Genomic DNA, 144,179 nt, shown 5'->3' on the forward strand with positions numbered 1-144,179 from the left:
ATAATATATTTAACGCATTTTTTTCTTTTGATATCGTAAGTCAAGTTTTTTTGCATTACAATCATCCCTTGACTTGTGACATGAAAAATTTGTCACACCGTGTCTCGCATCTTCACAGATCACCCGATAAACCGAAGCCTCTTCGTTTCAATTCACCCCTCATGTATGATCCACCTAATTTCATTCATGAAGGAATTCTCGCTTTTTTCCCCATCTCAGGTCTTAAGCTATATAAGTTGAAAAGAGCTCGAATATCCACGATTTCGAATTACCGGATTCAACGATCTAATGACAAATCTCATTATTTCTTCTTTAAATCCAAATCCATATCCAACTTGTTCAAAATTCAACACATGGATCCAACTTCTCGAACGCCTTGAAAATAATATAGAAATAACAAGGTTAAACAATGAAGAAAACTCGATCAATTTTGTCTTTCTTCAGTTTGGTCAACTTGAAAAATATTATTTCACCGCCCAAAACTATTTGGCATAATCAGCCCAATTAAACTAGTCTAGCAACCCACATCATTTGTTTATAATCAGGCCCAACTAATGAACCCACTCAAAAAGCAGCCCAAAACAGCCCAAGCCCCAAGTTCAATGAAAACTTATGCCCAAAAGAAGGACCATGCCTAACAGCCCAGAATGTAATGATAAAAATAAATACCTAGGAGATGAAGAAGTTATACCATGTAGTATTCAGCCACCAAAGAAAAACGCTGGTGACCCACCAATCGGATCTGCGGTACCCTTTGTCGGAAAATCGTGCTACGGCCATTCACTCTCCAAGCATCATCATCGCCATCCCCTAAACATGAAGAACAAACTCATTCGCATGACGGACCTCATCAAACATTTACCGTCGCCATCGTATTCCGGGATAGGCTATCCCGGCCACCACAGCCACCAAAACCTCCTTTGTCACACCCCAACTTACGACAGAAATGCCGAAGCGTGAACTGATTGTCCACGGCTCTCAAGGTACTATTATGCAATATTTGGAAATTTCAATATCTATTTAATAAAATTCGATTAAGACAAATTATTCGATAGAAACATTCAAAATCAAATAATTCACCAAACAGCATATATCAAAATATAAAGAATTGTTTATTTCTTTATCTTGAATCCTAAGTTCTCTTTCCAATCTTGAATTAACTTCAAATCACACGATTACCTGCATATGCGTTGAAAATAAAGTAGTTTTGTCAGCACAAGGTTGAGTGAGCAACACACCAGTTTAATGTACATATAATATAAAAAAATATAAGTATTGCAACAAGTCAAATGAGATAAGCAATTTAACCAATGAGCAAAGATAAATGAGATATCGAAAAGCACGAAGCTATGATGACTGTCGTATGATCATACTGTTCTGAGATTATGTTGGACCTCTTTGAATGCGATTCACAATAAGCATATAAGCACGTAACAAGTATGGTACAAAATTGTTAACACATAAGACAATAGTTGCAGTTTGAGTATATGTAAAATAAGAGAAAATATGTTGACGCATATGTCTCCAAAATGTGGTAAACAAGTCAAATAGGGGAATGTGGTACTCACCTCAATAGACGAACAAGGTGAAATAGAATATTAAGAATTATGATATACGGAAATCACTTGTTGACGATAAAGCCTATTAAGGAAGATGGAACACGGATACACTAAGTTAATGAACTAAATAGATCATGAAAGCTCGATAATTATCATTCTTATATTTTTTGTAATCATAATATAATATTATATGTACAGATATTACATGAAAAATTATTAATCTGTTAATTATATATAAAGTATGTAAAAGTAAAATAAATCTTTTAAAAATATTGTTAGTATATTAAATTATATATATAGTTTGTTGGTTGTATATTATATATATATATATATATATATATATACATATTAAAACGTAAATATTAGTTTTCGTGTTATTATATATATATATATATATATATGCATATATGTTTACATATACGTACATATAGGGACGAAAAATGTGAGAAAACACAAGCTTTATAGGGTTGGTTCTTAATAAAATAATTGATTTAACAATCATTATTATTATTATATTTAATAAAAGGCTTTCAAAAGTAAAAATCAAACATTAGCTAAAAAAACAGGGTGGCGGGGGTCGAACCCGCGACCTGCCCCCATACCCAATCTATTATCCAGCTGGGTGACTGGCTACATGAACTCTAATAGATTCAATTGATATAATCCATTGATGATAAACAAATTAACCATACGGATTTTGATATACATCCAAAACCGATCTTAACCATATAAAATAACTACCTGAAACTGATTCAATTGAAGCTGAGCGAAGCTTGAATAGCGACGGCCAAAAATTCATTCAGGAAGGTATCGGGATCAAATCTATAGTGAAATTGATTATAGGGTTATCGTTGGCGACGGGTAAGGAAGCTGCGTGTGAGTTTACTTGACTTATAACATCCGTTTATATAAGAAATCGATATCAGGGTTACGTTTGAATTTCAAAATAGATAATGATGAACGATTTGAGCTTATTAAACACGTTTATATAATTTAATGGGCCGTGGATAAGATGATTATGATAATTACGAGATCAAGATAACAAAATTTCAAAGTTCAAATTATTAGATTAGGGTTTCAGGTTGTGAAATGGGTGAAACGGGAAGGGTTGGTTAATGGATATCCAGATGAATCATATGGGTTATAACATGATTTATAGTCTAAGTCCCTGATGGTTAAAAATGGACACAAAGGAAGATAAATTTTATGTTTTGGGTTAAATGTGTCAAAATACAAAAGATATAATTATAAATAAATAAATAACAATAATAAAATCATCAATATAGCTCGATAAGCGCAATTATATTTATTTAATAAAATAACTCTAACATTGGACTGATTCGGGTAAAAGTATAAGTTTGAAAAACCCGAGTTGTTACAGTCTCCCCCACTTTAGGGAATTTCGTTATGAAATTAAGGAATATTATAACAACACCATTAAATAAAAATACATAATACAAAAATTTAGGTAATTGAAGTAACGCTCCATATGAAAATCCGATAAGGGCACTTATATATAGGATGTACTAGCAGCGTATCCACCATGTCCGTATCATCTTTACTTTTGTACCGTTATCTCAACCACTTTCGGTTCTTCATTATGACACACAACTATTCGGATTATGATTTCCATACGAGGACTTTGGTAATTATGTATACATCCATAATTACTTAGATCGTCGGATGGTCCACATAACTCGTCCTGTTGTGTGGATTACAAAACATTTGAGTAAAGCATGATTTTGAGGAAAAAAATTTGAAGGAGTTTAATTAGAAAATCACAAATGTATAAAACAATTCCAAAATTTGTAATGGATTTTAAAACGAGGAAATTTCCAAGACATCGCAAAAATATAAGTATTTAAAGTTGGAGAAAAGATAACTTACTAATAGTTAAGGTTAATAAAGGTAAGGAACTAAGATAGAAGTAGGTTTTAACAAACAATCTATTCAAACAAAAAGGACTTTATTCATGAGATAGAAGATAAATAGTTCACATGAGAAATAATTCAAGACCATAAAGAGGTGTTACATTACGTAATTAAGAAAAAGACAAAATAAATTAAGATAGATAAAGGGAACGACAAAGGTCTTCACGATCGTTGAGTAGCTTAATTGACGTAACTTGGGGCATCATGAGGAGGAGGAGTAGCAGTTGAGGTAGATTGGCTTGGGATAGCTTGAATAGGTTGACCTTACATAACAGGGGCTTGAGCGGAGTAAACTTGGTACACATAAGCTTGCGGATGCGGGGTCTGATAAAGTTGGGTTAAGTAAAGTTGACCTTAATTGATAGGAGGAGCTTGAAGGACATGAGGTGGTTGAGTTTGAACTTGGTGAGCATGGGTCAAGTAGTAGGGTGTAGTCATAGTTTGGGCTTGATGAGTATGGATAGGTTTAGGGCACGTATTACGAAGATGATTTGGGTCTCCACAATGATAGCAAGCACGGGTATTAGGAGTGTCGGGTTGCGCACGTGGGGTGACTTGTGCATTAGGCGGGATATGACAAGTGTTAGCAAGGTGGCCATAATTGTTGCATTAGGTACACAGTCGGCAAGGGTTTTGGGCAGAGTGATGAAAATTACAGTTGGCACATAGGGGATGAGTACCAAGGTAAGTTTTTTAGTTCGGGGCAGTTTCGTTTTGGTTAGAAGGAGGTTGGTTATTGGGTTGGTTAACGGCATAGGCTTTACGCTTGTTGTTGTGGTTATTGTCGCGGTGATCGTTGTTGGAAGCAGGTTTGGATTCGGCTTTAGTATCAGAGGATGAGTCGGTTTCGGTCTTGTCGGGATTAGGCTTGGAGTCCTTGCGAGACAAGGTTCACTACGTGAAAATTGACCTTTGGTCACACGAAAAAAGTATGGTCGTAGGCCTTTAGCCACACACGTCTGGTTCAGGCCATGTGTGACCAAAGACATTGTAGGTATCATATGGCCACACATAGTTTTTAGTGGCCTTATGTAGTTATAAGTGTGACTAAAGCGTACCAGCATTAGTTGTTGGCCGGCCATCAAGAAGCCTCTTAAACGGTATAAAATGGCCACATGACTATTTACTATGACTGACCATTGCACGTATAGAGCCACATGAATCATGTTTCAGCAATATGAATTTTATAATAATGTGGCCAATAGGGTTGTGTTAAGCGTGCATTGTGAGCTATACTGTGTGGATATAGCAAAGCATTGACCACTTAAATTTAAAAATAGTGCGGCTAATTATATCATATAGACACCGGATATTACATTAAAAGTGGCTAAAAATGTTTACTTGCCACTCAAACACTCCTTTGTAGATTATAGTGTGGCTATTGTCTTACCGTTTGTCACACATAATGCTTTTTGTAATTTAAAGTGTGGCTATTGTCTTACCGTTTGTCACACATAATGCTTTTTGTAATTTAAAGTGTGGCTATTGTCAATCTTTTCATCACACATAGTGAGGTATTGTGTGGCTAATCATATCATATAGACACCAGAGGTTATTGTTAATGTGGCTAAAAATGTGAACTTGCCAGTAAAACACTCTTTTGTAGTTTGTGGTGTGGCCATTGTCTTACCGTTTGTCACACATAATGCTTTTCCTAATTTAAAGTGTGGCTATTGTCAAACCATTCGTCACACATAGTGATGTATTGTGTGGCCAATCATATCATATAGACATAGACACTGGAGGTTATTGTCAATGTGGCTAAAAATGTGAACTTGCCACTCAAACACTCTTTTGTAGTTTGTGGTGTGGCCATTGTCTTACCGTTTGTCACACATAATGCTTTTGTAATATAAAGTATGGCTATTATCATACTTTTGGTCAAACATAATGATTTTTCCAATGACTTTTGATCTCGTTCCGCCACACAAACAAAAACCAAGTGATGAAAGTGTGGCCAATGGCTAGTGTGGTTATTTTATGCCACTTGGTCACACTTGGTGATTTTTTTATATGACGTTTTATATGATTCCGTCACACACACAAAAAACGAAGCAAGCATGGTGTGGGTAATGGTGATAAATAAAATCACGAGTTTTCGATGTGGCTATGTCACACTTTTAACCACACATAATTTGTTATCTCCATCAACTTTGCTACCCTTTCGTCACACGACAATGTTTTTGTTGTGGCTAATAGTCATTTATAGACTCTAATTTTTGTAATTTGAGGTGTGGCTGTTGTCTTACTTTTGGCCACACCTATTTAATGTGTTCTATGTGGCCAAATAGTGTGTAATTAGGCAATATATAATTATTTTATTTTTTGCGCAGTAATAAAAAACAGTTGTAAGCAAGCATGACAAAAAAAATTAGAAACATATTATATTAACAATAATATTCACTTAAGAAAATGTATACATCTTTTTGTAAGATATATGCAAAATATCTTACAAAATACAAAATAACGACTACCTATATACTAGCTAAGGCGTCGGTTTTCTTGGCACTGCTCCTTGTCTTCTGTTTGGTCACCCTGTCTATCGTTGTGTACTTTGCCTTTGGCTTCTTGCCAGCTCTGTCTGGTTCTTTTGAGGATGGGAGTGGTGGTAGCTGGAAAAACATAATATGAAAAACAAATATATATAATTAATGTCATATTTTGTAATTTAATAGAACAAAATAGGAACAAACCTCCTTGTCACAAAAGATATGATCTCTTGTGATATTTTGTAATTGAATAGAACAAAATAGTAGGCCTGCAAACGAACAGAACGTTCGTTGAACTGTTCGTGAACCGTTCAGCGGGAAGTTCGTTTATGTTCGTTTATTTAATAAACGAAAGAACACGAACACAAAATTTTTGTTCGTTTAATTAAAAGAACGAACATGAACACATGTTCCGTTCGTTAATTTATGTTCATGAGCGTACGTCCGTTTATGCTCGTTTATGTTCGTTTATCTTTGTTCAATTATGTTAGTTTAGATTATAAATAAACCAACATAAACAAACACAAGTGTTCATTTTTTAAAATAAATGAAAATGAACATAGATATTTGTTCGGTTAAGTTTTCGTATTGGTTTAAAGTTAAAAGGGAACAAACCTCCTGGTCACATAAGATTAGGTGTTATGGCCAAGCAACAAACGTACCAGTTGCGTCACCAACAGTCATATTTCACTTGCCTCACAAGGAATAATCGTTTGTTCCTTTATGGCTTCATCAATACTAACTTTATAGCAACCCTCCGGGATTGCTTTTTCCATGCAACTGTTGTGGAACTGTTGACCAATGAACTCTACCATGTGCCACCTTCTTATGCTTGTCATTCAGACACAAACAACACTCATACACCTATAAACAAGCATGGGAAATTAAGATGGCTTAGTTGAAGAATATATAAGTACATACCCATGGATATGCCATGTTGGTAGGAAACTAACAATGTTTCGCGCAGTACATACTATTATTTTTGGAGGTGAGGAAGCTTCATCCGTAGATACATCAACTTTTCTTTTACAACTTCTCCGTTTTACCTAAAAACCATTCAATGAATCAGCTTATGGAAGGAAATCAATCAACAATTAAAGGGAAAACTCGGAACAAAAAATAGGAAACTTTCAGGTACTGTTGGTTTTTTCGTGCCGTTACTATCCGGAGTGTGGTGTAGTTGGGTTGATGTTTGGTCAACATTGTTCTATACAGGCTTCATTGGTAATATAAAAGAAATTGGAATTGTTAGACTTATTAGGTTATTATATATAAAAACTGAAATTGCCAAATACTTACTTATGTCGCGTTATGGGGATCGACCACCGTTTGGTCAACATTTTTGTCCACAGACTTGGACTGCAATTCGGTAATAGAAAATGAGCACACTCATATTGGAAAGGAATTATAAAAAGTACCAAAATTGTTAAATACTAACTGATGTCGCGATCTGGGGAGCGAGTACCGTTTGGACAACTATTTAATCCACAGACTTGGCCTACAATTAACTTATGCAAAATCAGTACACTCACATGGAAAGTTAATTATTAAAAAAAAGAGTTAAGTGCCATTTTAGTACCTGTGGTTTTTCAATTACGTAATTTTAGTACCGTTTATGAATTTTTTGCAAATGGCTACTTCACGTTTCTAAAACTTTCCATTTTAGTACTTTTTTCTAACTCCGTCTATATTTGTTCGTTAAGTCGGGGGTAAACTAGTAATTTCATTAATTTAATTTACAAAAAACATAATGTTGAAGAATTGAATTCAAATCTAAACTCTTTTGAAAGTACTAGGACCTTTGTGCAATTTTCAAAAAAAATAAATCCCACCTCTGTTAGTGTTCCCGTCCCGTTTTTCCGATCCCATGCATCTTGCCACCGGCGAGCATGGTTGTTTTTTCCGACGAACTCCAAACGGTTAGCAAGACTGGTCCAAAGCATCAATTCTTTTTCTATTCGAAATTATAACGTATAAAAACTCTCTCTTAATCTTTGGCTCAAGTTAGTTCGGTTTTAAAAACTAATAATCTTTATTATTCATAAACTTGAAGCCGACTTTACAACCATAATCAAATTAGACACGTTATCTGTTGATTTAGCTAAATATAAACACCCACACTTACTCATTCGATGGTTGCGAACACACTCATGCGCTTAATTCTACCAAGCATCAACTCTGTGATCATCTTTAAACTCGCCACCGACCGGAACCTTGAATTAGTCAACTGACATTAATTCATCCACTTATCAAGTAATTGATTCGTGCTTCCTGCACGTCTTTATGTAGAGCACAAAAACCCTCTCTCAAATCACATTAACTGAAAAACAATTATGGATCAATTTGGGGATTTCATTTCTAGAGTTTATGAAAATTTGGGGTTCATTCAAACTTCTATTATAAACATTTAAAACCAATTTTAATTCAAATCGGTCACTTGCTTGGGTGGTTTATCCATCCCTTGTCAAGGCTTTGGTTCTTCCATAGGTGTGGGGTTCGAGTCCGGGTCACCTCTCTAAATTTTTTAGTTTATGACCAAAAAACTGAAATTACTAATTTACCCCCGACTTAACGAACAAATATAGACGGGTTAGAAAAAAGTACTAAAATGGCAAGTTTTAGAAACGTGAAGTAGCCATTTGCAAAAAATTCAAAAACGATACTAAAGTTGCGTAATTGAACAAACCACAGGTACTAAAATGGCACTTAACTCTAAAAAAATCAATCAAATTGTCAAATGTTTACATGAGGAGCGGATTCTTGTTGCACAGCCTCACATGAGGTAAAGATGTTTCCCACAGAACTGGCCTACAAATCAATTTATTAGGTATTGGAAAATGAAAAGTCATATGAAAAGTTGTAATAAACAAAGAAACTGTTAGATACTTACTGATGCTGACATTTTATTTTGCCCCACAGCACTAGTACTTTGATTAGAACCAACCTGATTGGGAATATGATTTACCTACGAATTGTGACAAAAACAGTGCCAATTATGTATGTTGAATGCATTAATTAATATGTTTATATGCAACATACGTCACTTACTTGACTTGCCGACATTTGCGGCAACATTCCTTCGATAAGTCTAAACCTGGCCTCAAATGCTAACTGTTCCTTTTCACGGCTTGCTAGCATCGCATTCGTGGATTCAAGTAGAGACGTTAACATGTTCACCACTTCATCTCTCTGCACCGCGTCATACTCAAGTTGGGCAATCCGTTCCTTAAACGAGCCTTTTATTCGACTCACACCCTTGTCTAGTGATTCGATCTTGGTGATTAAATTTTGAACCAGAACAAGTGTTTGATCTTTTGAACTCATAAATAAGACCCATGAATATCTTGAATGGTCATCGGTAACTACAAAACAATACCAATCTCCAGATATACTAGCACGATTCACTGAACCGAACAAATCCATATGAAGTCGTTCTAAAGGTGTATCAATGGAATTCAATAACTTAGACGAATGTGACTTTTTCTTCTGTTTGCCTTTCTTGTAAGTAACACGGTGGTCAAATAACTTGAAATTCTTCAAAGACACACCGTCGACTAAGTCATTAGCTATTAAATAATTCATCTTTCGAACATGAATATAACCCATTCTACGATGCCATAGAATAGAATCTTTCTCAGTAGCTTTTGAGACGAAACATGTTTCAAAAGATGTCGATACCTTAGAACTCATATTTAAGACATAAATATCATTCGATCGAGGTGATCGCATGATAACCATGTTCTCGGGAATGACGTATCCCAGTTTCAAAATCAGACATTCTTTATCATTAAATACAGTAGTGAACTTCTTGTCACAGATTTGAGATACTCTTAATAAATTATGATCAACCTTGTCACAGTAGTTGACCTTCTCAAACGTGATATGCCCATTCGAAACATCATCTTCTTGTGTTATCATACCCCAGAATTCCCAGCAAAAGCAACATAACCCCCTTGAATATTTCTAACATTGGTTAAGAGGTCGAGATTTCCAGTAATATGACGAGAACATCCACTGTCCATAATCCAGTTCTCACCAGACACGGTCTTGGATGTAACCTACACACAAAGTAAAAGTGATTAGTTCAAAAAGGCAGCCCAGGCCTCAGTCTTGGGCACCTTTTGAGTTTCATAAGCAGAATTAGATTTAGACGAATTCAATTGTTGTTCAGCAACTTGGGAATAAGTTACAAGCCGTTTAGACTTTCGTCTTAGATAGGCAGCTTGAACGACATTTGAGTTCACGTTCTTGCAGATTGGCTCGGTTGGAACAAACCTTGGTTTTACAAGACTAGATGCTTCACTCACCTAAATTGCCTTGCGTGGATTCACATTTAAAAACATGATGTGAGTCTCATCATCACACGACAAAGTTCGCTTCAAAATCTCCTTTATCATAAGAACCGGTTTCGATTGGTCCTTGACAAACGGATGAAGATTATGAGATTTCGTCTGCCCACAATTTCTCACCACAAGACCTTGTTGACCATAAAGAAAACAGCTTCGCATGTCCATACGATCATGTTGAGATTTAGGAAGATCAGATGTCACAGAAGGTTGATGACTCAAATTCTTAGTAAAACTCTTGTGATTTCTTTTTCAAGTAGAAATCAAGATTATAGCAATTTGAAAAACTTTGCAATGTGTCAGTTCCAGTTGATTTTACAAAGTGAACTTTCTTAGCGTTTTTTAACAATTGCTTAGATTTAATCAATAGGTCCGATGTGTTTGATGTTTTGGCACAAGCATACTGACATTCAAGATCTTGTATCTTGGAAGTTTCATTGTGAAAGACACTTTTGATCAATTCTGGTTTGATAATGCTAATCGGAATGTCTTTCTCAGTGAACATTGTGTCTATTCCTTTTAATTTAAACACACAACCAGTTGACGGATTGGAAACAGTAGGATTGATAAAACGCATCAAATCCTTATCAGAAATTGTAAGGCCCCGTTACCAGAGCCTCACATTTGGACGTTGGATTTACTCATTAACATAGTTCTAATAATCAGAGTGAATAAAAGCATTCGCAGAATATAAAAACTTTCAATAAAACATACATATTAATCCATAACTTGTCTTAATAAGCATGTTGTCTTTAAAACATAAACTATTAAACGTCTTGTGTCTTCCGATGCCAGCCTCTTATTCGACGCCAAGTGTTCCCCTCAAGCAAGCTGCCTCATCCTACTCACCTGCGTGCATACTAAAAGTCAGCTACGGTGAGTGAGTTCTAGTTAATCAGACGACATACAATACATACACATATCATACATACATATCTGAAGATACATATCCATACTTAACCAATTACCCTACTACCATACTTACATACATACCTACAATCACTAATCCTAGTTTACCGAGAGTACGTTCATATTCCGCTGTCTATACCTATACTCAAGGTTGTGAACACGTAAAAGGTCCGCAGTCCTTACCTATGTCCACCAATTATGGTACGTGCAAGGTCCGCAGTCCTTCCCTATACCATCCTATATTGACAACACGTACAAGGTCTTCAGTCCTTCCCTATTTTGTAACCTAAACCATAGCATGTACGAAGTCCGCAGTCCTCCCGTATGCTACCAAAACACAAATATAGCACGTATAAGGTCCACAGTCCTTTCCTGTGCTGACGCCTATCTACATTACGTATAAGGTCCGCAGTCCTTATCTACGTTGGCTTCTATCTCCTATAACACGTATAAGGTCCACCGTCCCTATCTACGTTTACATCTATCATCTACATCACGTATAAGGCCCGCAGTCCTTAACTACGCCATCACATGCCAAGTCTATGTCCAACCGAAGTTAGAGGGATTCGCCATCCTAACTTACTATGTCGGACGTAGAACTCACATACCATCTATGTACCTGTATACACATACTTCATATATACAATAATTACATTGTAGCATGAGAACACTCTAGGCGTTCTTCACATCAATCATTTAATAGTCGTACTCCTTGTCGAAGCGGGCAATATCCAAAGATCGTTCACGCCCCGACAACTGTTCATTTATAACGGTCATGCATCTTCCATATATAATATTCATACCTTTATTTATAACCTGACAGTACGCGCAATATCCAAAGATCGTTCACGTACCGACCAGCAATCATTCATATCTATCACATATATCACATATGGCATACACTTATCACTTAGGATAAATGTATTAACAAACACATCGAGTATGCACACAGCCCCGAAAACATAACAAGGAAGTGGGGCTAGAAACTCACCTAGATCCTGTTGCGCTCGCCGTTAATCGTTGTCCCCTTCCTTAATTGAGCACGACTAACTGTTAAATATATTTTTGTTAATTAACATTTTACTTGATTAAGTCGGTATTTTAGTTGACCAACATGTTTCTAAGTTGGATTTGTTTGTTTAGTTTAGACAAGGGCTTAACAACTTGTGGACTTTAATTTAGTCCAAGCCCAACTGTCCAGTAAAGCACCTGGACCCGGTTCGGTTCAGGCCCAAACCCAACAGAAATGGGATGGCCGAGAACCCCAGGCAGAGAACCCTTGTATTGACTGAGAACGCCCAGGTTTGACCGAGAACGCCCAGGTTTGGCCGTGAACGCCCAGGTTTGACCGAGAACGTCCAGGTTTGACCGAGAACGCCCAGGTTTGACCATGAACGCCTAGGTTTGACCAAGAACGCCCAGGTTTGACCATGAACGCCCAGGTTTGGCCATGAACGCCAGGTTTGATGCTTTCAACTTGATTTCTTACCTTAACACCCTTAACCCAGCCTTAGGTACCTATTTCATTAATCTTTCACAACCTTTTCTACCATTCTTAACCATTTTGCACCCCATGATAGTACATCACCAAGATCTACCCCCTTTTAGGTGTAAAGTTTAAACCTTTACGGATTTAAAACGTTCCAAGCTAAATCTAGGGTTCCCTTCATGAACCATATCTAACCGAAGGTCCATTAAGTCCATTTAATCGTCAAGCTTGCAACTTTATGGTTCGTTTAGCCCCGATCTACTATTGGTTTAAGTTTCAAGACTAACCGTTCATAAAAGTATAAAATTTAAGCTTAAAACGTACCTTTAGAATTCTCTCCGAACCATGTTTAGCTTGATTCGTGATCTTGGACTTGTTAGGTTGATTGTATGATCGAAGATCTAAGGTTACTATGATTGGTTTATGGCTTGGATGATGGCCGGAGGCTATGGGAGGTGTATTGGCTCAAGTGTGTGTTTTAAGGTGTGTAGGGAATATTATGGATAAGATGGATGGAAATAGAAAGATTTAGGGTTTAAGGTGGTATTTATACTCCCTTAAGCCCATGGACCTAAGGCCCATATTTCCTTTTTAGTCCATCATTAATCCCATCTAATTAGCCTACAACATTTCCATCTTTACTATTTTATTACTTATTAACTCAAGTAAACTTTCCCATCGTAATAAATAATTTATTAAATGTTATTCTTCGAAATTTTGGGATGTTACAGAAATTTTAGGTTTTTCTGATTTCTTAGCCTTCAACGGTTTAACCTTAATTTGTTTCTCCTTTTTCTATTGAACTGTATGTAAACCATATACAGCTTCCTCAAATTCATGAGGTTCAAAAAGAATGTGATTCGAACTTGGAATGTTCTCATTATTTTATATAATTTCTGGTCAAATACATCTTCAATGATGACTTTATCAACATTCTCAACAAAAACTTTATTGCTTTCAACATAAGGTTTTTGAGTTGACTATTGGTTTTTAACAAGTTTTACTGGTTTAGGGATTTGTGAAACAACAGGTTCATTCACAATCACATCTTCTTATTTTCTATCAAAAGGATTTGACGTATAATCATTGTAAAACGGTGGTGGTATTTCAACAAAACCAATACCCTTTTTAGAATCTTTTAGCATACCAGATACATCGATTATCTCATTTAATAAAAATGATGAATTTCTAAACTTGCCCAACATGTTTTTCAACTCAAGAACTTCATTCTCAAGTTCAGTTATCTTTGAACGATGTTTCAAGATTTCTTCAAATTTTTTATCATTAATCGTCATTTTGACAGATAACTCAGCTTTGAGATTATGATTACTTATCGACAATGCTTCAATTTTCTCCCTATATCTCATATGAGATTCTAAAGATTGTCTATAAGTATCCTTAAGCGAAGCAATTTCCTTCACTAAACAATCATTATGAGTTTTCAATGATTCTAACTTAGGCTTGTTTTTCTCACAATCAACATAAGAAATAGAAGGACTAACCTCGTTAATTTTGGCCATGCAAGCAAAAGTAGTTGGTTGCTTCTCACACGAATCATCAAAATCAGACTCAGTATGATTGTCAAAAGATAACTCACTCCCACTTGCATCTTGAAAATCTTCATTTGACCCGAACATAATGTAACATCCTAAAATTTTAATGTTGAATAAAGGAAGTTATGTTTAGTGATTTCGCGTGATTAATTAATATCGGGTAAGGAATGGACCATGGACTTGGATTAATTGAGATGGGTTAAACGAGAATGGGCCTTAGATCCATGGGATTTCAGGGATATAAATATCCCCTAAACCCAAAAATATCTTCCATTTCCACCTATTCCAAACACACTCCAAAAACACACTACACCACAACTTCGCCGGCGGCCGGAACCGGGCAGATCCGAGGAGAGGAACGGGCAGATCCGAGAGAGAGAGCGATTAGTTGTGTTAACAAGTTAAACGAGATCCAAACAAGCTCAAAAAGGTATGATTCTTGATCTTTGAAGTTTAAAGATCTAAGTTTTATATTGTAGATACGACCGAAAATGGTCGGGAACGTAGTGGGTGATGTCGAACCATAGCAAGGGTGTTAAAATCGCCCAAAAATGCTGGACAGAAACCGAACAGCGGCTGATCTGGGCAACTTCGCCTTCAAAGCGATGAACTTCGCCTGCAAGCTAAGTTCGCCTGATGAACTTCGCCTGCAAGCTAAGTTCGCCTGATGGCAACTTCGCTGTAAAGTTAAGTTCGCCTAACTGGTAACTTCGCCTGAGGCCAAGTTTGCCTGATGACAACTTCGCCTGAAGCCAAGTTCGCCTGCTGGCAACTTCGCTGTAAAGCTAAGTTCGCCTAGCTGGTAACTTCGCCTAAAGCTAAGTTCGCCTAAGGTTTAACTTCGCCTGCAAGCTAAGTTCGCTTGATGGCAACTTCGCTGTAAATCTAAGTTCGCCTAGCTGGTAACTTCGCCTAAAGCTAAGTTCGCCTAAAGTTTAATTTCGCCTAAAGCCGAGTTCGATTAGGAAATAAATTAAAAGCGATAAGTAAAAGTAAGCTAATACTAGGCCACCAGATTAGATCAGGCGAGTATTGATACGTGTAACTTGTACAGTCAGCCGAGCTCAGTTAAAGAAGGGATTTACAGCTATCAGAAGAAAGAAGCAGAGTTCAGGTGAGTTTCTAGCCCCATTCCTTGTTATGTTTTCGGGGCTGTGTGCATACTTGATGTGTTGTTAATACATTTATCCTAAGTGATAAGTGTATGTCATATGTGATATGTGTGATAGATATGAATGATTGTTTGTCGGTACGCGAACGATCTTCGGATATTGCGCGTACTGTCAGGTTAAAAATAAAGGTACGAATATTATATATCGAAGATGTATGAATATTTCAAATGAATACTTGTCGGGGCATGAACGATCTTCGGATATTGCACGTAACGACAAGGGGTATGGTTGTTAAATGAATGAGGTAAAGAATGCCTAGAGTGTTCTTATGTTATAATGTAAGTATGTGTATATAGGTACACGAATGGCATGTGAGTTCTACGTTCGACATAGTAAGTTAGGATGGCAAATCCCTCTAGCTTCTGTCGGACATAGACTCGGCTGGTGATGGCGTAGTTAAGGACTGCGAGCCTTATACGTGAAGTAGATGATATATGTAAACGTAGATAAGGACTGCGAACCTTATACGTAATGTAGATAGGCGTCAGCATATGAAAGGACTGTGAACCTTATACGTGCTGTATTTGTAGCACAGGGGAGGACTGCGAACCTCGTACGTGCTATGAATTAGGTTGCAACATAGGGAAGGACTGCGAACCTTGTACGTGTTGTGGATGTACTATGGTATAGGGAAGGACCGCGATCCTTGTACGTACCATAAATGGTGAACATAGGTAAGGACTGCGAACCTTGTACGTGTTCACGACCTTGAGTACAGGTATAGACGGTGAACTATGAACGTACTCTCGGTAGACTGAGGTTAGTGATTGTAGATATGTATGTATGTATGGTAGCAAGTATGTATGTAGAACAGAACGGTAACTAGTGAAGTATGGATATGTATCTACGGATATGTGTGTATGTGTATGTATTGTATGACGTTCGATTAACTAGAACTCACTCAGCGTAGCTGACTTTTAGTATGCACGCAGGTGAGCTGATTATAGAGTTAGCATGAGGATGACACACGGCATGGATTGAACGGCTGGCATCTGAAGAAAGAAGTAAAGATGTTTTAAATATAAAGTTTTGTGTTATGGTATCAAAGAAAAGATTTAATGTTTTGTAACAAATGATTGATGTTTTATATTCCGCGAAAAGTTTTAATAAACTCTGATTTGAAGAACTGTGTTTATAAGTAAATCCGACGCTAAAGTAGGGTCACCGGGTTCGGGGCCTTACACATAACCAAACTAGCTTGATTATCATTGCACAACAATCTTTGTGACCAATAAGTTCCTTCCATGTTAGATAACATAGCTTGTGACCCCGAAGAAGAAGATGGTTTGGTTCTAAAAGATTTATAAGCATCATTTCCATGTTTCCCGGAAGAACTTTGATCTTGATTTCTAGGACCAGTATACTCCTTCTTTGGTTTGTCACATTCTTTGGCATAATGTCCAAACTCTTGACAATTATAACACTTAACTTTCAATTTTAATTTGTCAAACCCAACCTTCTTGTTTAATGAGAGAAGATCTTTGCCAGTTCTTTACATGAACCTTTTCACCTTTCTAACAATCATTGCCATATTCCATTTCAAATCCATGAGTTCCAAATCATCAAGATCGATTTGGTCATAATCTTCATCTGTTAATTCACTTGTGGCATTTTTACTACCAACTAGATTCTCATAAGAAGTCATGAAGGCACTCAAGAAGGCAAAATTTTGTTCAGATTCCTTCATATTCACACTTGGTGGTGTTGAAAACTGATTAGGAGTAGCCGAAGTTCCAGAATTACCCGAAGATCCAGAACCTCCAGCAGTATAGAAACAAGCACGTGGATCACTATAGGTTGTTGTGAGGTTTTCTTGTGCATTTTGACTGAGAAAGGCTATGATTGGAGCAATTTTCGAGCTTAAAGGCATGCTAACACCATAAAAGACAGGATCTTGACTCTCTTTAGAAGACTTTTGACATCTTAAGTCATACTCTCGAGCTTCTACTTTTTGCATAAATTCAGAAGCAGACAAATCTTCATTCTTGAAATAGTTATTCTCTTCAACACCATTAAAAATGTTGAGTAAGAACTTGGTAAAGCATTTTTGACTGTATCAATCTTATCAGATTCAGGTGGTTCAATCTTTAACTTATTCATTTCAACAATTAAATGATTGAAACGAGTTGTCATTTCTTCAACAGTTTCACCTTGGAGTAGATTAAAGTTTCTGAATTGAAACTTCAACACCACCTTTTTACTCTCCACAGTGTTACCTATACTTCTCATTCTGATGTGTGGAAACAAAGAAGCAGAAATCTTGATACTACCCACTTGATGAAATATGTTATCTGGTAAAGCCATGGTATGAGTCATATATATGCTTTAGTTTCAATCTCTAACGCCTTTTTCTCCTCTTGAGGATATTGTGAAATAGCCTTAGGGGTAAACCCGATAGTTTCATCTCCGATCATTGGTATCGTATACACCTCAACAAGACAATATGAACAGTCAGGATGAACAGAACCAAGCTGAGCACGAAAACGAGGTTCCCATTTAGCAAAGTCGCTAAATTTCATCAATCGAGGACACTTAGAATGAGATCCAATCTCATTATCCAATTGCAACATCTGTTGCATAAGTGCGTTTTGAGAAGCTAACGCATAAAAACCAGCCATCTTGATAAGTAACAACACAATCAAACTTCAAGGACTAAACTTGAAAATATGTTAACGAACTTGGAATAGTAAGTATAACGAACTACGAACAGTGTTTGTAACGAACTAAAATAACGAATCAATTATAACGAATTGAAGGTTATCTGAGTAGCAAACCAGAAACAGTGTCACACGAATTAGATTATAACGAACTATCAAACGAACTGAGTCAACGAATCAGGTCAAATTGACGAATCAGATTGACGAATTAGATTAACGAAACCAAATTCAAAGTAACGAATCACTAAGTCAACTTAACGAATCAAGTAACGAATCACTGATTCAAGGTAACAAATTAAGATAACAGATTGTCTACAGTTGATAGCGAATCAACTATAACGAATCAGCTTGTTATAAACAGTTATAACAAACTCCGACAACTTTTGCCACGTGGCAAAAGTTTGTTAGATAACAAGTTAACGAATCAGACCACGTGTCTGACGAATCAAATAACACGAATCAAAATGATGACGAACTAAGTAACGAATTATGATGACGAATTACGTAAAGATGATGAATCTTCAACAGATGATGAAGATATTCAAATCTTCATCATCATTTTTCCAGAAATTTGGAAAATGAAGTATAAACAAAACAAACAGATCCGTAATACACCTCCAATACAACACCAAATCGCTCAAATAAGGTATCAAATTACTCGGAAAATCATTGCGAAACCAAATTGCAAAACATCATATATCAATTCACTCAAAACAAAATCCAATTTGACCAAAAACTCTCCCCTGTTTCGATCACAACCAGATCCAAATCAAATCAACACAAATCCAATCCAACTTTCAATTCTAGTCAACCAAACTTTCCCAATACCTTAACAAACAACAATCCAACTTAATTCATTCCAAAACCAACCAGATAAACACTTAATTTTGATGAATTCAAACCGGATTTAAATAAAACCAAAATAACTTTAATATTACTTCAATTAACAAATTAGAAACACTAGATCAAGAGCAATTGAACCCCGAAAGCTCTGATACCACTTGAAAACATCAAGGATCTCAGATCTAAGATCCAAACACGATTAACACGGATCTAGTTCATAGATTACTCTTATCGGTTAAAGGTTATACGTATAGATATATTATATATATTATTAGTATTAGTTGTAATATGTTAAGTATATGAAGGATTGATCGAGAGAACAATTCGGCAGAGGTTCAATACGTTAAATTAATACTTAAATAAACAGAGGACGAACACCTCTATATATAGAAGATGGGTCTAGTTCGTTACACATTCCTTTACGAACTAGACTTCCACTTCGTTACACTACAATAATGAATAATAATAATTAACGAACTGCCCCCTAATTCGTTAAATATCCTTATCGAATTAGGAGGAAACTTAACTTAACATCTAGTTCGTTAAACATCCTTAACGAACTACACAATTCTTAACGAACTAACTTAATATAATAATAATTCTTTCATTAATAAATACAAAACACAAATACAAAGACTCGAGACGCAAAACCAAGCACTAACAGATGGCATAGAATTTATCCTTCCATGTCCAAATAAGCTGTTTCTCAACTATCAATTAAGCAATCAAGGTAGTTCCTCCTAAAACCCAATTCATCTTGATGAGTAAAATGATGACTCTAAATTTGTCTTCCACATGAACGTCACCAAGAAATTGGTAAATTGAATTTTTAAATTTCTTATTTTATTTACAAGTATATTCGTTTAAATTTTAACAATATCATCTTAACTTTATAATATATTTGAAATTCACAACATCTTTCGTGTCACATTGCTACCAAGATTGATGCCTATGATGGAATGCTAATCACTTTGGTCAATCCCGAAGGTCGTAAAAAAATGAAACTTCATGGTGAAGTGTCGAATCTGAACTTCAGATATTATTTACCAAAATGGAAAATTTTCAAGGAGGAAAATGAATTACAGATTGGTGATAAGTGCATATTTTAATATGACTTCAATGAAGGTACTTTGTTAGTTTCAAAAGTTGATTAGTGCAAGAATGCGCGTTGTGTTTGGTGATTTTTGGAACATTTGTGTTTTGGTGACTTTGGGAAATATATATATGGTTTATTTTCATGTTTAGATGGTTGTATTGATACATTTTTTAGTTTATTGTTTTGAATGTTGGTTGGTTAGTGTTTAAATGTTTTACTTTTATAGTTTCTTGTAACATCTATTTTGTTATTCACTCTTCTTTTGTTTCTCTCTTCTTTTGTTTAATGGGATGTATTGTAATGGTGCCTTTTGTATGAAAACTTTTAATGAATGGTAATTATGGAGTATCTTAAAACAAATCGTAAAAACAAAAAACACTTTGTTAAAAACGCTTATTAAATCGTAAACAACACTTTGTTAAATCTAAAAATAAAATAAAAAACACTTTGTAAACGATTACGTTAAAATATGTTATATATTTGTTCAAACGAGTCTATTACGCTTGTAACACGCTTATATAAAAAAACATATATAAATATTCTAATACTCTAGTAACACGCTTATGTACAAACTCAGTTATTGAATAATTGATGGTTTTTGATTAATTGGAACAAGAATTAAAGTCTATTACGCTTGTAACACACTTATGTACAAAAACTTATATAAGTATTCTAATACGCTAGTAACACGCTTATGCACAAAATCAGTTAGTTTATTGGATTTTAATAATCCCTATTGAATGATATTAGCCAATAATAATCCCTATTCATTTTATCGCCACTGGCGGTCTCAAATTTAATAAAGTTGGCCCAAATGGTCCCCCTTTAAATATGACTTAACGACGCTACACTTTTTTCCGAATTTCAAACTAATGTTTTAGGGATTTTGATTTGTATGAGGATACGAGTCAATTGATGTAAAACTTAGTTCAAAACGGTGATCCAAAACGACGAAATAATGTTTCACTTCGAGTGTTCGAACTTATGTAATTAACAAAAAATTAAGCCTTTTGGATCATAATTTCGAGGTAAGTTTTACATCAATCGATTCGTATCTTCCTTCCTATAAAAATCCCTAAAACATTGGTTTGAAATTCGGAAAAAAGTATAACACTGTTAAGTCCTTTTTAATGGGGGACCATTGGCTCCAATTTTTTTAAATTTGGGACTGTCAGTGGAGATAAAATGAATAGGGAATATTATCAGCCAATGTTGTTCAATAAGGATTATTAAATTCCAATAAACCTTGATTAATTGATGTTTTTTGATTAATTGGAAACAAGAATCAAAGTCTATTACGCTTGTAACACGCTTATGTACAACAACTCCTTTCTATACCCTCCTATATATACATAAATTTTATTTTCAATAAAAACTTCTTTTTCACCCATAAACACTAAAATAAAACACTTAAAAAAACCACAACATCCAGTAACAGAAGCAATCGATCTCAGGTTTATTGTTTTTGTGGTCAAGAAGTCATTCTAAGAACATCAAGGACCACCAAAAATCTAGGTCGGAGGTTCTATAATTGTGCATCTCAGGTTAGTGAAATTGGAAATAAAGTTGGAATGCATTCCGTCTTTATGTTGATTGTTGACCCTAAACTCAATATTTTTTAACTTAGGGCAAAAAAATGTGATTTCTTTATATGGTCTGATTGTGTTTCGTCCTCAAGATCTGATGTGTACACAAGATGTACAGACATAATTCCTATCTTGATAAGAGCAAATAAGTCATTAGAGGATCAACTTGCAAGGAGTGTAGCTTCATGGATTGAATCAGAAAAAAAAATAGTGAAGATATTGTGTTTTATTTGCTTCTTGTTGTTTTTAGGGCTTTTAATTAGTTTTGTAATCTGAGTAAAAAACTAAGAAACTTTGTTATGGTTTTAGACCAGATATTATTATGTATTTTTATGTTTCTGAACGGATTTAAAGGCCTTTTAATGAGTAGTTTAGTTTGAGTGTTTTCAAAATGAGACATTTGACCGTACACAGTGCATTTATTTCATTAAAAAGAAGTGACTATAAAAATTTAATAAAAATATGTTCCTCCTGAGTTTCGAACCCGCGATATTTGAAATCTATGTTTAATCACAAGCGCCTCAACCGTTTGAGCTACACCCTGAGAACATAATAGAACCTCTTCTAATATTTATATAACGAAATTTCGATGTTTATAATTTTCATTTTTACCCGTCAATTAATCGAGTTATCTTCTTATGGAAGACTCCCAAATCAATTATTGACCGAATAAAATCTCCAACAATCTCACCAAACCCTAATAAATGATCTGCTAGTGTATTTATTGAACTTTCACAATCCTACCAAACAGCTTCATTAATCTCAAGTGTGTACCAAATATTTTTGCTTTTAGTGTCATACATAATAAAATGTTACATTTATTGACGTTAATTAGTATATATATATATATATATATCGTTGATGACACAGTTAATAAAAAATTCTTGGAAGATGGATAAGTCTTGGATGTCAGTAGACGACAGGTGCAGTAAGCATATAAAGATGGTGTTAAGGCATTTCTAGATTTTGTAGTTCGTAATTGCAAGGAGACATCACCGCCAATTTCTATTTCATGTCCATGTGTTCGGTGTGTGAACCACGTATCTCTTAGTGTAGACGATGTAGAACATGACTTGTACAGGTTTGGAATTGATAAGAATTATACTACTTGGATAAAACATGAAGAAGCCGACACCAACATTCCAACTAATGTTAATAATACTGGGTTTGCCTGCACCAGCATTCCAACTAATTATGATAATAATGCTGGGCTTGTTGACATCAACATTCCGACAGATGCCTGTGAAACTGTAGAAATGGTAAATGCTATAAAAGACAATTTCAAAGGCGACAAGAAGCATCAACAGTTTCTACAACTGCTTGTTGACGCTGAGAAGCCCCTGTATAAAGGATGTCCTGACTTCACCAAGTTCTCTGCATTAGTACAACTACTCAACTTGAATTAAATATCATTGTCAAAAGATAACTCACTCCCACTTGCATCTTGAAAATCTTCATTTGACCCGAACATAACCAAACTAGCTTGATTGTCATTGCACAACAATCTTTGTGACCAATAAGTTCCTTCCATGTTAGATAACATAGCTTGTGACCCAGAAGAAGAAGATGGTTTGGTTCTAGAAGATTTATAAGCATCATTTCCATGTTTCCCGGAAGAACTTTGATCTTGATTTCTAGGACCAGTATACTCCTTCTTTGGTTTGTCACATTCTTTGGCATAATGTCCAAACTCTTGACAATTATAACACTTAACTTTCAATTTTAATTTGTCAAACCCAACCTTCTTGTTTAATGAGAGAAGATCTTTGCCAGTTCTTTACATGAACCTTTTCACCTTTCTAACAGTCATTGCCATATTCCATTTCAAATCCATGAGTTCCAAATCATCAAGATCGATTTGGTCATAATCTTCATCTGTTAATTCACTTGTGGCATTTTTACTACCAACTAGATTCTCATAAGAAGTCATGAAGGCACTCAAGAAGGCAAAATTTTGTTCAGATTCCTTCATATTCACACTTGGTGGTGTTGAAAACTGATTAGGAGTAGCCGAAGTTCCAGAATTACCCGAAGATCCAGAACCTCCAGCAGTATAGAAACAAGCACGTGGATCACTATAGGTTGTTGTGAGGTTTTCTTGTGCATTTTGACTGAGAAAGGCTATGATTGGAGCAATTTTCGAGCTTAAAGGCATGCTAACACCATAAAAGACAGGATCTTGACTCTCTTTAGAAGACTTTTGACATCTTAAGTCATACTCTCGAGCTTCTACTTTTTGCATAATTTCAGAAGCAGACAAATCTTCATTCTTGAAATAGTTATTCTCTTCAACACCATTAAAAATGTTGAGTAAGAACTTGGTAAAGCATTTTTGACTGTATCAATCTTATCAGATTCAGGTGGTTCAATCTTTAACTTATTCATTTCAACAATTAAATGATTGAAACGAGTTGTCATTTCTTCAACAGTTTCACCTTGGAGTAGATTAAAGTTTCTGAATTGAAACTTCAACACCACCTTTTTACTCTCCACAGTGTTACCTATACTTCTCATTCTGATGTGTGGAAACAAAGAAGCAGAAATCTTGATACTACCCACTTGATGAAATATGTTATCTGGTAAAGCCATGGTATGAGTCATATATATGCTTTAGTTTCAATCTCTAACGCCTTTTTCTCCTCTTGAGGATATTGTGAAATAGCCTTAGGGGTAAACCCGATAGTTTCATCTCCGATCATTGGTATCGTATACACCTCAACAAGACAATATGAACAGTCAGGATGAACAGAACCAAGCTGAGCACGAAAACGAGGTTCCCATTTAGCAAAGTCGCTAAATTTCATCAATCGAGGACACTTAGAATGAGATCCAATCTCATTATCCAATTGCAACATCTGTTGCATAAGTGCGTTTTGAGAAGCTAACGCATAAAAACCAGCCATCTTGATAAGTAACAACACAATCAAACTTCAAGGACTAAACTTGAAAATATGTTAACGAACTTGGAATAGTAAGTATAACGAACTACGAACAGTGTTTGTAACGAACTAAAATAACGAATCAATTATAACGAATTGAAGGTTATCTGAGTAGCAAACCAGAAACAGTGTCACACGAATTAGATTATAACGAACTATCAAACGAACTGAGTCAACGAATCAGGTCAAATTGACGAATCAGATTGACGAATTAGATTAACGAAACCAAATTCAAAGTAACGAATCACTAAGTCAACTTAACGAATCAAGTAACGAATCACTGATTCAAGGTAACAAATTAAGATAACAGATTGTCTACAGTTGATAGCGAATCAACTATAACGAATCAGCTTGTTATAAACAGTTATAACAAACTCCGACAACTTTTGCCACGTGGCAAAAGTTTGTTAGATAACAAGTTAACGAATCAGACCACGTGTCTGACGAATCAAATAACACGAATCAAAATGATGACGAACTAAGTAACGAATTATGATGACGAATTACGTAAAGATGATGAATCTTCAACAGATGATGAAGATATTCAAATCTTCATCATCATTTTTCCAGAAATTTGGAAAATGAAGTATAAACAAAACAAACAGATCCGTAATACACCTCCAATACAACACCAAATCACTCAAATAAGGTATCAAATTACTCGGAAAATCATTGCGAAACCAAATCGCAAAACATCATATATCAATTCACTCAAAACAAAATCCAATTTGACCAAAAACTCTCCCCTGTTTCGATCACAACCAGATACAAATCAAATCAACACAAATCCAATCCAACTTTCAATTCTAGTCAACCAAACTTTCCCAATACCTTAACAAACAACAATCCAACTTAATTCATTCCAAAACCAACCAGATAAACACTTAATTTTGATGAATTCAAACCGGATTTAAATAAAACCAAAATAACTTTAATATTACTTCAATTAACAAATTAGAAACACTAGATCAAGAGCAATTGAACCCCGAAAGCTCTGATACCACTTGAAAACATCAAGGATCTCAGATCTAAGATCCAAACACGATTAACAAAGATCTAGTTCATAGATTACTCTTATCGGTTAAAGGTTATACGTATAGATAGATTATATATATTATTAGTATTAGTTGTAATATGTTAAGTATATGAAGGATTGATCGAGAGAACAATTCGGCAGAGGTTCAATACGTTAAATTAATACTTAAATAAACAGAGGACGAACACCTCTATATATAGAAGATGGGTCTAGTTCGTTACACATTCCTTTACGAACTAGACTTCCACTTCGTTACACTACAATAATGAATAATAATAATTAACGAACTGCCCCCTAATTCGTTAAATATCCTTAACGAATTAGGAGGAAACTTAACTTAACATCTAGTTCGTTAAACATCCTTAACGAACTACACAATTCTTAACGAACTAACTTAATATAATAATAATTCTTTCATTAATAAATACAAAACACAAATACAAAGACTCGAGACGCAAAACCATGCACTAACAGATGGCATAGAATTTATCCTTCCATGTCCAAATACTATTGGATAATAGCGAGTCACTGTTGAGTAGTACTACTGGGTTTAACAAACCCCACCCAACGTTAAGCTCGACTGGAGGTCGAGTGGGTGTAATTTTGGCTAACACATTACCATGGTCGGGATAGACCTGGTGGCAAGGCACATGATAAACAGTCAGCTTCGGTGTCGAACACTTAGTAATACTTGCTTTATAGGCTAGCTACCTATAGATATATAATTGATTTAACACTATCTAGTAACGCAAAACGCAAAACGCAAATGTAAACGCTTTATTGATATAAACTTGTGGACTCACCAACCCCGTGTTGACACTTTTAGTATGTTATTCTCAGGTAGCCGAGGTGGGCGCGCGGTATAAGATCATGCATTACTTTGAACGCTTATGTTTATGCAAACTCATTTTTAAACTGTTATTATTAATTGGGTTTTAAGTCGTCCTGCGTGACGCAACACTTGGTTTATGGTTTTACGCTTCCGCACTTATTTACACTTAAATGTTTTCGTGGTTTGAAAACTTTACTTATGGTTTGATTATAACTAATGATTCCAATCCTGTTAGTTCACACCCCCTGACGGTAAAACTCCGTTAGTGGATCTTGAGGGTGTGACAGCAGTAAGAGCAAATAGTTACACTGTGCAACTGTAGAAGTACTTTCCACCATCATTTGATGTCATGGTTTACTTAACCGTGCACTTTGCCCTGGTTAAAGATAGCTTTCTTACAAGCAACAAACCAAAAGTCATAGCAAGGTTAATATATACTGTTTTAAATCAACTTGTAATTTGATTAAAGCAAACTGTGGCCGATTTAAAGAGGGTTGATTAACAATGAATCAACAATGAGACCCAAAGAAGAAAAGTTGAAGATAACATTTTCTTTAAAATGAAGTGTAAAGTTAAAGAAAACAAAACTTATAATCTACCACAACAGTTTTTCTTTTCCCTAAAATAACAATAATCCATAAACAATATTATGTTCAGTTTAACAAAAATACTGAAACCCAAATAAATAAAATAATAATAAAAAAGTGGATCTTTAAAGGAAGGCAACATTTTCTTAAGATAAGGTGTAAAATTCAAGAAACATAGTCTTGAAACACACTTTTCCTTTTATTTACAGAAAGTGAAACCTTTTAACTAAAAAGCACAAAGAGGGGTTAATTAGATCAAAGTTGAAAATCATATAAAAAACGTTTAATTTTGTTAAATTAACAGTCGCTCAATCATTAAACTAAACAGTTATATATAACATATAATAATATCATATGATTGAATAGGAAAGGTATATTAATGGAACAAGTCATTTCAATGATAAGACAAATAAATCATACGAGGATAGTTTGTTTATCTTGTTTACCTTGGGGTTCCAACGATGTCAATGACGAAGGTTAAGGAATTAAGGTGGATGTTAGCATCTTCTGACCATGTGCATTTCCCTGTCCAACCAAACAAAATGTAGCAAATGAATTCATTTTAGCATCCTACAAAATCAGTATTTATACCAAAGAAAATAGTATATAACTGTTCACAGATGATCTTTAAATTAAGAACCTCGCTAAATCAGTATTTGCTTGCAAGTGTGTCTAGCATATGGCGATGCAAAAATAGAAAACCATCATAACCCAATTAATACATGTTAATATTATGCATGTCTTCAACTAAAATAAGCAAAAGGATGTTAACTTCATTATCTTACTACGCAACGAACAACAACTGAAGCCCATTGATATTCAACTCCTAGCATTAGCAGATGGTCCAAAAACGTTTATCTGCAATATTAGAAATGTAATACGTGTGTGTATATATATATATAACAAATCAGTAACTCATACGAATTTATCTGCAATATTAGAAATGTAATACGTAAAAGATGGAAATAAATATATATAACAAACTAGTAACTCATACGAGTGAAAATATCTGAGCGAGAATTGTTTTGTTAGTTGATTTATCAATTTGTTTCGTGTGATCAGCTTCAGGACCTCCATCTATCAGTAACCTGATTGTTTCTAAAACATAAAGCAGAATTATTGTCTACTGCCGTCGTTTATATTAAATAACACAAGTAATCAAAAAACCATTAATATAAAATATTTGTCAAAATAAACATTAAACAATCAAAGACTAACCTTTATTTGAGAAAAGTCGCATATGCTCAAAATGAATTATATAAAGTCAAACCCTATAGTCTCCCTTAGCAACACCTATAGCATGGTTAAACACGGCATAATACTATTAAACCGCCAAAGTACCAAAATTGTGATTATGGCTCTTACCAAAACAGTTTGAAGAAACACATGTTCTAGTGGGTTTCGGTAAAACATTCTATCGAACACTTGGTGTGCATGACATAAAACATGCTCAATTGTATAAACCATCAACAAACAATATCAAAATTCACAACAAATTAGATTCTTCTTAGGATAGCATTCATCAAATCCTCAACCCACAAACAGAATTTGAATGTAACTAGCATATTTACATGTTAACTGAAAACAAAGTCAAGAATTAATGTAGTAGCCTTATTCCTATATCCACAATAAACAATTAATAAAATCATGTTGAAGCCATGTTCACATGTTAACTGAAAACCAAACTTTCTTTTAAGTTAATGGCATATTCACCTGTTAATTAGATCAGATGTTCAACGACCAACCTTATTCCAATCTCCCCCAATCACTGAACGATTTGCAGATCAATTGAAAGACAAAATTGAGGAGATGCGTATCTTCAATGATGATGGCAGAAGGTCGAATGATTGCAGGCGGACATTGGATGATTGCGGATGCTTGATTAGGTAGTTAATAAGTCATATCATAAACCTAAAAAATACGATGGGTGAATTATGGAAATGAGGTGCATATAAGCCATATACTGGATTTAGGGGGAAGATAATTTTGGAGGGAAATTCTAATCTGTTAATTTTTGTTTTATAAAAATTATTAGGAGTAGGAGGGAAAGAAAATTATTTATATAAATTATAGGGTGATACAAAAATTTGAACGATAAGAAAGATTTATAGCAAAAAAAAAAACCCTCACAAAAAAATAATAAAAAATTAATAAAAAAAATCATAACTCAAATTTTAATAAAAAAAAATAGAAAATGTAAAAACGCAAAAATGTTTCCACCACCTTCCTCATTCTTATAAAAAAGACACAATGTTGAGGGAAAACATTATTGTGTCTTTTTATTTATGTTTGTGTTTTTTTTGTTTATTTTCGTCATTGATTGTGTATTTCTTTTTACATTGTATCTTTTTTTTTCGATATTGTGTTATATTTTATTCGGTATTGTGTTAAATTTTGTCACATATTGTATTTTTTTATCATTGTGTTGTTTGTTCATTTTCGGCATTGTGTCTTCTTTCTCGAAATTGTTTCTTTTCGTAGGGTTTTTTTTAATGGAACGTGAATGACGTGGTTTTGGTTTATTAATTTTTTTATTTATATTTTGAGTTGTGATTTTTTTATTTTTTTATTTTTTGAATTTTTTGGTGAGGGTTTTTTGTGTCGCCACAAATTCTTCTTACACTTCTCATTTTTGTATTCTTTTTTATTTTAACTTTACCCTGTCTTTCTATAGATCATTATAGGATTTGTATATTTTTATAAATTAAACCATATAAACATTATATTGTATTATATTTAATACATTGCTTAAAATGAAGAGAGTTCTTTCCAAAATTTTAAAATGTCAATTTTATAAATTAACATAAAAATTAATAAAAATATATACAAACATTTATAGCAACCCATCGAGTTAAATTAATAAAAAAAATGGCCAAAATGGATCATTGATTACCCATTAGGGTAAATTTAGCCACAAATAACAACGTAAAGTTAATTAGACTTAACGATTATTATTTCATGGTAAATTATGGTCTTTTTTTTGAGGTTCCTGATAGTTATAAACAACTAATTACGATCTTTGATGGTTATTTAGACCTACAATGCTCAAGTAGGGTTATTGATGCTCATATAGGCTTGGTGATTGTTCAAAATGCTCAATTAGGGTCAATTTGATCATTAGTGACTAGTTAAAGTTTATTGATGTTCAATTAGTGTCATTGATGGACACTTAAAGTTAATTTGATCATTAATAACCAATTATAGTTATTGATGATTTGTTAGGGACAATGTTAGTCAAATACGGTTAGTGATGTCGATAGGCTTATTGATTGCCAACTAGGGTAACCAGATGAAAAATACTAGGGTAAACGAGCTGAGAACCCAAGCCAAGCTCGAGCTTGAAAAAAAATACTTATGAGCCAAGCTCAAGCCTTTATAAGTTATTATTTATTTTTTATTATATTCATTATAAAATTTGATACAATAGCTGTTATTATATAATAAAATTAGAATTAAAAAAAATATCCACGTAAATAAACAGGTTAACATATAATTAACGAGCATTACTCAAGTCAAGCTTGAGCTTGAAAAACTACTCACAGGCCAAGCTCAAGTCTTTATAAGTTAAATGAGCTTATTAATTATTTTTTTATTATTATATACTATAAAATTTTTTACATTAACTATGTACTTACATAATAAGGGTTATAATTAAAACATATATCCAAAAACATCTGTATAAATTAACAAGTTCATACATATAAACGAGTCGAACCAAGCCAAGCTCGAGCTTGAAAAACTACTCACGAGCCAAGCTCAAGTCCTTATCAATTTCATGGGCTCGAGCTTAAAAGTAAGGTTGTTTCAATAACAAGGCATAGCCCGAACTACACTTATAGTGCTCGAGCTATGCTTTTCAAAAATCAACTAACAGATTATAAAACTCAAAGTCAACTGTACGTAATATAAATATCAAAGTAATGCACATTCTTTACCTGTTAAATTAAAAGGACAGATTATATATTTCATTCATATTATCGTTTTGTTTCTCAAACAGTAAAACATCATTACTAACTGTATGCACCAGACTGTAAAATGACTAAACTGCCCCTCCCTCGTATGCACCAGACTCTATGGCTACTTTTGTTTATTGTGGATATTTTAATCTCATAAACATTTAACTAACGATACGTAGCCCGAACTTCACTTATCGTTTGTAACATCCTAAAATTTTAATGATGAATAAAGAAAGCTATGTTTAGTGATTTCGCGTTATTAATTAATATCGGGTAAGGAGCGGATCATTGACTTAGATTAATTGAGATGGGTTAAATGAGAATGGGATCTAAGGGATATAAATATCCCCTAAACCCAAGATATCTTTCATTCCTTTCATTTTCCAATACTCCAAAAAGAAAAACACACACACCACACACCACACTTCGCCGGCCGGACCAAGAGAAGAACCGGGCAGATCCAAGAGAGAGAGAGAGCGATTAGTGTGTTAACAAGTTAAACGAGATCCTAACAAGCTCAAAAAGGTATGATTCTTGATCTTTGAAGTTTAAAGATCCAAGCTTTTTAGTGTATAAGCGACCGAAAATGGTCGGGAAGCGTAGTGGGTGATGTTGAACCATAGCAAGGGTGTTAAAATCGCTCGAAATGCTGGTCAGAAACCGAACAGCGGCTGATCTGGACAACTTCGCCTGCAACTGGGCAACTTCGCCTTCAAAGCAATGAACTTCGCCTGCAAGCTAAGTTCGCCTGATGAACTTCGCCTGCAAGCTAAGTTCGCCTGAAGGCAACTTCGCTGTAAAGTTAAGTTCGCCTAACTGGTAACTTCGCCTGAGGCCAAGTTCGCCTGATGACAACTTCGCCTGAAGCCAAGTTCGCCTGATGGCAACTTCGCTGTAAAGCTAAGTTCGCCTAGCTGGTAACTTCGCCTAAAGTTAAGTTCGCCTAAGGTTAACTTCGCCTAGAGCTAAGTTCGCCCGAGGGTTAACTTCGCCTAAAGTCAAGTTCGATTAGAAAATAAGTTCGCTCGACCCCAGCCAGGGGCTCTGCCCCTTGGACCCTGCTAGGGGCTGCCGCCCCTAGACCCCGCTGCCAGGGGCGCTGCCCCCGGACCCCCGTTCGTTGTGGGTCATATAAAGGTAGAAATACATTATGAGAAGTGATAGTTAATTGATACGTATACTTGTTATTCAGTGCACAACTGAAGAAAGGGATTACGATTAACGGTGAACGTAACCGTGTTCAGGTGAGTTTCTAGCCCCATTTATGTGTTACGTTTTCGGGGCTGTGTGAATACTCAATATGTTTGTTAATACACTTATCCTAAGAGATAAGTGTATGCCTTATGTGGATAATGTGAAATGTATGAATGATTGCTTGATGGTACGTGAACGATCTTCGGATATTACACGTACTATCAGGTTGTAACGCTATGTATAAGGTAAGTATGTTATGTATGTTTATGTGTATGAACATGATAGAGATAATAGAAGAAAGAAATGATAATGTATGGTTGTATGGTTACGAAAAGGGTACCGAGCCCTACTAATACTCGAGGTATGATGTATGGTTGTATGGTAACGAAGAGGGAATCGAACCCTACTAATATTCGAGAACTAGGGAACCGAACCCTACTAATATTCGAGGAAAGAGGGTACCGAGCCCTAATAATACTCGAGGAAAGAGGGTACCGAGCCCTAATAATACTCGAGGAAAGAGGGTACCGAGCCCTAATAATACTCGAGGAAAGAGGGTACCGAGCCCTAATAATACTCGAGGAATGTAGGGCGTAATGCTCTTTATAACGTAAGATATGAAAGTAAGTTAATACAAAAGAAAGTAAGAAAGTATGAAAGTAAGAAAGTATGAAAGTAAGAAAGAATGAAAGTATGAAAGTATGAATGAAAGAATATAAGTTTATGTGTATTGTATAGTGTATAATTAACTAGAACTCACTCAGCGTAGCTGACTTTTAGTATGCACGCAGGTGAGTAGGATGAGGCTGCTCGCTTGAGGAGACACGTGGCATTGAACAAGAGCCTGGCATCTGAAGACTTATGATGTTTTAATTTTAATGCGTTAATGTTGAAAGACAAAGGATGTTTTGAGACAAGTTATGAATTATGTAATGTTTTATGAAAGTTTTATATTCCGCGTAAATGTTTTAATTAACTCTGATGTGTAGAACTGTGTTTATGAGTAAATCCAACACGAAAGTTGGGCTACCGGTATCGGGGCCTTACATCGTTCTCGAGCCGTGCTTGTCAAAACTCAACTGGCAGATTATAGAATTCAAATTCAAGTGAACATAATAAAAATATCAAAGTCAAATGCACATTTTTGACTTTTTAAAGTACTAAAGACTCATTATCTGCATATCCACAAAAGACTCACTAAAATCCCATAAAAATTTACAATATGAAACTGTTACTTGCTATCGTTTAGTAAACTGCTATTTGAATATGTACTATGCACTCTATCTGTATATGCACTAAAGACTCAAATGGTGCTCCTGTTGTTCTGATTCTTTCTTCTGGTTAGAATGTAGCTCACATTCCTTTGGAACCTGCATATAGAGTTCATGAAATTAATTTTTTTTTAAAAAGCAAAAAAATTTAAAAGATGGTATTAAAAAATCCTCACTTTATCTACTGCAAGAGTGAAAAATAACTGAGGAAGTTTATACAAATACTGAGGCATAATATATAACTACAGGAGTTGACAACACCCAAAAGCATCCAAAAACTGACGCATACTATATAACTGCAAGCCTTCCATAAAGCGAAACCATACCATTTTGCATATTTAGTCCTTTTTACAGCCATCACCTGATAAATCCAAATATGAAAGACTCCAAATGACAGATTTGCCCTAGCCCAAGATATTGAGATTTAGCTTGTGCAGATGAAATTAAATAACTTTAAACACTTCCATCAATTAAATGGATTTATGAAACAGAGTATGAAATTTAGCACAGCTAATTTTTTTTTTAAAAGAGCTAAACTAATTAAGCTTAAAGAAGAATTTACGCCAACTATCAAAATCACTGATCCTATTCCATAGGTGGCTAAATCCGAAGTGTAGAAATAAGACCCACCAGAAGCACCTTTGTTTCTTTAAATCCCCAAATTCCCATAATACCTCTGGTCATCCATTGATTGTTAGGAAATTGGTTGTTTGACCACAGAAGTCAATGTGTATTTTAGTCCTATATGGTTTGATTTGACTCCATTGGTCAAACAAGCTAGTTTTGAATTAAACTTAAACGCTATGATAACCGTTTGAAATAATACCGAAAATACCCTCCCTTGTTGCAAAACATGCTTATATGATACTAATCAAACATTTACAACACCAATAATCACCTTATCAATTATTACTAGCATACAACCTAACTAAAATAATCAAACATTGGGTTACAAAAATGTATATATGCCCTGCTTGCGGTGCGCGCATATAATGTATATATGTGTTAACCCTCGGGTGGGCAAAAGTAAAATTGCACTAATTTTGACGTTATTTTACTAATCTCGTGAAAATAACGTTAAAAGTGGCGGAAGGTTAATCAGGCATCATGTGGTGGCGTTGATAGCCGAAAGACAAGGGCACATGCACCGATCAGCCGGTGTCCCGATGATTGAGTGCTATGTGCCTTATGTCCAAGGCTTGATGCAAAACTACTATCGAGCCGGGGGTCTCACCGGAAGCAGCCTCTCTATCCCTATGGGATAGAGGTAAGGCTGTCTACATCTTACCCTCCTCAGACCCTACCATAGCATTGCTATTGGTGGGATATACTGAGTACGATGATGATGATGATGATGATGATGGGTTACAAAAATGCAAATTAAACACACAGAGAAAATAATTGAGGAATAGAGTAGGAGATTTATAACTTACGAATTGAGGAGGAGAATTCACCTAAATATTGTGTTCTCAGGATCGATTGCATAGGATATATTATAAAATCACCTGCTATCACGTTAAGTCTTACTACTTAAACCCTGGTTCTATTATGTTCTATTCCAAAAAAAGTTGCATATATAAAAAAAGAAATTACCTTAGCCTTAGGAGATTCGAACACCAGAGGAATACTCACTTATTAAGACCTATTTGTTGATAAACTAAGCAGAGTACCACTAGAACAAATGTCATTTTAGTTTATGGATTCACCATATATTTATATCTATGTGTTATGGATTCACTCTGTTGGTTTTCAGTGAACTCGGATCCAAACATGTAGCCGCCCCTGCCCAGCCATGTTACATCTTCCACTTATGTTGGATAACATGTATCGGTTTTGGTATTTTTGTATGTTTTCACCGGTAGATAACCAAAGTCAACCCGAGACAGAAATCACAAAAAACAAAGTACCAAACTCATGCTTTTAATCTAGGGCATGTTCGGAATGAAGTAAAATCGGCTAGGTAATTTTAGTTGCACAAATGCTAAGTGGCATTAAAAGTGTGTACCAAGCAATGATTGCATATGCAAAGTGCCATTAAAACCTAAAATTTATTGGCAAAAATGACAAGGGCCATTAAAAATGTTTGCCAAGCAAATGTAGCATACACTAAGTGTCATTAAAGCTTAAGTTTTAGTGGCACAAATGCTATGTGCCACTAAAAGTGTGCTGACTACATGTAGCATACACAAACTGCCACTAATACCTTTAATAGTGGCACAAAAGCCAACTGCCATTAAAAATGTATGCCACTAAATGACATTTTGTTTGTAGTGAGGATTTGCGTCATAAGAATTAAAAGTAAAAGGTTATAAGATGAGGGGTACATTGCGTAAATAATTATTAAATGATGTAGTCAATATGATTAATGTGTGATGATTAGACGAGGAGATAAGTCAGTTTAAATTTAGATTTGATAAAGTTTAAATAAACTAACGAAATATAAATTGTGGATGTTGGCCTCCCATGAGCTTTCCATGGCAATTTGAATGACCAACAAAATTAACAAATAAAAGTAAGGTAGTTGGACGGCCCATGAGCGTTACATGGCATTTTAACTGTACCAAATAAATAACAGTTAAAACAGGTGGGTTGGATGGCCCATGAGCGTTACATGGCATTTTAATTGTCCCAACCAGTTAACGAATTATCAATGCAAAATAGCTTGTCGGCCCGATGAGTGTTACATGGCGTTTTAACCGACCAAACTAAATAACAAACTATCAAAATAATATGGGTAGTCGGAGTATCTTGTGAATCACCACGTTGATCACTCCAACAAAAATACGAAAACAAGTTAAGAAATGGATAGTCGAGATTCCCGACCTACCACTTAAAATAACGTATAACTATAATCAGAAGTTTACCGAATTTAAGTCAAGAATCACCTTGAATTCCTTTAATTATATTATATGAATGCAACCACTAATGTGGTTACGGTTTACAGCCTAGCTTGTCGGTCATATGGCATTTGTGGGTCTCTCTAGGGTCCATATGGTCGAGTACTGTGGTCAGGTTATCCCTAGGTAAGGAATAGAGTCTTACATTTGGTTCTTGGAACCGTTTTGCCAAGGCCCAACTCACAGTTTACCTCCCCCTTTCATTTATTATAGGGACCGTAACAACTCGGTTCTTCCATTTTAATTTACCCGACCTGTTTTATGTTCGGAAATTTTAAATCAACAAAGCATCGTGTTATTTAAGTTAATATTATTTTATTAATAATTATTTAATATATATATAATAACTTTGGTTTATGTACAATTCTTACCCTAAAGTAAACTAAAATCTATGTTTGTTTCCACCTTTAATCTCCAAGGACTGGTATGCAATTTCAATGTATTATGATCCATCCAACCCATAAACCATAAACCAGACCCATACCCATGACCAATTAGCAAACCCGCAACCCGTTTATCATTCTGGACCACAATTCTCACCATATTCTTGGAAATCAATCGTAATACTTGTTAATCTTTCCATAAAGGACCTCACCGACGTTCTAATTATATTATATCAATAATTATTGATTCGTATTACTCTATATATTTAGCCGACACGAATTGTAACGAGTATACATTGCATCGATCACCATATTACAATTAGACTTGCAGAAAAAATCTTCATAACATCTAAATCAAAAACCCTAAACCTAATTTGATTGTAAAGATCCGTAAATAACCTGTTCGTGTTCGTGTTCATGTTTATGGTCGGCGGGCTGGTTGTCAATTAACCCTCAATTGATCGTCTATAAAGGTAATAACAACATGTTTTCAGATCGTCTTTGGTCTCAGTACAATAACCTTTTCGTTAATTGGATTATCATAGAGCAAATTAACCAAAACGTGATTCTAGGGTTTGTTTGATTTTGGGGATAAAAATCGGTTATGTATTTATACATTTGTTCTCATATGCTAAACAACTGGCACCTTAGCGCAGCTGGCTAGGATTCTTGTGTGTTAGGTTTTGGCCGGTCAACTGCAAGGGTTCGAGACTCGACAGTGTACCTTTCTGTTTCTTTATTTTTGTTTTAGTGTTTTAAGCATTTAAATGACTTTTTTTTTACTATTATAATTATTTTTAAATATAAAATAAACATTATCTTGTTAAACCGACATCATAAAGTTAACATTTTGTGTCAACAAATTTTGTTACAAGGCTTTAGTATGTGTGTGTATGTGTGTGTGTATATATATATTATGTATTTGTATTATTCTTTTTTAAACGAATATATAATAAACCGTATTAAACGTGTTAGACGAATTAACTATATTTTACCTTTGCGTTTCGTTAAAGATTCTAAAATATAAATCTTTTTATAATTAACTATTTAAATGCTTATTACTATAATATATCGCAACTCATAATTATTTAAACTAATTATTCGTAAATTAGAATATATGATAAGCAAACGATTCTTTTAATTAAATGATAACTAATAATATTGTTTTCGCAATAACAATTAATCCGTAGAGGTCAATCTTTCAATCAATAACGTTCTAATCAAAACCATAACTCAAATCACATCAAAACATTTAAATTCATTATACATGTTATCTCATTATTAATTAATTCTTAATATTATATTATTTTAACTAGGAATTCTTGACGGTATATCCTGAATGATTTATCTTTTCTCATATGATCACGTGAGTAATCACTCCTCATTTTACTAATTTTTAATCTTTTGGGGGACATATTCGTATTTACAGTATTTATATATTATCTGATATTCAAAACCGCAACCGTTTAATCCTTGTGTGTATATCAGCTTATGATTAACTTGCTGTTTGCCTATATGCTTTACGTGAACCACATTCGGAGAGGTCCAACATATTCTCAGTCTAGTATAATCATTCAACCGTCGTAGTGGTCGGCGTCCGACGCATTGACAATGGTTTCACCGACACCTCATTTTTGGTAACCAATGCCCATTTGCATGGCAACGGTTTAGCCCTTTTTTATGGTTTGATTGATTGTGTATGTGATATGGCTGAACTTTTTATTCTCACAGGAACAATATGCATCTTTATTTATCTATTATATAGTATTACTGTTGTGTCTTAAACTGGTGTTTTACTCGCTCAACATGTGTTGTTGACAAAAATATATTTTATACGCATTTACAGGTTATCAGCTTGGTTGTTTAGCATGATGAAGATCACGTAGAGATGCATTTTAGGATACAAACTTAATTAATCATTGTTTGTTGTAATTTTTTTATACTTGATGTACTTAACTGTAATTGTTTCATTTAAATAAATTAAATAGATATTGTCATTTATCAATTTGCATGATAGTAACCTTTGAAAGCTGTTGGCAATCAGTCCACGCCCCGACATTTCTGCCGTAGGTTGGGGTGTGACAGGGACATGCCACATAACCTAGCCCAAAGGTGAACGAGTGAACACAACATGTGGGAATTCTTAAAGAATTTCCCGAAAATAAAAGTAATCTAATTTCAAAAAGTTTTCTTTGATTGTTGAGGCATAGCCTCGGAGTTTGTATGTGTGCATAACGATACAATAACTAACAAATAATAATTATCTAAGAAAACTGTAAACAATTTAATATAGAACACATAAAGGTAAACAGATAAACACGTATGGGTATCCTGACCATGTTACTAAGGCACCACTAACGACCTAGGTTGAAAAGCTCTCCAAGCATCATCGTCGTCATCCCCTAAACACGATGAACAAACTCATTTAGATGACAGACAAGACGGACCTCATCAATCATTTACCGTCGCCGTAGTATTCCACTATTAGGCCACCACAGCTGTAAGGCCCCGTTACCGGTGCCCTACATTGGACGTTGGATTTACTCATAAACACAGTTCTAAATATCAGAGTTAATTAAAACTTTTGCGAAATATAAAAATTTCATTAAACATTACATATAACTTCAAAAACATGTCTTAACAAACATCCTTGTATTTCAAATTAAACATAAATAAACACAAAACATCTTGAGTCCTCAAATGTCAGACTTTTATTCTTCTGCCATGTGCCCCTCTCAAGCCAGCTGCCTCATCATACTCACCTACGTGTATACTAAAAGTCAGCTACGCTGAGTGAGTTCTAGTTAATCATACATCATACATCATACAATACATTTACTTACCTTCAACTACGCATCCGAAGATACATAATAATTACTTTACTCAGTTACCTTCATTACATAATTTCATACATACAATCATACTTTATTACTTTCATACTATATATTTACTGTCCTTTTCTATCTCAGATATTAGTAGAGTCTGATCCCTCCCTTTTCTATCTTAGATATTATTAGGGTCTGATCCCTCTTTCCTTTGTATATCTCAGATATTATTAGGGTCTGATCCCTTTCTTGTCTATCTCAGATATTAGTAGGGTCTGATCTGTAACATCCCAATTTTTCGTTCGATTAATAATAATAATAAAAAATATGATAGGATAAGTAGGCTTTTAGATGAAATTAATTATGGACCAAAAGGGAAAGATGGGCCTTAGGTCCATGGGATTAAGGGAGTATAAATCCCCCTTAAACCCTAATCCCTTCCATTTTTATCTCTACACCATAGCCTACACCTTGAAAACACACACACAAACACCATCCTATAACCCGAGCCAAGATTCGAAGGTGGAAACCCAAACCCGTTGGTGCTAGATCGTCATGAAGAACCAAAATAACATCAAGTCTTAACCGTGTTCGTAGTTCGAATCGTTTAAGATGCGTATATAATTAGGAATCGTTCATTTAGGTCCGGATTCATTTAGATAATCTTAGATCTGTATAGTTATGATAAAAACGAACAAAACGTGATGATTCTTGCTGAAAACCATTAACTATTGATAAGTTAAATTCTAACCTAAAGAACCCGTATATATATGTTTAAATCGCACCCTATAAACACGACTGTTTGAGCGATTAAATTGTTAGGGTTTGTAGAAGTTGGGTAGACGAATCCATTGATACCTAAATCGTGTTATTTCATCGCGAAATGAGGGTTTAATTGAAGATTCGATGAAGGTTGACTGCGTATGTTCTTGATGATTTTGACTTTGACTCCTTGAGTCAAAGATCTGGAGAAGACTAATGTGATTCTCTAAGGTAACGAATTAATTAGCCAATTAGTTATGACAAGATAACGAATTAGTTCACCCATTCGTTATGTCCAGATAACGAATCGGAATGACGAACCAGATGATGACATGATGACGAACTAAGATAACGAATCAGAAAGATAACGAATTAAGTTAGCGAATCAGGACAACGAAGCGGATAACGAATTAGAGTGTGATCTAATAACGAATTAGACCATGATATGATATCGAATTAGACTTAATTCGTTATAGCAAATGAGATAGCGAATTAGATAATAATTTAAAATACTTTTGGAAAATGTGTTAAGCCAGCTCGACCTCAGCCAGGGGCTTTGCCCCTTGGACCCCGCTGCCAGGGGCGCTGCCCCAGGACCCCCGTTCGTTGAGGGTAATAATTTTACTAGAAACGCGATATGAAAAGTGATAGTAATCAATACGCATAATTGTTATACAGCTAGCCATGCACAACTAAAGAAAGGAGTAACCATTAATGGAAGAAGTAACTGAGTTCAGGTGAGTTTCTAGCCCCATTTCCTTGTTATGTTTTCGGGGCTGTGTGCATACTCGATGTGACAGTTAATACACTTACCATAAATGGTAAGTGTATTCCATGTATGATATATGTGATAGATATGAATGATTGTTTGACGATACATGAACGATCTTCGGATATTACACGTACCGTTAGGTTATAAATAAAGATATGGATATTGTATGTAATGTAAGGATTATTGCTTGTCGATTGGATATTGCATGTATTGCCAAGAATAGTGATGATTGTCTCCTTATATGGATATTAAATGATAACTTATATATAGAGTTCCCTTTACGGATAATATATAGAGTGTTCCTTAAATGGAAAGCATAGTGTTCCTTTAATGGAAAGCCCCGTGTTCCTTTGACGAAAAGCATAGTGTTCCTTTAATGGAAAACCTAGTGTTCCTTTGATGAAAAGCATAGTGTTCCTTTAAAGAAAAGCATAGTGTTCCTTCTATGGAAGTATATAGGATGTTCCTTCTATGGAGAATATATATATAGAGAGAGAGAGAGTGTGTGTGTCCTTCTATGGAGAATATAAATAGTAGGGGTAATAGTAATAGTTCTTTTAATAGACATTATGTGACGTTCCTCTTATGGATATTTATACAAGGTTAAGATATGTATGTATGTAAGATATGTGTATGTATTGTATGTCGCCTGATTAACTAGAACTCACTCAGCGTAGCTGACTTTTAGTATGCACGCAGGTGAATATGATTAAAGAGCTAGCATGAGGTTGACACATGGCATGGATCGAATGGCTGACATTTGAAGATGGAAGAAATGATGTTTTATTATGATGATTTATGTTATGGTTTTAAAGAAAAGAATAAATGTTTTATAATAAACGGTTAAAGTTTTATATTCCGCGAAAGTTTTAATAAACTCTAATTTGTAGAACTGTGTTTATGAGTAAATACAACGTTAAAGTGAGGCACCGGGAACGGGGCCTTACATGATCCCTCTTTACTTCTCTATCTCAGATATTATTAGGGTCTGATCTCTTTCTTCTCTATCTTATATATTATTAGGGTCTGATCCCTTACTTCTTCATCTTCGTACATTCTGTCTTTACATACCCGTAACATACATATACATTATTTACTCATTCATACATATTCATATGTTGTACATATATCTATCATACACATTCATCTATTACATACATACCTCCCTTGTCAATGCGTGCACTATACGAAGATCGTTCACGTACCGACAAGCTTACATTTACATTCAAGATATACATAATTTAACATATAAATCATACATGGCATACACTTACCATTTAAGGTAAGTGTATTAACTATCACATAGAGTATGCATATAGCCCCGAAAACATAACAAGGAAATGGGGCTAGAAAGTCACCTGAATGTGGTTACATTCGCCGTTAATAGTTATTCCTTTCTTGAGCTGCGCATGGCTAACTGTATAATAATTACATGTATCAATTAACTAATACTACTTATATCGTATTTCTATCTTAATATAACTCACAACAAACGGGGTCTGGGGGCAGCGCCCCTGGCAACGGGGTTCTAGGGGCGGCAACCCTTAGCGGGGTCCAAGGGGCAGAGCCCCTGGCTGGGGTTAAGCTGGCAGGTCAGGTCGGAAAAATTTTATTTTCATTAACTGTCTTAACATATTTTCCATTAGGATTTTAAATTATTTTTTAATTCGTTAACTCCTTCGCTATAACGAATTAAGCCTAATTCGTTACTGATTCGTCATCTTACATGCCTGATTCGTTAGTTGATTCGTTATTCTAGTTCGTTAGCTTAACATAGCTGATGGTGAGTAATGAATCAACTGATTCGTTACCTGAATATAACGAATTGGTTATTGACGAATCTCCTGATTCGTTATCGGGTTCGCTGTCTTATTATAACGAATTGACCAGTAACGAATGACCTAGTTCGCTGTTGTAATCATAATGAATTGGGTGAGTAACGAATCACCTGATTCGTTATTTTAGCGTAACGAATTGGCTCCGTCTTATCCAAACCTTGACGAATTAGACTATATTCTTATCCAGACTTTGGCTCGGGGTCAAAGTCAAAATCGATTTGAACAAGAAAAGTTAACAGGCACCATATCTGCAATTAAACCCTCGATTCTTAATGAAACAACATGAAATTGGTACCATTGAACTCGCAATCCAAGAGCCTACAAACCCTAACCATCAAATCGGCCAAACATTCATGTTTAAGGGGTGCGATTTGTGCATCTATGTTACGGGTTATTTAGGTTAACAATTAACCTATCAAACGTTAACGAATTTCAGTAAGATTTGCTTTGTTGGATTCGTTTTTACCATATACATACAGATCTAAGATTTCCTAGATGAATCCGAACTTAAATAAACAATTTCCTATTGTAAACGTACCTTAAACGAGTTGAACTACGAACACGAGCCGGTCCTTGATGTAGGTTCGGCTCATCAGAGTGTTCTAGCACCAAAAATCTCGGGTTTTCAACTTCGGATCTAGGCTCGGGTTAAAGGATAATGTTTGTGTGTTTTCCAAGGTGTAGGCTATGGTGTAGAGATGGATAAAAATGGAAAGGTTCAAGGTTTAAGGGTATTTATACTCCCTTAAGCCCATGGACCTAAGGCCCATTCCATTTTCTTATTTCATCTTCTAAAGTCCAAGCCCACCTTCTATTGGTTTATATTTAAACCGATAACGACAAACTGTAAAATAAACGAAATTTATTTTATGATTATAACCAAAAGTAGGATGTTACAACAGCCGCCAAAACCTCCACGACATCCAAACTCGTCGTCCCTCTACCACCACTGCTGGAAAATCATGATACTCACCACAATTCGGCACCAAGAGTTACCGGTGACGCTAACTGATGGGTAAACACCCAACCTGTCATTGTCACATTCCTACCTAAGGCGGAATGGCTGGGGCGTGAGCTCATTGCTCACATATCTATTAAATTTAATTAATTTCAAGTAATCCAAACAACCATGGACATATAATTTAAAAAAAAACAGCAACAAGATAATTCAAACTTTCAAATTTAAAACTAAGTGTTGATTCATTCTTCTAACAATAATATCTCTAAATTCTTCACGAATCCTAATATCAATTCAAACGATAACTTGCATATATAAAATAAAATAGTTTTGTCAACACAAGGTTGAGTGAGCAAAACACACCGGTTAGTTTAAAATACAATATAATATAAAAGAGCAAAACTAATCCATTGAGATAAACAATTAAGCCAATGAGAAAATAATGAGTTTCGGTAAAACCGTTGCCTTACGAAGTGGGCATTGGCTACTACGACGACGGTCGTATGATCATACTATTACTGTGATTATGATGGACATCTCCGAATTCGGTCAATTAAGCAAATAAACATATAGCAAGTTAAACAATTAATTGATATGCACAAAATGTTAACAGTTTTCTAACGTGAATATTAAATAATAGATAAATATAATACGATACGCATTTGTCCCCAAAAGGATTAAAAATAGGTAAAAATGAGAATGAGTTACTCACCTTATAAAAAAACGGGGATTGAATATGATAAGAAAATGATAGATCACGCTCTTGAGGAATTACCGACGAGAAATGCTAAGTAACAATAATTGTGGAAATAAATATGAATTAAATAACGAATCTAAATCTAGATAGAGATTTGGGAATTTGATGATCGAGTGCATTCTTGCGAAAGTTAATTATTACTTAAATTTATTATTACTTTATTATTTTGTATTATTACCTTTGTTTGTCAAATTTATAACACATAGCATATTTTTAATTATATAAGCTTATAATTATAAATAAAATACTCAAATAAATAATTATTTATAGTTTTTGATAAATTAAATAAAAAGATTTGTTTTAAATATTTATCTTAAACTAAAAATACATTTAATGTATTTATATATCATTTTATTTGTTTATAATCTTTTAACTTAAAAATATTAAAGTTGTAATAATTAAGATAATGTTATGAATTATTGTATTTATGGTGACTCTCCACCATTCTATGTGACTCTTCATATATTTAATTTCTTTATTATTTATTATGTAATCATGTTTATTTATTATGCAATCATGTAATGAGCCTATAAATAGAGGGCTCATGCTCTATATTGAAATATCAATAAGAATTCACTCTCCAATCTTCTCTATATTGCTAATAGGTTTTAGTTGTTTTTCAACATGTTATCTGCACGAGTTGCTTTTGAAGTTGGACCGCACATCATAAGGTAAGTCGGTATTTTCTAATTGGCATAACATTGTTCTATGTATTCCCAACATGAACCATATTGAAGTTACTTTCCTGTTACTAATTTAATATTATTTTTAGCTTTATCTACACATGCGTATACAGTTTATTTAATTTATTGATGCTAATAGTGTATTTTCTAATAAATTTTTCTTCACCTTTTTTTTTTGAAGAAAAAGTTAAGAAAGAAAATTGACGTAGAAGATTTTGTTAATATTATTATTTAAAATTTTTAATTAGTGACTTATGAAAGTCGGTATAACCATATTAAATTTTATTTTAATTGATCATAACCTATATTATATATGCGTATATTTTTGTATATTTATAAGAATGCAAAAAAAAATAAATAGATAAACCATGACACACTTTTGGGTCTGTTTATAACAAGGATGGCTAAAGTAAAAAAAGGATGTTTTTCATATACATAATGCATGAGGTTCTATTGAAAACGTTTGTACGGAATATGTATATCTTTAAACCCACATTTGAAGCAATAATATAATAATATATACATTAATAGATAAGTTTTAATTAGTCAGTTATTATTCAACATATTTTCCAAACCTTATTTCTAGCATCCCAACCAGTTTAAGCAAATGTTTATTATTGTTTTATTGTAATTTTTCACATTCTGTTTACATGAAATCCTAATCGATATCGTGATTTAATAGCGAATATTAACACATATAATTTGTTTTTTTTAGCGTTTATCATGTCAAACCTAGCAAAACTTGAATTTTTAGCTTTGGACATTACCGGAAAGAATTATTTATCATGGGTGTTGGATGCGAAAATAGATTTAAATGCCAACAACTTGGTGACACAATTAAAGAAGGTAATACAACATCCACCCAAGATAAGGCAAAGGCGATGATTTTCCTTCGCCATCATATTCATGCCGACTTAAAAACCGAGTACTTAACAGTTAAGGATCCACTTGACTTGTGGACCAAATTAACAGAAAGATATGACCACCAAAAACAGTAATATTACCAAGAGAGCTCCTTATGATTGGGTCAACCTAACGTTACAGACTTTAAATCAATAAGCGATTATAACTCGGCTAAGTTTAGAATAACCTCACAATTGTTTTATGTGGGAAAAATATTACTGATGAGGATATGATGGAAAAAACATTCTCCACATATCAGGCATCGAATGTGATATTGCAGCAGCAATTCCTGAAAGGGGTTTTACAAAATATTGTGACTTTATTTCATATTTACTTGTGGCCGACAAAACAATGATCTCTTGATGAAAAATCATGAGACCCGACCGGTTGGCACAACCCCATTCCCTGAAGCGAATGTGGAAGCATATAATGATCAAAGTGGAAGTCGTGGTCGTGGTTACCATCGTGATCGTGGTCGTGATCGTGGTCGTGGACATGGATATAACCAGGGAAGTTATCATGGTGTTCAATTTAAGAACACAAGATCCCATCATAAAGGGCAAGAAAATGAAAAGAAGCCCAAGTATGAAAGTGATAAAAAGACAAATGTGACCACATCAAATGCATGTCACCAATGTGGAAGTAATAACCATTGGGCACGTACTTGTCGTACACTGACACTCTACCAACAATCATTCAAAAATAAAGGAAAAGGAATGGAAACAAACTTTGCATATGGCAACATTGATATCCCCAACGGTCACAATGAGCATACTAATACAACTGCTCTTGATGTGGATGATTTCATTATTGATCCAATCGATATGAATTCCGGTGATATCATGGATGATACACCCAAGTTGGATGCTTCCAATCTCCATTACATATGAATGATTGGACTTTAATAAATGTTTTCCTTTATGTTATGTCTATGTTATGTCTGGATGTTTTTGGTTTTCTTTTTGTTATGTCTGGACATTTATTTTGAAATAATACTTTCATTTTAAGCATATAGGATATTTTGGATTTGTTGTGTTTGAAACGCGTAAGCCATTTTATTTATGTGATTTATTTATTATTGTTTTGAAGTGTATGGAGCATTTAAAACATCCTATTAATGATGAAGACATTTGTCTAATCGATAGTGCAACCACACATACAATTTTAAAGAAAAGAAATTTTTTCTCCAATTTAGTTATAAAAGAGGCAAACGTTGGCACTATATCGGGTAGTTCAAAATTAATTGAAGGCTTTGGAGAAGCAAATGTTGTATTTCCGGGTGGAACACATTTCAAATTTAATAATGCATTGTTTGCTCCATTGTCTCAAAGAAATTTAATAAGTTTTAAAGATATTCATCTAAATGGATATCATCTTGAGACAACATGTGAGGGACATGATGAGTATCTTCAAATCACAAGTACGATTTTGGGTGAAAAACATGTATTAGAAAAGTTACCCGCACTTGCCTCCGGTTTGTACTATACTAAAATTAATATAATTGAATCAAATATGGTCATAAACCAGAAGTTTATGGACCAGGAAAATTTTATTATTTGGCATGATCGGTTAAGCCATCCCGGATCAATTATGATGCGAAAAACTATTGAAAATACATGCGGGCATCCTTTGAAAAAACAAAAGGTTCTTCAGCCTAAGGACATTACATGTGCTGCATGCTCGCATGGAAAATTAATTACTCGACCATCACCGGCTAAGGTGGGGACCGAATCTCTTAGTTTTTTAGAAAAAATACACGGTGATATATGTGGGCTTATAAATCTCCCTAGTGGACCATTTAGATACTTTATGGTCCTAATTGATGCATCAACTAGATGGTCTCATGTGTGCTTATTATCAAGTCGTAATATGACATTTGCATGACTACTTGCTCAATTAATAAGGTTAAGAGCACATTTCCTAAATTACCCCATTAAGAAAATTCGGTTAGACAATGCTGGTGAAGTTACATCCCAAACATTTAATGATTATTGCATGTCTATAGGGATAAGTGTGGAGCATCCTGTACCTCATGTCCACACACAAAATGGGCTTGCTGAATCGTTTATTAAGCGACTTCAAATGATTGCAACACCAATGATTATGAAATCAAAATTACCAGTTAGCTTGGGGGCATGCTCCACCACAACGAACAAATACGGGACCTCAAAGGAGGTTAGGAATATATGCTGGGTATGAGTCACCACCTATTATTAATTATTTAGAGCCAACAATAGGAGATTTGTTTACGGCTCGTTTTGTTGATTATCATTTTGATGAATCAACATTCCCAAAATTGGGGGGAGATGAAAAGCAGCTTAAAGGTGATATATGTTGGAATGAATTATCATTATTTCATTTGGATCCTCGAACTAAACAGTGTGAAATTGAAGTTCAAAAAATAATTCATTTACAAAGATTAGCAAATCAATTACCAGATGCATTTACTGACCCGAAGAGAGTGATTAAGTCACATATACCGGCTGCTAATGCTCCAATTAAAATCAATGTCCCAGAAGGACCACCACATATTGGTAATGAATCTAATGCACGCCTAAAATGTGGCAGACCAATTGGTTCCAAAGACAAAAATCATCAAAAGAAAAAAGGAGAAAATAATGTGCATAGTCAAATCGAGATAGCAGTAATGCCAGAAAAAGAGTCTCCTAAAGAGACACTAGACATTATGGTTCAAGAAAAACATAACGTACCTGAATACGAAGAGATCTCAATAAACTATATCATGTCTAGGAAAGTATGGAACCGAAACCAAGTCGACGTCGATGACACCTTTTCATATAATGTAGCGCTAGAAATAATGGAAAACAATGAGGATCATGAACCAATATCTGTTGATGAATGTAAACAGAGGCATGATTGGCCAAAATGGAAAGACGTAATTGAAGAAGAATTAAATTCCCTCTCGAAACGGGAAGTCTTGGTCCTGTAGTTCAAACACCTGAAGGTGTAAATGCTGTTGGTTATAAATGGGTATTTGTGCAAAAACGTAATGAAATAATGAGATTACACGTTACAAGGCACGATTGGTAGCACAAGGATTTTCGCAAAGACCTAGAATTGATTATGAGGAGACGTATTCTCCTGTAGTAGATGCAATGACTTTTCGTTATCTTGTTAGTCTGGTAATACAACAACGGATTGATATGCGTCTAATGGATGTTGTTACAACCTACCTTTATGGCTCACTTGATACAGAAATTTACATGAAACTACCTGCAGGATTCAAACTACCATAATCATGTAAATCAAGTTCTTGAGAACATCTTTCAATTAAACTAAACAAATCATTGTATGGGCTAAAACAATCTGGGCGCATGTGGTATAATCTCCTTAGTGAGTATTTGTTGAAATAAGGTTACAAAAATGATTCTGTTTGTCCATGCATTTTTACAAAAAGATCAGAATCTGAATTTGTAATAATTGCCGTATATGTTGATGATATGAATATAATTGAACTCCAGGGGAGCTCCAAAAGGCAATTGAGTATTTGGAAAAGGAGTTTGAAATGAAAGACCTTGGAAAGACAAATTTTTGTCTTGGGTTACAAATAGAACATCTTAAAGTGGGATACTTATGCATCAAGAAACTTACATAGAAAAATTACTCAAAAGGTTTTACATGGACAAATCACATCCATAAGCACTCCAATGGTTTTGAGGTCACTTGATGTGGAAAAGGACCCATTCCGACCACCAGGAGACGAAGAAGAAGTTCTTGGTCCAGAAGTACCGTATCTAAGTGCAATCGGTGCGTTAATGTTCCTTGCGGGCCATACACGACCAGATATATCATTTTCATTAAACTTGTTGGCAAGGTATAGTTCTTGCCCAACAAGGAGACATTGGAATGGGGTAAAGCAAAAAAAGTTTGGTTGGTTTACTAACCAATCGAAAAAAAGATATGGGCTTGTATTTTACTAACCAATCGAAAAAAAGTTTGGTTGGTTTTGCAGATGCAGGGTATTTGTCTGATCCTCAACTGGCCGATCCCAAACAGGATATTTATTCACACACGGAGGCACCGCAATTTCATGGCGTTCTGTGATGTAAACAATCACAGCTACTTCATCTAACCATGCTGAATTATTGGCAATCCATGAAGCTAGTGAGAGTGTGTTTGGTTGAGAATTATAATACAACACATTCGTGGATCTTGTGGTATTTCTTCTGCAGTCGAGGGACCAACAATTTTACATAAAGACAACACAGCATGAATTGCACAACTTAAGGAAGGATACTTCAAAGGAGACAGAACCAAAAATATCTCGCCAAAGTTCTTTTTTGCACATGATCTATAAAGAATTGAGATATTATCGTTCAACAAATTCGTTCTAGCGAAAATTTGGTGGACTTGTTTACTAAATCACTTCAGGCCTCAACATTCAAGAAATTAGTTCACGGAATCGGGATGCGTCGACTCAATGAGATAAAATCATCTCCTGAGAATAATATGCGTTGCACACTTTTTTCCTTAGCTATGGTTTTATCCCAGTGGGTTTTCCTAGCAAGGTTTTTAGCGAGGCAACTTAAACAAGCGTATTTCAGCATATGGATAGTCAAGGGGGAGTGTTATGAATTATTGTATTTATGGTAACTCTCCACCATAACATTGTGACTCTTCATATATTTAACTTCTCTTTTATTTATTATGTAATCATGTATATTTATTATGCAATCATATAATGAGCCTATAAATAGAGGGCTCATGCTCCATATGGAAATATCAATAAGAATTCACTCTCCAATCTTCTCTATATTGCTAATAGGTTTTAGTTGTTTTTCAACAGATAAATATTTGTTTATAAGAATACATTTATTTAGAAAATATTTTACCAATAATTATTTTAAAAAGACATATTTTAATTATATATCTTAAATTAAAAATCCTTTTTAAAACTTTAATATTAAAATATTTATCAATTTTAATAGCTATTATATATACATGTATATATGTATGTATGTATATATGTATTTATGAATGTATATGGTTTTAACCATGATACGGAAAACGACTAGTTATTGTGTCTATTTTAATAAAATATCAATTAATTCTGAATCATAAGATATTTATAATATTATCTAATTAATCAAAGATTTAAATATAACACATAAACAAATATTCCAAAAACAAAAAGATGAAACGGGTTGGGCGCGGATCGAGGTAGAGTCTTAACGAACATACACCAGCCATGTGTGTTGGTGTATCAATTGATTATAAACTAGAAACTTATATTATATAAATAGACAGACGAAAAACCATATAAACTATGAACCCTAACAAGATCAATCGGCCAAAACGTTAATCGTTTGGCCGATAATTCTTGGGGCTAATACACTTTGTCGGTGAGGCCGATTAGGCAAGTATAACACGATGCATGATTCAATGTGATCCAATAGAATCTCACTTAAACGCTGCAAGGAATATCTTTTGGTATCTAAAGGGAAAGTGTTGCTTAGGTCTTTGGTATCCCAAAGACTCCTCTCTAGTACTGCATGCTTACACCGACAACGATTATGGGGATGCAGTCTTGATAGAAAGTCAACATCGGGTGGAAGTTAGTTTCTTAGAGACAGGTTGATCTCTTAGAAATGCAAGAAGAAAGTCATCGTATCCACCTCCACCGATCAAGAAGAATACATTGCCACCTTCGCTTGCTCTTCACAAATGATTTAGATCCAGTTCATCAGCTGCTGGATTACGGTTTGAATTTCTTTAACACCACTATCAAATGTGATAATGAGGCAGCAGCTTGTATTTTTAAAAAGCCGGCCCAACACTCCAAGACAAAACATATTGACATCCGAATGCATTTCATTCTTGATTGTTTTGACCGGAAACTTGTCAGTATTGAAAGGGTCGAATTGGATGACAACTTTGCTGACCTTTTTACCAAAGCATTTTATCATGTCTGGTTTTTGTTTCATGTTGAGTCACGGGCATGATTTCCTTTGTCCAAAATTTATATATCTATTTGTATATAAATTTGTAAATATTTTTTCAAATATGTCACAATTTAAGAGGGAGAAAATGTGTTAGATTTAACTCACCAAAAAGATTTTCAATTTTACTTTGAGAAAAACAGAAATGAGTCATTTAACTTACCAAAACTGTTTTATATTTTATTAAGAAAATCTGAAAAAGTTTCAAAAAGATATTCTTTGTCCAGAGGGAGCTCCTACTTAGAGGGAGTCAGAAATTTAAATAATTATTAAATTTTGAGAAATTGATTCGACCTTTGGAAAATGATTAGAAATTATCTCTAACGATTCTAGTACATGAAAATAGTAGATCAGAAGCCAACAAGATCATTGTTTGATGTGTAGATAGGCTTGATATATGAGTAAGTGTCATGATGATATAAACTTAAATTCCCGCCTATGCTGGTGGTTACACACTCATGAAGCGGTTGCCAACTCCAATATAAGTCATATCGAAGAAGGCAAAAATGTCATTAATTAGTCATACATGAGCCCGTTAGAGATTAATCACCAGAAAAATTATTCTTGCTTTAAATAAAATATTGAATGTCAAAATGTTAAAGTAGAAAAACTGCAAAATGCTTAAAGTAGTCAAAGTCAACAACAAAATTATTGATAAATTAACAAACAAATAGGGGCATATTAGAACCGCGTAACGTGGGGCAAACAAGTAAGTCATAAACACTTTATATGAAGGCTTGTAAGTCCGTATGGCTAGTAAGTCCATGGTTCAACCTTTATTGTTTGAAAGAAAATTTTCAAAAAGTATAATTAAGCTCAAAATGTTTTGATCAATCATTAGGCGGTCGGAGTCAATTCAGGGTCGTGATACCGGTAATCACAAACTATGCTCGAGGTAATTTATTGGATTAAATGGGGACCACATAAAGATTGTGCATAATATATACCTTAACGTATCACATTGACATCGAAATACTTATTAAGCTTAAAATGGACAAATTATATCAACGATTGACTTTGGGTTCTTCGCATAATAACATCCAAATAGAAGCGCGATCTAGGACATTAACAGTTAATGTGATTTCAAGTCATGATCTTTCTCACCTAAATATATAGTAGCTCTTAAAACTTATAATTAGTATAATTAATATAATATTAATTTCATCTTTGCTTCATTTTATGTCCTTATTATCTTTTGTTTTGTTTTTAACTTACTACATTAAGTATGTTTTAATTTTATTTTTACTTTTAAACTTATTTTTTAATTATTTTATTTTAAATTTTACTTTAAAATTGTTTTCATCTTTGTTTCTATGAAAGTATTACGGGTTTGTAACAAGGTCTTTAATGCAAATGTTGTTAAGTGTCGGACCGACAAAAATATATCTTGTAAATATTAAAGTGTTTGGATTCGGTGGGTAAATATTTTTCGGGTTTAAATTTGTTAATATTTTCAGAGTTCGATGGTCGAGAGTGTAAAATCGTTTAAAACTCGGGATGTTCTGACCCTATCGCGAGATAGGTTGACCCTATATATAGGGTCTATCAAAATATCCTTCATTTTGCAATCATTTTCAAAACACTAACACTCTCAACTCTCTCTCTCTCTCTACCTTTTTCATTCCACCTCCCTTATCTTTCATAAACCCTAGATCTAAAACAATCAAATTTGGTTCTTCATAATTACACTTGATAATCATAACAATGAATCCCTCACATGTGGTAATACTTGTTTCATGGTGGTTCTTCATCATATTTCTGTTCCTATTCGTTAAACAGTTCTGGTCATAACTGTTCATATCCCAAAGGGGATGAGATATGAGTTGTTGGTCTCTTCTGATGTTGAAATCTTATTATCGATGTTATAAGGAACAAGTGGTTTGATTTAATTGAATTTTGGTTGTAGTTTATATCGTTTTTCTTTATTAGGTCGTTATCCGGCCTTCATCTGGGTTATAAATGACATGGAAATGTTGTTTGAAGATGGGTTTGAGTTGCCCTAAAACCCATGATGAAGTCATAAGGTCCCAAAAAAGGAGAAAAAATTCATATTTGGACATACTACAAAATTCCATCGAATGATATAAATCATCCGAATCGAATATGGATTCGATTAGAATGAAATGAAAACTCACAGATTATTCTAAGGACAAGACAGACGAATAGAATTAAAAATAAAAAGAATTTGAATTAAATCTGATTCTATTAGTTAGGAATTCGATTAGTTTCAAACTCGATTCGAATGGTTAGTACTGGGACAATTTTAAAACTTGACCAACCCTAGATCTAAAGCAATCAAATCTGGTTCTTCATTATTACACTTGGTAATCATAACAATGAATCCCTCACATGTGGTAATACTTGTTTCATGGTGGTTCTTCATCATATTTCTGTTCCTATTCTTTGAACAGTTCCCGTCATAACTGTTCATATCCCAAAGGGGGATAAGATATGAGTTGATGGTCTCTTCTGATGTTAAAATCTTATTATCGATGTTATAAGGAACAAGTGGTTTAATTTAATTGAATTTTGGTTGTATTTTATATAGTGTTTCTTTATTAGGTCGTTATCGGGCCTTCTGGGTTATAAATGACATGGAAATGTTGTTTGAAGATGGGTTTGAGTTGCCCTAAAACCCATGATGAAGTCATAAGGTCCCAGAAAAGGAGAAAAACTTCATATTTGGACATACTACAAAATTCCAATCGAATGATATAAACCATCCGAATCGAATATGGATTCAATTAAAATGAAATGAAAACTCACAAATTATTCTAAGGACAAGACAGACGAATCGAATTCAAAATAAAAAGGATTTGAGTTGAATCTGATTCTAATCGAATCAAATTCAAAACCATTCGCATCGAATTCCCATTCTCTTGGATTGGGGTAGGAATTCGATCGATTCAATTAGTTTCAAACTCGATTCAAATGGTTAGTACTTGGACATTTTTAAAACTTGACCAAAATTAAGAAGCATTCAAATCATTTATTAACTTATCTAAACTGTAGATTCGATTAGATTCCTTTTAACTTAGAAAGATTCAATTAGTTGTATTCAACTCGATTAGTTTTCATTCGAATGGTTGGGACTTAAGCTTTTTAATCAATTTAACCATTTACCAAGAGGACTAAACTGCCATTCGATTTGAATGGATTATCCTTGGAAGCTTCTTAGCTCATCTTCGTACAAGATTGTTTATATCTTAAAGTTTTATTTTGAAAACATTATTTTTTTTAAAAAGTTATTCCTCAATTATCATTTTATGCTTTTATTTGTGTACTTATAAGCTCTAGTTTGGTTTTCTATTGGCATGTATCTATATATAATCTTGTAATTTGAAACCCAATGATCAACACTAATGATTCCTTTATGTCTTAATGTAGAAACACAACATGTATTGTCCCCTTGATCTTCCAAAGAAGAGGAAACACAAGGTGTTTGCCTCCATGATCAAAGTTTTGTAAAGTTGCCGTTGATGTTTGCCAAATCTGCTAACCCGGAGATTCATGATTCATGGATTGAGCTGTTTTGGGTAAATGCTAAGACGAAAAAGAATGGGACCTCAATCACTACTAAGGTATCAAATCATAAAATAACCATTACTGAAGAGGTTATAAGAAGGCCTCTACAAGTCAATGATGCACCTAATGATCCGTCTGAAAAGTTTGATAAGAAAGGCATTGCAAGGTTCCTCAAAACCATCGGGTATGAAATTGAATGGTCGACTTGTGAGAAGAGACACATGCCAGCTTATTGGAAGTTACTATTTCATATTGTTGCCCACTACTGGTCTTCTCAGAAGGGTGGTTATGCCAAATTGAGCATTAAATGGGTGGGAGTCGTGTCTTGCTATACACATAAAACGAAGTATAACTTTTCAAGGATCTTTTTCAAACACATGCAATCTAATGTGCTTGCAAAGACGCCAAGAAATATGTATCCTCCCTCCGTTTAACTCATTCTGGAAGGTCTAGAGGTAGTTGATGATGTAGGAAACATTGTCGAAACTTCTGAGCCTCATCATCCAAAGATGGTTAGACAAACGGTGCTTAAGGCAATTTTGGAGCCTGTTGGAAGGGGTGGATACAAGTACAAGGGTAAAGCCTGGTGTGAAGCTCGGTCAATTCGCTGAGACCGAACCCGAGAGTGATGAAGCTGAGGTTGAGAAAGATGGATATAGTGGAGATGATGTTGATGATGGTCATAACGGTGATGATGTTGGAGAGGATGAAGAGGCTGAGGCGGATTTTGATGTGGTGGGTGAACACAGGACTAAAAAGCTTCATGACAAAAGAAAACAGAAAGCCAGTGAATCATCCAAAGCACCCATTCAAGAACCATCTGCTGCAGAAGAAGAGGAGCCCGCGCGCCCTCTAAAACGTTTGAAGATGATGAAAGACTCCGAGAAGTCTACACCTTCAAAGATGCCCATCGTTAAAGTAATTTTTCCTTCAATTTCCACTATGTCGACAGAATCCCTAGCAGCCACACCACCACCACCGACTACACTACCTATCACACCACCTACCACATTAGCTAACCCACACATAGCCTCAGCTACTACGCTAGCCCAAGCCATAGAAAGACTCAAGGCCATTAAATAAAATTTACCGAAGCCCAATCCAAATCCCAATCAAAATTCCAATCCAAATCCAAATTAAAAACCACTTTCTCTAGAACCCTTAGCGATGAACATGTCACACCACCTGAGACCTCACCATCTAGGTTAGACGAACCCATGCCCTCATTCTTAGAAAACCTTCTCTCAACCACCACCCAAGACAAGACCGAACCCACACACCAAACCCTATTACCACCTTGGATCACCTCACCCTTAACCTCACCAACATATCAAATAACCTCACTTACTTTTGGACTTCTACCTTCACATCCTTAATCCAATCCAAAACCGGCCACCTCACAAACCTTTCCTACTACAACCGAACCCATTAGCCTATCATTAACCATTGCTACATCCCTACCTACCCAAGCCATAACCATGCCTATCCAAACCGCCACACAACCAACCTACTAAGTCACACCTCCCTCCATAATGCCTAATCATAGAAACCACACCTCTGTCTAGTGGTAAATCGAAGAAGTCTCCTGTGTTTCGGGATCCTATCCTTGATAAGATTAGATCACTTGAGGAAACAAACGATAATTGGGCAAAAAGTGAGCATTTGTTGATTAAGTTTGTTAAGGATTAGCAATCAATCAATGAGCAGGTGACAAGGCAAAGAGATGATCTTGCTTCAAGGGTGGCTGAGCTAGAGCAAGATAGAGAACTTGATAGAGCTTGGATTGAGATTTAAAGAGCATGGATTGATAACTAGAAGAAAAGAACTGATAATCAACAACAGTTGATCAATCTAGTGTTTCTCATCCAGAAACTGATTTTCCTTCCTTCTCAAACTTTGCTCAAATCTGAGGAGGGAGTTATATTCAACCAATGACAAGGCCATGCTTGAATTTGAAGGTCTTGGGTCACACGTTAGTTTGTTGGAAGGAGAATCCGGTTCCTCAAGGAACGTGGATAGGTTGATGGGTGAAAGTGTTAAGCTTCAATCTATGATTGAGTAGTTGGAATAGGTAATTGAAGAGCAATAAGGTTTCAACGATGGTCAGAATCGTGTCAATGACTCTCTCATCAACCGCTATCTTGCCGCTATTGAGGTGATACGGATGACTAATGAAGATGTTGATAATATGAGGACACGTATGATGGAGACATTTAAGGGATTGGTACAGAGCAACAAGCAAAGGACAGAGCGGAGCAACAAAAGAAGATTCGCTCTTGCCGAACTTGTTGACGCCGAAAGGGTCAAAGCTCAAGGTTGCTTTCATGGAATCATCCCTAACGTCTCAAGGAAGGAAGCTGTTGGAACCATCAAGAGCACAAAAATTGTTGCTAGTACTACCTCTAGCACCAGCCAATTCAGTGCAACGACTTCTACACTTGTTGTAGTTGCATCAGTTGCACAAGTTAGTGCTCTTGCTGCTCCTATGATTGGTACTGTTGTACAAGAGCAGGTTGTTCAGGGCGACGACGATGATGATGGAGATGATGACGATCTTGATGATGATGACTCGGATGGTGAAGATGATGAAGCAACGATGACGGTGATGATGAGGATAAGGATCCTTTTGATAGTTTTGATGAACTGTGTGCTGAAAGCGGTGATGATAATGATAATGACAGTGGCAGTGACGAAGCCACCGGTGGAAATAAGGCAAGTCAACCTCAAGGCTCGCTAAGGTGAAGTTCAAAGGACGAGGGAAGCTAATGTTGCATTATCTTTAATGTTTCTTCTTTTGCGAATACCAGCTCACCAGTTAAAAAGCCGTGGTGTTAGAAAATAATGAAGACGATGATGATGGGATCGATTACTCTCCCAACCTGGACACTCCGGTTCGTGATGAGACTGTGGTAACTCTCCTTGTTCAATCTCAAGCTACCATTGCTGCAGATGACACTTCTAGTGTGCGACGAAGGAAAAAGTTTCGCATTGTCAGCAACCGGGCTAGTGTGAGAGATCGATTGTATCCTAACTTGGACGACCCTCTGATCGTTTACTGCAAGTGGCACCCAAGAAGCGAGACATGGGCGATACGTCGAGCAAATGGAGATCTTATGTACATGCATATTAATGACATGCATACTCTCTCCCAGCTCGACATGAACTACTTTAGAAGAATAATGAGCCATTATGTGATAGAGGAGGAACTCAAGGGGTGGTTCAACAGGTTTATGAGCAAAGAGTGGAGGAGGGATTACCTCAATTTCAAGCTCAATAAGGGTAAGGCCCTCCGTCAAACTATAGAGATTGAACCAACCACCTAAAAGAAGAAAAAGATGTGGCGGTACAAGACTCACAAGGAGGGGAGACCAATCTACCTTGGTGATCCATTCCTCCCTAACTTGTTCGAGCATTTTATTTGTTGGGAGTTCGACGCCGAGACTATAGAAGCGTTGATACATTGCAAGGATATGCACCACTTATGCTTCTTTGACGAACATGAGCTTGCGGTGCTAGCACCGAAGATCTGTTGAAGCTCTACAACTCACCACTGGAAAATGTTGAAGACGACCGTCGAGACAAAACTAAAGACATAGTTGAGAAATTCAACAAGTTTGTATGCTATTTTGTTGATAATCAACTATATAACTGCGAAGACGGCATTCATTATGAAACCGACTGAAGACGAGAGCTGATTGACAAAATACTAAAGACTAGAGGGAGATTGTAAGGCCCCATTTTGTTTATTGGTCTTTTGTATTTACTTGTACTGTAAGTGTTATACTTTATTCAGCTCGTCGGTTTATTTCATTGTTTGTTTGGGCCTAAGGCCATGTAAACAAAGCCCATTTGGGCCCATTAATGGAACAATGCAAGATATGCTCCAACCTATACAAGGTTGAGTATACTCATGCGCAACATAACCTTTTCCCGAATTCCCTTTATCATCGAATTAACACTTTGTGCGTTTTCTTCCTTGGTATATCCAAGGGACAATACATGTTGTGTTGTTGTAATTGACATAAAGAACAATCAATTAGGACTTGTTGAACTAAAAGAACATATGTACAAAACATTTGTAAACAATCATTAAGTCAATAAAGAAGGAATGGTGATAACTTAAGATGAATTGAATCTGATAAAGGCTAAACAAATCGAATCCCAGAGACCAAATGAATTGAATGGCAGGTTGGAATAAAGAAGTTTAAATGAATTGAATCTAAAAACAAATCAAATTATACGGGAGACATTCGATTTGATTGGTTTGATGGAAATCGATTCAATTAGATGGAAGACAGTTGATACAATTGGTTTCACCAGTCGATTCGATTACTTTGTCTTTAGAATGTACAGTACAGATTGTACTTTTATCACAACTTTTCATGCACGTACAATTTTGACCATTTTTTGAAAGTCGATTAATATACAAAACTCAAAGAACACCCTTATATCTTTTAAGAAAACAAATTTTATCCCATACAATCTTCATCAAACACAACTCCTAACCCGTAAACACACACAATAATGCTTTAACACTTGATTCTCAAACCCGTAAACCCACCCAACCTGAAACGGACTAAAATATCGCTGAAAGTATCACATGTTATCGGCCATTAACAATCCAACTATGACTAATGACATTCCTATACAACCTTCTTAGAGCAACTATGATGTGATAAAGGCTATAATGGGCCAAAAACACCAGCTAAGGTCCAATAAGGCCCATTGATGAAAGTATGACATATTATTGGACGTTAACCAAACTATGACTCACTAAACTCATATTCAACCCTTTTAGAGCAACTATGATATGATAGAGACTACAATGGGTCACTAACAACAATCAAGGCCCAAGACGGCCCATTAATGCAAAGTATGACATGCTACTGGGCGTTAACACCAACTATGAGTCACTACACTTCTATACAACCTATTAAATTAACTATGACATGATATAGATATATTGGTCCATTAACAACAATCAAGGCCCAATATGTTCCATTAACAAAAGTATAACATGTTATTGGGCGTTGACACATGACTATGGCTCACTACACTCATATACAACCTCCTTGTAGCGACTATGACATGATAGGTGATATAATGGGCCACTAATACCAATCAACACCATTTGATGAGACCAACTATGACTCACTACACTCATATACAACCTGTTAATGTAACTATGACATGATAGAGACCATATTGGCCATTAACAACAATCAAGGTCCAATAAGGCCCATTGATGAAAGTATGACATATTATTGGGCGTAACCAAACTATGACTCACTAAACTCATATTCAACCCTTTTAGAGCAACTATGATATGATAGAGACTACAATGGGTCACTAACAACAATCAAGGCCCAAGACGGCCCATTAATGCAAAGTATGACGACCAACTATGACTCACTACACTCCTATACAACCTGTTAACGTAACTATGACATGATAGAGACGATATTGGCCATTAACAACAATAAAGGCCCATTATGGCCCATTAATAAAATTAGGACATGTTATCGGGCGTTGACACATGCCTATGGCTCACTACACTCATATACAACCCTCTTGTAGCAACGGGGACATGATAGATGCTATAATAACCACTAAAACCAATCAAGGCCCATTGATGAATGTATAACATGTTGGGCCATTGAAACAAATCATGGCCAAATAAGGCCTATTGACGAAAGTATGGTGTGTTTCAGGCGTTAACACCTAACCATGACTAATGACACTCCTATACAACTCTTTTAGAGCAACTGTGACATGATAGATGCTATAATGGGACACTAACACCGATCAAGAACTAGTATAACCCACTAATGAAAGTATGGTTTATTGGGCGTTAACACTGATTACTAAACTCTTATACAACTCTTTTAGAGCAACTATAAATATCACTTGTATTTATTTTATATGTTTTTTATTTAAAATACAACTTCTTATATTATTTAAGGTTTAATTATTTGTTATATATATATATATATTTACACTAACAACTCTTTATTTTAATTATAAAAAATAAATTAAATTCATATTTAGTTCATATTAATTTCACTTACCTTAAAATTTCAAATTAAATTCACCCCCCTCTTTTCTTTAAAAAAATTTGAATTACCCTCCCATTCTTAAATTTAATTTGACCACATATTTAACCTACCTTTTTTTCTTTCTCTTCATTCCTTCTTATTATTCTTCTTCTTCATCTCTTAACACCCACCATAATCCTCAATCATTGATTCTCTAACTCACTCAATTCATAACCAAATCCTTTGATTCCGGGCTCTAATCTAATTATTTCTGCGAGAGGAATTCGCGTGTGGTGTCGATTTCCATCAATTCTATCTCGATTTACGCCGGATTCGTGTTGAGTGTGAAGAACCCTAAGAACCAAGTTTGGAGATTTTTAATTTTAAGTGTTATTTCTTGTAATTGAAGCTTAGTACATCTTCTTTCATCGCTAAAAAGGTATGTATTTCACTTGTTTGATGATAACAGTTTGCTGACAGATTCGTTTTTGTTTATTTATTGGTATGTAACTTGATGATAAACGATGATTACTAAACGATTTTTGATTCTAGGATATAGCACTATGAGTCTAGTTTCTAGAAAGGTAAAGTTTGTAATTTTTGGACACGTTTTGAATAGTTTTTATGATTTTACAAAAACACTGGTTAAAGCTGATTCAGGGAGTTATATTTTGGCATGTCTTTCCGACACCATAACTCCCTAATGACAAAACCAAACAGGTTGTTTCCAGTTCTGAAAGTTAGTATTATGAATTTTGAAGACAACCCAATTGGTCTTGCACAATTTAGATTAATGAGTTGATAGAACCATTAAACAATTGTTTGTTGTGCAATCTGCTGAACTGTTGGTACATATCTGTAATGGTTGAATTATTGTGAGTTTTGTATGTATGAGAAAAATATAATAATTTTTTTTTGAGAAACTTAATTCATATATTCTACTGTGGTAAATTTTATAGAATTTATACTTAATATTTTCTTAGTGAATAAAATTAGTTTGTACATGATATAATCTGTCTCGTGAACTAAGTGATCATAAGTTAAGTTGTATGATGAATGTTTTGGTTGATTTGTCATGATACGATGTGTGAATACATGTTAGGACTTTTTAGTACAGTTGACATTGAATATTATCACCAACGAGTCGTCGATTCAAGTTTTTGTTTGTGTATACATTATGTCTAATGTGATTGTGCGTGATAGTTGTCGTTCTTTGAGGTTTCGCCTAACATTAGCCCTTTACTAGTTATGATGCTAATATTATAACAATTTTAGGTTCAAAAAGTTAGAGCCGAAATGGAAAAAGATGAAAGGAAGTCAAGAAACGAGTTGGAAGAACGAGTGAAACGAATGGAATAAATGGAAAAATAACTTAAGGAAAATGAAGAAAGGAGGCAAAAACAATTTGATGAGTTTATGAGAAAGTTTGAGGTCGGTAGTAATTAGTAGTAGTTTCAAATATATTGAATTCATAACTTATTAGTGAAGGTTTGTTAATGTAAACTTGTTTTGAATTTATGTTATTGGGTTTGTTAAACTTATGAAATAGCCACATTTATCTACGTGTGACCCAAAGTATGATAATAGCCACACTTTATATTACAAAAGCATTATGTGTGACAAACGGTAAGACAATGGCCACACCACAAACTACAAAAGAGTGTTTGAGTGGCAAGTTCACATTTTTTAGCCACATTGACAATAACCTCCGGTGTCTATATGATATGACTGGCCACACAATACATCACTATGTGTGACGAAAAGTTTGACAATAGCCACACTTTAAATTAGGAAAAGCATTATGTGTGAAAAATGGTAAGACAATGGCCACACCACAAACTACAAAAGAGCGTTTGACTGGCAAGTTCACATTTTTAGCCACATTTACAATAACCTCCCGTGTCTATATGATATGATTAGCCACACAGTACCTCACTATGTGTGATGAAAAGTTTGACAATAGCCACACTTTAAATTACAAAAAGCATTATGTGTGACAAATGGTAAGACAATAGCCACACTATAATCTACAAAGGAGTGTTTAAGAGGCAAGTAAACATATTTAGCCACCTTTAATGTAATATCCAGTGTCTATATCATATAATTAGCCACTCTATAATTAAATTTAAGTGGCCATTTCTTTGCTGTATCCACACGGTACAGGTCACAGTGCAAGCTTAACACAACCCTATTGGCCACATTATTATAAAATTCATGTGGCTGAAACATTAATTCATGTGGCTCTATACGTGCAATGGTCACTCATAGTAAATAGTCATGTGGCCATTTTCTACCGTTTAGGCACACTTATTGGAGAGGCTTCTTGATGGCCAGCAACTAATGCATGTACCCTTTAGCCACACTTATTACCACACAAGGCCACTAAAAACTGTGTGTGGCCATATCATACCCACGGTGTCGCGACCTTTGGCCACATATGACCTGAACCAAATGTGTGTGCTAAAGGCCTACGACCACACTTTTTTCGTGTGACTGAAGGTCAATTTCACGTAGTGTTACGTGTTTTTGATAATAGGGTAGGTGGTATATGAACTGAACATCCAACGGAAAGTTTGTATATGTTCGTCTATTTAATAAATGATCTAACATAAACAAAAAATTACGTTCGGTAACTTAAGGCATGAACACGAACATATGGTGTGTTTGTTAAATTGTGTTCGTGATGTTCGATAATATGTTTGTTTAGGTTCGTCAGTTAATTATGAAAAGTGGAGGATAGCTCGAAGTTCCCTTTTGATCCAATTCCTTGATTGATTCTTGGGGCCCTTGTCTTCGAGGAGTAGTTTGGGATGATTCTCTTGTCAGCCTTCTTAGAACTTTCATTGTCCGACATCTCCGTGATTTTGATATCACCCATGGCCATATGTGGGTTGGTGCATTCTCGGGCAAAGTGACTAGGCTCCCCACAGTTGTAACAACAAAGCTTATCCTTCTCAAACCCCATATTCTTCCCATTATCCTTGAAGCTATTCTTCCCGTATTTCTTCATAAAGTTTGTAGCACGATGAACGGCCATGGCCATCTGGTACTTGATGTCCATTTTCTTGAGATCATATTTGTCGATTTCGGGAAGATCTCCTTGTTTAAAAGAAGGAGGAAGTAACTTTCTTTAAGTAGCTCATCATGACTTGCTATAAAGGCAAGAAACAGAGCCATGTTTGTGTCATCATGGGAGACAGTATGAGAAGCAGAGTAAGCTGAAGTGCTTGTTGGAGCTTTAATCCCATGAGCCTTCAAGGTTTGAGCAACAAGATTATCAACTGCAGTCTGAAATGAAATGGAGTCAGAGCTTGATGAAGCATGAGATGCAGCAGCAGTTTTGAAGGTTGAACTTGCATTGGGAGCAGCAATATTTGCTTGGCTTATGAATGACGTGCTTACACTTGTTCCAGTTGTCATACCGGCCTTAGAAAGACAACTAATATGATTGCATGTTCTCAACTTCTCATCCATTTCAAATGATTTAATAAGAGAGGTTAGATCAGCCAGACTGGTAACATGCAGATTCGTAGTTCTCTTGATGGTTATGACACTGCTACTCCAGGAGTAAGGAAGATAGTTGAGAATCTTGTCATTGATCCCAATTTGTTCGTATCCAATTCCAGCACTATTGATTTTGGTAATCAAAGTTTCAAATCTTGAGATGAGACTAGCTATGGTTTCTCCTTGAACATAGTTAAACATATTGAACTCTCCCTTCAACATCCTTTTCGACTATTTCTCATTTCCAAGTTTCCCTCAAACTTATTCACTAAGGCATCCCAGAGAGTCTTAGAAGTGGTGTAGTCCCTCAAGGTTAGTGCAATTTTCCATGAAAGACATATACTTAGGACACCAAAAGCTTTGTTGTCTTCAACAAGCATTCTTCTATCAGCATCATCATAGTCAGCTACCGCATTTGGAGTGTCACCGTCAGGAGTTGTAGTTGTGGGAACATGAGGACCTTGTTCAAATGGTCTAATCAGATTGTAGTCGATGATTTTGAGGTAATTCTTAAATCTCCATTTCAATTCATCAAAGTCAAAATCCCACTTCATCAACTTTGGGTCCCAGCTTCATTCTCAAACATTACACAACTCGTCACAGCTTCATTACTAGCAATAGTATTAGGAGTGGCCATTTTCTCAACAACTTTGAAATCAACCTTGAAACAAAATATGCTCAGAAAACAAGTCCCTTGTATTCGAATTGGGTATTCGAAAGTCTATTCGAATAGTGTATTCGAATGAGTGTTTGTTTGATGGAACCTAATTAAACAAAGTATTCCAATGAATCAGTAGCCTTGAAAATAATTTAAGAATGATGTATTTGAATGTTAGTATTTGAATCGAATACAATCTTAATCGAATGGGTATTTGAATAAAATGGTATTCAATTAGAATAAGTTGATTCGAATAGCTTGGTGATTCAATTAGATTATCCTTGTGTATTTTGATTACAAACTTGAATGACTGTATTCGAATAAGAATATCTATTCGATTCAAATAGAATGTATTCAATTAGAATAGAATAAGGATGTATTTAATTTGATTTGAACTTGTATTAGAATAGAGTGGACTTGTATTCGAGAAGGGTATTGTATTCGAACAGTTCGAATACAATAAACTTGTAAACCTATTCAGATGGTAATTTTGGCAAGTCACCAAACCACTTTCTTGTCACCCTTTTCAAGAAAACCCATAAACGTGTGTATCACAACTTTTTAGTAAATCTTTGAAGATTTACACAAACACCAACACAAGCACCAAATATTTGAAATTTCACACCATTATAACACACTTTTAACATAAACTTTGAAGATCTTCAACTTGAACAGACTTTTGTTGAACCTTTTTTATGAACTTTTCTTGAGCTTTAGTAAACCCGAAACCCACTTATTTTCTTGAAAATCCGTCTTTTACGCACACAAGACCAAAATCCAAGGTTGTGACCCAAGATCTACAAATAGTAGAGCCCGAAAGCTCTGATATCAATTATAGGTACTGTGACCGGATCAAGCAACAAACAAACTAAGTACTAGTCGTCTTGGATCAACCTCTCAACTAGTTGGCGGAAACAACTAGCTAGGACCGAGATCTCGGATCTTGTGGTGTGGTTAGTTTGGCCATGAGTAAAGGGAGGGAGAGAGAGTTTGTAAGCTAAGAAACAATATTTGCAAAAGAGTTATCTGAGTATGTGATACACACACAATATATAGTGTGTGTATTACCATACTCATCTTTCATTAATAAAGGGCCAATGGGCTTCATGTACATAAGGCCTCGGGCAAAAACATACATAAGTAAACAGACTAATCAACATAAACGAAACTTAAGACAAATACGAAAGACTAATACATGAAATGGGCCTTACATGTAACAATAAACAAATGGTGCGCTTAAATATGCACTTAACCATAATCGTCATTTTTTTTGGTTATTGTTAATTTTTTTGTTTAACAGTTTGGATTTTCGTTGCGTTTGGTTTTTGTTTGCCCATTCGTGTTGTACGTGCTACCCGAGTCCGTATGAGTGTGCAATGATTCAAAATGTTCGATGTGTATTCATGTACTTTGGAGCACCAACGCCATTAAAAGGTGAAAGCGCTAGTGATTGATGGTTGCATATGGATACCTATAAGTACTTTATGAGCAACGAAGTTGTTGTAAAAATCTATCAGCTTTAACGGTTCTGGTTATCTCTAGTCGAGTACATTGGGTTTCATAGTTTGGACTTTTAGAATATGTTTTGGCCTGTAATAAAATCATTTTTGCATCATGATTCAGAGTTACTAAGGAACAATACACATTTATCATAATAACACCTTAATACACAGTTATACACCATGATCTATTAAAGCTAGATTAAGAAACAAGAAATATGGATTAAAATGGTACTATAAATATTTCGGATAATATTTAGATATTTTGTATTAATCAAGTAAATTTTTGGATTACGTATAAATCAGATATCCGATTTTATGTTAAATATTTTTAAAAAGACAATATATAATAATATATTTTTGTGGAGTTCGGATTTCTGAAATTTTGGATACGTGGAATACTGATGACCTAAAATTTGAATACCTTATGTGCAATTTGTTTGTTGATTCCTCAAGAGTAGGGTGACTATTTAAAAAATGAATGATATGTTTCTTATCTGAAATGGCAAGGACTCTGTAGGTGATATTTCATGAAGTTTATATTTATGAAAACTTTATCTTTCAAAGACTTTATGTTAGTTGTTTGTAATATCCCGAATTTCTATGAATAATATTTAATTATTATTTACGTTGTAAGAATTAATTTCAGTTCGTCGAAAAATAATAATAATATAATAATAATGATAAAATGATGATAGTCTAAAATAAATGAAATTAAATGATGGACTTAAGATGAAGATGGGTCTAAGGTTCTTGGGCTTAAGGAGTATAAATATACTCCTCAAACCCTAAATCCTTTCCATCTTCATCATTCTAAACCTTAGCCTACACTATCAAAAACACACATTTAAGCCAAACATTCTCTACACTACTTTATTCAACGATCCAAGATCATCCGATGGTAAGAAATCATTTATCTCAGCTAACCCAACATTATAACCCGACACTGTAGCCCGGGTGCCGAACGAGCCGTTTGGATCTGGATTTAACTTTTATCGGTTGTTTAATCCATAAAAAAGAGCTTAAGGGTCACCTTAGCTTGGATCTGGACCACCTAAAGCTACCTAGACCATAAACAATCAAAATCTGACCACACGTGGTGGCTAACGGTGACTGACGGTGCCAGAATCGCTGAAAACCCCTAAAAACGCGTTAAAGATAAGCTGACCTGCACATATCCGGCGAATAAGTATCCCAACGGATATGTGAGGAGTGGATACGTATATACGGGCGTATATGTATAGGTGTACATATACGGCGCAGAGCATATGTCACTGGCATATACAGCGAATAAGTATACACATATATGGGGCATATGTCACTTGACATATACGGCGGATTCGTAATAGGAAACGTATACGGGGGCTTTGAACTGAAGTTTTCTGATGAGGTTTTTAGTAAAGACTTATTAATGAAAATAACCCAGCAATGGGCTCTGCCCCTTGCTCCCTGCGCGCTGCCTCGGACCCCGTTAGCTAGGGGTTTCATTAACCTACAAATATGATATAAATAGAAGTAGTTAAGTAATGCTTGTTAATTTCTACACAGATAGTCGTGCTGAGAAGAGGTGTGACCATAAACTTAGAAAGGAACAGGACATATGTTAGTTCTAGCCCCTTCTCTTTTTTATGTTTTCAGGGTTGTATGCATACTTGTAAGACTATAAGTATTTATATTTGTGTATATGATGTGTGAGAATAACTAATGTAGGAATGAAAGAATGTTTGTAAGAATTTTTCATGTGTGTTTAATATGATTACTTGTATGCGTTAATAAGTCAAGTAAAAAGTAGGATGCAAGAGTCAGGGTGGCAAACCCTTCTAATACCTGGTCAAGAATAGAGTGGCCGACTCTATGATATCGGTGCAAGAATTAGGGCAGAGGACCCTTATAATATATGTGCAAGAATGAATGGTATGTGTAATAAGCATATGTACATGTAAGAAGTAAGAACGCAAGTACAAGTCAAGGGTAGGAATCGTATCTCCGGATACAGACATGTATTGTAAATGTGTGAGATCAATATATGACTTGTTAAACTATAACTCACTCAGCGAAGCTGAATTTTAGTATACACGTAGGTGAATAGGATGAGGCAGCTGGCTTGAATGAAGACACATGACATTGGAGATTTTGTAAACTCTACCATCATGAGATTTTGTACGAAATTCAAAACCGTTGATGTCGTATGAGTTGTATTTGTAAACGTTGCGGTGTGCTCCGTGTGCAATCCACTTTACGGTTTCCGATACAGAATCTGGGGAGCCCGCTAGCTCTCTTCCAATCTGAATTTCATTACAAGGATTAGATTCTTCACCTACATTGCAGAAACTATAAAAGAATTTTAAAAATTATAGAAGACTTAATAAATTGATATACCTTGTCGTGTAACCAGTCACCAAACTTTTAAGTATGCTCCTTCTCCAGCAATGCTTGTCATTTATCAGGCATTTGGTTTTTCAAAGAGGTCTTGTGTTGTCTGCAAGTAGGAGTATAATATATTGTGAATTAATATATATATATATATGGGTGCAGTTACTATACGGTAATGCTTTAACGTACGGTATATTCTGATTTAATATATGGATGCGTTTGCTGAGCGTTTAAGTTGATTTAATATATGGGTGCGTTTGCTGAGCGTTTAAGTTTTCTATATACGATAACTGCACCCTATATATATATAATTTAGAGTATATATGTTAGTATTACTTACTTGATATACTGCGCTATTTCAGGCGTATTCTGCAGCACATTGAAATGTGCTCTCTTGAAGAGATTAGGAGAAACTTCAACTAATTTAGCGCCTGTGACAGGAATTGTCTCCCCATTATCATCATGCTTATCATGTGGAATACCAACAGTACTCTTGATGTTTTTTTTTGTATTTTCTCAGAAACTCGATTGTTTCTTCCGCAATGTTCTCCTAAGCAATGCACCCTTCTAGATAAGTTTTGTTTCGCACATGCCCTTTGATAACCTTCATACACCTTTCAAAGGGATACATCCAACGAAAGCATGGTGGCCCACATAATTTTATCTCTCTTACAAGGTGCACGGTTAAGTGAACCATGAAATCAAAAAATGATGGCAGAAAGTACTTCTCCAGCAGGCACAGTGTAACTATTTGCTATTCCTGCATCTTATCAAGCTCTTCTACAATGATTTCTTTGCTACAAATTGACTTGAAAAAAAACAAAGCCTGATTATAGCATTTCTCATTGGTTCTGGCATGATGGACCGTATTGCAAGGGGCAGAAACTATTGCATAAGCATGTGATAATCATGTGATTTAAGGCCTTGTAGCTTCCTTTCTTTAAGATTCACAAAACTAGAGAAGTTAGAACAATACCCTAGTGGAGCCTTCAGTTTATACAGTGTTTCAAGAAACATGTCTTTTTCTTGCGCTGATAATGTGAAGCATGCTGCAGGCAGTTCTATATTGTTGCCTTTAGCTTTCGGTTGCAACTCCTTTTTAATCCCTAAAAACTCCAAATCCTTTCTAGCTGCCAATCCGTCTTTTGTCCTACCGGGAATGTTCAGCAACGTCCCGACAATACTTTCTGCCATATTTTTTTCAACATGCATCAAATCAATACAATGTTGGACAGGTAAATACTTCCAATAGCTGAGCCGTTGGTACCATATGTTGAACTTCTTTCAATATGGCTGCGGCGTTGTGTTATTCCTTTTCCTCTTACTCCCACTTAGGGATTCAGATCCCTTTCCCCATTCATTGTTAATGTTTTTGACCTCGTCGTATATCTCTTCCCCTGTCATAGGCTCTTTAGCGGTTCTCATCTCCTCTTTTTCGGAAAGGGTGGTCATGTGATAAATACCTTTTGTGGTCAGCATAACTCTACTTCTTTTTGTGATAAAGTCGAACACACTGAGTGTCGCCCCGACACACCACACAACCTTTGAATCCACTGTAAGGGCAACCACATAGTGTACCAAGAGCAGGGTAATCATTAATCGTCCATAACACAACTGCACGTAGTGTAAACATTTCTTGTTTATATGCATCATATGTTGGCTCCCCGACCTCAAATAAAGATGCTAGATCGTCAATTAAAGGCTATAAAAACACATCAATATTGTTTCCTGGCACTCCGGATATTAATAAGGAAAGCATGATGAATTTTCTTTTCATACACATCCAAGGTGGAAGGTTGTAAATGACTGCTAAAACAGGCCAGACACTGTGATTTCTGTTGCCTCTATGTACGTCGACCACATAAGTGCAAATCCCTAGACGAAGATTTTTTGGATCGCTTCCGGTGGTATCGGAGTACCTGTCATCTATGGCTTTTCATGCTGGTGAATCTGATGGGTGGCGTAAAACACCGGGTTTCTTTATTGGTACTCGTGGCGTGCCATATTAAATTCTCTGCTGTGGTCTTTGATTGAAAGAGGCGCTTGAATCGTGGAATAATGGGAAAGTACCACAGTACCTTAGCGGGCGTGTTTATGTAAGTTTTGTTAGTCTTCTCATCCACCTTCCACCTTGACTTGTTACAACTCGACATGCTTCCAAATCCTTGTAATCCTTATAGTAAATAATGCAGTCAATGATACACACATGTATCTTTTCGTATCCTGAGCCCATTTCCTTCGTCATCCTTTTGCCCTCATACATATTATTTACCATTTCGTTATCTGCAGGTAGCATCTTTTTCAACAATTTCAGAAGTCCATCAACAAACTTATAAGATACCCCGTGCTTGCTCTTCAAGTTGAGTAGTTGTACTAATGCAGACAACTTGGTGAAGTCAAGACATCCTTTATATAGGGGCTTCTTAGCGTCAACAAGTAGTTGTAGAAACTGTTGATACTTCTTGTCGCCTTTGAAATGGTCTTTTGTAGCATTTACCATTTCTACAGTTTCACAGGCATCTGTTGGAATGTTGGTGTCAACAAACCCAGTATTATTATCATAATTAGTTGGAATGCAGGTGTAGGCAAACCCAGTATTATTAACATTAGTTGGAATGTTGGTGTCGGTTTCTCCATGTTTTATCCAAGTAGTATAACTCTTATCAATTCCAAACCTGTACAAGTCATGTTCTACATCGTCTACACTAAGAGATACGTGGTTCAGACACTGAACACATGGACATGAAATAGAAATTGGTGGTGATGTCTCCTTTCAATTACGAACTGCAAAATGTAGAAATGCCTTAACACCATCTTTATATGTTTTACTTCACCTGTCGCCTACTGACATCCAAGACTTATCCATCTTCCAAGAAATTTTTTATTAACTGTGTCATCAACGATATATATATATATATATATATATATATATATATATATACACACTAATTAACGCCAATAAATGTAACCGACTAATTAAAAGAAAAAATATTTGGTACTCACCTGAGATTAATGAAGCTGTTTGGTAGGATTGATATTGATGAGAGTTCAATAAATACACTAGCTGATCATTTATTAGGGTTTGGTGAGATTTTATTTGGTTCAATAAATACTAATTGATTTGGGAGTCTTCTAGAAGATAACTCGATTAATTGGCGGGTAAAAATGAAAATTTTAAACTTCTAAATTTCGTTATATAAATATTAGAAGATGTTCTATTACGTTCTCAGGGTGTAGCTCAAACAGTTGAGGCGCTTGTGATTAAACATCGATTGCAAATACCTCGGGTTCGAAACTCTGGAGGGAACATATTTTTATTAATTTTTTATAATAACCTCTTTTTAATGAAATAAATACACTGTGATTTTGAAAACACTCAAACTAAACTACTCATTAAAGGCCTTTAAATCCGTTCAGAAACACAAAAATACATCATAATAGCTGGTCTAAAATCATAACAAAGTTTCTTAGCTTTTAATTACAAAACTAATTAAAAGCCCTAAAAACAACAAGAAGCAAATAAAATACAATATCTTCACTTTTTTTTTGATTCAATCAGTGAAGCTACACTCCTTGCAAGTTGATCCTCTAATGACTTATTTGCCCTTATCAATATAGGAATTATGTCTGTACATCTTGTGCACACATCAGAGCTTATGGACGAAACACAATCAGACCATGTAAAGAAATCACATTTTTTTCCCTAAGTTAAAAAATATAGAGTTTAAGGTCAACAATTATAGATGAATTCCAACTTTATTTGCAATTTCACTAACCTGAGATGCACAATTGTAGAACCTCCGACCTGGATTTTTGGTGGTCCTTAATGTTCTTAGAATGGCTTCTTGACCACAAAAATAATAAACCTGTGATCGAATGTTACTGGATGTTGTGGTCCGTGATGAGGTTTCTTCCATGGTGAAAAAGGAGTTTTTATTGAAACCAAACTAGATATATAAGTATATATATAGGAGGGTTTAGAAAGGAGTTGTTGTACACAAACGTGTTACTAGTGTATTAGGATATTTATATATGTCTTTGTACATTAGCGTGTTGCAAGCGTAATAGACTCGTTTGAACAAATATATAACATATTTTAACCTAATCAATTACAAAGTGTTTTTTGTTTTATTTTTAGATTTAACAAAGTGCTGTTTACGATTTACTAAGCGTATCACAAGCATTTTTAACAAAGAAAGAGATAGCAATTAGATGATCCATAAAACATGTTAAGAAAGCATTTTAAGATAATCCATATTTACCATTCATCATAAGATGCATCATAAAAAGTACCATTAATTACAATACATCACAAAATAACCAAGACCAGCAAAGCTAACATCACCATCACTCCGCCTTGTCCACAGTCTCCGCCCCCATCTCCTTAAAACTCATGTTGGTTGACACTGTAGTTATGGTGTCAACCAGAGTCCCACACACTGAGTCGTAGCATTCAGACTGTTGTTTCTGATAATCAACAACCATTGCCTTAAACTCATTATCTGCTTCAAAGAACATGAGTTTACATGAGTCGAAGGTCTTTGATTTTTCAAATGCGAGTCTAGCCCTAATCTCTTCGACTGTCTTCAACAAAGTGTCGTCTCTCTCTTTCTCAAGATTCATCCTTGCTTTCACTATGTTCTTCACGGTTTTGTCAGAAGAATTCATTTTTATTATCTTTTTGAAACTGTTAGTGTGATTGAGTAACCAGTATGCTAGTAAGTTTGATTTGTAGTAAGATATAGTAAGATCTAGTAAGATATAGCTTAACTTTAATGTAGGCTATCATTACCATAATATATTTCCCGACATTTTTGACAGGTGAGTATAATTGTGATCAATTAATTCTAACAGGTGATATAAATGCAAGTAATCTCTAGATTAAACAAAAACACATGAGACAAGTTTGTGTGTTTCCCAAGTGTGGGACACCCTTTTATTTTTTATTACAGAGTTACTATTCGTCCGGTTGAGTTTCCCAAGCGTGGGACACCCTTTTATTTTTTTATTACAGAGTTACTATTCGTCCGGTTGGTTTCCCAAGCGTGGGACACCCTTTTGTTTTGTCTGTGAGCCTTTTGGTTATATATACCTACACCACATTTGTGAAACTTATATACCTACATAATTTTAAATTATTTTTTTAGTTAATAATGGATTGCTCGTCATCATCATCATCATCCAGATCCTACAAGGCTGCCTCAGTAGGTATATTGAGGCTCAAATCGGGAAACTCTTACTGAAGAATTTGTAAAGACTAGCAACAGCTTGGATGCCAGGGATGTCATTGCAAAAGTTCTTACTCGAATGTCTGCTAGTACTATCCGAGATCTTGCTGTTTTGTTTATGGTTGATGTAGGACAGAGGGAGCTTGAAGAGTTAAAACTTTTGGGCAAGGCAATTCTTGAACTGAATTACTAATTCAAAGACATTTTCAATTTATCCCAGCCAGTTGTAATGGAGTTAAATAATAGTCAACAAGCACGATAGGCATTTGCAAACTTAAAGGTGAATAATCGCTTACATAATCATCCAAATCATGTTCAGCTGTTTGATCGGCATTATCTGTTTCAGATGCACTTTGACCATCTGTTTTTTAATTACATATAATGTTGTATTACATAAAACGCATGTAGAGATAAGAGATATGAGAGTTTTTTAGAAGAAAATAACAAGTTTAATACCATGTTCTTGTTTCTCCTCAGCTGCAGTGTTTTCTTCAACTCCAGGCTTACCGGCAGCACTAACCGTGATAGCAGCAGTAGCAGTAGCAGTCTCATCAAGTCTCTTCCCGGCAGCACTAACTGTCACAGTAGTCGTATCAGCAACAGCAGCATCAGCAGTCTCATCAAGTCCCTTCCTTGCAGCACTAACGGTCACAGCAGCAGGAGCAGCATCAGCCGCTTCAATCCCTTTCCCGTCAACACTAAATGTCACAGCAGCAACCTCAGTAGCATCTTCTTCTAAGGGAGGACCATTATTCTCCAAGTATTTTTCCATCTTATTTAGAGTAGTTGTTATGTAGTTGACTGCAAGCATTGTGACAGGAGTCCCAAATGGACCATATTTTTTCTGATATTCATGCGTGTAAAGCATCACAAGGAAGGTGATCAGACCGTTGTATTGAACGTTGACACCTCTCCATTCTTCCTTTGTCATTTTCAAGTTTTCAATAACATAGATGCACCAGTCCATATTTGGAATATCCGAGGTTTTATCAATTGCGGAGATGCATCGTTGATTGACTGTTGTTGATTTTATCACAAATCCTATACAGGTGTTGAACAACACAAGGAAATTAATCTTAAACAGATCACCAACTTCTTGATCTGCGGCCAGTTTGTCCTTCACATGCTTTATACTTATTCTTGAATTTGTCGGGAATTGATTTTTGAAAAAATCTGTAGTAACATCTTCCCCCAATCTTGGTCTACTCTTGTCTAAAACAGGAATCTTACCCATTGGTATCCCCAACACTTCATGTACTTTTTGTGGTGTTATCCTAATAACACCGCTCCCAATGTTCAATTCATTCAAACGGTTATTATAGTTCATGAGCAACCAATATCCCAAAGTTGTTGGAGTTTGGGTTACTTGAAGTCTTAACATTGACCCGAAACCCATTTCTTCTACACAAGTTTTTTGGGCAGTGGTCATTGCCTTCACTGCATCAACAATATTACAAGGTGCACACCTATTCTTCAATTTTTTGTCTACAAATTCAACAAAAGGTTTTCCCCTCTCGGCTGGCTTCTTTTCTTTAATGGCTCTCTTTTTCGGACGCTGAAAGTCCGGGCCAGAGGTGCTGTGATCCACCTGTTTCTGATTTGACAACAACCTGTCAATTTTTGTGTCAAGGTCTGAATCAGAGTCTGCTTCCACAGCATGTTTTGATTTCCCCACCGGAGAAAATTTTTTAGTCTTCCTTTTATCAGTCTTGTTTTTTTCGACAACTGAATCACATACATACAATAAAACACGGGGGTAGGGGATAACAACACGAATCACAAGGAAACAGAAAACTCTTATCAAACATCACAATGATAAATTCTCATACCAAAGCCATAACACGCTAATCATACACTTATAACATGCTTTAATATTATACATAGATTTAAAAAAAACAAAGATAGGTATTACAACAACAACACACTTATCAAACGCTTTAATACATTCAAACAAATGCTTACATTTTAAGATTAAGTAAACCTAAAAAGCTAAAAAAATCATAAATTAACACCTGTTCCATCTTTATTCCGAGACCTATCATGCTTTTGCTTCGTCCTTGGTTCCGTTCCAGAAGTAGATGAGTTAGGGTTCTTCATTTTGGTTCCGTTCCAGAATAATTAAACCACTCGGTCTTGTGCTTGTGCTTTTGCTTCACAGTAGAAACGAATCGTCGACGGTTAATCGTACGGTTAGTTTTGTATAGTAGCAAAAAGGCGCGTGCTTTTAAATTTTAATCGTACGGTTTGTATTGTATATTAGCAATATATATATGTATGTGTATATATATATATATAATATTAGATGGTGGTGGACGGTGGCGGAGGTGTGGTGGTTCGTGGTGGCGAATGTGTGGTGGTGGGTGGTGGTGGGCAGTGGGTGGTGGTGGCTGAGGTCGGTGGTGGTGGTGGGTGGGTGTTGGTGGCGGAGGTCGGTGGTGGTGGTGGTGGGTGGGTGGGTGGTGGTGGTGGTGGGTAGTGGGTGGTGGTGGTGGACGGGTATAAATAAATGTATATATATATATATATATATTTTTATATAATATTAGTGGGTGGTGGTGGTGTGTTGGGTGGTTGTGGTGGGTGCTGGTGGTGGATGGGTATAAATAAATGTATATATATGTTTATATAATATTAGTGGGTGGTGGTGGTGTGTTGGGTGGTTGTGGTGGGTGGTGGTGGAGTGTGGTTAGTGGTTGGTGCTGGAGGTCATTGTGGCGAATGTGGGCGGTGGATGGTGGTAGTAGGTGGTGTGTAGTATGATTGCGGATATGTAATACATGAGACAATGACGGTGCTATCCCGTATGATGACCATGATGATTGGCCCAATTATGACGAGACGATGCTAATATAACAACCTGGGTTGGTGGTAGTTATCATATTGATGTTGCTAACCTATATGGTTCGGTTTGCTTACGCCAACCCATACGATGGCTACTGTAGCTCGAACGACGAGCATGACGTCTATGATGATGATCACAAATATATATGATGACCAATTATATGTACCTATATAACAATACGCCACACAGGCGCGCGCACACACACTCACACACACACACACACACACATATATATATATATATATATATATATATATATATATATATATATATATATATGTTGATGATGATGGTGACACCGATGTTTAATGATATGTAACCTGTATGATCGACGACGACCATGATAACGTATACGATGGTCATACTAATGGTAGCATGTACGACTGATGATGTCGTTTGATGACGACAACAATTCATAAGATGGTGCTAATATTGGGCGTTTTGTTTACGATAACCCATACGATGCTGACTACATCCCGTACATGGCAATCGGATGATGATGATGATGCTGATGATGATGTGTGACGATGATGAAGACACTGATAGCGAGATATATGTTACCAGTATGATCAACGCCGACTACGATAGCCTATACAATGACCACGTTGATTACCCGAACGTCTGACGATGATGCCGTTTCATGGTGACGGTGATCGATGATTATAATGATGATAACCACTATAATACATGATAACCATGATAACTTTATGACGTTGATCATCATTATAACACATATGGTGATGATGATAACCATATGATAATGATAACCCTAGAATGTTATGAGCTTCTCTATTACGAAGTTGTAAATCTTATCTAGAAAATCTTACTAATGGTTAAGACAATACTTCACTAATGGAAAAAAAATTAATTTTTTTTAAATACGATTTATTAAACGAACTCAACTTTTAACGAAATTTAATACCGGAATGTTAGTAAAAAAAAAACTAAAAGTAAATGTTTTTATACTATTTTTAAAAATTTATAAAACAAAAACCAAAATATATATATAATTAAATGTGTAGAAATAAATAAAACCAAAAGTCAAACCCCTTTTAACTTCAAAACCCTAAATCGACTTCTACTTCTCTCTACTGTAATTCGTATTTACTGTAATTCGTAGACATCGAGTTAAGTTCTAAGAACATAAAAATGTCACGTCTCAATAATGGAGTTAAGTTCCTGGTAGATATCGACAACGATTCCATGAGTAGGATGGTATGTTAATGTTATCTGGTTAATTTTTTTTATGAAACATTTTACAGTTTTGCAACCTATATATTCTAAGAACATTTTTTGTGTTATTTATAGCTCATTCCTAAAGCTGTTCAACCAATGTTTGCTGATATGAAATCGAATACCGGCTGTTGTTTGATTTATGATCAAAGTGGTAGAACGTTTTCTGTTGTTATAATCAAAGTACTTGATGACTTTTATTTTGGAACTGGTTGGACTGAATTAATTAGAGAATGTTGTATAGAAGCTGGAACATATGTTGTTTTTGAGGTTAAGTCAACATCTATGGTGAACATGTTTACTTTTAAAGGAAACGTAAATGATCAATCCGGTACTATGATATGTAATCCAGTCAGAAACCGACACATTCATTACTTAGTAATTTTTAACTTCTGTTTTTAATGATTGTTTCCAAATTCAAATGTCTTTTAATTAACATGATTAAAAGGATTTCCCTGAGTTGTATGTGATTCAAGAATTTGGTGAAAATTGAATGAATTTGCTTTTCGAGCTTATTGCTCCAGATAGATTGTTGTTTGACGTTTCATGTCATTGGGATGGAATGGGTTATACACTAGAGGATGGATGGATTGAGGTTTTTAAACAAACCAACTTGAAAGGTGGTTCGCTTGTTGTGTTTGAAATCATATCAGATAACACATTTCATATTAATGTCTTTCATGAAGATGGCATAGAATTTATCCTTCCTGGTCCAAATCAGTTGTTTCTCAACTACCAATTAAGCAATCAAGGTAGTTCCTCCCATAACCCAATTCATCTTGATGAGCAAAATGATGACTCTAAAATCGTCTTCCACATGAACGTCACCAAGAAATTGGTAAATTGAATTTTTAAATTTCTTTTTTATTTACAAGTATATTTGAAATTTGCTTTTCAAAGAGTCATCCGGGTCACATTGCTACCAAGATTGATTCCTATGATGGGATGCTAATCACTTTGGTCAATCCCGAAGGTCGTAAAAAAAATGAAACTCCATAGTGAACTGTCGAAGCTGAAATTCAGATATTCTTTACAAAAATGGAAAAATTTCAAGTAGGAAAATGATTTACAGATCGGTGATAAGTGCAGATTTGAATATGACTTCAATGAAGGTAGTTTGTTAGTTTCAAAAGTTGATTAGTGATTTGGTGATGTTTGGAACATTTGGGAAATATTTGGTGATGTGTTTGGTGAATTTTGGAACATTTGTAATTTGGTAATATTTATATGGTTGTATTGATACACTTTTTAGTTTATTGTGTTGAATGTTGATTGGTTAGCTTTTAAATGCTTTACTTTTATAGTTTCTTGCATCATCTATTTTGTTATTCACTCTTATTTTGTTTCATGAAATGTATTGTAATGGTGTCTTTTGTATGAAAACTTAAAACAAATCGAGAAAACTAAAAACACTTGGTTAAATCTAAAAATAAAACAAAAAACACTTTGTTAAAAAACAATATTACGCTTATAACACGCTAATGTACAAAAAATATATAAATATCCTAATACGCAAGTAACACGCTTATCCAGCCATCTTCTGTCAAAGTGTCTATTTAAAAATATATAAATATCCTAATATGCAAGTAACATGCTTATCCAATCTTCTTCTGTCAAAGTGTCTATTTTCAGCCACAGGTTCTCTGCCGTAAAAACTATGCCAATAATCTATTGGTTCTTAATTAGAAGGGAGGCAAAACTCAAAAAGCTCCAAAATATTGGCTCCAAAAATTCAAAAACTCCAAATTACATTTAACACTCCAAAAATCAAATTACACTCCAAATTATTAAAAATTTTCCACTCCGCAAATCAGCACGACGATGAAGCTTATAGATGAAACAATCGAACAAGAACATGTTTTATACTCCGATGAGGAAGCCTTTGACGTCTATGATGCTCAATTAGACGACACTGAAGGCTACTCCAGCGAGGAAGCCAACGACGACGATGGTGACACTGGTAGGGACGATGATATAGGGATGATGGTTATCCAACCCATCAACAGTTTTGCAACTACGAAAAAACCTACAAGGGGGTTGACGAGGTTACCTAAGCTACGTACCGAATATGTAAACTCTGGTGGTGTCAGACTGGTAGTGGAGTTTGATAATCTGGGTAGGTTCACTGGCCAAAACAGATCAAAGTTTGCATGTTTTTTAGGGGATGTTGTAAGGGAAATAGTTGGCTTGAGACATTTAAGGTGGAAGGAGGTCACAAAGGAGCTTAGAGATAAACTTTGGGAACAAATAACGGTAATTCTTAATTTTTATTTGTGCATTTTATATTTTGAGAAGTAATTTACCTTTATTGTATTATATTATGCAAAAATATTTTGAGATTGAGGCGTCTCACAGGCCTTCTGTGATGAATCGGCTCGGACACCTTCTTTGGGATTTCAGAAGAAAAATGTATGCCAAATACATTATGCCGAACATCGGTAAACCTCTGAAGCTGAAGGCGATACCCAAGGGACACAGGACGATGATCAGGCAAGAAGACTGGGATCGCTTCATTGAGTACACACAATCAGAGCAGTTTCTGGTATAAATCCTCTACTCTGCAAACGTAGATTGATCGACTATATATGGTTTATGTTTTTTGTTTAAATATAATGAAATGATTATAATGTGTGGTTGAAGAAAAAATCGGCTTCATCAAAGGGAGATTGAGCAAAGAATATTTTTGATCATCACATGGGACGAGGGGGTTATACCTACCTTCGAGAGAAACTGGTAATCACCGTCAGCTGCTTTCTCTCTAGTTCAATGATTTGTCTAACGCTTGACCATCAACTGCTTTATCTTGAATATTTTACAAGGTCAAAAGCAAGGAAATTGAACCGGATGAGATCCCCGGCCGTGCATTAATGTGGATGAAAGGAAGGGAGGACAAAGATGGTGCATACAAGAATGTTGTTGTCGAAGGCGTGGCAACCAAATTAGTATGTTTTAGTATTAGACTTTTTAAATCATGTTAAAGTCAATTCATTGCCTTATATTGGTGTAAAAAAAACTTGAGTATGTATAACTTGTCTCAACACTTGATGTGGATTCATAAGCGTGTTACAAGTGTATTAGAATATTTGTTTTCTTGCAGGTTCAGAATGAGGAGCAGATCGCCTCCGGAGCCCTGGCACTTGAACCGTGCACAGATGCCGTCACCTTAGTGATTGGCAAAGAGAAAGGTGGGTTTTTTTAAAAGGGATTGGGTACGGATTGACAACAGATAAATATTGGGGTGTGAGTCGGGTAAAAGGCTCGTTTAAGCAACGGATTGCCCAACTTGAGTATGAGGCGGTGAGGAGAGATGTAGTGGTGAACAGGTTGACGTCTCTACTTGAATCCACGAATGCTATACTAGCAAGCCGTGAGAAGGAACAATTAGCATTTGATGCCAGGTTCAGACATCTCGAAGGATTGTTGCCGGAAATGTCGGCAAGTCAAGTAAGTGACGTATGCTACATATTAATTAATGCATTCGAAATACATAATTGGTACTGCTTTTGTCACAATTCGTAGGTAAATCCTGTTCCCAACCAAGTTGGTTCTAACCGAAGTACTAGTGCTGTGGCACAAAATAAAATGCCAACACCAGTAAGTATCTGATAGTTTCTTTGTTTATTACAACTTTCCATGTGATTTTTCATTTTCCATAACCTAATAAATTGATTTGTAGGCCAGTTCTGTGGGAAACATCTTAACCTCAGGTGAGGCTGTGCAACAAGAATCCGTTTCTCGTGTAAGCATTTGACAGTTTGACTGATTTGTTTTAATAATTAACTTTCCATTCGAGTGTGCTGATTTTGCATAAGTTAATTGTAGGCCAAGTCTGCGGATAAAATAGTTGTCGAAACGGTACCCACTCCCCATATCGCGACATCAGTAAGTATTTGACAATTTCAGTACTTTTTATAAATCGTTTCTAATGTGAGTGTGCTCATTTTCTATTACCGAATTGCAGGCCAAGTCTGTGGAAAAAAGTGATAACCAAACGGTAGTCGATCCCCATAGCGCGATATCAGTAAGTATTTGGCAATTTTAGTTTTTATATTTTATAACCTAATAAGTCTAACAATTCCAATCTCTTTTATATTACTAATGAAGCCTGTAGAGAAAAATGTTGACCAAGCATCAACAAAACTACACCACACTCCAGATAGTAACGGCTCGAAAAAACCATCGGTAAGTATTTGGCAATTTCAGTTTTCCCTTTATTTGTTGATTGATTCATTGAATGGTTTTAGGTAAAACGGAGAAGCCGCAAAAGAAAAGTTGATGTATCTACGGATGAAGCTTCCACACTTGCTGTCATAAAGGTATGTACTGCGCGAAACATTGTTAATTTCCCACCAACATGGGTATGTACTTATATATTGACTTCAACTAAGCCATCTTAATTTCACATGCTAGATTATTGGTGTATGAGTGTCGTTTGTGTGTGCATGACAAGCGTAAAAACGTGGCTAATGGTAAAGTTCATTGGTCACCGGTTCCACAACAGTTGCATGGAAAAGCAATCCCGGAGGGTTGCTATAAAGTTAATATTGATGAAGTCATAAAGGAACAAGCAATTATTCCTTGTGAGGCAGGTGAAATTGTGACTGTTGGCAACACACGTGGTACTTTTGTTGCTTGGCCAGAACACCTAATCTTATGTGACCAGGAGGTTTGTTCCCTTTTAACTTAACCGAACAAATATCTATGTTCATTTTCATGTAGTTTAAAAAATGAACACTTGTGTTCGTTTATGTTCGTTTGTTTATAATCTAAACTAACGTAATTGAATATAGATAAATGAACATAAACGAACTTCCAGCCGAAAGGTTCACGAACAGTTAAACGAACGTTTGGTTCGTCTGCAAGCCTACTATTTTGTTCTATTCAATTACAAAATACGACATTAATTATACATATTTGTTTTTCATATTCTGTTGTTCCAGCTACCACCACTCCCATCCTCAAAAGAACCAGACAGTGCTGGCAGGAAGGCAAAGGCAAAGTACACAACGATAGACCGGGTGACCAAACAGAAGACAAGGAGCAGTAGCAAGAAAACCGACGCCTAAGCTAGTATATAGGTAGTCGTTATTTTTGTATTTTGTAAGATATTTTGCATATACATTTGCTTAAGTGAATATTATTGTTATTATAATTTGTTTCTAATTTTGTTTTGTCATGCTTGCTTATAGCTCTTTTATATTAATACACAAAAAAAAATAATTATATATTGTCTAATTACACACAATTTGGCCACATAGAACACATTAAATAGGTGTGGCCAAAAGTAAGACAATAGCCACACCTGAAATTACAAAAATTAGAGTCTATAAATGACCATTAGCCACAACATAAACATTTTTGTGTGATGAAAAGTTTGACAATAGCCACACTTTAAATTAGGAAAAGCATTATGTGTGACAAACGGTAAGACAATGGCCACACCACAAACTACAAAAGAGTTTTTGAGTGACAACTTCACATTTTTAGCCACATTCACAATAACCTCCGGTGTCTATAAGATATGATTAGCAAAACTGTACCTCACTATGTGTGACGAAAAGTTTGACAATAGCCACACTTTAAATTATGAAAAGCATTATGTGTGACAAACAGTAAGACAATGTCCACACCACAAACTACAAAAGAGTTTTTGACAAGCAAGTTCACATTTTTAGCCACATTCACAATAACCTTTAGTGTCTATAAGATATGATTAGCCACACAGTACCTCACTATGTGTGACGAAAAGTTTGACAATAGCCACACTTTAAATTATGAAAAGCATTATGTGTGACAAACAGTAAGACAATGGCCACACCACAAACTACAAAAGAGTTTTTGACTAGCAAGTTCACATTTTTAGCTACATTCACAATAACCTCCAGTGTCTATAAGATATGATTAGCCACACAGTACCTCACTATGTGTGACGAAAAGTTTAACAATAGCCACACTTTAAATTACGAAAAGCATTATGTGTGAAAAACAGTAAGACAATGGCCACACTGAAACATCGTTTTAGTTTCGTTGTTGTTTGAACAAGGTTTTAAGTACGTTTTCAATGGCATGGCTATTTCTACTTACTTAAATGATATCTTTTATTTTGAAGCTAAACCTCGAAATGGTATTTATGAGATATATTTTCAAACTACTAATAACGTATATAATCTTTCAAAACGTATCAGATCTGGCATCAACGATACATTTCTGGCATTGCCGACTTGGCCACATAAGCAAGGCAAGAGTTAAAGACTCCAATCCGAAGGGATTCTTGAATCCACATGACCGGATTCTTTTGACGATTGTGAATCATGCTTAGCTGTCAAACTCGCCAAAAACTCCTTCACTCATAAAAGTGAACGAGCAAGAGATCTGTTAGGACTCATACTGATGTATGTGGACCTTTCAGAACCATGTCTAGAAACCATGAAAGATACTTCGTTTCTTTTATCGACGATTATAGTCGATATGCTTATGTGTATCTTACGAAACACAAGCATGAAACTTTTGAAATGTTTAAAGAGTTTCAAAACGAAGTGGAAAACCAACTTGGTAAAACCATTAAGATACTTCGAGCAGATCGAGGTGGAAAGTATCTCAACTCAGAGTTCATCAATCATCTAAAAGAGTGTGGAATTATTTCATAGCTCACTCCAACATAATGGCGTGAGCGAGAGGAGGAATCGAACTTTGCTAAACATGGTTCGATCAATGATGTGTAGAACTAACTTGCCTCACTCCTTTTGGAGTTTCGCCCTTATGACCGCCTCCCGCATTTGTCAAATACTACAACCAAAGCGGTTATTAATTCATTCATCATGATACAAATATGATTTCTATCAAGAGGAAATACCACTTCCTCGAGAAAGAATTTCTTGATCGTGGAACTGGAGATTATTTTGTCGATCTTGAAGAAATTCAAGAACCACAAACAACCGCTGAGGAAGCTGGAGTGTTTGATCAACAAGTTGTTGTTGCTGATACATCAGACATGAACAAGAGCGTTCGCAGAAGTAGTAGGACTCCCGCACCCAATCCTAGATACCTATGGCATCTGGATGGTCCAGAAGTCTTATTAGTAGCCGAGTCTGGCGACGAAGCTACTAACTACATATCTGCAATCTTGGATCCGGAATATGAGAAATGGCGAGATGCCATGAACGCCGAGATGCAATCTATTCATGACAATCAAGTCTAGAACTTGATTAAGCTACCCCCCGAAGGTCGGGCAATAGGGAGCAAGTGGGTTTTCAAACAAGCATCTCGTAGCTGGAATATACATTTTGATCAAAGAGTTTGATTTTATCAAAAATGAAGATGAGCCTTGTGTTTACATAAAGGCTAGTGGGAGCACTATATCATTCCTCATCTTATATGTGGATGATATACTGATCATTGGAAACAACATTTCTATGCTTAAGGGAGTTAAGCACATATTGGAATCTTGTTTTGCAATAAAGGATCTTGGAGAAGCTGCTTGTATTCTAGGAATCAACATCTACCAAGATAGATCTAAGCGGCTTCTAGGGCTAAGTCAAAGTACATACATAAGCGAAGTCATGACACGCTTCTCAATGGACAACTCCAAGATAGGAGCTGTTCCATTGCTAAATGAACCGTTTTAGCAAATCACAATCTCCGGCAACGGACATTGAGATAAAGCACATGCAAACAATTCCATATGCTTCAGCGATTGGCTCTGTCATGTACGCTGTATTATGCACTAGACCTGACGTCTCGTAAGCGTGTTTAGAGGAGTGGAAGAGGAGCTCACTGTAAGGTGTTACACTGACACTAACTTCCAGAATGTCGAGATGTTTCTCGCTCATAATCTGCTTGGATGAAGAAATTCATAGCCAACCTCGATCTGGTTCCAAGTTTAGGAAAATGATCGACGTAATATGTGATAACACAAGTGCTATTGCTCAAGCCAAAGAGCCCAATTATCATCACATGGCCAAGCACATTTTTAGTTCCACTATATACGAGTAATACTAGAACGAGGTGACATCTTAATAAGCAAAGTAGACACATATCAAAATCTAGCTGAAGCCAATGACTCAGGACAAACATAGTGATGCTATCGGGCTTAGACTTGCTAGTAATTTATTATTTGGATGTATGAACATTTAAAACAGTTGTACTTTTGAATTCACTTTTGATTTAATGGTTAAATGCAAACGTTGAATGATACAACTGTGTTCCTTTTAATACGTTTAATCCATGAATATTGTATTCTAAATTATCTGTAGTCGATCATACTCGTGGGAACGATTCTGAATTAAGACTATTCTGACTTTGGACTCAAGCAGTTGACTTCCAAACTCACAGACCTCATTATGAATGACGTTGGATGTAATCGCATCAAATCATCTTCATGGATCTTGATCATAAGATGTTTTGATAATAGTATGCTCATTTAGTATCCTTAGACCTGAGATACATATTGGACCTTTCGTTTACCGAGGAATATTCTTTGATCATTTCAACCCCTGTTGCGTAACTGCCGGTCATAAAGGCATTGATTGGGAATATTCTGGAGTTCAGTGGGAGTTGTATGTAGTCAAGATGGGATTATGTACTCTTACATGAAATGTAACAGTTAGAGATATTGGTGCCCTCGTTGATACAAACTGGTAAAGTGTGAGGCCTCACCCAAACTTATTGTGTGTAACAGCATTATATTAACTATCCCCTTTATAATATTGGTTGTATCTATTTAGTGATATACAAATTTAATAAAGCTTATATTAAATGGCTCTTGGGTTCTTGTGTTAAGATATCTAATAGATCAATTTCAACAAAGTGTAGATTAAAAGAGGGTTGGCCGTTTACTTCTAGAATAATTCATTGACTATGTTCCTTTATGTATAAGGTTGGATTTTTTTGTTGTTTTGGTTCTTAGTGTTGATAAACAGATTTTGTTGGTACATGAGATTTTTTTATTGTAATCTCTTATTAATATGATTTCAACTTAATTGGTGGTGTATGATAAAAAAAAGATTGTCTTTACATATTGTATGAGTATGGGGAAATTGTGTTCAGACTTCAGATTTGTGATAATATTCAACGTATCGTAAGTTGTTCATTACTGTTTGTATTAGGTCTTTTTCCATTGCTGGTAATATTGTGGTATAACTTGTTCATCATTGTTAGTAACTTTGTATAAGGTCTGATCTTTTTCTGTTTTGGTTATGCTCACAACCCGCTCGATGAAATGCCTCTTCTACCGAGTTTATTTTTTCTTGCATGCCTCTAGGCGTTGGTTCTTTGTCAGTTTCTCATTATTGTTTACTATACGTGGGCTGTTTGTATTAGGTTTGATATCTTAATTAAAAAAATATTGGTTTAGCAAAATTATACATATTTGTATAATGCTTATTATTTAATTTTATACATGTTATTCTTTATATACATATACAATTAAGATAAATGATAATGCACATTATTTAAATCAAGATTAAATGAAAATATACATATGTGCATAATTGGTTTTTTCATGAAACAGGATGAAAAATAAAAATATTTTGGTTTTTTTACCTTTTTAATTTTTTTTGTTTTATATTAAAAGAGGTTTTTTTATGCTTAGAAATGGTTCTCAAAATTCTTAATTTCAAAAGGTTCTCTTAGGATCTTCATCTTATATATATATATATAGATAGATGAAGGATAGAATACGAAAATCCTTTATCGTACAATAGGTACGCGACATTATGGAACGTCCATCTTCAATAACCATGATAACCCTAAAATCACAATTACACGAGCCAGCCTCCGTCAACCTCTTCTCTCGTCGATTCCGTCCACATTCAACATCGCCGTTCAACGATTCCGTCCACCATCCACCTTCGCGACCACCATCTTCTTTCGACACAACCATCAATCGTTGCTCACAGGTCAGTTGTTAAATTGAGCAATGGAAATTGAAATTGAAATTGAAATTGGTGAACCTAATTCATCAATTTAACCTTGAAATCGATCCAATATATCATCAATTTGAAGCTTCAATCGATCAATTTTGATAAACTTTAAACCTGAACTTTTAAAGGTTTAACCTTTGAACATTTAAAGGATGTGAATTTGTTGAACGTATTAGTGTTTTTAACCTTGAACGTTTAATGTTTTTGTGAATTTTGCTTGAACGTTTTAGTGGAACGTATTTCGCGTATGTAATGTATGTTAAGCGATTATTGTACTTTAACTCACCCATATATATATATATATATATATATATATATATATATATATATTCATTTACATTTTTAATAATTGCTACTTAATCGTGTTTCTATTTACATTTCCGAATATGTTCCATTCATACGAATGGCTATATGTGTACCTACCAAGAGTTACAAGCAGACATAGATTAAAAATCTCGATTTTAATAAACAAGGTGCTTTGACCAATACAATCAAAAATGCTACAAGCAAATTTTTACTTGTTTGTAATATATTTGTGTAATGTTTGTTTTGTAATTCACTTAATTTTTAATGTATATTGCAATTGTATTAATAATATATGATAATTTTGTTGTTGATTGTATTTCAGCTTAAAATTTTAATAAATTACCCGTGTAATACATGGGCCTCAAACTAGTTATGTAATATATGATTGAAGTTTTATAATCAACAAAAAAGTTTTAATTCACTATGATATTTAAAATATTGTTTATGAGTAAATCCAACACCGAAGTAGGGCACTAGGATCGAGGCCTTACATAATTTTAGTGTTATTAGATTAAAATGTTGATCTAAAAAATAACGTTGAAAGAGTAAACGAGTTAGGTGACACGGGAGTGTAGACTCGATTTAATTATAAATGTTATTTGGGATATTTAATAACATTTGGTTTATTAGTTTAGCACTTTGGCATACGTGCTATGTTATTTGAGCTTAATTGGCGGAATTATTGTTTTAATAAAAACAAAAGGAATCGCTTTATATAGGCCGATGGTTTTGCCGTGCAGATTTATTGACATATATAAAGATATACATAAAATAACACAGTTACAAGGGTTCTCTTTAGTTCATCAATTCACATAATAATAAAGATTCAATTCTATGTGCAGAATTATCTGTCTTATCCGATAAATCATTGTATGTAACCTATAAATAGGTTTACCTAATAGTGATTAAGTGATTAATCCAAGTTGAAATTTTAGCATCATACAGTTGCATATGATATTACCAGGTTGGTTTGTTAAATAAAAATTATATTGAACAAAAGGTCTCAACTATAACAGAGAGGCATGTAAGTGGGCAACCAGCTATGCCGCCACCCCTTTTGAATGACAAACCCGATCCTAGTAAAAACAAAGTTATAGTTCTTTGACGTCGATAAGTTACGGTACACGACCCACTGAACTCTTTTTAGAACGTAACGGCTTCGGGGCAATGGATCCAAATGTATCAAAGGCAAAACGAATGTACACATGATAATTCTCGGCACATGCTTTCTCATGCTTAGCAATTTTTCCTGATTCCGCCTTCAACACAGCCTGCCTAACAACAAATAGCTGTCCTTGAGCCGAAAGGGGATACTCTTGTAAAGTCTATACAAGCGTTCTTTCGTACCATCTCCCTTCAACTGGATCCGACGAGAAATTCATGGGAGCTTTTTTTTTGCCGCGATCCCTGCTCATTTTAACAAATCACAAAGGGCATCTTTTACAGTTTTACCACATTATGTCTATATTTAAACATCGGAAGCTCCTTACAATTAACTGCATGCTCACCAAAATTATCCAAATAAACTTTACGGCAAACAAGGCATGGCTCATTAACTGGGAACAATGGGATCAGTATATAACACTTTGTTTCATTTAATGATTTCTTTGGTTATAGACTACAAAATATACAACACTTTATGTCTTTTGTTATAATTAATAAATTTTAAGGTTCGTAACAATTATAATTACATACAAGCGAGACTTTGTTTTACAAAAATAAAGTAACTATTTTACTAAAAATAGTACGTTCAGAGTTTTGGTCATTATGGTCAAGTTTGATCTAAAATATACGCGTGACACTCTTAATCACCTTGGCAAACTATTCAAACATATTATAGCCAAAAGTCAGGTTTTAAGATATTAAACATGTGTGTACACCCGGTGTTGATAATGTAGAAACTTATGTATATTTAGGTTATTAAAAAACACTCTTTTTTATCATTTTGATATTATATATATATTTATATGGGTGGAATCTAGAGTGAACTCTTCTTAAAGAGAGAACTAGAAAAATTGTAAAGAATTATTTGTAACCATTTTTTAAAAAAATATTTTGTGATTTTTTTTATTTCCTCCTTCTGATAAGATTATATTGTTATTAAAAAAACCTAAAACTTGTCGGTGTAGTGCATATGTGCACTAATGCCTATTTAATATATACAATAGTGTTTTATTGCATATAATACAATACAATTGAATTATACAATACACACTATTGAATATATGCAAATACAACACTAATAATTGTATACAATACACATTTTCGTATACATGTAATAAAACACTAATGCACGTATGCACTATATCAATTTTTTTTATTTTTGTATATAATACAACACTATTGCACATATACAATACAAACAAATGCATATATGCTAATCAATACTATTGCACATATAAAAATACTAACTAGTGCACATATGCATTAAAAAAACGTCGATGTATTGCATATATGCATCACAACGAGATTTTTATAATATTTTTAATATTTGTATACTATTTTGTGATGAAGAATAACAACATATTAGAAGGATGAAAGAAAAAAAATTTAAATTTTTTTAATTAAATTAAAAATATTTTATTATTAGTTTTCTAGTTCTTTCTCTAAGGAGGAGTTCTCTCTTGATCTTTTTCATTTATATATATATATATGATAAGGATCTTAAGAGAACTCTTTGCAAATTAAGAGAACCCTTAAGGTAAGGATCCTAAGAGAACCATTTTGGACCACTAAAACCACCATTAAAAAATATTTAAAAAAAATCATAAAACAAAAAATAATAAAAGTTTTAAAAAAGTAAAAAAACCGAAATTCTTATATTTCATTCAGTTTCATTAAAAAAAATAAAAATAAATAAATAAAAAATAAAAAAAAACATCGTATTATACACACATGTATAATTTTATTTAATCTTTAGTTACGTAATATATACATATGTACAATATCATTTATCTTAATTATACACGTGTAAAAAAACATGTAAATGCACATATATGTATATAGTATACATATGTGTATATAATTTATCTAAACCTAGTTTTTTTTACTAAACCGAGATGATAAAATAAGAATTTTGGTTTTTTTTACTTTTTTTGTTTTTGTGTTTTTTTATTTTATGATTTTTTTATTTTTGGGTTATTTTTGTTCCAAAATGGTTCTCATAGTTCTTAATTTCAAAAAAGTTCTCCATGATCCTGATCCTCTCTCTCTCTCTATATATATATATTTGAAAATTAAAATAAAAAGTCAAATATTTGTGAGAAGTGTTTGGAAAAGATATGAACCATTAGATTGATTATAACACACAAGGATAAGATCCTCCATATATATTTTTTTATTTTTGGAATTAATTTATGTAGTTTTATCTTCTGTTAAACATCCACCGTCAAGAATTATTTATTCATAGTGTTTTGTTGTACATGGACAGAAGAATTATTATGTTTTTTATAATAGAGTGAACATGTATGAATGAATTAATAAAAAATGAAATATAACACACTGACCTTCATGATCGAATCAACAAAAATGTTAATTTGTTAGTAAAATAACACAATGAATCTACAATAAAATTTGGATATTGGAATTTTATATTTAATATATCCTTAAAAATGACCATTATTAATTATTGATTTATTGTTTCTATATAAAATATAACACATTAGACAGTTATGCTCTTAAAGTGTTATAAAACAAGTATAAAAGTAAAACACACCAAAGAAATAAACCACTTTCAATCTTGAACATTCAACTCCTTAATCAAAGGCTAATATCTTTTCTTACACTTTTTAAACTGGCCTTATTTTTTAAAATAACCACACCATATATATATATATATATATATATATATATATATATATATATATATATATATATATATATATAGGATCAGGATTATGAGAAAACTTTTTTGAAATTGAGAACTATGAAAACCATTTTTGACCACAAATAAACTAAAAATAAAAAAATCATAAAATAAAAAAACACAAAAATAAAAAAAGTAAAAAAACCAAAATTCTTATTTTATCATCCCGGTTTCATAAAAAAAACTCAGTTTAGCTAAATTATATACACATATGTATAATATATACATATATGTACATTTACATGTTTTTTTTGTACACATGTGTATAATTTAAGATAAATGATATTGTACATATGTATATTACGTAACTAAAGATTATATAAAATTATACATATGTGTATAATACAACGTTTTTTTTTATTTTTTTTTCTATTTTTTTTTATTTTTTTAATGAAACCGGAATGAAATATAAGAATTTTAGTTTTTTTACTTTATTAAAATTTTTATTATTTTTTGTTTTATGATTTTTTAAATATTTTTTAAAGGTGTTTTTAGTGGTCCAAAATGGTTCTCAAAGTTCTCAATTTGCAAAGGGTTCTCTTAGGATCCTTACCCTATATATATATATATATATATATATATATATATATATATATATATATATATATACTAGTAAAAACCCGCGCGATGCGGGGCGATGATAGTTTACAACGCGATACTCGTATATGTTTTTTTATCAATCCTTTTGCGATATATTTTTAGTACGATAGAAAGTTGAGCAAACTGTAAACGTTGCATCTGTTACGTGTGTGTATGTATAAACCAGATATGAATCACCATCTTCAAAAGGCAATTGATAATCTTCATTTTCTGCACCAACAATCACCACTGGACATCTCCTTAACAAATAGTAAAATTAAGAGATAGTCACGATTACATAACAAGATTTAGAGGGTGTTTGGGTGAGGTTTTTTCAAATTTGATTTTTGAAAAGCAAACACTTTTGAAAATATTTATTTTGAATCTTTTGGTGGGACTTTGTCAAATACTTTTTGTTTATCAAAAATCAAATAAGCAAAATTTAAAAGTTTACCCAACCACACTATCAAAGAAAAAAGTATTTTACTATTGTGCAAACTTTGTCATCTAGAAATGAATTTTGCTGGTACCACACACCATACAACCTAGTTTCCCTCTACTAATTATCCACACATATAGCATCTACTAATACAAGGGTACACTCTTAAACCTTAAAATCTTGTCCACCACTACATTTAACCTTGCATATAGTCAATACAGAAAATGAAATGTAGTTGAGAAGCGATTTCCCACGTGACACGAACAAAAAAAAAAGACAAAGTTTAACAAAAATTGGAATTAGGAGATGGCATTTGGGATTTTAGCAATGAAAATATTAAATTATCATATGCTCTTTATCAAACAGATTCATAGTTGTATGTCTATGTTTATGAAAGTTAAATGTGCATAATCAAATATAATACAATCAAAAAACTAATATACAGAATCAAAAATGACAAACTTCAAAACATTGACCATCTTGAGAAATTGCAGCTTCCAAATCTTAGGATACAATAAAAACACCTGAAACAATAAAGAGAAATTGTGGATCATGTGGTAAAAAAAAAAACAACTCCACAAACTATTATGAGGGTGTTTGGCCTAGCTTTTTTAGCAAAGCTTATAACTTTTTTAGCTTTTCTTAATAAAATAAGCTTAATTTGGTGTTTGGTTGAGTTTTTTTAGCTTATGCTTATAAGCTTGTATAAGCTAATTTGAATAAGCTTATTTGAAGATTGTTTTCTAGCTTATTTGAAGAAGCTTATTTGTTTAATGGGGTAAATTACTTATTTGTCTTCAAATGATGATAGATTAATAATATTGAAGCAACTTATTACTAAAACAAATTAAATAATGATGGATTTAACAACTTATTAAGAAGTATAATCAACTTGTAGAATATAAGTTAATCCAAACACTTAAAAGGAGCTTATCAAATAATAGAAAATAAGCTATAAGCTACTTTAAAAATATAAGCATAAGCTAAAAAATAAAAGATAGGCCAAAGCCCCCCTATTGTGACAATCGTCAATTCCAGGTTAACCTCGTTAACTCAACTCCGTTAATTCAAACTTTAAAGATCGTTGAATCTATAACGCATACTTCATTACATTTAAACTAGGGTTTAAATGACGCTTAACATTTACTACATGTGTAGTAGTCTTTCGGGATTTGCACCGAAACGCAAACGAGTTGATAAATAAACGACAAACGTCAAAACACGAACTATGTGATTACTATGTGTTAGGATTATGTGCTATGTGATAATATTATGGTCATGTTAACTTATTGTGCAAGTATGATAGAATGTTCTAGAAAAACAACACTTGGAAAGTAGAGGGATTAGAATGTAACTTGTATATCTATAAATATATTATTAACTTAACCCTAACTATTATTATTATCCTAACCCTAACCTACAAGTTCCGATCGGCTCTCTCTCACCTCCCTTCTCCACGGCTGCCGTCCACAAGAACACCCACATACACCATCAATTCAAGTCTTTGATCCAAGAACTAAGTGCTAGGAAGGTATATTTGATCATCCTTCACATCCTTGTTGATTGAATTTGATGTTTGTTGGGTTAATAACAAACCCTAGCTGGCCGATTCTAGGTGTTATATTGTTCATGTGATTCTTGAATTGATTTGATGATAAAGTGATAACTAGATTGATATTGATACATGATTGATTGTTGTTCTTGATTTGAATTAAAACACAAACCCTAATCTTGTATGTATGGTGTGATTTATATGCATGGATAGTAGTTATGGTGTCTAGAGGGTTATATGGATGCATGATAGTTCATAGATTGTTATGATGTTGAGTTTTGATGTGAACAGATTCTGGACAGAATATATATACGATGTTTAACTGACTGTAACGAAGTGTAAACGTGAAAATTGATTGAGATTGTGGGTACTGCAGTAAACTAGGTTGAGTCTAGTTTCTATAAAGTATAAATTCGTAATTTTTGGATAAGTGGAAGTATACTTTTATGATTTTACAAAAACGTGATGCAAAGCTGAGCTGTTAGACCTGCTGTTAGGTTATATTGTAAATTCTATATCTCATGAACTACGAGGCCAATTGGGTTGGTTCCACTTCTGGAAGTTGACTCACTGAGTTAGGAACCAAACCCAAGTGGTCTTGCATTTATTGGATTTTTCGTTTACCGGGAATTGCAAATAACATTCTGTTGTGCATGAATCTGACTGATATGAGTTTACTGTAGTGTTTTGATCATTATGAGAAATCTATATGGAATAAAAATAATATAAAATATGTTCTGGAAACCTAAGACATGTATGTTTCAGTGGTGATTTTTGGTGAATTAATTGAGATGATATGATCGGTGAAATAGTACAATCTTTCAAGTAGAAATTCTGTCACAATGAAACTAGCTGCTGAGTTGTGTAGGAATGCATGAAATATGATAGTTTTTATATAATTGTTGTATTTTGACCAAAATACCCTTGCGGGGAATAGTTGCTAGTTTGATTGCCATGAATTGACCAAATTGCCCTTATGGGGAATAATGGTTAGTTAGTCTTTGTTTGTTGACCAAAATGCCCTTACGGGAATAATTGCTTGTAAGTATGTTATTAATACATGACACGAAAGTAATTGCTCACTCGTGTATCGTATCACAATTGTACTTGTTTAAATCACACACGGTTCACAAACGAAACACGAAACATGATACGTGCATAGGTATTATGTGCCGAGTCTAGAGACTCGTTAAACGTTCCGATACTTAGAAAATCTCTTTGTTATTTTAGAACGCTAGAGAGTTTTCTACGACGCGCATCACTCGGTGATCTAATTTGGAATATTCTTCGCAAACAGTGAGTTCACTTACCCCGCTCTTTGAACTGTTTTCAAACGTTTTTCACTTGGGGGAGATAACATACTCCGATAAACGCATTTTTGAGATAAACACATATTTAAGATTTTGTTATAAATTATATATATCACTTGTAGAGGCTAAGCGGCACGTAACCCTTGAAGTCCCACGCATCGAACCGGTTAATATTTGGAATAGCGAGTCACTGTTGAGTAGTACTACTGGGTTTGACAAACCCCACCCGACGCTAAGCTCAACTGGAGGTTGAGTGGGTGTAATTTTGGCTAACACTTACCATGGTCTGGGTTGACCTGGTGACGGGCACTTGATAAACAGTCAGCTTCGGTCTCGAACCACTTAGTAATACCTGTTGTATAGATTAGCTACCTATCGATATATAATTTGACATAACATTATCTGGTAACACTTAAACGCTGTAACGTGGTTACACACTTAAACGCCGTAACGTGGTTACGCAAAACATTTAAACGCCGTAACGTGGTTACGCAAAACTTTTAAACGCCGTAACGTGGTTATGCAAAACATTTAAACGCCGTAACGTGGTTACGCAAAACTTTTAAACGCCGTAACGTGGTTACGCAAAACACTTAACGAAAACGCTGAACTCAAACGCTAAACGATTTATCTTATATAACTTGTGAACTCACCAACCTCGTGTTGACCCCTTTTAGTATGTTATTCTCAGGTAGCCGAGGCGGGCGCGCGGTTTAGGAGCATGCATTAATTGTTAAACATCTTACTCTGCAAACTTAATTTTAACATTTACATTTGGTTTTAAGTCGTCCTGCGTGACGCAACTTTTGAATTAAGGTTTTACGCTTCCGCACTTATTTTTCATTTAAACGTTTTCTTTGGTTTGGTTATAACTAATGATTCCGATCCTGCCAGTTCACACCCTCCGACGGTAAAACTCCGTTAGTGGATTTTGAGGGTGTGACAGATTGGTATCAGAGCCATTGGTTATAGCGAACTAGAAACTGCATGCATACTAGACTATAACCGCGACGACCCATTAGTTATAATAATACGCACTGCATAGGTTTGTGTAGTCTTGTAATCTTATCTCTTACCTCTTTCGCTCATACGCGCGCGCATACACGGCTTACCTGTAGGAATGTCGACGCCACCCTCATCATCATCCGATTCGATGACGCATGCTCACGGGAAGGAACCTCAGTTACCTACCGCCTCGCCACCCCGCGTAGTCCCGGAACTCGCAGCTCCCGCACCGAAGAGGTACCGCCTATCCGGAAGCCTTTACGAAAACAACGTTAGCTGGGATTGGTACCCTAACATGATCAGACGTATGGTCTACCGTGAACAAGTTCCCCCGTTGCCACACCCGAACCACCCTGCTTATCCCAACACCCTACCACCCATAACCGAACCTGTAGAGAGAGTTCTCGCAGCCGTTGTTTCATGTTTGGAGCGTGATGTGGGTTACATGCGCTACACGAGAGAGAACGTTTCCAGATTGTTAAAAGACGAAACCGAGACTAAGGAGGAGATTGCCCGCATGGCGGCGGCAATGAAAGATATGCAAGGGGCTAGTGATCAACAGATGAAGGTTATGATGAAGATGCAAGCCGAAATGATAGACTTGAAAGAGCAACTCCAAGAAGCAAGGACCCGAACCGAAATAGCGTTAGAGCGTTGCGATATCCTACAAATGCAGATTGCTCAGAACGCAGCCGACCCTGAGGCAGAGCCTGAGGCCGAGCCTGGGGCAGAGCCTGAAGTAGAACCTGAAGAAGATCCCGAAGAGGAGCCTGAGGAAGATCCCGAAGAAGATCCCGAGGAAGATCCCGAAGAAGAACCGGAGGAAGAACCGGCTGAGGAGGAGGCACACTCAGAGGTGTCCTCAGATGACGACATCTAGTAATGATGATGCTTAGATGGAGGGGTTGTCTCCATCCTAACTATTATTTTTCTATGATTTTAAGGATTGATTGGAAATACTTTGTAGCGAATACAATGGTTTTAATCATGAATTTTTATTTAGACTAATGTGTGGTTGTGATGTGATGTTGTCTCTTATTTCTTTCTTACTTATCTTTTCATTACATGTATGGTGTGTTGTATATGAAAGAAAAATTCATGTTTAACATCTTTATACTGTGATTCTAGGAAATGGCTGGAAGAAACGCTGGACGAGGACGTGGTAACATCAGCATGACTGCAGCTGAACTCCAAACTCTGCTGAATGACCATGTCGCGGCCGCTTTAGCCGCACACGTTCAGAATCAAACAGGAGGTCCGAATGGAACGTGTACCTTCAAGAACTACCGTGACTGCAAGCCCAGTACGTTTAAGGGCACTGAGGGAGCTATAGGCTTCCTGCGTTGGGCTGAGAAGGCCGAGTCGGCCTTTGAGATGTGTAACTGTCCCCCTGCCAGTAGGGTCAAATTCGCTGCTGGGACACTTGAGGATTCCGCCCTCACTTGGTGGAATTCGAACGTCCAGATCCTTGGATTGGAACTGGCTAACGCGATGAACTGGGAGGAGTTCAAAAGCATGATGCGAGAGGAGTACTGTCCGAGGGAAGAAATTTCGAAGTTAGAATCAGAATTTTGGTCACTAAAGATGGTAGGTTCGGAGATTGAAGCCTACACTACTCGTTCGCACGAGTTGACTGTGATGTGTCCGCGGATGGTGGATCCGCCGAGCAAGAGAATAGAGATGTACATTGATGGGTTAGCACCACAGATTCAGGGTATGGTGACGTCTTCCAGACCAGCCACGATCCAACAAGCGATCCGTTTGGCTCACAAACTGACGGATCAGGCTGTGACCCAGGGTGCGTTACCACCGAGGGGTTCGACTGTTAAAGCCCGTGACAACCCGAGTAATGACCACGTCAGCAACAGTAACAACAACAGCAACCCGAACAGCGGGAAGAGAAAGTTCGACAACACCAGATCTTCATCCTCGAACCTCCCACCGCAACAACACTACCGTAAACCCGAGTTCACCCGGAGCTTTAACACTCAGAATCACAACAACAACAACTCCAACAACAACGGTAGCGGGCAGGTTTCGAGCGGATATGCTGGGAAGTATCCAAAGTGCAACAGGTGCAACTATCATCATGTTGGCCAGTGTGACCGTGTCAAGTGTCAAAGATGCGGAAAGATAGGTCACCAAGCGAAAGAATGTAGAGGAGACCTTGCGGCAAAGGGTGCTCCTAAGCAACCGATGACGACTAAGGGATGTTTTGAATGTGGACAGGAAGGTCATTTCAGGAAGGATTGCCCCAAGCTGAAACATAATGACAACAATGGGGGCAATGGAAGTGGCAGTAACGGTGGAGGAAATGGCAAAGGAAGAGCGTTTGTGATTGGATCGGGTCAAGCCCGCAATGATCCGCATGTGGTGTCCGGTAAGTTCCCTGTAAACGATTATTTTGCTTCTATTTTGTTTGACACTGGAGCTGATAGGAGTTTTGTGTCGAAAGCCTTTAGCCAACTTTTAGACCTTACTCCAACCCCGTTAGACGCTAAGTTTCCTGTTGAATTAGCTAATGGTAAAACTGTAGTAACAACTCATATACTTGCGGGATGTAAGTTGAAACTGTCAGGTCATGTTTTTGACATCGACCTTATTCCTTTTACGCTTAGTAGTTTCGATGTCGTTGTCGGCATGGACTGGTTATCCGAGAACCGAGCGGAGATTATATGCCATGATAAAATAGTCCTTATTACCACCCCTTCCGGCGAGATCATTTCGGTCCGAGGCGAGAGAAGCGGCATGACCAACAGCATCATCACCCTTATGAAAGCACAGAAGTATCTACGAAAGGGTCATCCGGCAATTTTGGCGCAGATTGTTGAGAAACCCGCGGAGGAGAAACGAATTGAAGACATACCGGTTGTGCGAGACTTTCCGGAAGTTTTCCCGGAGGATTTGCCCGGACTCCCTCCTATTCGTCAAGTCGAATTCCAAATCGAGTTGACACCCGGTGCAGCACCCATAGCACGAGCCCCGTATCGGCTCGCACCGGCGGAACTTCAGGAGTTGTCCACCCAGTTGCAAGATTTGTTGGATAAAGGTTTTATCCGACCTAGCTCATCGCCATGGGGAGCCCCTGTCTTGTTTGTTCGAAAGAAAGACGGGACTTTCCGAATGTGCATCGACTACCGGGAATTGAACAAGGTGACGGTCAAGAACCGTTATCCTTTACCCCGAATTGATGATTTATTTGACCAGCTTCAGGGATCGAGTTACTACTCGAAGATCGATCTACGATCCGGTTACCACCAGTTGAGAGTGCGCGAAGAAGATATTTCAAAGACGGCTTTCAGAACACGGTATGGTCACTACGAGTTCTCGGTTATGCCTTTTGGCCTAACCAACGCGCCAGCCGTATTTATGGATCTCATGAATCGAGTATGCAAGGCGTACCTCGACAAGTTCGTGATTGTTTTCATCGATGATATTCTTGTCTACTCCAAGAACGAGACTGACCACGAAGAGCACTTAAGGATAATTCTGGAACTACTGAAGAAGGAACAACTGTATGCTAAAGTCTCGAAATGTGAATTTTGGCTTCGCGAGGTTCACTTTTTAGGACATGTGATCAACGAGAATGGTATCCATGTCGATCCCGGTAAGGTAGAGGCCATCAAAAACTGGGAAGCACCTAAGACTCCGACTGAAGTGCGACAATTCCTAGGACTGGCCGGCTACTATCGGCGTTTCATCGAGGGATTTTCAAAGATTGCTCAACCCCTCACCGCTTTGACTCACAAGGGCACTAAGTACAACTGGGGTGACGCGCAAGAATCCGCTTTCCAACTGTTGAAAACCAAGCTTTGTAGCGCCCCTATTTTAGCCCTCCCCGAGGGAACAGAAAATTTTGAGGTACACTGTGACGCATCTATACAAGGTCTCGGTTGTGTGCTGATGCAACTCGAGAAGGTTATAGCCTACGCCTCTAGACAACTACGGGTTCACGAGAAGAACTACACGACCCATGATTTGGAACTCGGAGCTGTGGTGTTTGCTCTTAAGATATGGAGGCATTACTTGTACGGTACCAAGTTTACCATTTACACCGACCACAAGAGTCTCCAACATATCTACGATCAGAAGGAGCTGAACATGCGACAGCGTCGTTGGGTCGAGCTGCTCAAAGATTATGATTGTGCCATCAAGTACCACCCGGGCAAGGCCAATGTGGTGGCCGACGCCCTCAGCAGAAAAGAAACAGATAAACCCAGACGAGTAAGAGCATTGCAACTTACGATTCATGCCAGCTTACCCGATCAGATTCGCGATGCGCAACTGGAAGCTTTGAAAGATGAAAATCTTCCATCGGAACTCATGCGGGGCATGAACAAGCAACTTGAAACCAGATCGGGCGGGGTCCGATATTTTGAGAACCGGATTTGGGTTCCACGATACGGAGAGTTGAGAACTCTAGTGATGGACGAAGCTCACAAGTCCCGATATTCTATCCACCCTGGCTCAGATAAAATGTATCATGATTTAAAGGCACTTTACTGGTGGCCGAACATGAAAGCCGACATTGCCACCTACGTGAGCAAATGCTTGACTTGTGCCAGAGTCAAGATTGAATACCAGAAACCATCTGGTCTACTGCAACAACCGGAACTCCCAATGTGGAAATGGGAGCACATCTCAATGGATTTTATTACGGGTTTGCCTAAGACACCGACGGGATGCGATACCATCTGGGTGATCGTTGACCGGTTGACTAAATCGGCACATTTCCTAGCGATTAAGGAAACGGACAAAATGGAAAGACTGACTCGAGTATACATGAAAGAAGTGGTGTCTAGACACGGAGTGCCTGTCTCGATCATTTCCGATCGAGATTCTCGTTTTACCTCACACTTTTGGAAGTCGCTGCAAAGCGCACTGGGCACACGTCTCGATATGAGTACAGCATACCATCCTCAGACGGATGGGCAAAGTGAACGGACTATTCAGACCCTGGAGGATATGTTGCGTGCATGCGTTTTAGATTTCGGAAAAAGTTGGGAACCCCACTTACCCTTGGTAGAGTTTTCGTATAATAACAGCTACCACGCAAGTATTAAGGCAGCGCCGTTTGAAGCGCTGTACGGACGGAAGTGTCGATCACCACTCTGCTGGGCAGAGGTGGGTGACAGCCAAATCACTGGTCCAGAACTGGTACTCGAAACCTCGGAAAAGATTGTTCAAATCCGAAATCGCATGGCAGCAGCACGGGATCGCCAAAAGAGTTACGCCGACAAGCGCCGAAAACCTCTCGAATTTAAAGTGAACGATCGGGTGTTACTCAAAGTCTCACCTTGGAAAGGTGTAGTTCGCTTTGGTAAGCGAAACAAACTCAACCCACGGTATGTTGGTCCGTACCGGATAACTGAGCGCATTGGTCCGGTGGCGTACCGACTGGACCTACCAACAGAACTCAGTGGCGTACACGATGTATTCCACGTATCAAATTTGAAGAAATGCCTATCTGATGAAACCCAAGTAGTCCCTTTGGAGGAACTGCAAGTTGATGAACAGTTACGGTTCATTGAGGAACCAGTCGAAGTTTTGGATTGGGAAACCAAAACACTCAAACACAGCAAAATTCCAATCGTTAAGGTTCGTTGGAACTCGAGACGTGGACCGGAGTTCACGTGGGAACGCGAGGATCAAATGATGAAAAAGTATCCTCACCTTTTTGAAGGGCTAACCAAACACCGAAAACCGCGAAACCCGGCAAACCGTCAAACATCACCGAAGGTATGAATTAAATTTCGGGACGAAATTTCTTTTTACTAGGGGATGATATGACAAACTGAAAATTTTTCTTCTTACTTTTTCAGGCTCTCATCACGACTTGACTCAAATTTTCGGGACGAAAATTCTTTAACATGGGAATGATGTGACAATCGTCAATTCCAGGTTAACCTCGTTAACTCAACTCCGTTAATTCAAACTTTAAAGATCGTTGAATCTATAACGCATACTTCATTACATTTAAACTAGGGTTTAAATGACGCTTAACATTTACTACATGTGTAGTAGTCTTTCGGGATTTGCACCGAAACGCAAACGAGTTGATAAATAAACGACAAACGTCAAAACACGAACTATGTGATTACTATGTGTTAGGATTATGTGCTATGTGATAATATTATGGTCATGTTAACTTATTGTGCAAGTATGATAGAATGTTCTAGAAAAACAACACTTGGAAAGTAGAGGGATTAGAATGTAACTTGTATATCTATAAATATATTATTAACTTAACCCTAACTATTATTATTATCCTAACCCTAACCTACAAGTTCCGATCGGCTCTCTCTCACCTCCCTTCTCCACGGCTGCCGTCCACAAGAACACCCACATACACCATCAATTCAAGTCTTTGATCCAAGAACTAAGTGCTAGGAAGGTATATTTGATCATCCTTCACATCCTTGTTGATTGAATTTGATGTTTGTTGGGTTAATAACAAACCCTAGCTGGCCGATTCTAGGTGTTATATTGTTCATGTGATTCTTGAATTGATTTGATGATAAAGTGATAACTAGATTGATATTGATACATGATTGATTGTTGTTCTTGATTTGAATTAAAACACAAACCCTAATCTTGTATGTATGGTGTGATTTATATGCATGGATAGTAGTTATGGTGTCTAGAGGGTTATATGGATGCATGATAGTTCATAGATTGTTATGATGTTGAGTTTTGATGTGAACAGATTCTGGACAGAATATATATACGATGTTTAACTGACTGTAACGAAGTGTAAACGTGAAAATTGATTGAGATTGTGGGTACTGCAGTAAACTAGGTTGAGTCTAGTTTCTATAAAGTATAAATTCGTAATTTTTGGATAAGTGGAAGTATACTTTTATGATTTTACAAAAACGTGATGCAAAGCTGAGCTGTTAGACCTGCTGTTAGGTTATATTGTAAATTCTATATCTCATGAACTACGAGGCCAATTGGGTTGGTTCCACTTCTGGAAGTTGACTCACTGAGTTAGGAACCAAACCCAAGTGGTCTTGCATTTATTGGATTTTTCGTTTACCAGGAATTACAAATAACATTCTGTTGTGCATGAATCTGACTGATATGAGTTTACTGTAGTGTTTTGATCATTATGAGAAATCTATATGGAATAAAAATAATATAAAATATGTTCTGGAAACCTAAGACATGTATGTTTCAGTGGTGATTTTTGGTGAATTAATTGAGATGATATGATCGGTGAAATAGTACAATCTTTCAAGTAGAAATTCTGTCACAATGAAACTAGCTGCTGAGTTGTGTAGGAATGCATGAAATATGATAGTTTTTATATAATTGTTGTATTTTGACCAAAATACCCTTGCGGGGAATAGTTGCTAGTTTGATTGCCATGAATTGACCAAATTGCCCTTATGGGGAATAATGGTTAGTTAGTCTTTGTTTGTTGACTAAAATGCCCTTACGGGAATAATTGCTTGTAAGTATGTTATTAATACATGACACGAAAGTAATTGCTCACTCGTGTATCGTATCACAATTGTACTTGTTTAAATCACACACGGTTCACAAACGAAACACGAAACATGATACGTGCATAGGTATTATGTGCCGAGTCTAGAGACTCGTTAAACGTTCCGATACTTAGAAAATCTCTTTGTTATTTTAGAACGCTAGAGAGTTTTCTACGACGCGCATCACTCGGTGATCTAATTTGGAATATTCTTCGCAAACAGTGAGTTCACTTACCCCGCTCTTTGAACTGTTTTCAAACGTTTTTCACTTGGGGGAGATAACATACTCCGATAAACGCATTTTTGAGATAAACACATATTTAAGATTTTGTTATAAATTATATATATCACTTGTAGAGGCTAAGCGGCACGTAACCCTTGAAGTCCCACGCATCGAACCGGTTAATATTTGGAATAGCGAGTCACTGTTGAGTAGTACTACTGGGTTTGACAAACCCCACCCGACGCTAAGCTCAACTGGAGGTTGAGTGGGTGTAATTTTGGCTAACACTTACCATGGTCTGGGTTGACCTGGTGACGGGCACTTGATAAACAGTCAGCTTCGGTCTCGAACCACTTAGTAATACCTGTTGTATAGATTAGCTACCTATCGATATATAATTTGACATAACATTATCTGGTAACACTTAAACGCTGTAACGTGGTTACACACTTAAACGCCGTAACGTGGTTACGCAAAACATTTAAACGCCGTAACGTGGTTACGCAAAACTTTTAAACGCCGTAACGTGGTTACGCAAAACATTTAAACGCCGTAACGTGGTTACGCAAAACTTTTAAACGCCGTAACGTGGTTACGCAAAACACTTAACGAAAACGCTGAACTCAAACGCTAAACGATTTATCTTATATAACTTGTGAACTCACCAACCTCGTGTTGACCCCTTTTAGTATGTTATTCTCAGGTAGCCGAGGCGGGCGCGCGGTTTAGGAGCATGCATTAATTGTTAAACATCTTACTCTGCAAACTTAATTTTAACATTTACATTTGGTTTTAAGTCGTCCTGCGTGACGCAACTTTTGAATTAAGGTTTTACGCTTCCGCACTTATTTTTCATTTAAACGTTTTCTTTGGTTTGGTTATAACTAATGATTCCGATCCTGCCAGTTCACACCCTCTGACGGTAAAACTCCGTTAGTGGATTTTGAGGGTGTGACACCTATATACCAAGTCACAAAAACAACAAAGAGAGTTCATTAAGAGAAGCAGTATTCCTATCATCACTAAAATGTCAATCAAGGTACAAAACATGCCTCCAAGAAATTAGTTTTGCCATAACCTTGTATTTTGTCCGATGTACAAAACTTCATATAAAAGTACAAGTTGTTTTATTCGTTAATGCTGTCATGACCTGATTTCATTATGTTTGAGAAATATTAATAAAAATTAAGCAAAAAAGATGGATCATATTTTAGTGCCATATAAAAATATGGTTCAGTTCGACCACAATTTCGGTTATTTAATAAATGAACGGACATGTACGCATAATTTTTTTGTTCATTCGAAAAAACAAACAAACATGAACACATGTCTTGTTCGTTCATTTAAGTTCGTTCGTTTACGTTTGTGTAGGTTCGTTTTTGTTTGTATGCTTAGTTTCTCAAATTACAAATGCAAAGATAGAAACATAGAATCAAGTCATGAAAACACGTATTCAAAGCAAAAAAGATCAAGTTGATTCAAGAATAAAAACAAAATACATACCAAAGCTAGCAAAGTCTACCTGTGATGATAAACTGAACTCATATTATGACCCATTATCCAGAACCACTGAATAATACAGCAATTGCAACTCTTCTCTGATCTTTTCCATGGACCCATTTTTCATCTTCAGCATAAAATAACAAAAAAATTAATACTTTGAACAAAAGTGGTAACAACTAATATTAAAAGATGTTAAAAAGTATTATATATCAAAGCACCTGCTTTAAAATAATAGCCCCATTGCAAGGTTGAATATGACCATTCCTGGTGTCAACCAAAAGCCGAATTGTAATTATAAGCCAAACTGCCTCTGCTTCAATACTCATTGTCGCTTCACGCTGTTATAAAACAAATTTTATTATCTAATTAAAAAAATGAACATAAAACCGCATATGTTATATAAAATTTGCATTCATAAATAACCTGAGAATTTCAGCAGTTCCCTTCTAGTGTATATGAATTTCAGAATCCAACTGCAAAAAAGTAAACATTTAACAATAACCATAAAATGCATATTTCAAAATATATAACAAAAAATAAGTATAATTACCAATTTCACAGTAACACCACCTCATTTTTTTTTTGTTAAATGCAGGGGAATGCATGAACTATTGTTGACTCTGACCTCAAGACATCAAAATTCATTTCAAGCTACATAATATTAATAGAGATTACAAGATGTGTAACTGGAAAAAAAACACTCACATTATGGAGATCCAGAAACATCAACATTCTCAATGCCCTATCAAAAATTTAGAAAACAACATTATAAAATATACTGTATAAGAAAGATAAAAGTTTTTTAACAGTTCAATTAAATTGATTATTGATCATCGAGCATCAGGCCTTGTGATTTGATAATCAGATTCGAACAAGGGGGGATCGAAGGTGATTCTGGTAAGAAGAAGATGGTGGCGGCACTTTATTGTTGCTGGTGGTATTTTCCGGCAAAAAAAAAACAGCGACGGTGGTATGATGTTTTCTGGCCGCTGATTTTTCTAGGCAATAATTCTCTGCTGATGGATGACGTTGGTGAATAAGTATCTGAGGAATGTCTTCGACAATGGTTACTGGTTCGGCTTGAAGATTTACAGTGAGACTATCAATGGGATGGAAGATACGAGGATCACCTTCAAGAACATCAGCAGTTGATAGAACAGAGTCGGGTTGATCTACTCTATTTCTCTTGATTGATTGGTTCTTTCCAAAGATCATCACCGCAAGGAACAACAACGGTGTCGATTGGAGTAGAAGCAGTATGATCAGAATCACCAGCAGGTTCTTCAATAGGAGTAGCTAATTGAACGGCTTCATTGGCAGAGGGAGGTGTGGCAACAAATTCCACAACACTTGGAGCTACTTGATGATCATCAATTGGATCAGTTTGATGTTGTTCTACATTGTCGGTAGACAAGAAGGAATCATCTGAATTTGAATCAGAACCATCTCCAACTTCCACCATCTCAGTTGAAACAGCAGCTTGAGAAGCGGCTTGATGAGCGGCTGTAGGAGCGACTGGAGGTGCAGCTTGAGGTGCAGGATAATTTACAACTTGATTAATGACTTGAGGAGGGGGTGGAGCAAAAGGTGGAGCAGGCAATGCAGGCATAACGAAAGGATCCACTTCAGACAAATTGTTCATCAGATTTTGCATCAACAAAGGGTCTTGTGACGAAGATGGAACTTGAGTACTTGCAAGATGTGGAATAGACATGCCTCGAAACTGATTAAACAGACTATCATAGTCAAATAACCGGTCTAGTTCCGTCCGAGCATCAGTAGGATTTAGCTCTTGCCAGTCAACGTTTTAGGATTCCAAAATCATCTTCGTTTTCTTGTTGTAGACTTTATAAGCGGTTTTATTTGATGCATACCAACAAAGTAACACTCATCAGCCTTTTCAGCAAATTAGGGATCATGCTGAGCACCAGTATGGAGTAGGGTGCAAGGACATCTAAAGGTTTTGAAGCAGTTGACTAGAGGCTTCGTCTTGTAATAGACTTCATATGGAGTCTTCTTCATATGCTTGTTGATAATCACACGGTTTTGGATGAAGCAGGCCGTGTTGATGGCCTCTCTCCAGAAGAACAGAGGTAGTTTGGAATCAGATAGCATTGTTAGTGCAACTTTAATCAGTGTACGGTTTTGTCTTTCAGCAACTCTATTTTGTTGAGGAGTATAGGGTGCACTGAAATGGCATTCTATTCCATTTGAGCTGCAGAAGTCATCCACACAGATCGGTTGTAGAACTCAGTTCCGTTGTCGCTTCGAATACACTTGACCTTCTTGTCTGTCTGTCTCTCCACCAGAGTGATGAACTTGAACAAAAACTGTGCGGTTTCATCCTTATGCCCTAAAAGGAAAGTCCAGCTAAAACGGGAAAAGTCATAAGTAATCATAAGACAATGGGCTTTTCGACCGATTGCCATAGGAGTAATAGGACCAAACAATTCCATGTGTAACAGCTGAAGAATGGAATTTATGATTTTGACAGTCTTGGGTTTGTGAGGGAGCTTGCGTTGCTTGCATTTAGAGAATGAAAGACATTTTTCAATATAAGAGAAAGATTTTACAGACAATCCCATCACATGTTCCCTTTAACCAATTTGTTTAGATTTTTAGAATTAACATAACCTAAACGCCGATCCCATAGAGATGATTTTTTCTCCGAGACCTTAGATAATAAACATGAAGCGATCTTACGTGAATAGGAACTATTCATGTCTATTATGTAAGCATCATTATGCCTCGGAGTACGCATCAAGATCCATTCTTCCGGGACTTTAGAACCTAATTTGAGAATCAAACATTCATTCTCGGTGAATAGTGTGGAGTATTGTTTGTCACAGATTTGAGAGACGCTGAGCAGATTGTGGTTCAGTTGTTCCACCAAGTTGACATCATCAAACATCAGGATTTCATTCGACACTCTACCTTGTTTGGTAATTTTCACACCAATATCACCAGCAAAAGAAACGTATCCTCCATCGAACGGTTTAATGTCAAACAACAAGGATTCGTCTCTTGTCATGTGTCGGGTACATCCACTATCCAAATACCATATATATTGACAGAATGTCTTGGCTGACCCTACACATTAGCAGTATAATTAGATAGGGGTTCTCGAGACTTAGTTGTCTCGGGAGGGTCAACCCTATAGTTGTCAAATGTCCTTTTCACGTTATTATTTATGAAGTTGCGTGACGTGTCAGAATCAGAAGGACAGTCTCTAGGATTCCATGCATAAGCAGGTTTCTGTTTTTAAAGGTTTTCCGTGACTTTCTCCTTCTTGGTTTTAAAACAACATCCTCAGATTTTTCAATCTTTGGATTTCTTTTCTTCTTTCTTTTTGAAGAATTTTCAGACTTTTTTGTCTTCGAATTCCTCTTTTCTCTCTCCTTCTTGGTTGTCAAAAGGAGGTTTGTTACTCTTTTTATTTCTAGATCTCACATCCATTTCACTGGCAGAACTGTCAGGTTGGTCATTTCTTGTTCTTGAGCTTGGCTTAGCTCTTGAATGGAATTGATTAAGCATACTGTTCGTTTATCTTTTCATCTTATGCCAGCTCTTCCAATGTTTTGCAAGGTGAGATGGGTTACCGCACACAAAGCAAAGTTTTCTTCTATCTTCCTTATAGAAACCGTAGTACATAGGTTGTGGTGAGTAAGGAGATGGTTGTACGAGAACAAACAAGATCATCAAAGACATTTGTAAAGAAAGAATTAACAAAATCTTGTGGACAATAACCATAGTAGCTATTATCGAATTGATTGTACAATTGAGGTTGACAATGTTGATTGGTGGATTGACAAAAATTGTTTCTATGAGGTGGCACATATTTACCAGATGTACTTTCCCTTTCCTTTTCAAAAAATTTTTCATTAATTTTAGTTTTCTCAACTTTACAATTTTTTGACGAGCATGTAGGTAGGTTAGTATTCACAGTTGCCGTTTCATGCACAGTTCTATCGACAATGGTTTCATCAAAAATAGTTTCACAATCACTATCGGAAATAGAAACATCATTTTCATTTTCATTTTCAAGAGAAGTGCCAACATGAACACTCTCATTAGATACATCATTGTTATTATTACAGACAGAGTTGATAATAGATGAATCAAAAAGCAAGTTTTTATCTCTATAACCCACGTTTATTTCCATACACCCATTTTATTCTACACAACCTGCTACAGAAGACGAATCACTATTAGGATTAACTGAAAAATTTGCTGAAATAACAGTCTCGAGGGCTGCAGGAACAAATGTCTTTGATATGGACACATGGCCAATACCATATACCATTTCTTCCTTGAAAGGAGAGTTAAAATCAAAGTGAGGAAGGCTAGTATAGTTATTATTAAATGGCGGTGGTATAGCAGAACTATCATAGCCTATACCAGTCTTTAATCTTAACTCCATTTGTGACCCAATTAGTTTGTTCAGCTTTTCGGAGGCTAACTCAAAGTTTTCTATGGCAATTTTCTTTTGGATTAACTCAATTTCTATTTTGGAATTTTAGCGTTCAGCTCAACTACATGATTTTCATGACGTTGAGCTAAATTTGTAGCAATAGTGACATTTTCCCTAAGTTTTGCCATATCATTGCCATGAGTGTTAATCTTAGTGGTATAAATCTTTGCAGCTTTCTTAAGATCATCATTTTGAACTTTAATGTTACGTATTTATTCTAGAATTTTAGCATTGTGGTTTCTATAATGAAGAACTTTATCTATAATGTCTTAAGTGCAAAGTTTGTGTACCTCGAGAATGAGCGAGGCAGGTGTAGGAATCCCATCGGAGGTGCTAGCCTAATCGGTGCAATCAGCGAAGTTCAGTGGATTCTTTAATTCTTCAAATTAATCCCTTCCCAATCAGGTAAAGTTGACTCCACATTCCTAGAAATCATCGTATTTGAGCTCAACTCTAGGTTCCCGTTTGACGTGCTTCCTTGATTGATTCTATGACCCTTGGCTTAGAGGAGTAGTTTGGGATGATTCTCTTTTCAGGCCTCTTACCACTTTCATTGTTAGACATCTCAGTGATCTTGATGTCTCCCAAAGCCATTGGAGGATTGGTGCATTCACGTGTAAAGTGACATGGTTCCCACAGTTGTAGCAGCGAAGCTTATCTTTCTCAAAACCCAGATTCTTCCCATTATCCTTTAACTATTCTTCCCATACTTCTTCATAAAGTTTATGGCACGATAAACGGACATGGCCATCTGGTATTTGATATCCATTTTTTGAGATCATACTTGTTGATCTCGGGAAGATCTCTTTGTTCAAATGACTGAGGAAGCAACTTTCCTTGTAACAATTCTCATGACTTGCCATAAAGGCATGAAACGAAGCCACATTGGAGTAATCAGGAGAGAGGGGCTTTGAAGCAGAGTAAGCTAGAGTGCTTGGGGTAGGCTTGATTCCATGAGCTTTAAGTGCTTATGATGCGGCTTGTCAACAGCAGATTGAAAAGAGCTTGAGTTTGAAATTGAAGAAGCTTGAGATACACCAGCATGCTTGAAGGTTGAACTTGGATTCTGAGCCGTGGAGTTTGAATGACTTAAGAATGCTGAGCTCACACCTTTTCCATTTGCCATACTTGGCTTTGAAAGAGAACTGATATGATTATTCATTCTTAACTTCTCGCCCATCACAAACGACTTGATAACTAAGGACAGATAAGATAAACTCTTGAGATGAAGACTTGAAGTTCTCCTTATGGTGATAACACTGCTACTCCAGGAGTAAGGGAGAGAATTGAGAAGCTTGTCATTTATCTCAATTTGGTCGCATTCGATTCCAGCACCATTGATTTTGATAATCAACAATTCAAACCTTGAAATGATACTATCAATCGTTTCTCCTTGAATGTAGTTAAGCATATTGAACTCTCCCTTCAACATTCCTTTTCGACTGTTTCTCATTTCAAAGTTTCCTTCAAACTTGTTCACTAAGGCATCCTACAATGTCTTAACAGTAGTGTAGTCTCTCACTGTCAAAGCAATTTCCCATGAAAAGCATACAGTCAGAACACTAAAAGCTTTTTGATCTTCAGCAACCATTCTTTTATCATCTTCATTTTAATCTGCAACAGCTTTAGGAACTTCACCGTTAGTATCAGTTGTCGTAGGACGATGTGGACCTTGTTCAAAGGGTCTAATAAGGTTGTGATCAATAATCTTGAGGTGGTTCCAAAATCTCCAAAACTCATCAAAATCACAGTCTCACGTCATCAACTTTGGAGGCTTAGACGTTTTTCCAGCCTTGTTTTCAAACATCACATGTTGCACAGCTTTAACCTTGTAGGAATAGGATTTGCCATTGTTCAAAATCTGCTCAAAAACTAAGTCCAACGTATTCTAATGGAAATTGTATTCAAATAAATTTCGTATTCTAATGAGCTTGATTAGAATACAATTGCCTTAGAGAAAAATGGACAATACAATGATTGCATTCGAATGAAAAATTGCCTAAGTTAAATGTATTCTAAATGGAAGAAAATAGAATACATATAACTTAGAATAATTTTAGCTTACAATGATTGTATTCGAGTTGGGAGAATGTATGCGAGTTGAAGGATTGTATACGAGTTTGGTAATGTATGCGAATGGAAGGATTGTATGCGAGTTTGGTAATGTATGCGAATGGAAGGACTGTAAGTGAGCGAGGAATGTATGCGAGTCTGATATATGTGAATAGGACAATTGTAATCGAATTTGAATGTATGTGAATGCAACAATTGTATGCGAGTCTCACAAAGTATTCGAGTACAATTGTATGCGAGCTCCCAAAGTATTCGAGTCTGATGTATTCAACAATAATTGTATTCGAGTTTCCCAAAGTGTTCGACTAAATAATTGTATTCGAATTAGACCATTGTAATCGAACTAATCAATGTATTCGAACCCAATTATTGAATAAAGCCTTTCAATTGTATTCAAATCCTAGCAACGAAAGTCACCAACTCACTTTCCATAACCTTTCTCAAACAGACCCATTTACATGTATATTACAACTTTTGTAGCAAACAATCACATGCACCAACACAAACACCAAACTTGAGAATTCAAACACCAAAAACATCAACTTTTACACAAACTTTAACATCTTCTTGAACATAAATAACCTAATTTTTTTGAAACTTTGAAGAACACATAAACCAGAACCCACTTATTTTCTTGAAAATCCGTCTTTTCACACACACAAGACCAAAATCCAAGGTTGTGACACAAGATCTACAACTAGTAGAGCCCGAAAGTTCTTATACCATTTGTAGGTCCCGTGACTGGATCAAACAACACAACAAACTAAGTACTATTCGTACTTGGATCAACCTCACAACTAGTTGGCAGAACCATCTAGCTAGAACCGAGATCTCGGATCTTGTGGTGTGTGGATGTGGGCCGAAACTAGAGGGTAGGTGGAGGGAGAGAGAGTTTTGATAGTATGTAAGTAATAATAATGCAAAGGGTTATGGTGGTGTATGCTATACACACACAATATATAGTGTGTGTATTGTCATACACCTATTTCATTGATAACGGCCCAATGGGCTCCAGTTACACAAGTCCTTGGACCCAATACATACAAAAGTAAACCAAACGTAAATGCAAACTAACACGATAAAAATACGACGGGCTTTACAACAATTAATATAACACTATCAATTTTGCATTTACACCTGAAAAATTTTCCCAAACAATCTATAACCTGTCTATATTATAAAAAAATCTAGTAAAAACTAGCTATATATATATAGCGTGTACTCGTATTAAAGGTAAAATCTTTGATAACGGCAACAACGACCCCCAATGAAACTAAAAAAAAAACTCACATAACTAAAACTCTCGCCTGTAAAATTGTGATCGGCATTTATGAGCACATGAAGTATTATTCAGATACAATACTCACTGGTATTATTATGTAACTGTTAATTTATAAAAGGGTCATAAATGTAATTATGTAATTAATTAGGCCCATTCGGCAGTCAAAGTTACAAGAGCGGTTGTGTTTAAATATCATTTATATCCAATAGGTTATTTATCTGTGTTACACGCGGGCGTAAAATAAACTAATAAAGAAAACATAATATATGAGTATGCTATACATTTAAATAAATTGTAAATGTCATATTTGTAACAACAAATACTCATTAATTATAAGGTATTACATTGTTGTTTGTATTAAAAAAATATAACCAAATAGAACACTCGGTCAAACAATGGCGAAAACCTGAACAAGTTTGACTTTCTTTGTTTGGTCAACCCCGAAACTAAATATTTCACGGCCCAAAATTTTGTTGCAAATCAGCCCAAGTAAACTTTTCTAGCAGCCCACAACAATAATGAGTTGTAATCTGGCTCAAATTTGAAATAAACCCAACAGCCCAAAAGAAGTAACAATGGCTTTAAGAAGAAGGCCCATCCATTATGAAGCCCAATCCCATATCCAAGCTCATTTTGTTTAATAACCATATTAGGGCAGAAAATCTAAAACAACTTAATATAGCAGCCTCCATCATCATCCGCCGCCACCCACTTCGCCGAAACCTGCCCTCGGCTGTTTGCCACCGTGCTCCACCACTATATCCACATCCACCTTCACTCAGATATGACCACCTTCACTTCCACTTTCATCAACCACGATCGGAAAAACTAGTTCCAGCCGCTGCCGTCATCATACACTACCCAAACGCGACTATATTCCTTCATCCACGGCCACTAGACAATGCATCACGACCAAAAAGAAAAAAGAAAAGAGGGCTGCCGGAAAAACGCATACGGGCTAGCTCGCCAGAAAAACAATCTTTTTCGAACTCTGGCCATCATCTTCCAGACGATCCGTATTCCGGCCAACAACCACTATTTCTACGGTCCTGTTTCTTCTTTCTTTCTTTGTTGCGGTCGCCGGAAAATCGTTGCCGGAAAAACGATTCTGTTTTTTATAGTATTTAGATAACTTGAAACCCATACAACCAACAGCTACCACCGCCATTACTTACCGGCAAACCGATCGGTCACATATGCTACGGACCAAAATAACCGACACTCGTGTATCGAGTTTGATATTTTAAATCATCAACTTCGAACTCGTCGTCGGGATGAACCGCAGTGTTGCCGAATTTTCGACGTATGGTGTAACAGTTCCTAAAACGTCCGGATCTTGGCACTTGTAGATCCTGAACATCCAGATCTACAAGGATAAGCTTCAAACATGCTTATTTCCCCATTTATTTCCATCTTTGTTTCTAGATCTAAAAACTTTATTTTCAAACTTCAACGGGATTTAACGTCTTGATTCGGGTAATAGCGGAAATAGAACCTGAATATGAAGAGCAAAGTTGAATCATAAGATTCGACCCGCTTTAATACCAATTGTAATTCCTATGGACGGATCAAACAACACAACAACTAGTCTACTTGGATCAATATCAACACTAGCTAGCTAACGGAAATAACTAGTGAGGAACCGAGATCTCGGATCTTGCTTAGTTTGTTTATTTGTCGTGAGGGAAGAGAGAAAAGAGAAGAAGAGTGTTTGTAGATAAGGATAAGGTTAGATAATTTGCAAAAGGTTAATGTTTATATGAGAGACACACACTATTTATATTGTGTGTTCTCAAGCACCATACTTGTATTATTACGGCCAATGAGCTTCATATTACATGGCCTCGGGCCAAACATACAAATATAACAATCCGACTAGGTAACCAACATAAACGTTAAAGTATGAGTAATTAAAAAGACTAATAACAAAATGGGCCTTACAATATAAATATATATATATATAGTTTTTTAATTAGTTAATTAATGGTAAAACAGTTAATTAACTAGTTAATTTTAATGAAACAGAGAAATATGTAATATATGGGGTTCTAGAATGAGAAATATGTGATTGGTTTTTACGGTTTAGGTAAATATATAATTAGAGAACTTAGAAAGAAAATATAGGTAAATTAAACCACACGTACATAGGAAAATATCACTAATTCTGAAGGTCTGTATGCAATCTGTACGTAGATCTAGATTTATTTTCTCTTTAGCATGAAATTAATTAGCATAGGTTTCAAAAATGGAACAATCACATAACTAAAACTCTCGATTGATATGTGAGTAACACATGAAGTATTACGAACATACAATACTTAGGATATAATAATATGTGTATTACTACGTAATTATTAATTAGTAATGCGCGCATATATGCAAATTATTTAATTAGGTCAGTTAGGCCGTGAAGGTTAAAAAAACATCATTTAGATAGAAGCAACGCGAATCGGTGTGTCGATCCACAAAGCAACGCCTCATATGTATATACATTGGTGTAAATCTTCATCAAAAGTAGCAGCAGAGGAAGAAAAGCAATATAAGTTTAAATATCACAAACCATATAACTTTTATGTAATTAGTTAAATGAGGCAGAAGCAAAAAACCGAGGCCTGCAAATGAATTAAGTGAACATACACTTGAAATGTCTGTTCCCTTAACTTTAACCTAATAAAACCATCAAACACGAACAATTAAAATAACGAGTTTTCTTGTCCATGTCCTTTCGTTAAGAAAAATAAACATACATGTGTTTCTTTACGTTCATTTGTTAATAGTATAAACAAACTAACAAAGGAACATAACATTATCAACAAAACACCAGCTAAAATAAACTTGAACATCTGTTTGGCCTAAAAAGCTTAATAAACAAGATCTAAAAAGCTTAACAGAGATTATTTCTGCCTGCTATGATCAACGTATGCTGTGAGCAGCCGGCAACACACAAATCAACCGCCAGAACATGAATAATTAATTATACTTATCAACGCAATGTTGAAATATGCATAAGAAAAAATCAGATGAATAATTAAAGAACAAAGACAAAAACAACATACCCAGACCGAATCGCATATCTCAGCATCCTAAAAAGTGACTGGATGTTCATGGCACAAACTCTTTCTTTCCCGTGTGACGATTTCATTCTTTCCTTGTATGCACCCGTGATAACAGTTGAAAAAGCTTTCCACGAGCATGACGGCTAAGTGCGATCCAAGGCATGAAAAGTACATGGCTTGTTGTTTGATGTTTTGTGGTGATGTTGTTCCTGAACATAATGCTGCTGTTGCGACTATCAACACTAAATACGTCATGCAGTTTGTTGATTAATAACTGATAAGGAACCGTGATAGTTAGTTAGGGGTGTAAGAGCCGGGCTGCTCGTGAGCTATTTGAGATCACGTAGCTAAAATATTGAATCGAGTCGGGCTTAAACAAGCAGAGTACCTATTTTGTTTCTGAATAAATCTACTTGTTTTTATGAACTGTAGTTGACTTGCACTAGTTGTTTTCTGTTTATGTGTTACCAATTAATTTTTAAACTGTTTTCTATTTTGTGATTCCTGACTTGGTGTGGTTTATTTCTTGACCAACTTATGTGCTAAATCATCTGTGTATATATAGTGAAGCTGTTTTTAATCTCAGTTGGCTTGGCTTTCTTGTTGATTAACTTCTATGACTGGTCTAGTTTTAAGATGAAATTTTATCAGCTTCTTTATCAATCTGTTTCGATTTTAACGTTGTGATTAAAATTGGAATTGGTCGTATTATTGTTGTCATGTTATCAATATCTGAAAGATGTGTAAAGGAGGAAACATTATTTTATGTCTTGGCGTAGATATGCAATTCATATTATCTTTTAGCAGCCTTTCTATGTATATATTATGTCTTAAAGGGGTTACAATTTTTAATTAGTTACATATTGATAATGGAATTCTGTTTTATGAAAAGGCTTATCAATTTTTCAATCGGAAAAAAATAGATTTAAGCTTTTGTTACAGGGTTAAAAAAAGTTTTTCTTTTAACTATGAAGGGCTATTGGTTTTTCAAATTGATAAAAAAATAACTTATGACATAGTATGTTTTTGAAGTAGAAAATTCTAATTAATTGATCAATAACAGTAATGTCATTGTTTAATATCATTCTTAATGTTGGGAGCATGTTAAACATTTTTTACTATGGTTCATATGTCTTAGTGCATGTACTCTTGTATAGTTAGTTGAATCTTTTTGGGTCGAGTATTTTTAATCAGTAGTTTTATCAAATTTGTCAAAACTGTTATGCCTCGTATTTTTCTTGTTAGAGATGTGGTATATGTCTTGTTGCGAAAATATTGTTTTTTTGTGTATTCAATGAGAATCTGTTTGGCTGTTAATTTGCTGTCTAAATATAGAATTGTTTAATTCTCATGTTGTTAGACGTGGTTTTGCGTTGTGAATTTCATTTTTTTATTTCTTTTAAAACCATGCTAAATGTCTCTTGCCTCTATAACTGTTTCTTTCTTCTTGAATTATGTTGAGACATAAAAGGAGGAATCATGATTTTAATTGCTAGTTTGTTAGATTTCAAGATAGGTGTGTTATATATAATATTTGTGTATGGTGTTTGTTGTTTATGCAACTTGTTTTGTCAAGATTTCTCTTGAAAATCTGTTATGCTTGTGTGTTCAATTTTGGTTGCACATCTATGATTGGGTGTTCAATCTGAAGTCTTATCTGGTTTTTACCATGTGGTTCACTTATGTTTTCAACCAGTTGTTATGTGTGTCCTTGATTCTTTGACAGCACTACATGTCGTTTTTTCTCTTTTGTGTAAGAGATTCTGTGAATTTGTTTACAGTTACAAATTACAATCTCTTTGGTTGTTTCATTGTTGTCTGACATAGCTTGTGCTATTCTTATTCTTATCAAACTTATATCTCGAATCTTATGATTCTGTCTTATACGTGAAGTTGTAAAAGTTTTTTGACCAAAGTCAAAATTAGTCTTTATGTTCTTCACGTATCTTATCTTGTATCTTGAATCTTGTGATTCATTTTTTTATGTGAAGTTGTAAAAGTTTTTGCTTGTTCAAACTAGTCTTTATGTTCTTTGTAAGTTTTCTTATATATTTCTTGCAAAGTTGTAAAAGTTTTTGAACAAGTCAAATTAGTCTTTATGTTCTTCACATATCTTGTTTTTCAGACATAGTTCTGTATTTTTTAAAAGGTGTGTGCCTTTTATTCTCATATCTGATAGTCTTATACGAGTATGTGATTCGTCTCTTTTAAAAGTCATGTGACTTTTGTCTTCTTATATCATATGTTTTTCCTGATAGTATTCTAGAATCATATGATTTTCTTATATCACATGTTGATATATGTCTTGTGACATGTCTTAGTCTTATAAGCCACGTGGCTTTCTATTTCGTTAGATGTGTCTTGTAGCATTCTTCTTCTTTATCAGTGATGAATCTACAATTTTTTGTTTGATTAAGAATATACATGTGATGGTCCATGATTGGAGAAAATTGTTATCTTTGAAAGTATTTTCAAGCTTGTGTTATATCTTGATTGTGTTCTTTCTTACTAGATGAGTTTCTGAACAGTTAAGTGGGAAATGCAAATTGTGTAAGCATCCTTTATTAACACTAAGTTGTATTTTTTGGTCCTATCTTCATATGTTGATTAAATTTCTCTATCAAACATTGCTGTTATAACGTTTGGGTCATTATTACTAAGTTGTCTGATTTGAAGTGGTCAAACAACTGTTTGATGACTTTTTTTTGGAAAAATATTAATCAACAAGGGTGTTTCGTAATGATTGCTGAAGGTGCAACAAAAGTGTTACTTTTTTTTTTTGAAGTTGATGTCTAAGTTCAGTAATCTTGAGTCTTATATGCTCTATTGAAAATGACATTTCATATTTGTTGCAATTCCAATTTTGATTCTTATACGTTTGTTTTTTTTCTTATCTTTGCATAATTGGTTGGATGAGTACTACGCCTGTTTCAGAAAAATGAGCAGATTGTCCCGTTTTTTTCTTTTATTTTGTATGGACTGAATTGTTGAGATGGGCTTATGAGGTCATGGGCTAGAAGCAAAATGGAACTAATGTGTTGATGGACCGGTGTCCAAGATATATAAAGAGAAGAGTTGCTGGTTCTAGAGTGAAGAGCGCATACACATTCTTCAGCCGCTTCTTCACTTTCTTTCACTACGATCTTCTGCTTTCACAAAACGCTATCTTCAACTTCTGTCTTAAGGTTTTCGTTTCACCGATGAAAACCCATTGTTCTTGATCTAAACTTCTAGTTATTTCGTTGTAGTATTTTGGAGTTATTAAGATCGTAAGTTTGTAATTCGTTCTCTATTATTTTAGTTGGTTTATTGAGAGATCTCATACAAGTTCTTGAATCTGTACCATATTCTGACAAATGGCAACCACTCTCTTACCATTTAAGTTAATGATAAAGAAAGTTAATGAATTAAACATTACCATAGCTGATGGTAATAAAATGGCCTGCAACAAATTGTGTGAGAACTTTAAGTGACTCATGCAGGGTAACTGGTTCACCACAGATGTCATGTTGATTCCTTTAAGCAGTTATGACATGGTATTAGGGTACACTGGTTACAGACACTAAATGATATCACCTGGAACTTTAAAGATCTTATTATGAAATTTAAAGTGGGAAATCGGGTATTTGAATTGAAGGGCATTGGATCCAATTCTGTGTCACTTTGTTTAGCTGAGAAAATGGAGAGTTTATTAAGTGAAGAAGGTGATGTAGCAATTATGCAGCTGTACAGTTTATTGACTACTGATAATTCTTTTCAACATGAAACTAATGTTTAGGGCACTTTGGTCAATTCAGAATTAGAGGCATTATCACAAAGATATGAAGATGTCTTTTCTGTGCCTACGTCTCTCCCTCCAAAAAGAGACTGTGATCATAGAATTGTACTCAAAGATGAAAATATTGCCATTAATCAAAGGGCCTACCGATATCCTATAGGACAAAAAGACGTATTGGAAAAACTTACACAAGAATTACCGGAAGCTGGTACGGTTAGAAATAGCAAAAGTGCTTTTGCTTCTCCTGTAGTATTAGTTAAAAAGAAAGATGGATCTTTGAGATTTTGTGTCGAATACAGGCAACTCAACGAAGCAACTGTAACGAACAGGTTTCCCATTCCTTTAATAGAAGAACTATTGGATGAATTAGGAACTGCTTCTGTCTTCTCTATGTTGGATTTAAGGGCGGGTTACCATCATGTCAGAATGGATGAACAAGACATTCCTAAGACTGCATTCAGAACTCACCAAGGCCTTTATGAATTTGTTGTTATGCCCTTTACAAATGCTCCTGCAACCTTCCAATCACTTATGAACACTACTTTCAAATCATTGATGAGGAAGACTACATTAGTGATTTTTGATGATATTTTGGTGTATAGCCCAAATTTGGCACAACATCTGATTGATTTAGAACAAGTTTTAGTCATTCTTAGAAAGAATTCTTTATTTGCAAAGAAATCAAAATGTTCATTTGCTGGTTCTTCGGTTGAATATTTGGGACATATTATCTCAGGTAAAGGCGTTCAGACTGATCCTAAAAAGATTGTAGCTATTCAACAGTGGCCTATTCCTACTAACCTTAAACAGTTAAGAGGGTTTTTAGGCTTAGCAGGCTATTATCGAAGATTTATTAAGGCATTTGGAATTATGGCTAGACCATTGACTGAATTGTTAAAGAAAGAAGGATTTCTGTGGTCTGAAGTTGCACAACAAGCCTTTGATCAACTCAAACAAGCTTTAACTTCTGCACCAGTGCTGGCTTTACCAGATTTCCCCTTAACGTTTGTGGTGGAAACCGATGCTTCTTCCAAGGGTTTAGGAGCAGTTTTAATGCAGGAAGGTCATCCGATTGCTTTTATTAGTAAAGCTTTGTCCACTAGACAACAAAGTTTGTCGGTGTATGAGAAGGAATTATTAGCAATTATTATGGATGTGAAACAATGGCACCATTACTTAATTGCTAAGAAGTTTTTAATCAAGACCGGTCAAAAGATCTTGAAGTATTTGTTAACTCAGAAAGTGAAAACTCCTTTGCAACAAACCTGATTATCCAAGTTAATGGGATATTCTTATGAAATTTCTTATAAAAAAGGTGTTGACAATGTTGTAGCTGATGGGTTGTCAAGAGTTCAAGGCATGGCATTATTTGAAATGGGCATTGGTCATATTGATCCTTTGTTGCTTAATAGGATCAAAGCTACATGGAAAACTGATGAAAAGTTACACTCTATTTTGCTGAATATTAAAAATGGGCAAGCATATCCTCATGTTACTTGGGATGGTCATTTGCTTAAAAAGAAAGGCAGGTTATGCATTGGTGATGACAAGCAATTAAAACAAGACATTCTTTGTCTTTTCCATTCATCTCATGTTGGAGGCCATTCAGGTTACATTCCAACTTAAAAAAAAATTCAAGCCATTTGTTATTGTAAAGGATGTTCTAAGCAAGTTTATACCTTTGTAAAAGAATGCTCATCTTGCCAACAAGCTAAATATGAGCCAGGATTACTACAACCTTTACCTGTTCCTGATCATATCTTCACTGATTTGTCCATGGATTTTGTTTCCGGGCTGCCTAAGGTACAAGGAAAAGATGTGATATTGGTCATTGTCGATAGGGTATCTAAATATGCACATTTTATTCCCCTTTCTCATCCTTATAATTCTGTACAAGTTGCTCAACTTTTCCTTGATAATATTTTCAAGCTGCATGGTTGTCCTATGGCCATTGTTCTGATCGGGATCCCATTTTCTTAAGCCAATTTTGGAAAGACTTTATGAAGTTGCAAGGTGTCCAATTAGCACATTCCACTGCCTATCATCCTCAAAGTGATGGTCAGACAGAAGTTGTAAATCAATGTTTAGAGACTTATTTGAGATGCATGACTATGCAGCCCATTTGAAGCTTTGTATGGTTTTCCACCACCGCTTCATCTTCCTTATATTCCTAATGACACGAATGTGGAAGCAGTTGAAGCATTACATAGAGATAGAGAGGTTATGATTGCTAGTGTCAAACAAAATTTGATCCAAGCTCGCAATAGAATGAAACAAACAGCTGATTTGAAGAGAACTGAAAAACTGTTTGAAGTGGGTGATTGGGTTTATCTCAAGTTACAGCCCTTTGTTCAATCCACTATGCGTGTTAGAAAGTATTCTAAATTGGGCCCAAAGTATTATGGTCCTTTCCTAATTCTACAGAAAGTTGGAAAAGTGGCGTATAGGTTGGATTTACCAGATGATTCCCAGATACATCCGGTATTTCATATTGTAAGTCATACAAGAATACAAGATAATGGTAATCCATATACCAGGAGAGAATATAGTATGAAATCATACTATATATTAACAGTTTGTATATCAAGCCAGAATATGCTATTTGATCATAATGGTGTGCAATTTCATATATACTAACAGCCATTAAGGCAGATTCAAATAAAATTAATGATAAATTATAGAAATCATACCAAATAATGGTAAGTTCTAGCAAGGAAATAATCATTCACTTGCATATTTAAGTTTATATAAATCAGACAAGGAAATAATGATACAAGCACGTGCAGGGGTACAAAGAAGAGGTCGGTATGCGTGAGATTTCTAAAGGGAAAAAAGGTGATATATATAGTTAATAAGCATGACAACATTTATTTGTGTTTATTTTCTGATTATATACAACATTTGATGTCTTGTCATGATTTTTATATATAATTATAAACTAATTCACAATTTTCATTATAACCTGTTAGATGGGACAGCACAAATGATAGTGGCGATGAATGAGGTTTGTGTTACCACTCCATAGCCTGCAAATTAGCCGCAAAGGAAAGTGGTAAGCTACAAATTTCCATTGAGACGTTTGTTTGTTTGGTTGAGATCAAATAAACACAAATCTTAGCTGTTTATGCGGGATCAAGGATGAGTTTTTTTGTTTTTTATGTTTCTGGCGTATTTTGTTTCCTTAGTTTTGTAAATCATTTATCTTGCAAGTAAATTTAACACTTTTCAGTTAAGGACATTCTATCCAAATAAGTTAGTCTTACTGAGCAGGAAATTTGTATTGGAAACCAGATATGTATTAAGGAAATAGAAACAAAATTGATACACAAACTGAAAGAACCATCAACGGATTGATCTGTAGTATGATTAATCTTGGTGAATTGTAACGTTACAAGGAGTTCGACATAGATACTATATTGAAACAGCAGTCTGTTATTGTTGTCAACCGTCGTGACGGCTGTGATATTGAATAACCGTTTTTAACTGCAATTTTGTTGCAACCATATATAACACAAAACCATCTATCCTAAGACACAATAATACCATAAATAATTTACATAGAAATAGTTTATTTTAACTTCTAATACTGTCCCCTAAATTAAACTTTTTTTCTAATTTGGACAACTTTGGTAGAGACTTGTTGGCTTCATCCATTGCCTTGATTGCACATGAAAAATTGAACTTCTTCCTTTTGATTTGCCGTTTCAATTACAAACAATAATACAAGATTGGGTATTCATAATTATTGTTATCTTCCTCTATGAAAGAAATCAGTGGGATGTCGATGGGTCTTACTATTATAAACATAAACCCGATGGTAATATTGAAAGATATAAAGCACGGCTAGTAGCTAAAAGCTACACCCAAACATATGGGATCGACTACTCTGAGATGTATGTTTTCTGAGATGTTTTCTTCGGTAACCAAAATTTACACAATACAGGTTCTTTTTTCCATCGTCACAAATGAAGGATGGCCTCTTCATCAATTTTATGTTAAGAATGTCTTCCTTCATGGAGAGTTAAAAGAAGAAGTATACATGGAAGCTCCACCTGGATTTACATTGAATTTCAAGAAAAAGGAAGTATGTCAGCTGAAGAAGTCTCTTTACGGACTTAAATAATCCCCTCGGGCTTGGTTCGTCAGATTTACTCTTCAATAAATACATACGGTTTTCGACAAAGCAATATTATCATACATTGTTCTTTAAACAAAGAGGTAAACTTATGACTTGTTTAATTATATATTTTGATGATATGATCATTACAGCAAGTGAAGAAGAAGAAATGAAGAAGTTGAAGGAGAATCTATTCGAAGAAGAAATGAAGAAGTTGAAGGAGAATCTATTCACAGAATGTGAAATGAATGACTTGTAAAGGCTGGAGTATTTTCTTGGAATTGAAGTTTTAAGGTCAAAACAAGGGATCTTTATATAAGAAATACATTATAGACCTTTTAGCCGAAACTGGAATGATTGATTACAAGCCAGACGACACCCCAATGAAGGTTAACCATAAGCTCCACATAGAAGAGCATGGAATATTAACAAACAAAGAAAGATATCAACCCCTGGTAGGTAAATTGATATACCTCTCGCATACTCATCCAGATAAGCATATGCAGTTGGAGTTGTCAGCAAATTTATGCACCAACCTTAAGTTACACACATGGAGGCAGTAATGTGGATAATTAAATAACTCAAAGGAAAAGTAGGCCATGGAGTTCTATTTCAAAAAAATAAACATCAAAAGGTCCATGTACATACGGATGCAGACCGGGCAGAAGATATGGAAAACCGAGAGATCCATGAATCGGGATCCTGATGCATATAGATATAAATGGTCCACTGGGAGCAATAATTTCGAGGAACATTTGGAACATTTCGTTTCTGCAGAAGAGTCAACGGAAGATCAACATCAGGATACTTTACTCTGGTAAGCTGGAGCTTAGTTACCTGGGGAAGCAAGAAACAAAAAGTTGCTGTTTTATCCAGTGCCGAAGCAGAATTCAGAGGGAATGCACGAGGGGTATCAGAAGTCCTATGGATTCAGAAACTCTTGACTGAGATTGGATTTCCTCCAATCGAAGCATGTAAGATTATTTGTGATAATAAAGTCACAATACAAACAAATATCAGAAAACCCCGTCCAATACGATTGCACAAAACACATAGAAGTTGACCAGAACATCATCAAAGAAAAACTAAACTTTAGGCCAGAATAATAGAACTACCATTTGTTTGATCTAAAGACCAATTAGCACACATATTAACGAAAGCCATCAATGGAAGAATCTTAAATAAATGCCTTGACAAGTTAAGCATGGGAGATCCCACTACTCAACTTGAAGAGGAGTGTTAGAAAACAAGAATCTCTTTGAAAAATAATAGGAATAATATTTACATTATTTCCAATATTAAAATATTAATAGCGTTGATCCTTGTTATTATGGAGTCGTTGAAGATTGTTTCCTCTTATTTTATTTGATTGGATTTCCATGTTTATCCATCTAGATTTTTCCTATTTATTGTATAATAGTTTTCATTGTAAAATTACAAAAATCAATATAACAATATTTGATTCTTTTTCATATGTTCTCAGATGTTCAATTTACCTGTGGTAAACACATGTGTAATCGAATAATTATATTTTTTCTTTGATAGGAATTTTGTGTATTAGACAAAATGAAGTAAAAATACAATGAATTGAGGAAGTTGTAATCTTATGTAGGGATGAGAATAACATAATAATGGGATTAAAATTATAAGAAACTATGGAAATCGGTTTTTAATTATAGAGTGCTTTAATAGTATTATTAGCTTTATCAATTAAAGATGATATTACCTAAATCTATATTGCATTATAATACATATAAGCGTATTTTAATCTCCTACATTCTATTTCCATAAGACATCGTTATATTTATTGACTCATTATGTCTCCGACAAGTAACCGGCCTAATTGACTATCTCCGACGCATTCAAGACATCATCCGTTATTGGCATCATTGACTTTAATAATCACGTTAATTTCTCCATAAATTTCACCCTTCAATTGTCGACCTCCCATCTCATGTGTCTGATTGAATCACAGCCATCGTGTTTTACACATTCCACTTATAGGTTTCAACTGTCGATCTCCACCCCTCTCCACCTTCGCATCACGAAAACTGTTTTGTTCAAAAATTACCTAAGCAATTTAGTGATCAAACTTTGTAAGTGAGGTAGCGTGTTCGTCACAATATTGCAAGTGCGTGTAAAGCAATAAATGGCTCATGATATAGCAAGGAAAAACCTTTGATCCTTAGCAGGATCTCCGGAAAAAAAATGTAGGGGAAAACTATCGACCGCCTTAGATTTATTAATAAGTAAAAGTGTTACAACTCGGGAACTAGTGATGAACAGGTCTAGAGTAAAAAAAGAGCGTTTGTAGTGTAGTGCAAGTGAGAAAGTGTCCTATGTTGTTTAACATAGCCTTATAATATAGTAATAGATTATCTTGACATTATATATCATTAACTAAGTCTTCAAAGGAGCCGTTGAGTCAGCTTTATTTCACACACTTGTTGAAAGAAACAGGAAAAGTGCCACTAGGCACCTCAGCTTAAATAAATGACTTGTCACAAAGGGTTTATCCTTATAAAACTTATGTTTGCATAAATATAGATTTTATCCCTTGTTTGTAAATTAAGGACCACGGTGTTTAAAAATCTGATAAGTTTTCCTAACTACAGTCTAGATGAAAATCTCGTTGCCAAATCTTTTAATAAACATAAGTATCACTACCGCGTTCATGGCGCCCACCTGGGTTAACGGATTGGGGTTGTGACATACTCAAATCTCCTCACCATCCAATATTAATGGTCTAAGGTGTGTGACGACTTTTAAGTTAGTAATGTGCCACTATAGTATGCATGTGATATGCAATATTACAAAATCAATAAAATGTTTGTGTGTATGCTTTTCCAAAAAGGAAAAGAATGTAAAAGAGAGGGGTTGTGAAACTCACATTAACTTCTTGATAAGTAATAAAAAGTTAATTTTAGGGCGGGTGGGCTCCCTACAGGTATCCTGTATTATACAAGTATGTAAGTATACATATACGTGTTCGTTCCTATAACCCACGCATTAAAACAATCCCATTGTTTAATTTTTGTTACCAAGTTGAACCAAGTTTGACTTTTTAACCACACTTTGACTTTTGAACAAAACTTGACTTTTGTTGACCTTTGACCAAAAGGTCTTACTTTTGTTAACTTGTGACTAAAAGGCCTGACTTTTGTTGACCGTTAACCAAGAGTTTGCTTTTTGTTAACCATTTACCAAAGTTTGACCAAATTGACCCGATGACACGTTGGAGGCTTATATTAATGTCATAAGTGTAAATGAGGTTTTAACAACAACCATACACAAAATAAAGACAAATAAACCAAATGTACCATCGTTTAACACAACTCGGCTTCCAATTTATATTGACAGATTTTGACATGAAAACACGTACAAACCATATTATTTTATCATGGAAATTTTACCACATAATCGTACATGTCTTGGTGCAAAAAAAAAATTTTGTTATATTTTTCAATACACACAAAAATAATGAAAATTCATCTAGGACAACAAGTTACATGCAACTATATCAGTCCGTAACATAAAGCTTTGGTAACCATAGCACGCAAGGCCAATTAGGATAGAATCATAACTCAATTTATGAAGTTCTAGAAGTGGAAACAACTTAATTGAATTTGTTAAACTCAACATATGTGGTAAGGAATCTAGACCAGATTACTAGTTCCCAAAACAGCCTTGACAGGTTAACTTGTAAAATCATATAAACTATCAAAGCCTAAATCCAAAAATTACAATTCTTAGCTTTCTAAAAACTATACTCAAAGTACTATATCATGGATTGAGCTGTTTTGGGTAAATGCTAAGACGAAAAAGAATTGGACCTCAATCACTACTAAGGTATCAGATCATAAAATAACCATTACTGAAGAGGTTATAAGAAGGCCTCTACAAGTCAATGATGCACCTAATGATCCGTCTGAAAAGTTTGATATGAAAGGCATTGCAAGGTTCCTCAAAACCATTGGGTATGAAATTGAATGGTCGACTTGTCAGAAGAGACATCTGCCAGCTTATTAGAAGTTACCATTTCATATTGTTGCCCACTTCTGGTCTTCTCAGAAGGGTGGTTATGCCAAATTGAGCATTAAATGGGTGAGAGTCATGTCTTGCCTTACACATAAAACGAAGTACAACTTTTCAAGGCTCTTTTTCAAAAACATGCAATCTAATGTGCTTGCGAAGACGCCAAGAAATATGTATCCTTGCTTCGTTCAACTCATTATGGACAGTCTAGAGGTAGTTGATAATGAAGGAAACATTGTCGAAACTTCTGAGCCTTATCATCCAAAGATGGTTAGACAGACGGTGTTTAAGGAAATTTTGGAGCCTGTTGGAAGGGGTGGATACAAGTACAAGGGTAAAGAGCCTAGTGTGAAGCTCGGTCAATTCGCTGAGACCGAACCCGAGAGTGATGAAGCTGAGGTTGAGAAAGAGGGATATAGTGGAGATGATGTTGATGATGGTCATAGTGGTGATGATGTTGGAGGGGATGAAGAGCCTGAGGCGGATTCTGATGAGGAGGGTGAACACAGGCCTAAAAAGCTTCATGATAAAAGAAAACAACACAGGCCTAAAAAGCTTCACGACAAAAGAAAACAGAAGCCAGTGAATCATCCAAAGCAACCATTCAAGAACCATCTGCTGCAGAAGAAGAGGAGCCCGTGCGCCATCTAAAACGTTTGAAGTTGATGAAAGACTCCGAGAAGTCTACACCTTCAAAGATGCCCATCGTTAAGGTAATTTTTCCTTCAATTTCCACTATGTCGACAGAATCCCTAGCAGCCACACCACCACCACCCACTACACTACCTATCACACCACCTACCACATTAGCTAACCCACACATAGCCTCAGCCTCTACGCTAGCCCAAACCATAGAAAGACTCAAGGCCATTAAATAAAATTTACCAAAGCCCAATCTGAATCCCAATCAAAATTCCAATCCAAATCCAAATCAAAAACCACTTTCTCTAGAACCCTTAGGGATGAACATGTCACACCACTTGAGACCTCACCATCTAGGTTAGATGAACCCATGCCCTTATTCTTAGAAAACCTTCCTTCAACCACCACCCAAGCCGAGACTGAACCCATACACCAAACCCTATCACCACCTTGGATCACCTCACCATTAACCTCACCAACATATCAAATAACCTCACTTACTAAGGGTACATCCTTTTGGACTTCTACCTTCACATCCTCAATCCAATCTCAAACCGGCCACCTCACAAACCTTACCTGCTAAAACCGAACCCATTAGCCTATCATTAACCATTGCCACATCCCTACCTACCCAAGCCATAACCATGCCTATCCAAACCACCACACAACCAACCTACTAAGTCACACTTCCCTCCATAATGCCCAATCATAGAACACTACGTGAATATCGACCTTCGGCCACACATGTGGTCTGGGCGATTTGCCATACTTCGGCTTAAATGTGTGGCTAAAAGGTCTTTGACCATGTTTGAAAATCTTCTAGAATGTATTGGCCAAAATGCTTTGGCCACACATATTATTCTTCATATGACCATTCTATACCTACTAAGGTACTTTTCGCCACACTTTGAAAAAAACTGTGACAAAAACTAGACACATTATAAAAACGTGTGGCGAAATGTGACCTACATTCATAGTTTGTTTGATCTTTGATACATGTGACCAAAAACACATGCATTAGCCACAAACTGTGACATTTAACTAGCCACATGTTTTAATAGTGTGGCCAAATGTGACAAACGGCTACTGTATTGATAAGAGATGTGTCTAAAAGGTAAAAGATATAGCCACTTATATTACGTTGTGTGACCTAATGTCACATTTTCTAGCCACATTTTTAATAAAGTGGCGAAATATGACGAACAACCATTGTATTTATTAGTAATGTGGCTAAAACGCTTAAAATATATGGCCACTTATGCGAGGTTGTGTGACTAAAGAGTTGTTTACTTTTATTTTTCCTAAATTTTTTATTGTCACGGATACACTTATTATGTGTGGCTATAGGTGATAAATTGTCACACTTAAATATTTTTAAGTGTGTCCAAATGTAATTAATGGCCACTTATAGGAGGTTGTGTGACCAAAGAGTAGTTTACTTTTATTTTTCCTAAGTTTTTTATTGTCACGGATACACTTATTATGTGTAGCTATAAGTGAGAAATGGTCACACTTAAATAGTTTTAAGTGTGTCCAAATGTAATTAATGGCCACTTATACGAGGTTGTGTGACCAAAGAGTATCTTAGTTTTATTTTTTCTAAGTTTTTTATTGTCACATATACACTTATTATGTGTGGCTATAAGTGATAAATGGTCACACTAAAATATGTTTAAGCATGTCAAAAACGTAATTAATGGCCACACGTTGATTTGACGAGTGGCGACATCATCATTGCCTTTAGAGTTTCTTGTGCCGCCAATTTCAAATTGTCAGGGATATGTACCGCCGGGTTCCGATGGTGTTTAAATACCAGTCACAATCACAATCAAAATCCACAAATCACAATCACAATCCATAATCACAATCCACAATCACAATCACAATCCACCTTTCTTCCGATTATAATTTCCGATAATGGCTTCATCATGGGTCGAACGTGGAACGGGTGCTCATGCCCCCATCTACTACGACCCCACATTTTTCACCATACGATTCCACTTTTCTTCTGGCGCTGTCGGAGGAATCGAAGGGTGAGGTATGTGGACTATGTCCACCCTCACACCTTCACGTACCAACAACTTAACCGAATGGTTAGGTGGCTTGGGTACACAACTGCTGATTATTTCAGCATTGATATGATAGTGCCGGGAATCGAGGTGGCCTACATCGAGTTGAACGACTTGGAGGACTTCAAGGCGGTGTCCGTTTATGGGGCATTCCGTTCACCCCGAAAGGCTTAGGGACTCCACCTATACCTCGGATGGCATGTACGAGAGGATCATGCCGTCTCATACTCCAGAAGAGAATCCGGATGTAGATTCGGATACGGAATCTACAGGGAGGTCTACGATGTAGATTCTGAGACGGAGTCGGATGCTAGGAGCTAGTTAGTTTTATGTAATTTGGTTTTCTATATTAATGTAAATGTTATTATTGTAAATGTTATTATATTTTAGTATTAATATGTTATGTGAATTGATTAATCATATTAAAAAAAATTAATACATAATCACTTATATTATGTGAATGTTATTATTGTAAATGTTATTATTAATTGTAAAGCGTGGAGCGTTTCTAAAGCGTGATATATATATAGCTGGTGGCTGAAATTTAATGACTGGTTTTTTTTAATACCTAATCACTTATATTATGTGAATGTTATTATTAACGGTAGAGCGTTGAGCGTTTCCAAAGCGTGATATTATTAACTAGGAGTTATTATTGTAAATGTTATTAATTATTAACTGTAAATGTTATTATTATATTTTGGTTTATGCGTATTGGATGTAGTTTTTTTTAAATAACTTTAAAATAGATGTTAGTGTGATTGAATAACAAAATAGACCTAAAATTTAATTTTTGGTAGTTGAGACAATAATTTATTGTAGTTCAGTTGATTTGTAGCGTATTTAGTAAGATATACTAGTTTTTTTATTTTAATTAACTTGAATGTAGGCTATTATTACATAAATATATTTCCAAGATTTTTGACAGGTATTAAAAGCGTACAAAGCGAGTGATTTACTAGTTTTTTTTTATTTTAATTAACTTGAATGTAGGCTATCATTACATAAATATATTTCCAAGATTTTGGACAGGAAGTCGGTATAAATGTAATTAATTTCAAAAAATAATTAGCTTATGTGTGTTTCCAAAGCGTGTGGAAACCATTTTGACAGGTAGTATGCAGTTATAGTGTGTTATACACTCAACAACCAACTATATAACAACAGAGACTTTAATTACTGCAATAAAACTGGTGACTGAAATTTATTACACTTCTATATATGTTATGTGAATTCCAAACTTTGCCAAGCAAAAAAATCTAAGGATTCCACAGATCTTAAACTTCCCAAAGATCTTAAATTTTGATAAAATCCTTTCCAAAACTCAATGCCATCACCAAATCTTAAATCTAAGGTTACTGGTGATGGCATTGAGTTTGGAAGAGGTTTTTCAAAACTGAATTTTATTTGTTCAAATGCTTCTTCAAAGTCTGGAGGGTATAATTTTGGTATGCAGGTTACTGAAAAGAAGGGCATAATGGTCTTTTTTTTTATAAAATGAGTTGATAATGTTTTGCAGGAAACCAGCTGTTGAAAAGTATGTTGAAACATAACCAAATAGAGGTTGTGCAAGAAACAAAACCATCAGACGAGAAATGATAACTGTCACCGAACACCCTAGACAACATGATGCATTTTTGGGCTTTCTTTGTATTAATGTAACTTTGATATAGCACAAGTCAGTTATGAGTGTAATGACTTTATTGATCTTACTACAAGTCAATTGTGACTTTTATCGATGTAACATGATGTATGTTTGAACTTGACACCAATTGACCAAAATAGACAAAAGATGAAATGAATTCAACAAACCGGCCTGTACGTATAAGTAGTAATAGTATTAGAAACAACCAATATTTCTTTAGTTTGAATTAATAAGTACAAAGTAAAGAATGGTGATATCATGTATCACAACTATATTTAAACATTATTTACACCTAACTAGCCGAACGAACACAACTGTTGGGTCGACAACCCCGACATCGGTGTCAATCTCCATTACGAATAGTTGTAGGCTTTTTCCCGGGCCTCCAGTAATCATCCGGGGACTCATTACAAAGCAGTTGATTTGGTTGTACAAATGGCAATGTATTACCCTCATGAGGGAAAGTTACCGTACTAAATTCCTCATTGACCTCGTCATACGAATGCCTATAATTCTTGGGTGGAGACATGAGGACAACATGCTTTTTTCTATCCAGCTGATCTTGGACATAAAACACCTGGCGTGCTTGCGAGGCCAATACGAACGGATCATCCTTGTGGCCAAATTTGTTTAGGTCGACCGACGTGTAACCAAGAATATCATGTTTGACATGTTTACGGTCAACCCATTGGCACATGAAGACTGGAATTCTTTTAGTATGATAATATAGGACCCATATCTCTTGCAAAACCCCAAAATAAAAGTTTTGTCCATACATCACCACGTCTTTTTTGATGTGCATGTCATCCTCCTCTACACCAACCCCGCTGTTCTGGTAAACTCTACCATCATGAGATTTTGTACGAAATTCAAAACCGTTGATGTCGTACGAGTCGTATTTGTAAACGTTGCGGTGTGCTCCGTGTGCAATCCACTTTACGGTTTCCGATACAGAACCTGGGGAGCCCGCTAGCTCTCTTTCAACCTGAATTTCATTACAAGGATTAGATTCTTCACATACATTGCAGAAACTATAAAAGAATTTTAAAAATAATAGAAGACTTAATAAATTGATCTACCTTGTCGCGTAACCAGTCACCAAACTTTAAAGTATGCTCCTTCTCCAGAAATGCTTGTCATTTACCAGGCATTTTAGTTTTTCAAAGAGGTCTTGTATTGTCTGCAAGTAAGAGTATAATATATTGCGAATTAATATATATATATATATATACATATATATGTATATACATACATATATATGTATATATTAATTTTGGGTGCGTTTTCTTAGCGTTTTAGGTTTTTAGCTTTGTTTTTTTCCTTTGAACATCTCGCGTAACTACCGTATGTTAAGGCATTAGCGTACATTAACTGCACCCTATATATATATTTATATATATATAATTTAGAGTATATATGTTAGTAATACTTACTCGATATACGGCGCTATTTCAGGCGTATTCTGCAGCACATAGAAATGTGCTCTCTTGAAAAGATCAGGAGAAACTTCAACTGATTTAACGCCTGTGATAGGAATTGTCTCCCCATTATCATCATGCTTATCATGTGGAATACCAACAGTACTGTTGATGTTTTTTGGTATTCGCTCAAAAACTCGATTTTTTCTTCCACAATGTTCTCCTAAGCAATGCACCCTTCTGGATAAGTTTTGTTTCGCACATGCCCTTTGATAACCTTCATACACCTTTCAAAGGGATACATCCAACGAAAGCATGGTGGCCCATATAATTTTATCTCTCTTACAAGGTGCACGGTTAAGTGAACCATGACATAAAAAATGATGGCGGAAAGTACTTCTCCAGCAGGCATAGTGTAACTATTTGCTCTTCCTGCATCTTATCAAGCTCTTCTACAATGATTTCTTTGCTACAAATTGACTTGAAAAAAAACAAAGCTTGATTATAGCATTTCTCATTGGTTCTGGCATGATGGACCGTATTGCAAGGGGCAGAAACTGTTGCATAAGCATGTGATAATCATGTGATTTAAGGCCTTGTAGCTTCCTTTCTTTAAGATTCACAAAACTAGAGAAGTAAAAACAATACCCTAGTGGAGCCTTCAGTTTATACAGTGTTTCAAGAAACATGTCTTTTTCTTGCGCTGATAATGTGAAGCATGCTGCAGGCAGTTCTGTATTGTTGCCTTTTGCTTTCGGTCAACTCCTTTTTAATCCCTAAAAACTCCAAATCCTTTCTAGCTGCCAATCCGTCTTTGGTCCTACCGGGAATGTTCAGCAACATCCCGAAAATACTTTCTGCCACATTCTTTTCATCATGCATCAAATCAATGCAATGTTGGACAGGTAAATACTTCCAATAGCTGAGCCGTTGGTACCATATGTTGAACTTCTTCCAATATTGGTGCTTATAGATGAAAGAATCAAAGAAGAACATGTTTTATACTCCGATGAGGAAGCCAACTACGACGACGACGCTCAATCAGACGACACTGAAGGCTACTCCAGCGACGAAGCCAACGACAACGACGGTCAAGCAGACGAGGTTATAAGGACGATGGTTATCGAACCCCTCAACAGTTTGGAGGCTATTGAACCCCTCAACAATTTTGCTACTATGAAAAAACCTACAAGGGGGTTGGCGAGGTTACCTAAGCTGCGTACCCAATATGCAAACTCTGGTGGTGTCAAACTGGCTGTGGATTTGATAATCTGGGTAGGTTCACTGGCCAAAACAGATCAAAGTTTGCAAGTTTTTTAGGGGATGTTGTAAGGGAAATAGTTGGCTTGAGACATTTAAGTTGGAGGGAGGTCACAAAGGAGCTTAGAGATAAACTGTGGGAATAAATAACGGTTGTTCTTAATTTTTATTTGTGCATTTTATATTTTGAGAAGTAATTTACCTTTATTATATTATATTATGCAGAAATATTTTGAGATTGAGGCGTCTCACAGGCCTTCTGTGATGTATCGGCTCGGACACCTTCTTCAGGATTTCAGAAGAAAAATGTATGCCAAATACATTATGCCGAATATCGGTAAACCTCTGAAGCTGAAGGCGATACCCAAGGGACACAGGACTATGATTAGGCAAGAAGACTGGGATCACTTCGTTGAGTACACACAATCAGAGTTGTTTCTGGTATAAATCCTCTACTCTGCAAACGTAGATTGATCGACTATATATGGTTTATGTTTTTTGTTTAAATATAATGAAATGATTATAATGTGTGGTTGAAGAAAAAATCGGCTTCATCAAAGGGAGCTAGAGAAAAGAATGTTTTTGATCATCACATGGGACGAGGGGGTTATACCTACCTTCGAGAGAAACTGGTAATCACCGCCGGCTGCTTTCTCTCTAGTTCAATGATTTATTGTTATGTGTCTAACGCATGACCATCAGCTGCTTTCTCTTGAATATTTTACAAGGTCAAAAAGAAGGAAATTGGACTAGATGAGATCCCCGGTCGTGCATTAATGTGGATGAAAGGAAGGGAGGAAAAAGATGGTGCATACAAGAATGCTGTTGTCGAAGGCGTGGCAACCAAATTAGTATGTTTTAGTATTAAACTTTTTAAATCATGTTAAAGTCAATTCATTTCCTTATATTGGTATCAAAAAAAACTTGAGTCTGTATAACTTGTCTCAACACTTTATGTGGATACATAAGCGTGTTACAAGTGTATTATAATATTCGTTTTCTTGCAGGCTCAGCATGAGGAGCAGAACGCCTCCGGAGCCCTGGCACTTGAACCGTGCACAGATGCCGTCACCTTAGTGCTTAGCAAAGAGAAAGGTGGGTTTTTAAAATGGATTGGCTACGGATTGACACAGGTAAATATTGGGGTGTGAGTCGGGTAAAAGGCTCGTTTAAGCACCGGATTGCCCAACTTGAGTATGAGGCGGCGCAAAGAGATGAAGTGGTGAACAGGTTGACGACTCTACTTGAATCCACGAGTGCTATGCTAGCAAGCCGTGAGAAGGAACAGTTAGTATTTGAGGCCAGGTTCAGACATATCGAAGGATTGTTGCCGCAAATGTCGGCAAGTAAAGTAAGTGACGTATGCTACATATTATTAATGCATATACATAATTGGCACTGTTTTTGTCACAATTCGTAGGTAAATCATGTTTCCATGTGATTTTTCATTTTCCATAACCTAATAAATTGATTTGTAGGCCAGTTCTGTGGGAAACATCTTAAATTCAGGTGAGGCTGTGCAACAAGAATCCGCTTCTCAGGTAACCATTTGACAGTTTGATTGATTTGTTTTAATAATTAACTTTCAATGTGAGTGTGCTGATTTTGCATAAGTTAATTGTAGCCCAAGTCTGCGGATAAAATTGTTGTCGAAACGGTACCCGCTCCCCATATCGCGACATCAGTACTTATTTGACAATTTCAGTACTTTTTATAATTCGTTTCCAATGTGAGTGTGCTCATTTTCTATTACCGAATTGCAGTCCAAGTCTGTGGAAAAAAGTGTTGACCAAACGGTACCCGCTCCCCATATCGCGACATCAGTAAGAATTTGACAATTTCAGTACTTTTTATAATTCACTTCCAATGTGAGTCTGCTCATTTTCTATTTACCGAATTGCAGGCCAAGTCTGTGGAAAAAAGTATTGACTAAACGGTAGTTGATCCCCATAGCGCGACATCAGTAAGTATTTGGCAGTTTCAGTTTTTATATTCTATAACCTAATAAGTCCTAACAATTCCAATTTCTGTTATATTACCAATAAAGCCTGTAGAGAACAATGTTGACCAAGCATCAACACAACTACACCACACTCCGGAGAGTAACGGCTCGAAAAAACCATCAGTAAGTATTTGGCAATTTCAGTTTTTCCTTTAATCGTTGATTGATTCATTGAATGGTTTTTAGGTAAAACGGAGAAGCCGTAAGATGTATCTACGCATGAAGCTTCCCCACCTGCTGAAATAAAGGTATGTACTACACGAAACATTGTTAATTTCCCACCAACATGGGTATGTACTTATATATTGACTTCAACTAAGCCGTCTTAATTTCACATGTTGGTTTATAGGTGTATGAGTTCCGTTTGTGTGTGCATGACAAGCGTAACAAGGTGGCAAATGGTAAAGTTTATTGGTCACTGGTTCCACAATAGTTGCATTGAAAAGCAATCCCGGAGGGTTGCTATAAAGTTAGTATTAATGAAGTCATAAAGGAACAAGCAATTACCTTGTGAGGCGGGTGAAATTGTGACGGTTGGCGACACACGTGGTTCCTTTGTTGCTTGGCTAGAACACCTAATCTTATGTGACCAGGAGGTTTGTTCCCTTTTAACTTAACCGAACAAGTATATATGTTCTTTTTCATTTAGTTTAAAAAATGAACACTTGTGTCGTTTATTTTCGTTTGTTTATAATCTAAACTAACGTAATTGAACAAAGATAAACGAACATAAACGAACTTCCCTCTGAAAGGTTCATGAACAGTTAAACGAACGTTCGGTATGTATGTATGCATACTATTTTGTTCTATTCAATTACAAAATACGACATTAATTATACATATTTGTTTTTCATATTCTGTTGTTCCAGCTACCACCACTCCCATCCTCAAAAGAACCAAACAGAGCTGGCAAGAAGGCAAAGGCAAAGTACACAACGATAGACCGGGTGACCAAACAGAAGACAAGGAGCAGTGCCAAGAAAACCGACGCCTTAGCTAGTATATAGGTAGTCGTTATTTTTGTATTTTGTAAGATATTTTGCATATACATTTGCTTAAGTGAATATTATTGTTAATATAATTTGTTTCTAATTTTGTTTTGTCATGCTTGTTTATAGCTGTATTATATTACTGCACAAAAAATAAAAATAATTATATATTGCCTAATTACACACAATTTGGCCACATAGAACACATTAAATAGGTGTGGCCAAAAGTACCGGAAATTACAAAAATTAGAGTCTATAAATGACCATTAGCCACAACATAAACATTTTTGTATGACAAAAAGTATGATAATAGCCACACTTTATATTACAAAAGCATTATGTGTGACAAACGGTAAAGACAATGGCCATACCACAAACAACAAAAGAGTGTTTGAGTGGCAACTTCACATTTTTAGCCACATTGACAACAACCTTTAGTGTCTATATGATATTATTAGACACACAGTCTCTCACTATGTGTGACGAAAAGTTTGACAATAGCCACACTTTACATTAGGAAAAGCATTATGTGTGATAAACGGTAAGACAATGGCCACACCACAAACTACAAAAGAGTTTTTGACTAGCAAGTTCACATTTTTAGCCACATTTACAATAACCTCCCGTGTCTATATGTTATGATTAGCCACACAGTACTTCACTATGTGTGATGAAAAGTTTTACAATAGCCACACTTTACATTAGGAAAAACATTTTGTGTGACAAACGGTAAGACAATGGTCACACTATAATCTACAAAGGAGTTTTTGAGTGGAAAGTAAATATATTTAGCCACTTTTAATGTAATATCCAGTGTCTATATAATATAATTAGCCACACTGTTATTAAATTTAAGTGGCCATTGCTTTGCTATATCCACACGTGTGTGTGTCAAAATGCACGCTTAACATAACCCTATTGGCCACATTAATTCATGTGGCTGAAACATTAATTCATGTGGCTATATACGTGCAATGGTCACTCATAGTAAATACTCATGTGGCCATTTTCTACCATTTAGCCACACTTATTGGAGAGGCTTCTTGATGGCCAGCAACTAATGCATGTACCCTTTAGCCACACTTATTACCACATAAGGCCACCAAAAACTGTGTGGCCATATCATACCCACGGTGTCACGACCTTTGGCCACATATGACCTGAACCAAATGCGTGTGGCTAAAGGCCTACGGCCACACTTTTTTCGTGTGGCTGAAGGTCAATATTCACGTAGTTGAAACCACACCTCTGTCTAGTGGTAAATCGAAGAAGTCTCATGTGTTTCGGGATCCTATCCTTGATAAGGTTAGAACACTTAAGGAAACAAACGATAATTGGGCAAAACGTGAGAATTTGTTGATCAAGTTTGTAAAGGATTATCAATCAATCAATGAGCAGGTGACAAGGCAAAGAGATAATCTTGCTTCAAGGGTGGCTGAGCTAGAGAAAGATAGAGAACTTGATAGAGCTTGGATTGAGATTCAAAGAGCATGGATTGATAACTTGAAGAAAAGAATTGATAATCAACAACAGTTAATCAATATAGAGTTTCTCATCTAGAAACTGATCTTCCTTCCTTTAAAAACTTTGCTCAAATCTAAGTAGGGAGTTAAATTCAACCAATGACAAGGCCATGCTTGAATTTGAAGGTCTTGGGTCACACGTTAGTTTGTTGGAAGGAGAATCCAGTTCCTCAAGGAACGTTGATAGGTTGATGGGTGTAAGTGTTAAGCTTCGATCTATGATTGAGCAGTTGGAATAGGTAATTGAAGAGCAATAAGGTTTCAACGATGGTCAAAATCATGTCAATGAATCTCTCATCAACCTCTATCTTGTCACTATTGAGGTGATGCGAATGACTTATAAAGATGTTGATAATATTAGGACATGTATAATGGAGACATTTAAGGGATTGGTACAAAGAAAGAAAAGAAGATTCGGTCTTGCCGAACTTGTTGACGCCGGAAGGGTCAAAACTCAAGGTTGCTTTAATGGAATCATCCCTAACGTTTCAAGGAAGGAAGCTGTTGGAACCATCAAGAGCACGGAAGTTGTTGCTAGTACTAACTCTAGCACCGGCCAGTTCAGTGCAATGACTTCTACACTTGTTGTAGTTGCATCAGTTGCACAAGTGAGTGCTCCTGCTGCTCCTATGATTGGTACTGCTGTACAAAAGCAGGTTGGTCAAGGCGACGCGGTGAAGACGGTGATGATGAAGATGATGACGATCTTGATGATGATGACTCGGATGGTGAAGATGATGAAGCAACGATGACGGTGATGATGAGAATCCTTTTGATAGTTTTGATGAACCGCGTGCTGAAAGCGGTGATGATAATGATATGACATTAACGGTGACGAAGCTACAGGTGGAAATAAGGCAAGTCAACATCAAGGCTCGCCAAAGTGAAGTTCAAAGGACGAGGGAAGCTAATGTTGCATAGGAGGCTTAAATAGCCTCTATCTTTAATGTTTATTCTTTTGTGAATACGAGCTCACCAGTTAAAAAGCCATGGTGTTAGAAAATAATGAAGACGATGATGATGGGATCGATTACTCTTCCAACCTGGACACTCCGGTTCGTGATGAGACTGTGGTAACTCTCCCTGCTCAATGTCAAGCTACCATTGCTGCAGCTGACACTGCTGAAGCCTCACAAACTCGGAAGCGACGAAGGAAAAAGTTTCGCATTGTCAGCAACCAGGCTAGTGTGAGAGATCGATTGTATCCCAACTTGGACGACCCTCTAATCGTTTACTGCAAGTGGCACCCAAGAAGCAAGACGTTGGCAATACGTTAAGCAAATGGAGATCTTATGTACATGCATATTACTGACATGCATACTCTCTCCCAGCTCGACATGAACTACTTTTGAAGAATAGTATGTGATAGAGGAGGATCTCAAGGGGTGGTTCAACAGGTTTATGAGCAAAGAATGGAGGAGGGATTACCCCAATTTCAAGCTCAATAAGGGTAAGGCCTTCCGTCAAACTACAGAGATTGACCTAACCACCTAAAAGAAGAAAAAGATGTGGCGGTACAAGACTCACAAGGAGGGGAGTCCAATCTACCATGGTGAACCATTCCTCCCTAACTTGTTTGAGCATTTTATTTGTTGCGAGTTCGACGATGAGACTATAGAAGCGTTGATACATTGCAAGGATATGCACCACTTATGCTTCTTTGATGAACATGAGCTTGTGGTGCTAGCACCGAAGATGTGTTGAAGCTCTACAACTCGCCACTGGAAAATGTTGAAGACGGCCGTCGAGACAAAACTAAAGAAATAGTTGAGAAATCCAACAAGTTTGTATGCTATTTTGTTGATAATCAACTGTATAACTGCGAAATGTTGAAGACGTCTGTCGAGAAAAAACTAAAGATATAGTTGAGAAATTCAACAAGTTTGTATGCTATTTTGTTGATAATCGACTATATAACTTCGAAGACGGCTTTGATTATGAAACCGGCTGAAGATGAGAGCTGATTGACTAAATACTAAAGACTAGAGGGAGATTGTAAGGCCTCATTTTGTTTATTGGTCTTTTGTATTTACTTATACTTTAAGCGTTATACTTTAGTCAGCTCGTCGGTTTATTTCATTGTATGTTTGGGCCTAAGGCCATATAAACAAAGCCCATTTGGGTCATTAATGGAACAATGCAAAATATGCTCCAACCTAGATAAGGTTGAACATACTCATTCACAACATAACCTTTTGTCAAGATATAATCTACTCACCAACTCTCTCCCTCTCATACGTTCTACTTAGGGTAAATAATAACCCAAACAAGATATGAGATCTTGGTTTCTCACAAGTGATTTCCGCTAGCTAATGTTGAGATTAATCCAAGTAAACTAGTGCTTTTTGTTTGATCCGTCCATAGGACCTATAGTCAGTCGTTTACTTTGTGTTTGAAAATTGATCGGAACTTGATTATAATCAATATTTTCAATTTTATACCCGTCTTAGTTTTACTTCAAAAATGCCATTAGCCACGTTTATTGCTAAAAAAATTCTGTTTTTTCACCACAAAACAGTAATGACTTATTAATGTTGCATACTGACA

Source organism: Bidens hawaiensis, unplaced genomic scaffold, assembly GCF_021521415.1.
Source record: "Bidens hawaiensis isolate Kalapana, Puna unplaced genomic scaffold, B.hawaiensis_p1.1 tig00023416_1, whole genome shotgun sequence".
NCBI lineage: Eukaryota > Viridiplantae > Streptophyta > Magnoliopsida > Asterales > Asteraceae > Bidens > Bidens hawaiensis.